Source organism: Malus domestica, chromosome 10 (genome assembly GCF_042453785.1).
Source record: "Malus domestica chromosome 10, GDT2T_hap1".
In the NCBI taxonomy this organism is placed as follows: Eukaryota; Viridiplantae; Streptophyta; class Magnoliopsida; order Rosales; family Rosaceae; genus Malus; species Malus domestica.
The window spans coordinates 3078959-3200140 of record NC_091670.1 but is presented as its reverse complement, the minus strand read 5'-3'; the positions used below and the strand labels follow the sequence as shown (position 1 = coordinate 3200140).

The 121182-nt window shown below is 37.7% G+C and overlaps 9 protein-coding genes, 3 long non-coding RNA genes and 2 other non-coding genes across 17 annotated transcripts; 4 read left to right on the top strand and 10 right to left on the bottom strand.

The window, feature by feature from the left end:
* Positions 1–10382: 10382 nt before the first annotated feature.
* On the bottom strand, positions 10383–12717 carry LOC103444649 (UPF0496 protein At1g20180-like). Its single transcript, XM_008383602.4, has 2 exons — positions 12084–12717; positions 10383–11618 (listed from the first exon to the last, which is right to left on the bottom strand). The coding sequence occupies exons 1-2, from the start codon at positions 12121–12123 to the stop codon at positions 10561–10563; spliced, it is 1098 nt and encodes a 365-aa protein (XP_008381824.2). The 5' UTR covers positions 12124–12717; the 3' UTR covers positions 10383–10560.
* Positions 12718–16071: 3354 nt separating this feature from the next.
* Positions 16072–20578, top strand: LOC103444650 (G-box-binding factor 4-like). Its single transcript, XM_008383603.4, has 4 exons — positions 16072–17023; positions 17127–17198; positions 18598–18627; positions 20065–20578. The coding sequence occupies exons 1-4, from the start codon at positions 16262–16264 to the stop codon at positions 20143–20145; spliced, it is 945 nt and encodes a 314-aa protein (XP_008381825.2). The 5' UTR covers positions 16072–16261; the 3' UTR covers positions 20146–20578.
* Positions 20579–25663: 5085 nt separating this feature from the next.
* On the top strand, positions 25664–27496 carry LOC103411911 (early nodulin-20-like). The gene is made up of 4 exons (XM_008350525.4): positions 25664–25902; positions 25993–26108; positions 26310–26726; positions 27220–27496. Exons 1-4 carry the CDS (start codon positions 25773–25775, stop codon positions 27286–27288), a joined length of 732 nt encoding a protein of 243 aa, XP_008348747.2. The 5' UTR covers positions 25664–25772; the 3' UTR covers positions 27289–27496.
* A 9021-nt stretch (positions 27497–36517) lies between these two features.
* Positions 36518–38223, top strand: LOC103444647 (inactive protein RESTRICTED TEV MOVEMENT 2-like). The gene is made up of 2 exons (XM_029109359.2): positions 36518–36798; positions 36884–38223. The coding sequence occupies exons 1-2, from the start codon at positions 36651–36653 to the stop codon at positions 38143–38145; spliced, it is 1410 nt and encodes a 469-aa protein (XP_028965192.1). The 5' UTR covers positions 36518–36650; the 3' UTR covers positions 38146–38223.
* Positions 38224–39551: 1328 nt separating this feature from the next.
* LOC139188971 (uncharacterized) lies at positions 39552–41040 on the bottom strand. The gene is made up of 3 exons (XR_011572422.1): positions 40888–41040; positions 40626–40795; positions 39552–40391 (listed from the first exon to the last, which is right to left on the bottom strand). It is a non-coding gene; the product is annotated as an uncharacterized lncRNA (long non-coding RNA).
* Positions 41041–41506: 466 nt separating this feature from the next.
* On the bottom strand, positions 41507–43249 carry LOC103444648 (protein BYPASS1-LIKE). The gene has a single exon (XM_008383601.4). It carries the CDS (start codon positions 42970–42972, stop codon positions 41800–41802), a length of 1173 nt encoding a protein of 390 aa, XP_008381823.2. The 5' UTR covers positions 42973–43249; the 3' UTR covers positions 41507–41799.
* Positions 43250–54947: 11698 nt separating this feature from the next.
* On the bottom strand, positions 54948–61602 carry LOC103444646 (uncharacterized). 4 transcript variants are annotated; one of them, XR_011572420.1, is made up of 3 exons: positions 61292–61602; positions 55430–55590; positions 54948–55345 (listed from the first exon to the last, which is right to left on the bottom strand). It is a non-coding gene; the product is annotated as an uncharacterized lncRNA (long non-coding RNA). The 4 variants fall into 4 exon arrangements; XR_011572417.1 differs by lacking the exon at positions 61292–61602 and adding an exon at positions 57083–58148; XR_011572419.1 differs by lacking the exon at positions 61292–61602 and adding an exon at positions 57520–58135.
* Positions 58386–58472, bottom strand: LOC114819377 (small nucleolar RNA snoR118). Its single transcript, XR_003766433.1, has one exon. It is a non-coding gene; the product is annotated as a small nucleolar RNA snoR118 (small nucleolar RNA).
* On the bottom strand, positions 59501–60018 carry LOC139188970 (uncharacterized). The gene is made up of 2 exons (XR_011572421.1): positions 59892–60018; positions 59501–59756 (listed from the first exon to the last, which is right to left on the bottom strand). It is a non-coding gene; the product is annotated as an uncharacterized lncRNA (long non-coding RNA).
* Positions 61603–73335: 11733 nt separating the features above from the next.
* LOC103444645 (tubby-like F-box protein 8) lies at positions 73336–78516 on the bottom strand. The gene is made up of 6 exons (XM_008383600.4): positions 78228–78516; positions 77724–77860; positions 76634–77064; positions 76307–76394; positions 75434–75566; positions 73336–74199 (listed from the first exon to the last, which is right to left on the bottom strand). Exons 3-6 carry the CDS (start codon positions 76979–76981, stop codon positions 73488–73490), a joined length of 1281 nt encoding a protein of 426 aa, XP_008381822.2. The 5' UTR covers positions 76982–77064; positions 77724–77860; positions 78228–78516; the 3' UTR covers positions 73336–73487.
* A 2022-nt stretch (positions 78517–80538) lies between these two features.
* On the bottom strand, positions 80539–81117 carry LOC139188413 (uncharacterized). Its single transcript, XM_070805743.1, has one exon. It carries the CDS (start codon positions 81115–81117, stop codon positions 80539–80541), a length of 579 nt encoding a protein of 192 aa, XP_070661844.1.
* A 5034-nt stretch (positions 81118–86151) lies between these two features.
* Positions 86152–89364, bottom strand: LOC103444644 (DEAD-box ATP-dependent RNA helicase 21-like). Its single transcript, XM_008383599.4, has 2 exons — positions 86962–89364; positions 86152–86647 (listed from the first exon to the last, which is right to left on the bottom strand). The coding sequence occupies exon 1, from the start codon at positions 89244–89246 to the stop codon at positions 87066–87068; it is 2181 nt and encodes a 726-aa protein (XP_008381821.2). The 5' UTR covers positions 89247–89364; the 3' UTR covers positions 86152–86647; positions 86962–87065.
* A 278-nt stretch (positions 89365–89642) lies between these two features.
* LOC114819340 (U6 spliceosomal RNA) lies at positions 89643–89749 on the top strand. The gene has a single exon (XR_003766396.1). It is a non-coding gene; the product is annotated as a U6 spliceosomal RNA (small nuclear RNA).
* Positions 89750–90061: 312 nt separating this feature from the next.
* Positions 90062–93658, bottom strand: LOC103411927 (WAT1-related protein At1g43650-like). Its single transcript, XM_029109358.2, has 7 exons — positions 93315–93658; positions 93161–93223; positions 92958–93074; positions 92584–92827; positions 92182–92340; positions 90675–90826; positions 90062–90359 (listed from the first exon to the last, which is right to left on the bottom strand). Exons 1-7 carry the CDS (start codon positions 93515–93517, stop codon positions 90239–90241), a joined length of 1059 nt encoding a protein of 352 aa, XP_028965191.1. The 5' UTR covers positions 93518–93658; the 3' UTR covers positions 90062–90238.
* Between the last annotated feature and the right edge of the window lie 27524 nt (positions 93659–121182).

Sequence of the window (121182 nt, the reverse complement as noted above, 5' to 3'; positions counted from 1 at the left end):
CTCACAATATTTCCTAATGTCATTTGTACTAAATCATTTACTAGTACTCACTAAAGGAAAGCTTGAACCTATGTACTTGTGTAAACCCTTCACAATTAATGAGAACTCCTCTACTCCATGGACGTAGCCAATCTAGGTGAACCACGTACATCTTGTGTTTGCTTCCCTGTCTCTATCCATTTACATACTTATCCACACTAGTGACCAGAGCAATCTAGCGAAGGTCACAAACTTAACATTTTCTATTGTACCAAAGTCCTCACTGATTTTGTGCATCAACATTTGGCACCGTCTGTGGGAATGACACTTATTCTCACTCTCTTCAGCTTTGTCAAGCTGGTTTCCACCATTAGTACACTCTCTTTTGACCAGGTATCCCTCTCCAACATGAGGAGCGAAGGAAGCCATAACACACAGAATGACACCCATTTTGCACCTAGTGCGAAGCAACGAAAGAAGGAAGGAAAGAGGGTTGTTCTTCAAGCTAAAGTCAATGAGTTAAAAGCTCAAAATAACAAGATAGCAATGAAGAATGAGGTCCTCTAGGAGCAGTATGAAAAGCTCTTTGAGACGCTCTACGAAACTATGCGTACTCAAACACGCAAGCTTGTTGCCCCTGTAGACATCAATCATCATCTAGGTGCCCCCCAACACGGAGGGTCACCTTCCTTCGACATGGGAATCCCTGATGAGGAGCAAGCTAATCATCAAAACATTGATCAACATGAGACTTCTCTCAACCCAGCTGCTTCGACCCGAAGCAGGAGAAGTGGAGGAAGACACCTCCTTGCAGAAAGGTTGGAAGGATCGAAAGTCGTTTATCGTGATTGCCGAGACTTCCTAAAGCAACGTCAAGAGAATCCCCTCCATATATGCTCGAAGATCAATGACCCAAGGGTTTCTAAAAGACTCGGTCCCCTTCCACGACCCAGACTAACTGCCAATCTAGGGAAGGAACGACATGTCCTAGAGGAACATGAAGGTACAGGGGACTCTGAGGTATTCCGACAGACTCGCCCTAGAAGTCAGTATGACTAGTCCAAGGAAAAATCACACGCCCTTACTCAAACTTTCTTACTTCCAAGAGGCAATGGAGATTTACGAAAGAAAATCCTAGTGGTACATGACTCCACTCAAGACCCCCTTTGTCCTACAGCACCTTAAGGAAGTAAACAAGTTGAAGGCCGAACGTCAGGCCGAGATACCTGACTAGAACCAACCCAGGCCTGGCCCTCTTACAAGGAGGATCCTTGACACCCCATTCAAGCGAAGACAAAACAAAAGCTTGGTTTACAACTCTATACTGGAAGGGAGGACCCAATTAAACACATTAACCTCTTTGAGTCCACCATGGCATATCGGATGCACACCGACGAAGAACGATGTCTTCTCTTCCCCTCCACCCTCTCTGACGGAGCTCTAAACTGGTATTGTCGTCTTCCACCTGAGACAGTAGACTCATTTGAAGAACTGAGGAAACTGTTTTTCTCTCAACACATCTTCCAAACCGATCGCTTGCATTCTGCGGATGACTTGTACACTATTCGCCAGAAACTGGACGAGTCACTATAAGAGTATGTTGGTCGTTTTAGCCATAAGTATTCTCGCTGCGCTGAGGCAGATGACAAGACTGCTCTCAAGGCCTTCACGGCAGACCTACGTGATTGTTTCTTCAAGTACATGATCAATGCCAACACTTGGAAGACTTACTCTGAGGTGATGGCACATGCTTACAACCATGCCTCTGCCGAGGTAAGGACATATCAAGGGAAACCCCCCACAACCACCCCTTATCAGCAAGTAGGAAGTGGAAGCCAAATCCAACCAAATGAGAAAACCTCGACCTTCCAAACGGTAGCGGTGCCTCCCCCTGCCTTACTTAATATTTTGCCAAGTTAACAGACATATCAATCTCAGGGTAAAAGGAAAGATTTCCATCCTCACCAGTCTCATTTTAGTAAAAGGAGTAAGGGACACTACCGTGATAACCAAGGGTATCGCCATGATAATCCCCGACCCCAAGCAGTCAACACAGTGGGTCAAGCATGTGTCAGGACAGCCCCTACCCCAAGGTATAAGGCATACACACCTTTGAACGCCACATGCATGGCCATTTACCCCAGCATAGCACACTTGATACCGAAGCTAAAGCCGAGGCACCTGGATTACAAGCCCATGAAGAACACGGGCACGTTTTGCTGCTACCACGAGCATAACGGCCATAATGGTGAGAAGTGTATCACCCTTCGTGATCATATTGAAGCTTTGGCACGTGAAGAAAAAATTGATTAATTCCTTCTTCACCCTTCAAGGGGTAACCGTAACCAACGCCAGGTAAATGTGATATATTCCATAAGTGGTGGCACACCCATATCTAAATCTTCCAACAGGGCCACGAAAAATAGTGAATGAGCTTTAAGGTCTGGCCACCAAGTGTTTCACGTGGAAGACATCAGGGGAGGTAAGTATCAAAAGCCTAACTGGGATCCAATATGTTTCTACCCTGAGGAAGAAAGAGGTATTATTTACCCTCACAACGACCTACTGATCGTGGAAGCTCATATAGCCAACTTTGAAGTACGACGAATCCTGGTAAACACGGGGGCTTCGATCAATATCATGTGAACTTTGAAAACCAGCTTGGACAAGGCTAAAGGTTGTTGGCCAGCATTTGTATCCCAAGTTCTTTGGTCATACCGCACTTCGTATCGGACATCAACAGGAGAAACCTCATTCTCACTTGTTTTTGGTACAGAGGCAGTTGTCCCAGTTGAGCTTGAGCAAGCAACGTTCTGAGTCTAGAACTACGTGCAAAGCGAAAATGAAAAACAACTTACCCTCAACTTAGATCTAGTCGAGGAACACAGAAACCAGGTTCACTTAAGGAATGTCACCTACAAGCAGCGCATCTCCAACTACTATGACTCAAGGGTCAAACCTTGTTTTTTCAAAGTGGGGGACTGAGTATTGAAGAAAAGATTACTCTGCGACAAAGTCCCGAGTGAAGGAACACTTAGTCCAAACTGGGATGGACCGTTTGAAGTTGTTGGCATCAGTCGCCCTGGCTCCTACAAGCTTAAAAGCTCTGATGGCAAGACCCTTGGCTATCCATGGAACGTTGATCACTTGAAGTACTATTACAAGTAAACTCACATTGTACAAGTGTTAAGCTTCAGTCGTTCGGCATCCTATGTAACGAAGACTATTTGGCATGAATTCAATAAAGAGGTGATTTAGACAACTCGATCCTAATCCTCTTACATTCTTAGCAATGAAACACTCGGGTTCAAAGCTTCAACATGAATGCTTCTAACATGAAACAAAGTCTAAGTATATGTCAACAAGACTATATAAATAAACGAACAGCTTCACAGTATATTCGTTCAATCATACATTTCAACACATTCATACATAAGCCAATTGTGCTTTGAAATGGTTCAACATATTTTGTGTCATTCGACACTTGCTACAGTGTGCCTAGACACTTTGCCCTTATTCTCACCAACCAGGTGATGAAATGTGAAGAAAGAACTCATCTTCATGCCACCAACCAGGTGATGAAATGTACAACTTGTACTCTCCTTCATGCCACCAACCAGGTGATAAAATGTATAACCCATACTCTAATATCATTTGGCAACTTGCCACTCATGCCACCAACCAGGTGAAGAAGAAACTCATCTTCATACCACCAACCAAATGATGAAATGTACAACCCGTACTCTAATATCATTTGGCAACTTGCCACTCATGCCACCAACCAGGTGAAGAAGGAACTCATCTTCATGCCACCAACCCGATGATGAAATGTACAACCCGTACTCTAATATCATTTGGCAACTTGCCATTCATGCCACCAATCAGGTGATAAAATGTACAACCCGTACTCTCCTTCATGCCATCAACCAGGTGATGAAATGTACAACCCATACTCTAATATCATTTGGCAACTTGCCACTCATACCACCAACCAAGTAAAGAAAGAACTCATCTTCGTGCCACCAACCAGGTGATGAAATGTACAATCTGTACTCTTCTTCATGCCACAAACCAGGTGATGAAATGCACAATCCGTACTCTAATATCATTTGACAACTTGCCATTCATGCCACCAACCAAGGGAAGAAGGAACTCACCTTCGTACCATCAACCAAGTGATGAAAGCAACTCACCATTCATTCCACCTACCAGAAGACGAGTGGTACAACTTGTACATATGAACTCCTAGCATTCACAAATAATCAAAACACCCTCAAGCTTGACGACTCAACTAGGGGAACACTTATGCCCAACAAGAGTTATAGTCACCAATAAAGTCTTATTGCAAGCCAACAACAACTTCAATGCATGGCATACGAAGATCAAGCTATTCAGCCCTCTTGCATATGTTTCAGACATTTCCCCTCTGTAACAATGCAAACACTACAACTCGTATAAAGCTTCACACACTCTTGATCAAGACAGTGTGAAGCAAAACCAATTTATGGTGCCAACAAGAGCTTCATCAATAGAAGGCAACCACAATTCTCAAAAGCTTCACACACTCTTGATCAAGACAGTGTGAAGCAAAACCAATTTATGGTGCCAACAAGAGCTTTATCAATGGATGGCAACCACAATTCTCAAAAGCTTCACACACTCTTAATCAAGACAGTGTGAAGCAAAACCAATTTATGGTGCCAACAAGAGCTTCATCAATAAAGGGCGACCACAATTCTCAAAAGCTTCACACACTCTTGATCAAGACAGTGTGAAGCAAAACCAATTTATGGTGCCAACAAGAGCTTCATCAATGGAAGGCAACCACAATTCTCAAAAGATTCATACTCTCTTGATCAAGATAGTGTGAAGCAAAACAAATTTATGGTGCCAACAAGAGCTTCATCAAAGGAGTTCAACCACAATTCTCAAAAGCTTCACACACTCTTGATCAAGACAGTGTGAAGCAAAACCAATTTATGGTGCCAACAAGAGCTTCATCAATAAAGGGCAACCATAATTCTCAAAAGCTTCACACACTCTTGATCAAGACAGTGTGAAGCAAAACGAATTTATGGTGCCAACAAGAGTTTCATCAAAAGAGTTCAACCACAATTCTCAAAAGCTTCACACATTCTTGATCAAGACAGTGTGAAACAAAACCAATTTATAGTGTCAACAAGAGCTTCATCAATGGAGGGCAACCACAATTCTCAAAAGCTTAAGACACTTTTAATCAAGACAGTGTGAAGCAAAACCAATTTATGGTGCCAACAAAAGCTTCATCAAAGGAGTTCAACCACAATTCTCAAAAGCTTCACACTTTTGATCAAGACAGTGTAAAGCAAAACCAATTTATGGTGTCAACAAAAGCTTCATCAATGGAGGGCAACTACAATTCTCAGACCTTCAAAGCAAATTCAATTTATATGGTTCATCCAAACCTTCGACTACTACAAGGTGTGGCTTGTATCACAATCTCTTACTCAACAGTGTGGAAGCAAAATTTGTATAAGTTGTCTCTCCCACATTTTCAAATTTCTAGTTTCCCAAAAAAAAAAATGGGAAATTCAACAAAGCTTTATCAATGGAAGACAACTACAAATTCTCAAAAGCTTCACACTATCTTGATCAAGATAGTGTGAAGCAAAATCAATTCATGGTACCCAATAAAAGCTTCAACTCCAAAGCTTCACCTACAAAGCTTCAACTCCAAAGCTTCAACTCCAAAGCTTCACCTACAAAACTTTAACTCCAAAGCTTCACCAACAAAAGCTTCATCAATGGAGGATAACTACAAATTCTCAAAAGCTTCATACTATCTTGATCAAGATAGTGTGAAGAAAAATCAATTCATGGTACCCAACAAAAGCTTCAACTCCAAAGCTTCACCTACAAAGCTTCAACTCCAAAGCTTCACCTACAAAAGCTTCAACACAAAAACTTCACCCACAAAAGCTTCAACACAAAAGCTTCACCTACAAAAGCTTGACCCACAAAAGCTTGACCCACAAAAGCTTCACCCATAAAAGCTTGACCCACAAACGCTTGACCTACAAAAACTTCACCCACAAAAGCTTCACCTACAAAAGTTTCACCTACAAAAGTTTCACCCACAAAAGCTTCACCCACAAAAGCTTCAACACAAAAGCTTCACACTATCTTGATTAAGATAGTGTGAAGCAAAATCAATTCATGGTGCCCAACAAAGCTTCAACCTCAAAGCTTCACCTACAAAGCTTTAAAATATATATATATATATATATATATATATATTTTCGGAAATTCAAAAATTCAAAAATTCAAAAATTCGAAAATTCAAAAATTCGGAAATTTAAAAATTCGAAAATTCGAAGAAAAAAAAATTGCCTAGGCCTCCTCTTCTTTGGTCCTAATAACTTTCATAACAAATATATATGAAGAAGGAGTTTTGGGCTACCACTTAGAAAGGAAATGCCTCATTCGTTAACTCCCTCGATCGGAGACTTGGGCGACTCCTACCATATGCTACTGCACCGTGATACTCGGAAGTCTCACGACCACTCAGTGACTTGGATTTTTCAAGTCTCCAAACGAGAAGTTTTCCTCACTCGGGAAATTAAGGGAGCACTACCTCAACCTACATGCTTCACTCACAAAACTTCAACATACAAGCTTCAACAAAAGGAAAAATTCAAAGAACTTAGTGAAGAAGCCCTTGGTGTATTTAACACAATACGTTGAAATGAAGCAAATCGTTTATTGATACCTCCGATAAGTTACAAATATGTACATATTCATGAATCAAAATAAATAAACAAGAGAAAGCCTTCACAAAGGTTGCTCAGGAGAAGTCTTAACAGTCGGCAGAGCCTCAGAAAGAGGAGGCACCAGAGGGTGATTATTCGGAGCCTCAGTACTAGGCAGAACCCCAGAATGAGGAGGCACCAAAGGTTGATCATTTAGAGCTTCATTACGCGGTACAGCCTCAGAAAACGAAGGCAATAAATGTCTTTAGAACAAACCCACAAACCTCTGATGATCAAGTAAAATCTGAACATTAGATTCCTGCAGCTGGTCGAGATTCCTCTTCATGTTTGTAGCATAGTCATGTGCGAGCCTGTGCAACTGTTTATTCTCATGCTTGAGCCCTCTGATCTCCTGTTTGAGACTTATCACTTCAGCCGCCAATGATTCAACTTGGCGGGTTCGAGCAAATAGGCGTTGGGCCATATTAGACACAAAACCTGCACACTAAACACTAAGAGCCAGAGAATCCTTAACAGCTAACTCATCAGACCGCTTGAAAAGTAGTCTGTTATCTTTAGGAGTAAGAAGGTTCGTGGCCATCACCGCAGCAGTCATATCATTCTTTATCACAAAGTCCCCAACTATAAGAGGACCAGTAGGGGATAAGAATGATGGGCGCCATATGTTGTCTTGAGAAGGTATGGCTGCCTCTTCACCAAAGTTCAAGTCAAAACGACGGTCGGATGGGCCAGACATTCTCATAAATGATGAGGTGCAATAAATCTCTGAAGTAAGGGAAAAATTCCTACAAGCAATAACTCTCTGAATGTACTCCTTGCACACAATTGGTGCCCTTATAAAAGAAATGACAACAGGGCCGTTGGTTCAAAAATCGAAGAGGCACCACTCTCCGGATTTCGAAGAGGCACCACTTTCCACACACAACATCAGCTCCTCGTGTACCACAAATAACTTTGCCAAATATCTCTGACAAAGTTTAGACACATAAATTTTGAAGGTCCAACTACCTTATTATTACCCACAAGGGTAAAGGAACAACACTACTGCTTGATAACTAGAAAGTCCCAATGTGTGTCAACCTCCGTGCTCCGTGGCAAGGCAGACTGGCAAAAATGCCCAACCTTTACTCACATTCAAGAAAACACTCCCAACAAGATTGCTAGCTCAAAAATCGAAGAGACACTGCTCTCTGAATCTCAAGAGTCAGACTTCCAACATGATTGCTTTCTCAAAAATCAAAGAGGCACTGTTCTCTGAATCTCGAGAGCCAGATCTTCGACAGGATTGCTTGTTCGAAAACCGAAGAGGCACCGCTCTTCGAACTTCGAGAGCCAGATTTCCTTGGATAAAGCTTGTCTGCAATCTTCACATGCAACATCAGCTTTCTGATTCCACAGACCACTTTTTCAAAGCGCTCTGACAAAGTTAAAACATGTGAAGCTTGCAGCTCTCACTACATTGCTATGACCAAGAAAGGTAAAGGAATAGCATTATTACTTGCTTAAAAATCGAAAAGGCACCGCACTCCGAATCTCGAGAGCCAAACTCCCAATAGGATTACTTTCTCAAAAATTGAAGAGGCATCGCTCTCCGAATCTCAAGAGCCAGACTCCCAACAGGATTGCTTTCTCAAAAATCGAAGAGGCACCGCTCTCCGAATCTCGAGAGCAAGATCCCCGACAGGATTGCTTGTTCGAAAACCGAAGAGGCATCGCTCTCCGAACTTCGAGAACCAGATTTCCTTGGATAAAGCTTGTCTGCAATCTTCACACACAACATCAGCTTTCCAGATACCACATACCACTTTTTCAAAGTGCTCTAACAAAGTTAAAACATGTGAAGCTTGCAGCTCCCACTACATTATTACGACCAAGATGGGTAAAGGAATAGCATTATTACTTGTTGTTAGGGAGACTCCTATATATGTCAACCTCCATCCTCCACGGACCGACAGACCTGCAAAAATGCTCAACCCTTCCTCATATCTGAGAGGGCACTCTAACGAAGCCTCTCGAAATACTCAGCTTTCTTTCCCCCAATAATACATATGCAAACCAGCCACACAAGAGCAAGAGTATCTCATATCATCAGGGTTAAAAGTAAGAGTATCCCATATCATGCTTTTTCCCTGTCTTTTCCTTTGTCCTTGTTCTTACCTACAAGACAAGGAGAAAGAGAGCAATCAGTCAGCACTTGGAATCAAGCTTCCAGTCAGAAACTGACTGCCTGGAACCCATTGCCTGATTACTTACCTGATATTGCTCTCGAGTACTCATCTTTAACATTTTATGCTTCCAGAAAAGACACCACATCTGCCTGAGGAACGGATAGGCTAAGTGAGAAAGATACAAGGAAGCATGTGGAGACAAGCGCAACAAAACATATGTCGATTCATCTATTACTTCGTCAACAGCAAAAGTATCACATATCATCAAGGTCGAACGCACTCTTGATTTAATGGACTTGTTTTGACCCTCAAATTCTTGAGTCGGCCTTATACTCTGGAGGAAACCAGAAAACCCTCAAGCCCAATTCAAGAATAAGCATGTGGAAAGTTACTTCTTCAAAAGCAAAAGTATCTCATATCATCTCTTCTTCATTTGATTATCCTTATCCTTGTTGCTGTTTACGACACAAGGAGAAGGAGAACAATCAACCGGAAGCCGAAGTCGAACCTCCAATCCAGGTTGTTTGCTTGGAAGTCTGATTGCTTACCTTGTCTGTTACCTCTTTCGGAAAATCTCCTAGCTCGGCGACTTGGGGGACTCCTACTATAGGGTTTTGTATCGCACTTGACCAAGCCTGAAACTACAAGTAAGCTTCAAGTGAAATTGATACATTACCTTGTGCATCTTCATCGGTTAAAGATACCACCCCTGGATGGAGGAAAAGTACTTACAGAGAAAATGCCACATCTACGTATGAGACACATAAGGCAAGTGAAAATGATACCACACTTCGGTACTTAGAAGTTTCGTGATTACTCAATGGCTTGGATCTTGCAAGTCCCCAACCAAGGAGCTTCCCTCACTCGGGAACTTAGGGGAGCACTGTTTGTACCATACTTGACCAATCCCGAAACTACTGAGCATCGGTCAACGTTATACCGTCAAGGACCCAGAAGAGTTTCCTTCCAACCAGGAGGCCAATCATAGTGCGACACGTGTTGACATCAGAAGCCAATCATAGCGCGACACGTGTCAACATCAGAAGCCAATCACAACACGACATGTGTCAATGTCAGAATGAAACTAGAAACCCTCTTCTATAAATAGAGATCATTCTTTCACAATATTTCCTAATGTCATTTGTACTAAATCATTCACTAGTACTCACTAAATGAGAGCTTGAACCTATGTACTTGTGTAAACCCTTCACAATTAATGAGAACTCCTCTACTCCGTGGACGTAGCCAATCTAGGTGAACCACGTACATCTTGTGTTTGCTTCCCTGTCTCTATCCATTTACATATTTATCCACACTAGTGACCGGAGCAATCTAGCGAAGGTCACAAACTTAACACTTTCTGTTGTACCAAAGTCATCACTGATTTTGTGCATCAACAGGTGACTTAGAAACTAGATGGGTTCAATCATCAAGAAGGTCCAAGGGAGAAAGTTACTAAAATCTCTTTTTAAAAGCCAATGATAGGTGAACTAAAAAAGGAATGAATACCCAATATATATAATGAACATTTTTTTTTCCATATAAATCTTATAGATTCTCGGTCATTATACAAATCGTGTGTGGTCGTATATAATTTACAGAACATGAAGTATTATACTGTACAAGGCCTTTTAAATGGCTACGTACCATCCTTAACTTCTAAATCAATTTTCTGCACAAGATTTTGTCATCTCCTTGACCACCAAAGCTCTAGCTCGATTGATTGTTACAAGACACAAATACACATGCTCTTGAAGCTCTTCCACTTGCTTCCTGAATCCAACATCAGTTTTCTTAAGCTCCTTCACAACCTGCAAAGAAAACTTATCCTCTCTCCTCTCCAAGCAGAACCGGATCATCGCCTTGTTGTGTTCAACCTCATCATGAAGCCTTGCCACAAGTCGGCTCATCGTGTCGAAATCCCTATTCAAAATATAAATCCCTTTGGCTGCCACATCAAGTTGTTCTCCAACTTTGGTAAGAATCCTACTTCTCAAAAATGGAATGCTACGCGGTTTTTTCTTGAAGCTTTTAAATGGGAAGCTGATGAGAGCTGGCCCCATGAGCAAGGCAGTGAGAGTATGTGCTGCTAAAACAATAGCGGTTATAGCAATCAAACTACAAGCTGCTGTTATGCAAATCCCAGTGGCCTTTTTGAAACATTTAATGCGCTTAATCTTCCGCGACACCTTTTTCCTCATCGACTTTAGGTGGTGCAAAACCGACGAGTACTTTTCATGAATGAGCTCAAAGTCATGGTTATTAGGGTTTGAAAAAGGGTTAATGTTGTTTTGAAGTATGAGCAAGTTTAGCTCCGAAATAATGGATTTGATTTTGTCCGGTGAGTATTCTTCAAATTTATCAAGTTCTTGTTGAACAAAGTGGTAACTGGATTGGACATGGTTGATGCTTTTTAAGAGGTGGCTGCATATTTTTGAGGCTTCAGCACTTATGTCAAAGTAGTTGAGCATAAGGCCCTTCAATTTAGGTTCCTTCGAAAGAATTGCCGAGTCAAGGATATCTGGTATGGCTTCTTGACCAGGTTCTAGGAGGACTTCTGTCAATTTGTGATCATGGTTGTAATTCAAAGGAGATGATGATGACTCGTTTACAAGCAACTGAGCTTTGTTGAAGAAGTCTGCATAGGATTTGGTTCTAAATGCACTTAGGTACTCCTCGTTTAGATTGAAGCTTTTACGAACTTGCCTTATCACTTCTTTCCCTGAAAACGATAATCCAAAATTGGTAATCCATATATATGAAGACCATCTTATGCTTGCGAAAGATTCAAAGTGCTACCAACCTATCATGCAGTGTATTTCTCAGAAGAGATTTATCATGACGAGTGTAGCAATAATTGAGCATGATGGTAACAAGAGAACCCTAGAAAGACCACTTTCCTCTTTCTGCTAAAACTTCAAGTTGATGTCTTATTTCTTTCCCAACATATATAGATACAAGATAGGTACATATTGTTCTCAAAACTTGGTAACCAGTTAGTTTTCACATTCAAAAAATCCAACAGGCAACATGGCAAACCACATGCTATAGAGTTCTCTCTTTTAGATCTGTTAACCCAGAGCTTAGAGTAATATGGCATAGAACACAAAAAAAAGAAAATACATACGTACATACATACATATATATATATATATAAAGGGAAAAAAGAGATAGAAGATATACATACCCTTTGCAATATTTGAAGAAGCTCTAAGTTTTGCCCACATCTTTTGGTCGATCTTTAATTTAGAAGAACAAAGTCGATGTCGATCTTATGTAGGCTACGAGGACGAGGTAGCTCCCAAATTTTAAAGGAGAGATCTATAAATGATGTCGAACTCATAACCCCACTATATACGAACCTTGTAAGAAAGAACAATGAATGAGGTAGCTATTCAACTTTCTAGCTAATTAGTTTGTTCATATATCTTTGCTTTAATAAAGCCTCTAAAAGTCTGTTTAAGGATTGTAGTTCACGCTGTAATCTCATATGAGAGAGAGAGAGAGAGAGAGAGAGAGAGAGAGAGAGAGAGAGAACTTCTCCAATTTGTTTGCAAGCTTCAAATGCTAAATTTGCTGAAGAGCCTTTCCCTCTTCAGGACCTTTTTTGCATCTGAAAATCCTCCTTTGGCCCCTCTTTATTGTCTTTATGTACATTTTCTTCTTACATACAGCTATATATAAAACTTTATATGATTACTTACACCGTCTCTTTCTTAACCTAGAGGAGTATCAAGGAGTCTGATCGAAGCCTACAAGCACAAAACATCGCAACCCCTCGATTTAGGGCATGAAAATTACCATTGAACCCTTTAAGATTGATGAATATTCTCAGATATATATATAGAGTTTTAGTTAACTATATATAAACAAATTCAGGTCGGAAGGTTTACGTGGATAACTAATAATAAAGGCACCTCTTTGATGTTTGCATGGGCTATCGCCAAACTTTAAACTCAATCGTCGATGTCTTGCTATGCTTTTTATGTTTTGAGCCACGCATGAAACTACCAAATCCCAAAATCATTAGCAATCCATCATTGTCACATTTTCGTCATCTACAATCGATGCTTTTTTCTTTCGTATATAAATTCTTACGAGAGAAATGCTAAGGAGACTTTTAAAAAAATGTGACTTTTTAAGATTCTCTACCACTTAATGTTTTTTTACACATATTTTGTAATATTAGTATGAAAATTAATGTTAAACTGTGAGATGTCAGAGAGTACATAGTCCCACTTTGAGAGTCTTGGCATTTATCTTCTTCTTTCAACTAAAAATTTGCAATATTTAACCATAACATGTGGCTCAGTAGTAAGGGCATGGATTGCGGCTCCCCAATAAACAAAAAAATGTGCGAGGTCTCGGGTTCAATGCTCTAAGCTGGTGAGTTTGCTTGATTGTGGCCACGGACAGGGTGAAATTCCCAATAGCCTCTCCAAGCTTGAAAGAGGTGAATATTGTTCCCCTTTATTTAAGAAAAAAAATTGCACTATTTAAACTAATCTTTTGACCGTTTTTATTTTAATGGAAGCATTATCTCTATCTGACTTTAGGATCAATTTAGTAATACCTATGTTATAGAAATTTATGGTACGTAGATGTATGTACCTAATTAATTAGTTATTGAGAAATCATAGTCCTCAAGAAACTCCTGTATATGAGAGCCACTAATTGTAAGATGGTTCGTTAATTACTCGACAATAAATTTGGTTTCATATTCCAAATACTAATACTTTGCCTCGTACCGTGGAAGAAAACAATAAAGCCTGTTTGGTAGCCTTTTACATACTTTGGTCGATGTTTTTGGGAGTACTTTAACATCAACTATGTTTAACCAATTTTACGAAGATTTTTTTTTTCTTGAAAGACAAATTGTCCTTATACTGTAAAAACAAGAATTGCTTGAAGTTTGCGATTTACCACAGTGGTGAAAAGCATTCAGGTTTATGCATTTTGATGCGGATTTGATCTCCACCGATTCTCCTTTCTCTTAATAATGAACTAGTAACCTACTAAAGCTATCGCTCAACTATAAATAAATAAAAAATAAATAAAAAAAAAAGCTTGAAAGCTATTAACCAAGAGTCCAAGTCAAAAGTGAATTCTATCACTTAGTTCCGTTTCTTATCATCCAATTCAAATGTAAATGTTGATTAGTAAGTATAGTTGTTTCATTATTTCCATAGGACTGTAAAGTCTGTACTATATATATGTGAAAGCAATGAATGAAAGCCATCGCTTTCACAGAAACATTTTCCCTGCAAACTTACATTTCTACAAAATCTCGAAATCTCAAAAAACCCTAGAGAGAGATCTAGCATTCCTGATCCATTAATTTGAAACCAATAAAGACCCTATATTTGTGCAGCTTGTTTATCTCTTATCTCAACTAGCAAAAAAAAAACCATGCATTACAGCATTAGCCATTAAGCACCTGAAATGGTTGAAACCCTCGCAGGAGAGAAGAGCATATTAAAAAATGGATGGTTAATGATGCCAAAAGTATTTGTCCAAACATCAAATGCCAAAAATATACGTGTAAAAAATTTGGCCGGAGGAACTTCTAGTGTGGTATAAGGGGCATAACCGATATTAAAACAAACATAGGTCGTACCCAGTGCACAAGGCTCCCGCTTTACGCAGGGTTTGGGAGAGGGAAATGTCGGCTAGCCTTACCCCTATTTATGGAGAGGCTGCTCCCAAGATATTAAAACAAACATGGAGGGGAAAAATGCATTGAGCTGACATAATACGAGTAGGTTGTGATTCAATTGAACGGGGGAGTTGAGGCTTCATCAAGGTAGGTCGGCAGGCAAACCTGAAATCTGTCGATTATTGTACAAGATAGAACGAACGCCGCTAACTAATATTGCTTTTGTGATTTAAAAGATATGCATCTCATAAACGCATAGGGTAATACTAGAGAGATGATTTTTTCAAATCTTATTTTATAAACTACATGATACGGTAGTTGATAATTAGTCTTTTTAAAAAAAAAAATTAAATCATGAAGTCTTAATTTATCACCGCATCATGTGGCTTACAATGTAATTTAATAAAACGTGGATCACGTGGAGTTATTAATTTGATGACATCTGGTACAGCAGTTTACAGGTTAATAATGAAGAGATAAAAGAGAGAGAGAGAGCGTGATGAATTAACGTGGATAGCTGAACAATATGTGATGGAGGGGATCATGCATATCTCATGCACTTGGTTTGGCATTTGTCCCCCATATATATGCTTAGTTATTGCGTACAAGTTTATAACTATTAACTTTCTCTTTTTTTTTTCTTTTCTTCCTTTGTTTTTATTGACAAAGATAGAAGCACCGCAAACAATCCAGAACATTCACGGGATTGCTTGCAATGTTTCTTGCTGCAGGGTTGGATAAAAGCCTCCATCAGCATTCATGGTGTTAGACACTCATTCAACGGGAGAGCGGAAGTTCTCTGAATAAAAATACCAATTGTTGAACCAAAATCTGCTCGTTGCCAAAAGACGATGGTTCGACTCATGCATAACCTGCAAGACAGTAAATATCGTAAAAAGGTCTAGGCAAAAGTGTGGTATTAGTTAAAAACTCTTCGACGATCAAGTTAATAAATTTGATAGGTGGTAAACACCAGTCTGATTTCTCCACCAGCTTCCAACACCTCGTCAATTTAATTCCTTCTCACTTTAATTCCTTCAATTCTAATTACAAATCAGTAAACGAGCTATTAGAATAGGAAAAAAATTTCATAATTGGGCCTGGGCCAAATTTGCTTCATTGACCCCTCCCAGCCTGAGAATTGAAGTTAAACCTCTCTCCTCCAGCCCACAGATCAGTCCGCATGCCACGCTGGACGAATATGTGCAATTCAACTCACCAATCTGCTCACGACACCACACAACCTTGCATCACAGCCGTCCCTGCCGTCCGTGACGATAGCAATCCCTGACTGTGGCCGGGTCAACAACCATACTCCAGGCATCCGGCTAAACTCATCTACCACGCGACCACACACATATCCCCTACAACCGCCAGTCCGATTGCGCTATTCTGTGGGGCCTACGTAAGTCCCACCGGGACCCACGAACCCTTGCAAATCATAATCTCGGTTCTCGGTTTGTATTAAATACTTGGTCCCACCAAAATATCCGCACCAAAAAAGGTTCTGGGATGTGACAAACTGCTTCGCTTCGCTCGTTGAAAGGGGTTCTTCTCACTGAGCTTCGGTGCGGGGCCTGATCCCAACAAAACACCGGATCAGAACCCTAAAAGTTCCAATTCTAGAGAGAGAGAGAGAGAGAGAGTGATTCTAGAGAGAGAAAGATAGCGGACAGTCCGAGGGGCCTGAGAAATCAGCGACGGAAGAGATGGCGTCGTCGAAGCTAATGTCGTCGTCGTCGTCGTCGAGATCACGAAACTCGGATCTCTCCCGACGCCCTTCTTCCAATTTCTCCCCCGCTACAAAGCCCCAGCCCACCACCACCACTGCACACCCGTCTTCCTCCTCTGCGCACCCCCAATCCCTAAACAACTACCAGAACAGCAACACTAGTACGACGCTGGCCTTTCCAATCGGCTCCATAACCGTTGACGGTCTCCTCTACGACTCCAACCCCACCCCTATGACCGACGCCACCCTCCTCAACGCTCAAATTACCCTACTCGACTCCTCCGCAGAAATTAATAGCTCCACTGCGCCGCCGCCGCCGAAAACTGTTGACGAAGTTTGGCGGGAAATTGTGTCCGGCGAATGTCGGAAGGAGTGTAAAGAGGAGGTTCCCGATGAGATGATGACTCTGGAGGACTTTTTGGCTAGGGCCGGGGCCGTGGAAGAGAACGACATTAAGGATTTTCCGCTTGCGCCGCCGCCGCCCGAGACGGAGAGATTGAGCAGCGGAGTATTTTCCTTTGATCAGATCCCGCTCAGCCCGTTCGGGTCGATTGATAAGGTTGAAGGGTCGATTGTTGGGTTTGGAAATGTGGCGGACCCTGCTGGGAGTGGAGGAGGAGTGGGGAGACGGAAGAGGGGGCGCGCCGTTATGGAGCCGATGGATAAGGCGTCGCAGCAGAGACAGAAAAGGATGATCAAGAACCGGGAATCGGCGGCCAGGTCCAGAGAGAGAAAGCAGGTGTGGAATTGGGTTTTTGATGAAATGGTGTATGTGATATTTCTTTTGTTTGTTTTTTCATGCTTATTTGTACTTTTCTGATTGTGGGGTTTTTGGATTTTAGGCTTATCAAGATGAATTGGAGTCATTGGCAGTCCGGTTAGAGGAGGAAAACGAGCAGCTTTTGAAAGAACAGGTAATCGAATTATGAATCTAATGTGCTTTAGACTGTAGTTGGCCACCGAATTGCGGTGAGAAATGCGCTTTTCCACTATGAAATGGTAGTAGAAGTTCAGTACTTTGGTAGCATTAGAGTTTGGGGCCAAATTGAGCTGTGTTTGAGTCGCAATCAGCATTCGGTATAGTTATGACAGTTTGTTACTTTGTTAAATTTTCCAACAAAACGACTTTTCCTTTCACATGTCTCATTTTGCTGAGGTTGCAGACGTTTTGTCAATTACAAATATGCAACTCCAAACGGTCACCAATTTGATTTGACTTGTCTGACTACTGTGTTCGTATGCTGTGATGAAATTCCACTTCTATTGTGTATAAAGCAGTATGTAGTCATACTTTAACCAAATATTGTTACTTTGCTTTGTTTCATCCCATTGAAGACTTTCATTATCATTGTCAGCAGCGCTGTAAATGAACAAACCTGTCGGGCTTGGCTTGATTAGTTAGTTAGCCTGATAGTTAACCCAAGCTGAAGTAATGTTTCATGACCAAGCTTCATGAATACTAAGGATTATAAATTAGAATATTTTTATATAAATCTTATGAATATATGTACATATTCATGTAGTGTATATGAATACATGCATACGAAACCACTGAAGTGTATACTTTAATGTTTTGTTTGCAAAGTGTAGAGATAAATGATTTAAGTACTTGACTACGTCATTTAACATGTTCAATCCATTATAACATGAGTTCAAGTCCGGCAAATGAGTTCAATCCGTTATATCGTATGAAATTTTAAATATTTTCTTAACCCAGGAGACAGATAATCAAGCCTGTCTGTTTTTTAACATGTTCAAGCTTCCTTGGAAACTTAATTAGCCAGTTGCGAACAAGATTTTTGGCTTGTTTTATAAGTTTGAGCTTGTAAAAGATCAGACAAACCAATTTGAACATTTAATAATTGGCTGGTTGGTTCAGTTGCCCCTTTTTTTGGTCTGCGTATTGGTTTAAAATGAGGATGGGTTTGGATTTCTTGTATTTGTGCATGATGCTTGGTTCATGAGTGTGCGTAGGAGCTAAATCATTTTCTTTTAAAGTTATCTAATTTTGGTGTTTTGGTTTTCAAGTTGATGTTAAGACCTCGCACTTTTTTCTCTGCATTTAACCTGTTTTTCTTCTGAAAGAAGGAACTTTATTAAGAACAAACTGCAAAGCCTTCACTAAGTACCACAAATAGTGCCAGGGGCCTAACCAGTCGGGCAAACAGATTCCCAAGCCCAAAAAAGTGACTAACTGTAGTAATATCTAAACATGCCACCAAATTGAGACGTGTGTGTTTTACTTGCTCTCCTTGGTTGCCTTAACATTTTTTTTATATTCTATTTTGTAACAATTTTATTTTTTAATTGCAGGCTGAGCAGACTCAGGGAAGACTTAAGCAGGTATTCATTTCATTCCTGGTGCATGTAGTTAATTGATTCTGCAAGGGATTGTATTTTATTAGGAACTTGGTTGTTGGCATATGGTGATCTTCTTTTTGGATAAGAAACAACAAATTTGATGAAGTGAAAAATACAATATGAGGCAGATATTATAGAAAATTACATGGAAAATTATACAAATTTTTCTCCAGTGCACCCAAATAAGTATCATCTCCATTATTTCGTACTTATGCCTGAAGAGGTAAAGAAAGCTAGATGTCTACAGTAATGACCCTTATTGTTTATTATACCTTGCAGCCATAGATGTGGCATGTTTAGATTTTAGATATAAAAATTTTTCATGTCTCCCTAGTGGAGGCGTTGGTTTATCTTGAAATATTAATGGAGTTTATATGGCCTCTCAACGCTCGACATCTGTGACTTTTGTATATTCTGAATTTCTTAATCTGTATATAATCATCTGTCATTCCCAAAATAAAAAACTTGACCCCTAGTTACGTTTTTTTTTAATGTACAGTCTAAATTCTTTACATTCTACAAGAATATCCACCCTCCTCCCAGTAAACAAACAGAAACAAAAATATTAATGATATTTGGAATCATGATAATCCAAATGCAAAGTCTCATGAATGTAGAGTACAATTTAAGCACTATCTAGCAGGCAGTACATGATTCAGGCAGATATAGCATGAGTGCATTGTGTAAGGTTAAACATTGTTTTGATGCATATAAATTATTAAAAAAAAATTATTTTGATGTATATAACTCAGAACTTTTGCATACACCAGTTGTTACAAATTTGTTTCATTTTATAATTTGATAACTGGCATAGACTTTGTTAACTTAAATATAAACGTATCAATTGGAATTATGTTTAGTGTACTTATTGCCTAGCAGTTTACCTTAGCCAAGCATATCTCCAACCTTTGAGGGGATGGATTTTCATGCTTGACAGAACAACATGCAAATAATATGCATGGTTGGGTCTTTGCCTACTTCCACGAGGGAAGAAATAGGAAAGTTTCACAATGATAAATATGATTACAAAAAGGAACATTTCTCTCCTAAAAGTATACGGTTGTGGTCCTCTATTTAATTTAAGCTTTGGGTTCGCTGTAGTCAAGACAATCAATATGTTATAATAACAAAGAATGGCCTTCATTAGAAGTCTAAGTATAGACTTCCATTTATATTTGCATGTGGTAATGTAATTAGACAAGAAAACAAGTTACTATAGACTTCCATGTATAAGGAAGAAAATAATACAGTTGCCCGTTTTGAAACTTCTGGTAATTGATGATTTTTCATTTCAGTTTGGCCCATGAGCGACGTTAGTTGAACATTTTATCCAGAGGAATAGGATTTTGGAAGATGAGGGACGGTGGTTGTAATAGTTGTTTGCTATTATCCATTTGACCTTGTGTATTTTTGTTGCAGCTAATGGAAAACATCATTCCGGTTGTGGAGAAGCGAAGACCACCCCATGTGCTCCGGAGAGTTCGCTCATTGCAGTGGTAAGATTGTATATGCTTGATGTGTGACGTGGAAACCAAGATCGTGTCAAGACCTAGGAGGAAAAAGTATGGAAATATTCGACTTGGAATCTGATTGTCAGAAGTAGATAATTAGACCAAATGATATTATCATTTTTAAGAGCTACCGTGGATCGTGGTTTGTTTTTTGAGAGAGATTGCAACCCAAGTCACGAAGGTCATGACTTAATTAGGAAAAGATGGCGTCAATGAGGGAGATAGAAGTAGAGAGCCTTATTAAGTATGTAGTTAAGAGGTGATGAAAGCCTCTTTTCCCCCGATTATTGATTTGAGGGTGAAGTAGAGGATCAGGATCCAGAATTAGCTTATTATGTTTAGATGGCTTATGACACCTTTCCGGAAATATATGAAGATTGATCTTCAGTGTTATGTTTATATAAAGATGACCTTGCATTATAGTTTCTTGCTAGCGAATATCGATTTATATGCATGTATTTCTGTTGTAATTCAGAATTATAGAAGTAAATTAGAAATTGATTAGTAGTACTGATTTCGTGTTTCATCGATGTAAGTTCATTAATATCCTTGTTCGTGTTTTTTAGGAGAAACATAGCGGAAATATCTTTGTTCATTAGTTCATCATTTTATGGCCTCCTATTCGTATACAGACAGGAGTATCTCTACATACATCAAGATTGCCTTTTAAGTGAATCACATCCACTTGCTAGATTCTCTTGAATTCTTGAACACGCATCCGACTAATAAATTTTGCTGTGTCATGCATTGATTTGCTCCAGAATTTTTCAGTGGGAAATTATATTTGAACCCATAAGCTCTTGAAAATGTTTAGTCAACCCATGGATTAGCACTAAATTTTTGGCATTATAATTCATTGCTCTCATAGTGTATCATAAAAATTGGTCTCTTACTTCGAAAAGGAGAATGACAACCTCCTTGGTAAGAAAGAAAAAATTGAAAAGTGTACTCAATGCAATTGATAGGAAGATATAAACAAAACCTTGGTGTATATCTAAACAGAGGAAATGTTTTTCCTTTCATCTTTTTAAGTCGATCATGTCATTGAAGATGGCTCAGTTGAAAGTGTGTAAAACTGAACCACTTAATTTGTTTCATACTTCCTAAGGCATCTCGATTTGTGCGATTCTCGTCTCGTTCTGTGCTCCTCGTCTTGTTTTGCGTGCCAGAAGCCTGTGTCATTTTCTGTGAGTGGAGCCCGTCTCGTTGTGTATTAGACCTGCCTTGTTTTGTGTACATCGAGCCTATCTAACACCCACGATTTTTGTTAAAAATGCAAACTTTTTTATTTTTGTGAAATATTTTCCGTGAGCATTAAGAAAACTCAAATGCCATTTGAAATCAGTGTCATGGTTTATTGAGCAACAAATGTACATTTAAGCCGAAAAAAAAAACTAAAATATTAAGTGAAAAATATAGTAGCGAGGCCCAAAACTTAGTAAAAAAGGGGGTTCTACCCTCAAGAATCTCAATGGAAAGTTTTACCTTAATTTTCAAAATTTCACGATGAGGCGAAGGTGAAAATAAATAAATCGAACGATGATTTATATATGAATTTGCAAAACCAACTACAAATCGTGACTGTTAATCCATGTTTTTTTGTGAAAGTGCAAATTTTTTTTTCGCGAAATATTTTCCATGAGCGTTAAAGAAAACTTTATAAGGCATTTGGAATCGGTTTTAGGATTTATTGAGCAATAAATGTATTATTAAGCCGAAAACTAAAAGAATAAGTGAAAAATGTGGTAGTGAGGCCCAAAACATTGTGAAAAAAGGGGTTCCACCCTCAAGAATATCAATGGAAAGTCTTACATTAATTTCAAAACTTCACGTTGAGGCAAAGGTGAAAATAAATAGATTGAACGATACTTTATGTATGAATTTGGAAGCGGTTTTACAATTTATTGCGAAATATTTTCCATGAGCATTAAAGAAAACTTTATAAGACATTTGGAAGTGGTTTTACAACTTATTGAGCAACAAATGTATATTTAGTAGAATATTTAAGCCGAAAACTAAAAAAATAAGTGAAAAATACAATAGTGAGACCCAAAACATTATCAAATGGGGTTCTACCCTTAAGAATATCAACGGAAAATCTTACCTTAATTTTTAAAACTTTACGGTGAGGCGAAGGTGAAAATAAATAGATAGAACAATTTAAGTACGTCTGGGCGAGAATCAATACCGTGGTATTTGTCTTTCCCTATTCCAATTTATTTACTTTATTTGAGTAATCACTATTAAATTCAAATATCTTTAAATTTAGGTTTTAAATCGTTGATTACAAGTGTTTAAAATGAATTATAATGGATTTTTCACAGAAAAATATATTTTGAAGAATATGAATATAAAAGTTTGTTGTTATAGTAAGAGAAATAAAATAAATAAATATTAACAAAAATAAATAAATAAAAAAGAAAAATAATTGAAAATGGAGGATTGGTATGATACTAGCGACTGATTTTTTGTATAGTCACTATCTCGCTAGCGATTTCTACGGGGTGTGTTCACTACCTCTCTAGCGACTGTTTCCACGTACAATCGGTAGCGAAGTACCCGTTGTATCATTTTCTATTTTATTTATTTATTTTATGTTTTTCTTTCCTTTGATTTTTTTTCTTCCTACATTACTTTATTTAGATTCAATTACCTTTAGATATGTCTTCGATTCCGCTTGCGTCCACGAGTTCGTAACGTCGAGTACTCTTAGAATACGTCAAATGAATGAGTCATACGCGTCACGACACGACCATCAATCAAAGTCAACATTCTCATCTCTAAAAATATTTTAATCATTTCATATTTTTAATATTAAACTATCGTAAAATCAAGTACAGATTCCTAATAATTTCTCTTTTTAACTTACATGTATTTCTCTCTTTTATCCATTCAAAGTCCTTTTTACTCTAGTGTTTGTCTTTTAGTTCCCTGCCAAGTGCTTTTGTTATCTTTATGTTTTCGGCGTATATAAAGTAGGAGTTGGCCCACAGACCTCATCGACAAATACAGATCAAATTTAAGGTTCCTTTTGCTGCATATGATGCCGGCCATGCTTGCTCTCTGCTCTCTGCTCTCTGCCTCCACGCCACTTCCCTTCTTTTTATGCACTTGCACTTGCATTATATGGATAAATTTTTCCTATTAACCAGAACCCGGATAGTACATCATGTGTTTTTATATAAGTGATGGAAAATTGTATTTTTTAAGTTATAAACTTTTTAACACACATATTCCACTATTTGTATAGTGACACGTAGTGTACCACCTCATGTTTCGATCACACTGAAAAATCTCTTCATTATATGTGACCAACATTTTTCATGCATGGATGATGAATGCTGTGAGATCATGATTTTCGCAAATTTGGTTCGAACAATACCTCTTTCTTCATATCTACGAAGGGAGGAAGTAAAAAATCAAAGCAGTTGAAGCAATAATGATTTGAAGAGCCAAATTGGCTCCCAAGTATCCCATTGAAACACACATTTTTCTTTAAAGACATAAACTGCTATTAGATACACCACTTTATTGCAATGTCGAAGAACAAACAAGAACACTAACAGACCTACGTTACGTGGAGAATTCCTTCCACTGACATCTAAGTAGTTTCTCCTGATACCAAAATATAAATTTCATCAAGGCTATAGGGGGTGTTTGATGAAATTTTGAGTTCAACAAACCTATAAAGTTCCTTATAACTGGTAAGGAGAAGTTGCTTTCCATTTGCCTTTGCAACATGGAAAACATGGCAGCAAGCAATATGTTTACCAGAAAAGATCAAATATTAAAAGAAAAGAAAGAGCTTTAAAGATTTTATTCCCTTAAAATTATTTTATGCATCAAAGTATGAGCTAATTACATTATTTATGGATTGAATAAAAAGGAAATTAAAAGAAAAATCCTAAAAGAAAGTGATTTGCAGTCCTCCACCTCCCAAGACATTAATTTATTTGGATTGAAAAAATACAGACTGCAGGTTCATAATCAAAGAGCTAATCATTTTAGAATAATAATCTCCATCATTAACCATCAGAGCCACCCAAAAGACCCCTTCTCTTTCTCACTCTTTTTTTTTTTTTTTAATCCTCTCTTTTTCCTTTTCTTTAAATCTTTATTCTTTAAAAGGGTTTTTTATACCAACAAAATGATTCAACCTTTTACTGTGAAAAATAATGAGACCGTATTTATGTCTGTCATCCATTCAAACTCTTCATATGGAAAAAGCAAACCACTACCGACATTTTACCAGCCTCCGTGCTTACACTTACTCTCCTCTTTCAACAGTTTTTAAAAACACTCCTCCTTTGTCTATGCCCGAGAAACTTTTAAGTATGTCAGAAATATAACTTGATATAAGTGTTATTAGGGCTAGAAATTTATCCTGAAAATCCTAAACCAAACTAAAAAAAATCTCGATCCATATCGAAAAATTTTCAAATTGATAATACTGAAATTTTTGGGATCCATACCGAACTGATCCCAAATTTTTCGGTACAGGAATCATGATTACATATTCAATGGTTTGGGAATCCTGAACCGAACTGAAAAAATATATATATTTATTTTGGTTGTTGCATGTTGAATGTTCTAACGAAAAGCCTACGGTACTATTTACTTTAACGAAAAACCATATTTTTACACTAGAAAGTCAATCATGATACTATTCATTTTACCCTTTATTTTGTACTTATCGTTAAAACTCAAAGTTTTCAAGCTTTTTTCATTAGTTTTTCTTAAATTATATTAGGGATAGAAGTATGAAATTTAAGTAGTTTGGAACTTTGAAACATCAGTTTGACTTGTTACGAATGAAATGGTCTTTTGATTGGTATGAAATTTCAAATTTGTATGAGATAAAAGCTTAAATTTCAATTGATATGAAATTGGAAAAAAAAAATTAGGCCAAAGGCCCAAATTTCATACCTCAAAAATCTCAAATTTCAACCCATAAGCCCAAAACCAAAAATCCAATCCCAAAATACTAAAAACATATCGCGAATCCCGAAATTTGGGAATACCGAAATTTCGATTCGAGATTGGTGTTCAAATTCCTGTCTTGAAAATTTTCAGTTGGAATTCAGAATACCATTTTCGATTTGGGATCCCATACCGAACCACCCCTAAGTGTTATAATACAAATAATTGGAAATTCTTTTTTGTAAGTATCTAATCAGTTGTATTATAATACTTGGTATATAAGGCCGTGTTGCCGGCACATGAAAAATCTTTCCAATGGCTCAAAGAATGAATCTACTCCCTAATATTATCACATTTTTTATTAATGATAAAGTGATATGTGAGAAAGTTAAAAAAACGTGGTCTCAAATTATTGATCCAAAATAGCATGGTTGAAACAGCTAAAAATAGAGCAACTTACATGAAACAAGTTCACTGTCACGATATTATCCCGATTGAATAATATATTATCATACAAAGATATACATATAACCATCATTATATTATTGAATCAGAATACCATATAAGTGAAGCCGTTTATATTAGACAAATAAATAGATAAAGGGCAAGGCCACAAAGGACTGGAACCTGTGTCTAATCTTAATAAACCATCTTTATACTTTGTGGTGACAAAAAATTTCAAAAGAGAAGCTCTCCATGAAGTTCTCCATGCTCATCGTGCTGTGCTTGCTCGCTTTACTCTTCCAGCATTCTCACTCCACGACAATACTAGTTGATGGAGTTTCAGAGTGGAAAAACCCAACTGTTCATGTAGGAGACTCCGTCAGTAAGTACTTTGCATTTGTCAAAAACCAAACAAATTCAACAACTTTATTTTCTTTGTTTTTGATTCAATATTTTCTTGAGCATTTTTCAGTTTTCAAGCACACGTATCAGTACAACCTCTACATTTTCCAGAACCAAAGAGCCTTCGATCTCTGCAATTTCACTCAAGCCACTCTTCTCAGCAAACCTGACTCCACCTCCTTCACGGTATCTCTCTCTGTCTCTCTCTCTCTCTAAAATGGCTCTGTTTTTCTGTGGGATTCTTGAGAATTAGCTCGATTAAATGTGTGTTCGAACCTGGGTTTTCAGTATATTAGCTTCAAAACTAGTAATTTTCATCTGGGTAAGTCATGATTTTCTCAAAGATCTGAGCTTTCTGACTGAAATTTTTCTTGTTACATTGCAAAGTGGCACCCATCACGCACTGGTTTCTTCTACTTTGCCTTCAACAATGGCTCTCTGCTCAAAACATGCCAAAACACCCAGAAGCTGGCCATAACAGTCTCCTCCTCCTCCGCACCGCCGCCGCAGAGTTCCGGTTCAAGTTCAAGAATCTCTCCGCAGCTTCCTCCAACCGTGGCCCCAACACCGAAATCTGGTGGTGGTGGAGTTTCATCATCTCCAGTATTCCCATGGCCATTCCATCCTCGCCAAGTGGCATTAGCTCCCAGCCCACAACCAAGCGTAAGCTCTTCAGTGACAGATAAAGGAGGCGGCGGCGGTGGAATCCCATTCATTAACAGTAATCCTGCTGTTCCTTTGCCCACTGGTGAAGTGGATTCAACCACAATACGCCCTGTACCAACCTCTGGCCACCAGAGACAGGTAACCATTTCCATTGTTGATTATTTTAGTTTTTGGTTACATGCTCAAACATTCAATTTGCATCATGTAGTTGGTTATTACTTATTACTTCTTCATCAACTGAAGCATTAAAATGTGTTCATTTCTTCAAAAAAAATAAAAAAAATTAATAAAATGAACCTCGGCGTGCAATTGGTGGATTGCTTTGATGAGTGGTTCATTTTTTAATCCATTGTTCCGAATTCAAACTCTTCATCATTTCTTTAGTGTAGCTTAGAATAATTTCGTTTGTGTAAAAAAAAATAGCACATAAGAAAATAGTGATTAGTAAAGCATGGCTACAAAGCATAAGTTATTATTAATATACATGAAAACTGTATATGTATCAGTGTATGTAAATTTTTTTTTCTACTTTTTGTTACTTTTGAATATTGATGGGATGTTGATTGGTTTCTTTTTTTTTTTTTTTTTTTTGGAAACTATTGATTGGGTTCTTTTGGATTGTGGGTTGCAGGCGCTGGCGGGGTTATTTGCTGCTCAAATGGAATTGGCTCTGTTTTGTGTGGTTTTCCTGGTGCTGTAGAGAGAGAGAGAGAGAGAGAGAGAGAGAGAGAGAGAGAGAGAAAAGGGGGGGTATGTTATGTAGTTTGTAAAATAGCAAATGGAATTTCTGAGGTAGGTAGGTTAATCTTCATCAGAGTTTTGTAATTTGTAATGGTGGTTTGATGATTATACACCATGTAGTGTAGTGTAATGATGCTCTTAGATTAAAGTCCCTACTTTGGAAATCATTGCCATTTTTTGCTCCTTTAATTTTTGCATGCAATCAATTGCTAATTTCTCTCTTTCTTTTTTTTTTCTCTCCACTTTTTATCCTGCTCATTTCCACTTTTAATTTTGGAGGAATTTTAAATTTCAAAAGTCACAAGACCAATGACCTAGTTGACACTTTGACTAAAGTTATCCCACCCCAATTGAATTTGAGGAGGTACATGGATATGGACTTTGGATCCCTCCACAACCACAAAACAAAGGCACAACTGATTAAATGAATGATGTTTTACACCATTTGGGTAACTCCTATGACCTGTGATCCATTTGTCCAACTTTCAAGGAAAAGTTTCCATCTGAACCACCCCTTGTGGATCTGTGGCTCGATGAGTGGAGGTGGTGGGCATATAGTTAAAATCTGCATATTAATTACACAACATGAAACATGAAAGACGTCAGAAAATTAAAAAAAATTGAGGTTTCACTGTAGTGCTTAGTTTAGAAGAGTCGTCTCTCCTGACAGACAAATTATAGTTTGACCAATGTGTATAAATTTTTGTTTTGTGATTATAACGAGCTAATATGCATATTTATAAGAAAGTGATTTGCAGACAAGAAGAAAGCCACAATGTCTACCAAAATAATCTTCACAGATGATTATGCTGCAGCCCGAAGTGAAATATATATATATGCAATGATGAACACTTTTCTGGTGGACTTTCCTCTTGTTCAAGAATGAACAAAATGAGTTGTGAACTTCAGTCCTTTTCTTTCCTTGGGCACTAAAATCCATTTGAACAGATTATAATGGTGTTCAATCATTTTTACTCGAATACTTTCCCTTTTTATCAAGAAGGGAGGGAGGGTTCGAACTTGAAAACTTTTCCACTCAAATATTGTATGACGTGAATACTAGGTCAGTTGGCCAAAGCAGTGGTCTCGTCCATTTGTTTGAATCCATGTATTCTAGCAGAAAAATCTTGGTATTGGTGAGACCATGCCATCTCACTTTACGACCAAGACACAAAAATATTCAAGCCACGCCTACACCCAATATTCAGGCCAACACCCACCCCCTTCCTGGTTCCACTCATCCATCCTTCGTGATCTCATTCAATGAGTCTTGACAAAACAACCGCGTGTTTGGAGCGCCGAACTAAATGACTCCTTTTGTGAGTAGACAAAATATAATCTTGTCAAAAACTAAACAAATTTGATATCATTCAAATGTATCCTTGAATTGCAAGTGGATTATTATGTTGGTTGAGGTCTTCGTTTTTAATCCACTGCATCCCGGGTTCAACCCTCCCTCTCTTTCTTTAACTTGGTCACAAAATTTTCTGGCTCAGATGATGAATATGAACACGCATTGCTTTGAACTTGATTGAAGGCCTTAATTAAGTAACTGTTTGGACCCGATTTTACACTATCGGCCCGAGTAATCAAGGCCGTTGAATGAGCAGGATTTTAGGCCATTGAATGACAAAGTGGTTGAAATGATTTTTAGTTATGACTGAGAAATAATATTGTGATTTTAATCATTATATTATCTCTTAGTAATATATTAAATTATTTAAACCTAATATTTGTCTAAATCCCAATTAAAATGATGGTGGGATATTGGGATATGCACGGCGTCAGATAATGAAGCAAGCAGTGCAGTTCAAATTGATTTGGATGTCTGGTAGTGGACGTGTAGATTGAAATAGCTTGGAGTGGAGATTAGCATATGGGATTTGATGATCTTAAAATCATGGTCTTGGATAATGATGGGATAAGGAACCTAGGTAGAATAGGCCTTTTTGCATGGTGATGTCAGATGGGTTTAAAAGCTACTGATGGAGTTTTGATGATAAGAAGTCTAGGTGGGCTAGGCTTCTTATGAGATGTGATAAGCCTAACTTTTATTAGGTGTGAAAAGTCAAGAAACAAATCCCACATATCAATTTGACGGATATGCCTTGGTTTCTGATGCGAATCAAGTTCAGTTTCGCGAGTTAGAGTTGTAGTTGGACTCTACAAAATTATCTGGTTGTGCCTAGTAGAAGATATAAATGCTATAAATACAAGGTGCGTTGCAACAAGTGATGCCCCATCCAACTCAACACACAAACTGCCCTGCACAAACTCATTCTACGCGAAACCTCTCAATAACCTTGAGATTTTTATTTTCCTTTTTCTCCAACAAATCTTCAATTTGGATAAACAACATTGTGAAGGCAACCGGTGACACCTTCAGTTTGGATAAATAGCAATGTTGCCTTAGAATCAGCCGACCCCGGAACACCTTCAGTTTGGATAAACAACATTGCGTCGGGGCCGACTGATTATCTATCCAAGTCTCGGTCGAGAAGGATTTTCGAATCCTTATTGGCAGAGGTCATCTCATTAGCCTTCTCGACGAAGTGAGGTGTTACAGGTTACTACATTTGGCACTTTGAAGGCCAAATTTGATATTGAACTTCGCAGAACTAGCAGCCTTGTCTTCAGGCTCTGGACCCCAAAGGCCGAGACGTGTTCATTCCTCGGCCGTAGTCGCAAGATCAAGAAGTCAGCAGCGCGCCCAACGCAACATCAACACATTTTACTCCCTGGCTGAGTTCGGTCGACGAGTTGGCACGCCCCGCACACAACCGAAGGATGTAGTTAGCTTTTTAATTACTCGGCCTGCGTGCCATGTAGGCTTGGTAGTTTTTAGGGTCAACATTTTGGCACGCCCAGTGGGACACAATGCTAAAACTACGAAGTTCACATGATATATCAAGATCTTAGTGAGGGTGAGATTTGGCGCTTATTAAAGGAAAATGCCGAGAGGTATAACAAACCTTGACCAGATTATTGAAGCATATGAAGAAAGGGAAAAATCTTTCTCTCAAATGATAAAGGTGAAGGTTCATCACAGCTTACAAGATCAATGGTTAAAAGAAGATAGAGCTCAATTTGATGAGTGGTTCGATAAGAAAACGTCTTTTTGTCCTAGGTTCAAATTAATTCCATTTGAAGAATGGTTGGATCAAAAGACTGGGGGGAAATTTTTCGCTCTGGCCATAATAAAAATTCGGCCACAAGAAATTGCCAAGACAGCCGAAGAAACACCTAGGCCACCTGTTGTCTCGGTCGAGACTGAAAGTGTGGTAGGCCTAGAAGAAAGAGTTCAAGTTTATGAGCCAAAAGTCGATTTAGAAAATGATTCGTTAGAGGAGTGCTCTAATGACAAACAAGGCCGAGACATAGGCCTAGCCGGAAAAACCACGCCAATCGATATGATTATTGGTGATAAAGCCGATATGGAGAAATCTTGTTCGGCTAAGTTGTTCGAGTTAAAAACAGAAATTGGCAGAATTATTATGCCTGGGGGGCATAATAATTGTTCAACACATTCGGCGGCCGATGATAAAAAATATTTCATTAAGCCAAACATATTTGGAGATGTTATTCTATTCAGCCTTAGAAAAACTCAAAGTGGAAATTTTGATATAAAAAGATCTCGGCTTGGAATCAAGCATCGCTGGCCTCCTCCTGATTATGATTCAGCCGTTTTCATTTTATTTTGCTAAAAAAAAAAAAGGTGAAAAAATTATTTTCTTAACCATTAGGCCGAGAAGCCGATGCTTAAGAAAATAAAGGGGGCACATGTGGTATATTTCGACGGTAAAAAATATTTCGCCGAGAATGAGTGAATTAAATAGCTACTTGGTAAAATTGATGCTCAGTGCAGAAATCTCTATCCTACTATTCAAATTAATTGGGGATATTCGGCATATGGGTGATGGCAGGCTCATGCGGCAGTACAGCTACTACTGGCTTAATTTCGTGCAATTAATCCATGCATGGGATAAAGGTGAAATAGTAATATGATGATGTGATGTGATTAAGACAAAAGAGGCAGCAAGCTTTAGCCTATGGACATGTTTGACGTGAGGATCATGATTTGCTTCCAAGTTATGTTAGAATACGTATCAACAACAGGTGATATATAGGTCTTATATACTGGGCCAAGGAATATCCCATGTGGCACCGTTGATCAGTCAAGACAAGACCACTTTTATTGTCAAATATATATATACACACACACATATATATGCCAGCTTTTTGCCGAAGTAACCTCCTGAAACTTCGGCCATATAGGCGTTGGCAGATTCAAGGTCTTATATGCCAATTTTTTTGCCGAGCTCGGCGAGCATGAACTGTTGCTCGGCACTGGTTATCGTGGTAAAATCATGGGGTCTTTTCCATAACATGGCACGTCTACAGTAAAAGGCTATCTAAGTGGAAGTTGTAAAGTTGGGCATGAGGCCTATTTATACAAATATCAGAGCATATATGAGCTTTGGTCGAAGTCGGCGTAAATCAATTTGGTGGTTTGCATCACCCAAGTCAACAGGAGGATTTTGTCCTCGACCATATATTTCTTCAACCATAGCTTTGGTGATAGACTTCTTCGGTAGAGCTTTGGTAAAATTTTTATTCGGCAGTGGATGCTCATTTTTCCTCGACCATATATTTTTCGGTGTCACTCGGAGGTGCTCAGCGGTCAGGGAATGTACGAGTATTGGGTTTAGTTTTCGAACTGACGGTTTGAGTGCACAAGAGAGTCCTTGCGAACATCCTTCTAACCTCGTACAAAAACTCGATGGTAGGAGCAAATGGACGTGGCAGCATATATTACTTGTATGGCATCTACCATGTGGTTACTAAAAAAAAAAACTTTTGGCTATTTAGGCTAAGAGTAAGCAAGTTGGGCGATGGATCTCAAAGGCCGAAAATGATCAGGAAAAAATTCGATGAAGTTGGATTTATCATTCGGTAGGTCTACACGGCCTTGAATCTCAATGGAGACACTTGTTTTGGTTTTCCTCGAATTTCTTCAGCAAGGATGTTATTCGATGCGTTTAGAGCAACTCCAGCGTGGGAGCCCTCCCCTAAGCTATTCACTATTCAATCCACCCTATGAACAGTAACTGCCCTTAATGAATAGTAACTGCATTTTGTATCTCCACCGTTGCACTTGAATAGCCCTGGCAATAGGCAATAAAATATATTTTTTTTTAAATAATACATAATAATTTTTTATTTGTAATTTCGGATAAGATTTTTAATCATTCTCGTTGCGCCACGTGTCATTATCCGAAAAGACAATTATTGGTGATGGATTTCGATAAGATTTTTATCCAATGTCGTCGTGCCACGTGTCCTTACTTTTTCAGAATCTTTGAGGATAGATTTCGATCAGATTTTTAATCGTTCTCGTTGCGCAACGTGTCATTACCCGAAAAGACAATTACGTATACCCATTATCTTCCACTATCGACGCAGAATAAAAGCAAAGAGAAAGAGAATGGAGGTCAGTGCAGTGGTGGCTACGGCGGCTGCCACCATGTCCGTCAAAAGTATGGAGTTGAAATGGGTGAGCATCAGACGTAAAACCCAGATGGAAAAAACCATAAAAACACCATCAAAGTTCAAATCGCCATTTCCCCTGCAAGCCATGGTCCCAATTTTATATCCACAAACCCATCTCACGTACACCCATCCGACCTCCGAGACCTCTTCACCACCTGCAACATCTCACCCCACCGGTTCCCCAATTACGCCGACGACGACGATGTTGAAGCCGTCGACTTGCACAAGCTGCGCATTGCTCTCTTCCACAGCTTAGTCCTAGTCTCGGTCTTTTGTAAGCCAAGTGATTTAATTGGTGATTCATCATCATTATCGTCTTCCATTGAAATGTAGCAGCAAAAGAGGAGGAAGAAGAATAAGACAGTTGGTTTTAGGGAGTTACTTCAGAATGTTGTCATTGCGCTAGGATGACATCACAACCACTCGGGCTCTTGGGCTGGCAATTCCTCATAGGCGCGGAGCTCGAGCCTCCACTCTCCCTCGGGCTACCCACATTGGAGCTTCAAGGCCTGGCTATCTGGCCCTATTTTGTCCCCCGTCCCCCGAGCACCAGCCCACACTGAAGTTGCTCTTAGCAGAGACTATTTGGTGGAGCTGGGAGTCAGAAAATAATAAAATGTGATAGAAATATGCATGGCTAACAACATCATTCCAAGTTAGACTGAATAGGCCAATAAGCCAAGATTTGATTTTGTTTTTTATGGCCTTGGTTTTTATATATGTATATAATAATGTTGATGAGTGGATGGCTGAATGACAGGCCAAACTTGGTCAAGCTATCCACATGTGATTGTTTCAGAAAAAGGGATTGCAATATTCATGGTGGGTGACACGCCGAGCTATCAAGAATCAGGTTCTTCTCGGCCCAGTTTTTCTCGGCCCCATTTGCATTTCGACCGTATGAGTTGGATGGTCAAAGTAATTACAAGGTTTTTCTGGCAAAGTCGCCAAACCTTGTATAGAATTGTGGCAGTCGAGGAAGACCACAGCGTTGGCAGAACATACATGTTATTGCCAAGGAACAAAGTTTCTTTTTCAGTAATGTGATGGGATTTTGTTGGCTACGAATAATTAATTTCCTTAACTATTTGGCTTACGAGCCGAAAAGTTAAGGAAACTGGGGGGGGGCAATGTTTGGACCCGATTTTACACTATCGGCCTGAGTAATCAAGGCCGTTGAATGAGCAGGATTTTAGGCCATTGAATGACAAAGTGGTTGAAATGATTTTTAGTTAGGGTAAATTACATAGTAACCTCTCAAGTTTGAGGTCTATTACAACCCCATACAACATCTTTAAAACATTTCACTTTCATACGTTAAGTACTATTTTATTTCAATTTCATACATCCGTTACATTTTTCATCCATTAATCCGTTAAGTGCTGACGTGGCTGCCAACGTGACACACCATGTGGCATAAATACTAATTTTTTAATTAAAAAAACCTAAATTTTCTATATATATATATATATATATTAAAATTAAAAATTAAAAAATTAAAAAAAAACCTATTTCATATCCCCATAACCCCCCCCCCAAAAAAAACTAAAAACCCAGATCTATCCCTTAGATCCCTGTAACCCCATATCCCTGGTACGACGCTCGTCACCCCAGCCCCCCCGCGGTGCGATGCAGGTCAACCCAGAACCCTCATCCCCCCTTCCGCGATACAGGTCACCCAGAACCCGACCCCATCTCTTCTCTCATCTGCAACCCCACCGCCCACCCTTTTCTCCTCTCTACACAACCCTCACTCTCCTCTAAACACCCCTCACTCCTTAAATCCACACCCGTTCCACGAACACGACAATGGCGAGACGGGATCTGGGTTTTTTTTTTTTTTTTTTGGGTTACAGGTAGGGGGTCGGGGGAAAAAAGATGAAGATGGGGGAGAAGAGAGGGGAAGAGGGGGCCGGAAAGACGAACTTAAAGGGTTTTTTTTTTTTCCTTTCTTTCTGGGTTGCAGGGAAGAAGATGAAAATGGGGGAGAGGTTTGGGGGTTGCGGGGAGAAGAGAGGAGGATGAGGGGGATAAGGTTTTAGTTTTTATTTTTTTTTATTTTTTTAATATTTAGAAGATTTAGTTTAAAAAAATTAAAATAAAATAAAAATTGCCACTTGACACGCATTTGCCAGCCACATCAGTACTTAACGGATCAATGGATGGAAAATGTAACGTATGTATGAAATTGAAATAAAATAGTACTTAAGGTATGAAAGTGAAATGTTTTAAAGATGTTGTATGGGGCTGTAATAGACTTCAAACCTGAGGGGTTACTATGTAATTTACCTTTTTAGTTATTATTGAGAAATAATATTGTGATTTTAATCATTATATTATCTCTTGGTAATATATTAAATTATTTAAACCTAATATTTGTCTAAATCCCAATTAAAATGATGGTGGGATATTGGGATATATATGGCGTTAGATAATGAAGCAAGCGGTGCGGTTCAAATTGATTTGGACGTCTAGCAGTGGATGTGTAGATTGAAATAGCTTGGAGTGGAGATCAACATATGGGATTTGATGATCTTAAAATCATGGTCTTGGATAATGATGGGATAAAGAACCTAGGTAGACTAGGCCTTTTTGCATGGTGATGTCAGATGGGTTTAAAAGCTACTGATGGAGTTTTGATGATAAGAAGCCTCGGTGGGCCAAGCTTTTTATGAGATGTGATAAGCCTAACTTTTATTAGGTTTGAAAAGTCTAGAAACAAATCCCACGGATCAATTTGAAGGATATGCCTTGGTTTCTGATGCGGATCAAGTTCATTTCCGTGAATTAGAGTTGTAGTTAGACTCTACAAAATTATCTGGTTGTGCCCAGTAGAAGATATGAATGCTATAAATACAAGGTGCGTTGCAACAAGTGATGCCCCCTCAAACTCAACACACAAACTGCCTTGCGCAAACTCGCTCTACGCGAAACCTCTCAATAACCTTGAGATTTTTATTTTCCTTTTTTGCCAACACATCTTCAGTTTGGATAAACAGCACTATGAGGGCAACCAGTGACAACTTCAGTTCGGTGACACCTTCAGTCTGGATAAACAGCACTGTTGCCGTGAAATCAACCGACCCCGGAGCACCTTCAGTTTGGATAAACAGCACGGCGTCGGGGTCGATTGGTTATCTATCCAAGTCTCGGTCGAGAAGGATTTTCGACTCCTTATTGGCAGAGGTCATCTTATTAGCCTTCTCGACGAAGTGAGGTGTTACAGGTTACTACATTCGGCACTTTGAAGGCCGAATTTGATATTGAACTTCACAGAACTAGCAGTCTTGTCTTCAGGCTCTGGAACCTGAAGGCTGAGACGTGTTCCTTGCTCGGCCATAGTCGCAAGATCAAGAAGTCAGCATCGCGCCCAACGCAACATCAACACATTTTACTCCCCGGCCGAGTTCGGTCGACGAGTTGGCATGCCCCGCACACAACCGAATGACTTAGTTAGCTTTTTAATTACTCGGCCTACGCGCCATGTAGGCTTGGTAGTTTTTAAGGTCTAACAGTAACCCAAGGGACATTTGCATGTTTTTGGTATGAAAAACAGAGGTTAGCTTTCCCGCCAAGGCAAACAATAATATCATGAAAGCAAAGGATTTAAACAGTTGCAGCAGCCCTAATTAACAAGCAATGAATATGTGCTTACTTTGTTCATATGCTCACCTAACATTTCCCTCAATTCAATAACCACATTCTTCTACCCCTTTTTATGAAATAAAAATTTGAGTTTCCGAAATTGATATCTAACACGAAAAACCACCAATGGATCTAGAATTAGGACTCAAGATCACCCACAGCGTAGACGATCATGTTTCGTCTGCCAACCTTCGGATTGCCAAGGACAAATCCGGTCCTATTTTCGTGTCTAAGGAAACCGAAACCATGTTCATCCTCACTGCCCATCTCAAAGGTCGGTATCTTTTCATTTTATCTTAATGTGAGCGCTCTCGTAGTATTCACATGTGTGTTTTTATTTAAGAAATTAATTTTTGCAGGTTATAGAAGAGAGCGTGTACATATCGACATAAACGAAGATGGGACTCAGATTGGAATCAGTGGGGAGAAGCCAGTTCAAGAGAAGGTTATGTCAGGATGGATAATGTACAAGAAAGAGGTGGAGATGAGGGGTTTCCGAAAAGTCTTTCGAATTCCGGATAGAGTGGTTTTGGATCGAATCAAGGCCAAGTTTAATGCACACGAATCAACTCTCACGATCGTCATGCCAAAATCGGTGAAAGGAATTCGCGGGGTTGAGATCGAGGAAGTGAAAGAAGATGAAGTGGATATAGGGAGACAGCAGCTCACAAAACCTCCTGCGGCTGGAGAAGTCTCTGAAAAATATGGTTTTAGGGGGAAAATTGAGGACCAATTTGGTGAGCTTGAGAAAAAGAAAGTAGAAGAAAATCATCGAACAGATGCGAAAGGGGTTGATGAAGAGGGCTCCAAGAAAGAAATTGTAGCTGATGGAGCTATCGAAAAGGATGCGAGCAGAGGCGTAGTGCAGGAAGAAGCTAAAGATTCAAAGACTCAAAGTATGCAACACCAAACAAAATCTGTTTCGGAACACAGTGAAGAGCTAAAAGTTGCAAAGGTTAAAGAAGCTGATGGAGTTGAGAAAGAGAAAGTTGAAAGAAAGGAACTCGGAAGAGACCAAATTGTAGCGGACAAGGCTCCAAGGATCAGCAAGGATGCTGAAGAGCCAGTGAATGTGGATAAAACCAGTGAAGTAACTCATGAAGTTACAAGGTCATTACAAGAAGCTCAGGCAATTGCTAAGCATGAAACAGCTGAAGAATACTCTACTGCAGAGCCCGAAATAGAAACACCAAAGGCGGGGATTGAGGAACACGTTAGAAGTAGACCAGAGAGCGGCAAATCATCAAAACTTGCACAAGACAGAAGAGCAACACAAGAAGAAGCACAAGTCGGACACGAAAAGAATACGGACGGAGTTCGTAAAGAAGGTGATATTGTTCAGCAGCTACCAAAGCAAGAACCCATCGAAAAAGGTCACGAAAACAAAATCGAAGAAGTATCAAAGAATGAAGAACAAAATGAAGAGAAGGAAGAGGATGAATCTTCCGAAACGGAGGAACAAGGTGATGTGGCTGATGAGGAATCAAGTGAGGATATGGGGAAGAAGGATGGTTTGGAAAAGTCTAATCTGCTGTGCTCTCCTTTTATCATTGCAGGTTCAGCCCTTATTGTGTCCCTGCTGGTGCTAGCAATCAGCAGGATTAGAACCAGAAAAATATAGCTTCTAATCTGTGTGTAGAGTTAAGAGACCTCCGACTCTCACTTCCTCTGTTATAATTGATATTCAATTTTTTACTTATTTTGGCTTACAAATTTGCATAAAGATTGGGAAATCAAGTTTATGGGGAAGAGGCAAAGATCTTTTGTGTACATTTACGCTATAAAGTCTTTGCGGAGAAAGTTCGATATTCATTGATTCATAAAATCGAAACATTTAACTCAATTCTTAAAAACTAAAATTTTTAGTCCTTTGATACCACTTTCAACTTTAAAAAAAATTTAAAATTATACGGTCTAGTAATATTTATTTTTACTTATAAGTAGAATGTTTTATGATCGATTTTTGTGGATGGCAAGTTGCCAACCAAACTATTATGGTCCATCAATTGTGTACCTTAGCACAAATATATTGTTGTTGTAATTAAATAAAGTCGTTTGTCTTTTTTTCCTTTTTTTTTTTTTACAAACGATAAGATAATCTACTTCACATTACGGAAAGAGAGATTCGAACATAAGACTTCCATTACAAAAATAAATATTTTTAACCAACTGAGCTACAAGCCACTTGCTAAATAAAATCATTTGTCAAGTAGCCACATAATGAACGAACCATAATAAATTTCAAGTTTCCGGTCATATTACTAGTCAACTTAGGCCATCTCCAACTGAAAGGTTCAGAGGGCCAGATGGCCAAAAATAGCCCGAAAACCGTCTCCGACCGAGGACTAGGCCAGAGGACTCGTGGGCCCCACATAATCTGAAAGGGCCAAAAGGCTAGCCCAATCCAGCCAAACCCGGGCTGGACCAGAAATCTGAGCATTCCTATCGGATATAACCGATAGCAATATAATATATTTTTGTCGGTTATATCCGACAAGAATGCTAGGCCAAATTTTCAAATGCAACGGCTAGCTCACGTCAGCTAGCCATTTTTATTTTTTATTTTTACAAATTTTTTTCCTATAACTTCTATTTTTAAATTCTATTTTTTTTCTATAACTTCTATTTTACAAAATTTTAATTTAATTTGTAGTTTTTAAATTTAAGTTATAGTTTTTAAACATATGTTGTAGTTTTTTAAATTTAAGTTGTTGTAGTTTTTAAATTTAAGTTGTTGTGGTTTTTAAATTTAAATAATAAATTATATTTGACCCTCGGTGGAAGATGGAGGCAAATATGACCATGTATTGTTTATTAAAATATTAATATCTTAAAAGACCAGAGGGCTAAAACGAATCATTTTGCTAGCCTTCGGTTGAAGATGACCTTAAATATAAGATTTGAATTTTGAGTAGATTGAAGATGATCTTAGTTGCAAACAATTAAGGGCAAAAGAGGCTATTGGTATTTATGGCTCAACAGCTAGCAAGGAACCCAAGTAGGATGCATTCCCATAACTCCAATCCAATCCAATCTCCAATCTGCATCATAAATTCATGAACCCACCTTCCCAATACATGCCACATCAGCTCCATCAATCAATACAACCAAGGCAAAAGACAAAAACTTGCTTTTAGCATTTAAACCCTACATTTAACAACAGCTCATTGATAACTACTCTTACAAATTCTTAATTTAGAAAATTAGGGTCCAGTTGAAAGATTTCACGCAAAATCGATTGCATTGTTGTTCTAAGATTATACAATCGTTTTCCTTTAGTAAGATAAAATTTTGATGTTGTTAGAATCAACTCGAAAGACTTAACACAAAATCGGTGGCACTGAAGTTCTAAGACTCTTGTTTTTGTAGGGTCCACTGCTTTCCTCTGGCAGCCTCTCGTTTCGACGAGGTTGGTGCGCAAGATAAGAGGCTAAACTGCTCTCAGCAGTCGTCGTGATGTTTACAGTCTACCAACTGCATTATTATTCCTCCCCCTCCGAATTCAGGATAAGTCGGTGACAGGATGACCCAAAACCTATTTTTCTAAACAGCTAGAGGAAATCTTCACAAAGACCGATTCCAAGCGGCTCCATTCGATGCACAAGATTGGTTAAGTCTATCTAGTGCAAGTCAAAATATGTTCAGTCGCCCACTCATGCGTGAGCGAATCCTGAGCGTTGATCCATTAACGGTTAGGAAAAGCTCTCGCATGTACAGGCGACTGATAACATGCTGTCCAAGTTATCAGTAGTAGTACCTGCTATCCTGATGAACCGCCACAGGATGGGACCGATTCAATGTGTTGAAGCAGGCATTTAGCTAGACCACTCTGTACTTAACAACCTTAGGTGGAGATCAAATCGAACCCTGTACACCAAGTAACATCAGTAGGAAAACTAGTCTTTTGGACCGACTATTTTCAAAACAATGGAGAGACAGATAAGGCAAGCTTTGCGGAGAGGAAGACGGTAAGAACGGAAACAATGAAAGAGAGAAAAGTAACCTTCAAAACAGAGGACTCAGTTGAGATGAAATAAACTTCTGACTTTCATGTGAACAGATGTTGTAACGAAACAAGGTCGAGAAACTTTGGATACATACCTTTCTTTCCATTAGAGGGAAACAAAATGAGATCGAAGCAATCAGGGTAACATCTTCTTGGGCAAGAGTTGGAACTCAACCAAGAGAATTGACAAAATCAAACCCTACACAAGGATCAGAACAGATGAACTTTACAGGCGTCTTCGCACGACCAAATCACAGTCAAAATCCTGCAATAAGAGTGGGAACATATGCATAAATAACCCAACACCAATCAATCTCAGGTTCACCAGAAATAGTCAGAAATACATAAAAGCCTAACCTTACTGCATATGGAAGTCAGCAGAATCGACATCAGCCCTTTTCATCTGGAGTAACTTGGAGTTTCCTTCTGTGCTTGAAGCTGCATATTGAAATATTGCAAGCAGAAAATTCCAACCACAATCGAACAGCAGATTTGCCTTATTTCTTCTGTCTATTCACCATGCATTAACAATCAAAATATAATTTGCTATCATTAATCCGCTGTACAGTTTTCTGGACAAAAGAGAGATGGAGTCATTTTCCGACATTGAGGTGGAAAATGAGACTTGGGAGCAGTCTCTCCATAAAATGGGGGTAAGGCTAGCCGACATTCACCTCTCCCAGACCCTGCGTAAAGCGAGAGCCTTGTGCACTGGGAACGACGAGGTGGAAAATGAGACACACTCAACCCAAATAAACTAGAATCCAAATGATTTCGTAGGCGTGGCCAAGCTAGCCAGGGCAGCATATTGCCCCCTTATGTTTGAATTCTCTTCCCCGTAGTTCAGATTAGATTAGAATACGGCTCAAATCTCTCTCTCTCCGACCCACAAACAAATTCGAATTCCTCAAATGGTATCTCGTAATCGGTAAGTAGCAGAGAACAGAAGAAAGATTATGTAACAACTGAACAAAAATGAGAAAGAGCAGCAGCCAGAAGCATGCTCAGAAATTCCATTATACAAAGGTAAATTAAATCAGCAACAACACAAATTAAAGGGAGAAGTTGGTCCATTTGCATAAACCCTAATTTCTATACACAATATATATGGTGATCTGCTGATCCATTCAGTGATGATTAAATACAAAGAAAGAAAAAAAGTCATATCTCCTCCTTACCCAATTTTTATTGGCGCCAAAATTGATCTCATCGTCTTCTTCTTCTTCAATTGGCAATTGATTTCGATGATCATTCGGGGTTATTAGTTCTTCAGTACGAGTCCATCCCCTCCGTTCGGCTTTTTACAATGGCATGGAACACCTCCCTCACCTGCCGCTCCAGAGGATCCAACCCCTCCTTTATCCCCTCGCAGAGACTCGACAGTTGCTGCACTCTCTCCCTCACCTCCTTCTCCTTCGCCTCCGCAAGCGGGAAGTGCGCCGAGTCTGCCAGATCGCCGATCACCCGCGAGCACCTTTCGATCTGATGAATCTCCTTCAACAATGCGCAGGCATTTCTCCGGTCCCGCCGCTTCGACTCGTCCATAATCCGATCGTGCAGAGACAGCATTGACCCCGCCCACACGAAGCTTCTCGGCACGTTGAAATGCACCTGCAGTCCCCTGTCCTGGCAGGGGATCGCCGCCACCAGGGCCCACATTACGAACAGCAAAACCGAATTGATTGTGAAAACCGCCGGCGCGAGCCCGCTGGAGGCCACAATTTCATTGGGCCTAGGGGCGTATAGATTGTTCCCGATTGCCTGCAGCTGCCTCGCGGCCGACCACGACCGCGAGACGCTCCAGGACAGAGATCGGAAGTGGCCGAGCGACCGGTGCTGCTGCTGGTGATGATCCTTTGTGTTGTTGTTTCGGCCGAAGGAGCGGTTCCGGTGGGCTATGGTGGTGTTGGAGGAGTCCTTGTCGTCGAGCATTGCGATGGCCAGGTCGACGAGAGCCTTCTTCGCGCGGCGAAATTGGCCCTCGCCGAGTGTCCTGTCGCGGTCAAGCGCGACGAGGACGATGTCGAGCAGCTTGAGCCACTGGCGCATCTCCTCGATTCCGTCGCGGATGGCGTTGCAGACGTCTAGGGCTTTGACGCTGCGCTCGAAGTAGTCGGAGATGTAGCGGTCAACGGTGGGTTTGGAGATGTGGGTTTTGGTGGAGAGGATGAGGAGGGTTTTGAACTCCTGGTGTATGCGGAGGAAGGAGTCGAGGAGGTCTCGGAGCCATGGGAGGGAGAGGAGGTCGTGGGAGGAGGAGAGTTGGAGGAAGCAATCGGCGACGTGGGTTTGGAAGGAATCGAGGTTCAATCCACCACTACCACCGCCACCACCACCTGAAAGGCCGTGGGTTTCCATTGAATTCAACTGATCGCGTCTGAGGCCGAAGATTGACCGTCCGATTTGGTTGGAACCAGCTGACGAGTATTCCGTCGCTGGCATTTCTCACACAATCCAATCCAAATTCAAACCATTTGATAAGATTATAAACGACTAGAGAGAGAAGGAGTGTGTTGGGAGGAGAGAGAGAGGTGAGAGAGTAAGAGGGACAGAAGGGAGAGAGAGGGTCTGCGTTTTATGGAGGGGAAGGGGGTGAGATTAGAGTTTTACCATAATTAGAAAAACTTAATCACTCTCTTAATTACTTTACTTTGTACTAATTAACTTTTCTTGTTTGCTCCGGGGAAAGCGAAGCTTACACGGAGCGGACACGATGGATTAATTTGGGAGCTCCAAACGCTTTTTAAACATATTTTATTAACATTTTAATTTATTTAAGATTTAATTGCGGATATCTGAGAGAACAAGTTGCATCTGGGCCATTGGTTTTGGGGTTAGAGGGGGGTTTGTTACAGTTCGCCGAGGGTGGGGGCGCGGTGCCACTTGGGGGACGAGGACGGACTCGTTCAGCGGAAGGGGTGTACAGGTGGACGGTACAGCTGGGTCTTTGTTGGCGCGTAAATTGGAGAGGTAGATGGATTTAACCTGCTGACTTGGTCCTTCTAGAAAGTTGAGGGTGAGCGAGGGCGGGGCCGAGGGATGAGTGGGCCCCAACGGAGAAGACGACGGGATGACGTCTGTCATTTTAATTTAGCAAAATTGACGGAGCTGCCCCTGGTTGGTAGAAGTAAACGTCAACTCCATTCTACATGTGGCTCACTGCCCTCGATTCTATTTTCTTTTAACTTTCCAACTTTAGTTTTAAGTTTTTCAACCAAAATAAAACACGAATTTAGACTTGGGTTTCTTCTTTTATACGAAAAGCACGAGTTTAAGATACACATATGTTCGTTTCTTTGAGATAGTAACTCCTACTACTTGTTTGTTTGAGGATAGGAGGAAAGTGAACTTAAAGAGTGGGTCGCTGTAAAAAGACTTAGGCGGCACTTTCATGTAACGCAAAAATTTCCACTTTACTTTCTGAAACACATAGGTCGCTTCACTTTGCCTTCTGGAACTCGATTTTTATTTCATTTTGCCCTTTAAAGCTTGAAAGTCGTAAAATTTGCTCCACGTTGCCCTAGATCTGTTAATTTCTTATGTGGTATTGATTTTCAGTGCACCAGGCTAATCTATTTTTTTTTAATTTTTTTTTTCATCTCTTCAACTTCTTTTAAACTTAATATTCTCTTATTGTTGAATGTTAACGATGGAGATTTATAATCAAATTTATTGCATATGTGGCATAGTCTTATTGTGTGTTGGGTCTCACATATGTTTCAGAAGACGACCTATAAGTTTCAACGAGAAGATGGAGTTCACAAGTCAAAGTGAAATGAATTTTGAATTTCAAGAAGTAAAGTAATAACTTTTGAGTTACAGATAGCAAAGTAGAAATAAAATGGAGTTTCAGAGAGCTTAGCTAAAAATAAGCCAAAAAAGAGTGTTCCAATAAAATTAGGGTACAAGTATTCATACACAACTTTGTACCTCTCACACACTCTCTATTAATACCTCATGCGAGCTAAGTAAATGATAAATTACATCAGCTAATTTCAAACAAAAATACAGTTCATCGATAATCTCATTCGAGCAAAAAAATTTTAGATGGATAACATGAGAAAATGTGTACATAAGGATAATAATAACAAAGACTGAGCCTCTGAAGGGCCTTGCCCCAACTTCAATGTGGTACAAGGAAGAAAAGAGAGTTTGAAATTTGAGCATGCTTTTTGTTAAGAACATTATTTGGTTTCTTGCATGTAAGGAATTATTTCTCATTATATGATGTCACAACATCATTTCATTGTATGAACTTTCATAATTCGAACCCATTCATTTCTCTTCATTGTTATCTGAAGATAAGGACAGCAATTTACCAGAATTTTTATAAGAGAATCCCTCACTTTTAGGCATCTTGATTAAGAAAACCAGTTCACGTGTGGGTTGTTGCTCACCATCCGCTGAGGACGAGGTGATCACAGGATCACCTCGATGATTAAGAACGTAATTTTCCAAAGTGATGGGAAAATTATTGATGAGAGACAGAGAAAATCTATTTACTTAGTTTTGTATAATAGTTGTATTATTGATAAGAAACTCGTCGATTAGTACACAAACATTTAAAGCTCGTGTAGAAGTATTTTTGAATTAGGATAATGTTGGAAAGATCAAATTATTAAAATTAAATTTACAAATCAAATAGTGTGTTGATTAATGATCAGATTATTATTTAAATATTGATTAATGTGCTTATTTGCTGTTGATGACACATCATTTTATTTGCAATTTAGTTTAAAATTTTGGTCTCCCTATTATTACCCTTTAAATTAACTGAAATCACTTTTTATGAAATTGATTTTCTGATTTCAAAAGCACTTTAAGTGTTTTTTGGAAGAAGCAACATATATGTGCTTCTTGCAAGAAGCACTTAAAGTGTTGTACTATGATCCACTTGAATTTTTACTATGAATTGATTTAAAAATATTTTTACTAAAACACTTACAAACGAGCTCTTACAGACAAATATCCCATTTTTGTTTTGAAAATTGTTATTAGCACTCTAAAAATTTTAATTTACACTCCAAATTTTCTATATTTAGAGTAAATAATGCACTCGAAAAAGTACAAAATATAAAATTTTAAAATGTTAATAACAGTTGTTTTTGTTTTTTATTACGTATTGGAGATTGGAAACAGATAAGCTAGCATGGCACTTGAGATATTTCAATTTATTTTTCTCTTCCTACTAATTTTCTATTATTTTCTTCCTTTGTGTTTGGACAATGACAGTTGAAGTCAAACCCTCTATAATTCTAATTCAATCTTGTTTGCCATAACAACAAAATAACGTGCACATCAATATGGTGAAGTATTCAACAACTTCTTTTTGAAAAATGTTTTTATTATTACTTTTTTCATGCATGCATGGCACCCACCTTACAAATATTCAACGAATAATGAATTCCGTTTGTGTCACGCCAATATTTTAACAAGGATTTTTAACAGATTTACCTGTAGAGTGCAAAGTAGGACACAAAATATCAGTGAAAGAATAATGTAGGTCGCTTTAATTTTTAGAAGACAAAGTGAGATTTAACCAGATCTTCAAAAGACACTTTAACTAATAATAACATCAATTTGCTAATAAGCATTGAAAGTGCCAATAAAAAATAAAATACAAAACTAATTAAATATGGTAACTGAACTTTTCAAGTTTTGTGCAATTACCACTTGAAATTCTACATACCTTTTGTCAAATAAATAATAGGTAATTATTAGAGCAATTCCACCCCTAAGGACTTTGCGCCAGCACCCAGCGCATTTATCCACTCAAATGAACAGTAATAGGCTGGAGTGAACAGTAATAGGCCAAGGCATCTCCACCCCTAAAAAAATGCGCTGGCACCCAGTGCATTTATTTGGTGTGTTTTTTTTTTTAAGTTTATTTTGGATAAGATTTTTAACCAATTTCAGATAAAATTTCAAATAAACTTAAAAAAAAATACACACTAAAATAAAATTACATACTCATCAAATAAACTATAAAAAAAACACACTAAAATGAAATTACATAAACTCATCAAATACACTTTATTCTTCAACCACAAGCTTTTTGGTATTTTTTTTTCACACAAAAAGTATATGAAAGCTTTGGTAGAAAGTGTAGAAAATATTGAAATGTGGTGTAAGGTGGAAGATGAGAGTTAGGTATTTATAGAAAAAATAAATAAATTTTTTAAAATTTTCTGTATTTTTTAATATTTTTTCTGTATTTTTTAATAAATTTTAATTTAGTTAATTAACGTAGACCGTTGATCTGTGATCGGACGGTCTATTTTAAAAGTAAAATTTAAATTTTTGTTACCGTTGGAAATCCAACGGTCTAGAAAAACTAGCCGTTGGAAATCCAACGGCTATGAGCATGCCACGTCGCCGATGGGATCCGGAACACAAGTGGGCTGACAGCCCCTCTGCAGCCTGTCGGCTACTCGCGCCCAGGCGCACTTGTCATGCACGCGCCAGCCAAATAGGCCAACTTCTTGGTCTGTCAAAATTGGGCTGGGCTGTTGCCTGGCATGGGCTGGGTGCCAGGCAACTTTGTGGGCTAGAGCAATTTCACTGAGGGCCAGGCTGTTTTTTGTGCTGGGGGCTGGGCAAAGCAAGTCCCGGTGGACTTGCTCTTAGAGTATACTTAGTTAATTCGGAATCATCTCTGTGAGTATCTTATGAATTATAGGAATGTAATTCCTTATTGTTTCAAGACTATCCTAATTGACATCATAACTAAATTCATTTGAGTGATACATTTATCCACTAATTTAACATAGATCCAAGATATTTCATTGAATCATTGAGTTAATTTGGAATATCTTTGTGAGTATCCTATGAATTATAGGAATGTAATTCCTTATTATAGTAAGTGAGGATTCTTACCTAAATATAGCTTGCACAAATCAATATAAGGAGTCATATTTTTATATGGTATCATTCATCTAGGTTTTCTAAAGTTTCTCCTCATGAATGGATTTGAAACTAATTTAACTGCTTTAGTTTGGTTTTCTTCACTAAAGTGTAAGAAAACCGCACCAAACCTAACCAAACCGTCATGTTTGATAGGCATTTCCTAACCCTTGCTTTAGCCATATTCGCAGTCATGTCAATTATTTTTTCTCGATGACTTGGTCCTTTTTATCCCCACGTTGGTGTTGGAAATATATCACTTTGTTTCAGAAAAAAGATAAAAAGGACAAGAGCTTAATAGTATGTTTGTCTACTTTTTCGAGAGAAGTGGATGCTTCATGTCCAAGTAACTCCAAACCTTTCATTTGTATCTGCTCGAACTGAAACGTGGAATAATATTGTACCATTTATTTCTGAAAAAAGTTTAATTTCGAATCTCAAAATTCTTTTAAATTAAAGAAAGAAAAGTTAAAAGCATCCCAACTGGTTCTTGGAATATTTCACTTTTATTCTTCACATGATACAATTAGAAACGCCGTGGATGGAGTTCATCATAAAAGACATGCCCATTTTACTCATCCCCAAGAAAAAGCCAGCCATGCATATTCCAAATTAACTAATACTAAATTGCTAATTGCCCACTTCTAACAGCTTCCAAACTTCAAGAACAAGGATTCAAAACATATTTAAGAGGAAAAAGACCACGTTTGGATATAAATATTATAAAAAAACAAAAACAAAAGAAACCTTTAAAAGTTAAGTATATATGTTTACTTTATTGGTGCTTTTGGTTCTAGTTTTGGAAAGATTTTTCAATGTACTGAAAACATAATTCGGTACATTAAGTGTTATAATAAAAATTGATGAGATACTTGAAATGAACATTTTCAATCACTTTTATTATGATATATAACTTAAACAAGACTTAAGAGCTAGTATTTTTTTATTTTTAGCGAACAATATTTACTACACTAAGGGAGTGGAAGAGTGGACTAAGCCTCATAATGGAATAGCAATAATATGGTTCAAATTCGCTTTTGGTGATAATTGAACCAAAAACTTATTACTTACAAATGAAGATGAATATTATTAGATTGTAATATTAAGTGGCAAAACTAGTATTAAAAGAAGTCCCAAGTTAAAATCCCATTTTACAATTGATAAAATAAATAAATTAAAAAATAGTCCCAAACCAAGCACTGTAGTTTGTACATTAGTTTACATTTTATATGATTGCTATACATTGATCAACAATAACAATTTCAGCTTTCATGATAATATAAAGGATAAATCCTCAACTTTTTAGTTTCATTCTAAATTGGTCTCAATCTTTTTAAACATTCCAAACAAACACCCAACCTATTGAAATTGTCTGATTTGTTAAGCCTCAACTAAATTTTTGTTAAATTAACTAGTACTTACTTTATCTCTAACCTTAATAGAAGGTCATGAAAACATGGCTTCCATCAAGTATTGGTCACTATCACCCTCAAACTCAATATCAAAAATGACACACCCCAACCGGAGTTGAGACGTGCTGGCCGTCACGTGAGAGTGACGCAGCCATAAGCGCAAAGCGGAAGTGATAAAGAGTAAGAGAAATACTAACAATTTAAAACCAAGCGATTAACAATCCCAATTAAGAAAGGATATTAGTGAGAGTTTAAGTGTATAAATACACTTTCAAAGCAATAAGAAAGTCTAGTTGCAGTCAAGTCGGACAATTACTAAGATACAACACCAGATGGTGAATCCTACTTTTTCGGGATCTGTCAGAACACCGTTGAATTCCTCGTGGCCACCAAACTCTGCTAACTAAAACCTGAAGGGGCGAAAAACAAAGTTGAGTGGGTCAGTAAAACACATTTACATGAAAACCTTATTTTCCTTTGAATATACTAACCCATCGCCGTAAAACAAGTATAATTTTTCCCAAAATTAATATATAAGAATATACATAAATATATGTGTGTGATTATATCATTTCAATCATGCTTCACATAATCATATTCATATGTATGCCATGCCAAAATATAACAAAGTAACGATCCAGGTAAGAATGATTTCATAGAAATATGATATGTTAGCCGAAACCCCTGTGGTAGTCTGAACGGCTGAATTCATAGCTCAAAAGTCAATCTAGCCGGAGTCACTACAATGATCTATACGGCAATATACTGCACAAGAGTCGGAACCAAATCCAAAGGTTTGTACGACGATAATGGGTGTAATATAATTATGCTCAATACTACTCTCACATAATAGCCGAGCGATTAATCGCTAGTCACCTATGAGTCGGAACCATAAATAAGGTCTGTACGACAAGACTGTGCACCTAAATTGGATCCAAAATGAGCATATGGTGCGGGAGGTGACATAATAAACAGGCATGTATCATATCTCTGGCTAAAACACAATCACCCTAGATGCAGTTTTATGAGCTCAACATTATTCAATCACATATCACATTATTGATAATTCATATAATCAAAACATAACTCACCTGAGCTTACCTGGGCCTTCACAGCACCATGCGACAATATGCATAATTATGATAATGCATATACTAAAATAAAATATAGGCATTGGCATAGCATGGCATTTAAATCACATTTCCTTTAAATACTTTTTCTGGGAAAAACGTCAGGTGTGTGTATATATATATACTGAAAATAACTGCCCACTCACTGAAATGAAGCCGGGTCGTAACCCCCATGCCTAGCCTGGCTACGCTCGTCCTTCAGATAGGTCTCGCCTATAGGAGAAGCAATTATATAAACGTCACTTTAATGCACATATACCAAACTATGTAATAACTTTTCATACATATCTCAAATTGGGTATATGAATATACCAAAATGACTTACACAATCTCAGGATCGTCCCCATATTTTTAAAATAATTTTTCATCCACCCACGCGCCGCCACGCACCAACGAGTGCACGGCAAGACGCGCGGCCACGCGCAGGGTACTCTGACGGAAACTGTAACGACAATTAGGGAATATTCCGTTAAATCCTAACAGATTCCGTTAAACTTAACTGAGGGTGTTAGAATATTCCGTCAGAATTGACGGAATATTCCGTCGTCTTCAACCTCAGACTCCAGCGACCGTCACTGTCACCGGAAAACTGGGAATTTTTCAAATCCTTATATCTTCGTCGTTTCTCAACCAAATTTAATGAAATTTGTACCCAAACGAAGCTTACAACATTTAGAATAAAATCATACCAATTTCAAGCTCCCAAAACCATTGGATCTCGCCTAAGAATCCCCGAACTTCTGGCCAAAACTTTAAACTTGCATATCTCGATATCCCGACGTCCAAAAACCTCCAACAAAGTACTCCGAGCCTCATAAGGATCTTCTTAAGCTCTCTGTGAGCTTGAAATTTCCAAAAACACAAGATTTAACGTTTGCATGAACAGTGTTCAAATCGGAGATAGGGTTTCCACGTGAAATCGAAGGTTTCCTTACCTAAAAATGGTACCTTTGAACTCGTATGGTCCTCACGAACACAATGGTTCCCTTCTCCACCTCGATCCATCACGTTTACAAGGGTTTTAGGTCTCGTTCGTACAAGAGAGAGTGTGTGTGAATCTGAGAGAGAGTACGGGAGGGTGAGAGAGAGAGAGAGAGAGAAAGTGGGGTGTAATGTGTGTGGTCCAAAAGTCACCAATCAACCAAAACAAAACCAAATCCCTTTTTAGTTCACTTAGGTCCAAAACTTAGGGATCAGTTCAATTATAATCACTTAGTTCCCATCACATACACACCACAACACCAAATAACTCAACCTGTCCAAAGGAAAAACCATCAATTCACGTCCTCGAGAATGAATATTCCAATATTTCGGGAAGGGCTGTGACAAAAAAGCAAACTTCACTCGAAATTCTATTGCATTTTCATCGAGTTGTGGTTATTGATGTAATTCCTCATAATATATGTATGCAGCCCCTTTATTCAAAGGAATTTCCATTTTTAGGTAAAAATGGGTATTAATAATAAGGCATATTTCACATCGAACTTCAACAATCCAAACCGTCTATTTTGTAAGTCTTGATTCATAGATTATTCTTGCAAAAATTCAATTTAATTCGAAATCATTTAACTATTTAATTATCATTATGAAATTCCTTGTTTCTCATAAAACAATGTATTCGTCAATTTCTTTGAACTCAATTATATATCTTAAAAAAAATTATTTGACTAATATTTTGTAAGAATGATTTATGAGATCCAACTTAAAAAATGAACTTAGATTATTGAAGTTTAAAGTAATATGGATCACATAACTAATTTTTATTTTAAATAAAGAATTAGAGATCTATTCCCTTGAAAACCTTCTATAGGTGTGTACGTGGTGTGGTGGACCTATGATCATACGCAGCCACAAGTTACCGGTCCGTCTCATTAAATTGCGAAACACCATGTTGTCCCCCCAGTCCAGAATATAATATACATATATGCATGCTTTGGCTCTTTACACACCTCACATTTTTACAACAAATCTGGGATATGTCTGTGCCCTAATGTATCAAGAAGAAAAAGGATCCTCACCGAATCCTTTTCTTAACGATCTTAGAAATTTTATCATCATGACTGTTCATCGTATATCGTGCAATTAGTTTTTATTAAATACTATTTATATTTAATTATAAATTATAAATTTTAAAATAATTTATGATCGCACGATATACGATGAACAATTACGATCACGGGATTCCTAAAAAAATGATCCAACGTGGATCCTTTTCCTATCAAGAAATCAATATTTACTATTTTTTTTTTCTTTTTAGGCTAATTACAATTTTTACTTTTTAAACGTGAGGCGTTTAAGTTTCAATTTTCTTGCATTATATTTGATATTATATTCATTTATACTTTATATCTGAATAAGTGTGTATTATTTCATTATATTGATGATTTCTTTATCAGTGTGTTACAAATGTGATTTAAATATGAATTCAATCAGTAGCGTGCTTATTATATCATTAATTTAATAAAAAATCAAATATTATTATTAAACTGTAGAAATAAATTAATACAGTTTCAATATTTAGAAAAATCACATCAAAAATGTAAAATGTGAAACGCAGTTAGCTTCTGTTTGTGTCTATTTCTAAACAAAGAAAGAAACCCATCATTCACTCAATCAAATATTATAATTAAGTTTGATCACTTCAAACAATTAAGCACATGTTAAAGAAGGGGAAAAAGGTAACAAAGATAAACAAATTGTAGCTTTCATTTTCATTCATATATTATATATGGGTTGGTTGTTTCTTGGACCACAAGTAAATGTAGTTTTCCAGTTGAAGAGAGGTTCGAGAGGAACATGAGCTTTTGATTCTCTTTGGAATTGGTCAATTTGTTAAATGATTTGATGGATGGAGTGGGACGTGTGGAGAAATCCTCTTTGTGAGGATCCTGAAAATTTTTCAATCACATTCGTTCATCGTATATCGTGCGATCAGAAATCATTGTAAATTTTTTCATTTAAAATTGAATATAAACTATACATAATGAAAATTGATCGCACGATATACAAAAAAACAGATGTGATTGGAAGATCTCCGAATCATCACAAAGAGGATCTGGCGAGGATCCTCTTTCGGACGTTTGTACCACTCTCGCTAGTGTTCTTCTTTCAAATTGTTTTTTTTTATTTTAAAATATTTGATGATGCCTTTTAATTATTTATATTCTTGATGATGTCATTCACGTATCATTCATTTGGATTCAATAATTTAAGGCTACGTTGCATGATTGCTTCCAAAATGACAAAAATAGTTTAGTGTTTTTGGGGAAGCACTTTGTCGACGCTTCTTTTTTCAAGCACTCATATTTTCAATAGAAATTTGGCCAGGTTTCTTATAAAGCATTTTATTAAAACCCGTTTAGGAGCAAAAGTAATTTTTACATAAACAGTCAAGAATAAATATCATTGACAATTTAAAATAAGTGAATGAGACGTTCTGAACTTGAAGTCTCTACATAGCATGAAGAAGAAAAATACTACTAGATTGATATCCACTCTGTAAATCTTTGCAAATCCTTGTGGACTAAGTGATGTAGAAGGCTGATTTTATCTGGAAACAAAATAAATTTAGAACCCAACGTCGATAGTAACATAGTATAATAATTTGGAACGGTAAAAGGTAACTGTTTCATTGAGAATGAGCCTTAGGAAATGGACAAGTACGACATGGAGACACCACCACGTTAATGTGCTATGCTAATAGCACAAGTTGGCATTTGACACCACTATAGTAATGTATCCGTATCATACAAATTGCTCTCACGAGAACTGCCCCCTCCCTGACAGAGGCCTCTTTCTTATTTGAAGTCTGCTATTAACTTAAGCCCAAAGCCAGCCATGCCCTGAATACACAAGCACACTCTCTTAACCCCAACCAGATAGCAGCCATAGCCGATTCACCCCTATCCGTCAACCATGCCGGGTATCTTGACTTTTGACACATTCTTACCTAGATCCAAGTTGTAAGGGGGCTTTCACCGGAAACGGATGCCGGGAATTTCGAAGATCCCGTGATTGTGACGTTCATCGTACATCGTGCAGTCAATTTTCGTTAGATATTATTTATATATAATTTTAAATTTCAAATGATTTATGACCGTACGATATACGATAAACAACCACGATCATAGGATCCCCAAGAAAAGAATCCGACGAGGATCCTTTTCCGGCTTTGACATTGCCCTACTTCCACTTCAAAGATAGAAAAAAGAATATCAGAACAGCCTAAGGTAGTTGTCCATGCGCCTGGGTGACTATCAGTTGTATAGCTGCATGAACTCCCAACCATGAAGAGCTGACTGTCGCTAACGCACATGCGGACGACTATTGGAAATCGAAAAAGCAGGAATAGGAAGAAAAATTAAAAGTCTTATAACCATCTTAATTTTAAAAGAAAACTAATGAAAAGAACTTGAAAACTTTGAGTTTTAATGATAAGGACAAAATAAAGGGTAAAGTGAATAGTACCTGAATTAACTTTTTAGTGAAAAAATGTGGTTTTTCATTAAAATGAACAATACCGGGTGCTTTTCGTTAAAGTTCACTAATTTTAAAGGAAAACTAATAAAATAATTTGAAAACTTTGAATTTTAAAGATAAGAACAAATAAAAGGTAAAGTAAATAATACAATATTAACTTTTTAGTGTAAAAATATGATTTTTCGTTAAAATAAACAGTATCAGAAACTTTGAATTAAAGTTCCCTAATTCTAAACCACAAAGTTAGAAACAGTTCATATAACGGTTACCCACTTGATTTAGTTCAAACTTCCCCTTTCTTTTAAGGTAGAAAACACAATATTACGACACAATTTAATAGTTTTAACATTTCACTCGTATGAATATTACACTTAATAAAAAACTAAAAAGCGTTTACCCTACATTCGAGGTCGTGTTTGAATCTCTCCTCTCCCAATATCAATGGCATAAACAAGACAAGTAGCTGTTCTTTGCACAAAAAGGAAAAGAAAAATCAAACCAAAAGGCATGATATGGACACGCTTTCATTTCATTTCATTTCACTACAACAATTACAACCAAAGATCATAAACCATCAAGCAGCATGCGGGATGCATCAAATTACACTTGGATTGCAAATTTGCAATGCAAAACACCAATACATATCAAGAGACACCAGACACCAAGACGAATTAAGTTTTGAGCCCTCAGACCTCATCAACAACAAAATTTTCATAAACAGTGATCACTAAAGGCCAGGCAACATTTACGGACACCATCAGATCATCACCAGAAATATTATTTATAATAAAGAGGAGGAGGAGGAGGAGGAGGAGGAGCAACAGCAGCAGCAGCCGCAGTTAAATGTCGATGATCAGTCCGGCGCAATAAACGGCGGCTTAAAGTGAAACACTGCTTCACAAAATGAGATTCCATCATAGGGCTTATTGAAAAGCCGACCATATATGAGATTCCATCACAGTACGATACACTTACATTGCAATGTGAAAACCAAACAGAGGTTGAAAACAGAGTCGCCGTCTCCACCCAACGAAAGAGGTAATCACTCATACGATGCAGCCACAACCGCAACAGAAAAGAAAACTCTCAAGCCCCGTAATCACACATTCTATTAAAAGAAATCGAACCGAAATAACCTGAAATCCAAAACATACAATTCAAGGGCCAAAAGGAAACTTGAACCCAGAAAAGAAGATTAGTAATGCATGCGGAAGAGGAAGGCAAGAATTAGCAAATAGTTTGGAGTAAACTCTGTCCCTATCTGTATTCAAACTAAATTATTAATATTTACATCAACAGATCATTAATAAACAGATTACCACACATTTAAATTATACTGGAGATTCATTTGCCTTTCATTGAATAATAAAACCTAATGATATTTTGAGCCCTCAGACCACTACTAAAACTTCATAAACAGTAATCACTGAAAGCCAGTCACCATTTACGAACACCACCGGATCATCACCAGAAATAATAATAATAATAATAATAACAACAATAGAAGAAGAAGAAGAAGAAGAAGGAGCCGGCAAATGGCGATGATCAGCGTGGCACAGTAAATGGCGGCTTAAAGTGAAGCACTGCTTCACAAAATGAGATTTCATCATTGGGCTTATTAACAAAGAGTGACTAAAAGCATCATTAAAAAGCCACCCATGTATGATCAAGACAAGTATAGCATCTTGTAAAGGACATCAGTCTTTAAAACTAACATGTTCTTGACGAATTCCTCCCTCATAACGGCACCAATTCCAGAAAACAGCTTTACTCATATAAAGGTATCAAGAATCATGAAAATGTGTGGTGCACATGGAGAAAAATACATTAGCAATATAATACAACAACAGAGTCTTGTCCCACTAGATGGGGTCGGCTATATGAATCCTAGAATACCATTGCGCTCAGTTCTGTGTCATGTCCTCCGTTAAATCCAAGTACAGTCTTTTCTTAGAGTCTCTTCCAAAATTTTCCTAGGTCTTCCTTTACCCCTTCGGCCCTAAACCTCTATCCCATGGTAGGTAAAAACAATCATTTACACAACACCACTTGGGTAGTAAAAGTAAACAAAAGATAGCCCTCAGTCCTTATCATATCCTGAATTTATAGTTAAGGATGTTGAGCTTTGATTTTCATTTACAATCTCTCCACATCTTATAAGACAGCAGCAGCAGCAGCAGCAACAACAACAACAACGACAACACCACCACCACCACCACCACCACCACCATAAAGAGCAGATGGCTACTATTGACGATAGAAATATAGGAGGTGGAGATGCTCATAATGAAAATCAAAAGCATACCCAGAACAGGAGTCTGCATCATTGGGCAAAGGTGTAAGCCTATACTGCAGCATATATGCAAAAACCACTGCTTCATAGTTTTGCATTTGTTGCACCAACCAAGCGAAAAAAAAACAAAGCCACATATACACTTAGACTTAAAGATAACCATATTACAGACACCATAACTATATTCAGTTGATCGAGGCCTCATAAAATTTGTTGAATTAACATTGCAAGGGCACCTTTGAGAGGAATGGACTGTACGACTAAATGGGTAAAATATGTAACTATTGAGAATGTATAAATCAATACAACACAACTATAGCAATAAATTCAAATACCATGTTAATGAGTGTCTCTGCAGAAACACCTTGAAAATATGTATCTAGTCATCACGGTCACAAGCTCGATTATAAACCTCAACAGATCTTCAATCGTACAAGCAAGAATTAAAAAAAGAAAGAAAAAGAAGAGTAATTTAGCATGTGGCTTTGTAAACTTAGAACACAATAAACATTACACAGATTTGTGCGTACTAAATCTATAAGCATACAAAAGAATCTACAATAACTGCTTTCTTGGATAAAAGAGGAATCTAAGAAAGAAATCTATAAGCATACAAAAGAATCTACAATACCATGCCTACCACTCTTAACGTTTTGAATTTTCCATCAATAAGCATCATATTTGAACCAGAAGATAAAGTTAATAAAAAATCTATAACCATCTTTCAACTAAAACAATCTACAACAATAGTTTCCAGACAATGGTTTATTACCTTTATATGAAACAATCTACAAGCGGTTTGACTCCAGAGGGAGCTGGCCTTATATACAAAAATACTGCAATTCCGAAAGTGCTCTTTGGTTTTCTATTAACAGAAAATTTGAAATCAATACAAAAGTAACAGTGCATTTATGGTAATCACAATACTGCAATGCCCAAAGTGCTATTCAGTTAAACCAAAGATAATGTCTAGAATACTGCAATGACCAGAAAAGGAAATGTCTATTGAAATAACTAAAGGAACAAAAATAATTTAAAATTCAACAAGCATATCTTAAGAATAAAAAAGGCAAAAAACTGAAGAGCCTTCAGATCTCATAGCTATATCTGGTCATTGCCAGTTAACTGTGGATTATCACTATGAACCTCTTCACATCTTCAACCATACAAGCAAGAGAGGGAGAGGGAGAGAGGGAGAGAGGGAAAGAGGGAAAGAGGGAGAGAGGGAGAGGGAGAGGGAGAGGGAGAGGGAGAGGGAGAGGGAGAGAGAGAGAGAGAGAGAGAGAGAGAGAGAGGATGGTGGTGTTGATGGTGACAGCAACTAGTACAGGAAAATGATAGAAAAGGCTCCTAATAACAATCCACATAACCGCTCCATAAATGAGTTTTCCATCATTAGGCAAATAAAAACTGAACCACCTTTCAGAAGCAGCAAAAAAGCTATATCAAAGAACATGGTAATGACCCAAAATAATTCAAGAAAAAGAAAGACTATAGACAGAGTATAACTCATTAGCACAACATCACTAATTCAGGGGTCATAAATAACTTGACCAGTAATTTCCATTGCGACACAATAAGTTAATTGAATGATGACAACAATAACATGAAATATACCCCAAAGTAGAATTACTCCAGGGATCATAAATAGCATTCTAGGCTGCATTTCCATCGACAATTGCAATCCCAAACTGCCCAGAGACCACTGCAGGTACCATCATTCCCCACAATCACATAACAGTTATAACCCAACCCCAACTGCCAATTAAACAAGCACTCCACTCAGAACTATGCCATTATAAACTTCTAGCACAAATGAAAATAAACCATCATCAAAACAACTTAATATCAAAGGCCTATCACCCAGTCAAGAAAAATACAGGTTTTTATGAAACAACAGTTTGAAACAAGAACAGAACAGACAATCAGCCCATATAAAAATCATAATTATGAAAGAAACAAAATTTGGGGCCCAAACGCACATGTGGGGTCAAAGTAACTTGCGGCGCAAAATTTGGACTGCAAGGAGGGATATATCCCCAAATAGGTAATTGAAAATAGTGAGTTCTATGAAAATGCCCTCAGATCACATAGCAATAAGTCATTTCCAGTTCATGGGCAATGGCGTTCCTCAAAAGCCTTCATACTCCACAATGCAGCACCAACGTATGTGTGTGTATGTATGTATGTATATATATTAGAGAGAGAGAGAGAGAGAGAGAGAGAGAGAGAGAGGTGGTGCTTGTGGTTAGTACGGGATAATGAAGAATCAACCACCCTTACCACTATTTAGGTTTTCAACTTTCCATCACTGGGCATCATATTTGAACCAGAAGATAAAGTTAATCAAAATGTATAACCATCTTTCAACAAAAACAATCTACAATAATAGCTTTGTAGGAAATAAAAGCACTCAGTAACAATGAAAGAGTGAATTTTTTTCCAAACGACAGTTTATTAGCTTTATATGTAACAATGTACAAGCAGGTTTGAGTCTGAAGGGAGCTCGCATTATATACAAAAATACTGCAATGCCGAAAGTGCTCTTTGGTTTTCTATTAACAGAAAATTTGAAATCAATACAAAAGTAACAGTACATTTATAGTAATCAAATACTGCAATGCCAAAAGTGCTCCAGTTAAACTAAAATAATGTCTACAATGCTGCAATGACCTATATAAATAACTAAGGGAACAAAAATAATTTAAAATTCAACAAGCATATCTTAAATAAAAAAAGGCAAAAAACTGAAGAGCCTTCAGATCTCATAGCTATATCTGGTCATTGCTAGTTAACTGTGGATTATCACTATGAACCTCTTCACATCTTCAACCATACAAGCCAGAGAGGGAGAGAGAAGAGAGAGAGAAGAGAGAGAGAGAGAGAGAGAGAGAGAATGGTGGTGTTGATGATGACGGCGACTAGTATAGGAAAATGATAGAAAAGGCTCCTAATAACAATCCACAGAACCGCTCCATAAATGAGTTTTCCATCATTAGGCAAATAAACCTTTCAGAAGCAGCAAAAAAACTATATCAGAGAACATGGTAATGATCCAAAATAATTCAAGAAAAAGAAAGGCTAGATACAGAGTATAACTCATCATTAGCACAACATTACTACACCAAAGGCTCGTGCTCTAACCTTGAAAAATAACTTGACAAGCATCACTACTTCAAAGGTTCGTGCCCTCAGATCTCACACCTTTGAACGAGTCATATACAGTTCACGGCTAGTGGCGTTCCTCAAAAGCCTTCGTACTCCACCATGCACCACCAACGTATGTATGTGTGAATGTATGTATATATTTATATGTATGAGAGACAGAGATAACGGAAGACTTGGCACAAAACCCAGCGTAATGGCGTTCAATGATTCATCCAGCCAATCCCACGTATAGTGGGATAAGGCTTGGTTGTTGTTTGTTGTAGTGAGAGAGAGAGGTGGTGCTTGTGGTAAGTACGGGCTAATGAAAAATCAACCACGCTTACCACTGTTTAGGTTTTCAATTCTCCCATCACTGGGCATCATATTTGAACCAGAAGATAAAGTAAATCAAAAATCTATAACCATCTTCTAACCAAAACAATCTCCAATAATCGTTTTATAGGGGTAAAATACCGCAACGCCAAAAGTGCTCTTCGGTTTTCTATTAACAGAAAACTTCAGATCAATACAATAGTAAGAATACATATACAGAAATCATTAACGAAACAAAATGGGTTTGAACATGTGCAAAGAAAGCCTACTTACGCTCCGGTTCGAAGATGTGACTACTTACGCTCCGGTTCGAAGATGTGACTACGGGATAGAGGTTCAGGGCAAAGGGGTAGAGGAAGACCTAGGAAAACTTTGGAAGAAACCCTAAGAAAAAACTTAGAGTACTTGGATCTAACGGAGGACATGACACAAAACCGAGCGCAATGACGTTATAAGATTCATATAGCCGACCCCATTTAATGGAAAAAAGTTTTGTTGTTGTTGTTGTATTAACGAAACAAAACAACTGAAAATTCAATACACATCTGTTAGGGAAAAGAAAATGCCTGTAAACAAGCCTTCAGATCTCATAGCTATATCTGGTCATAGACAGTTATCTGCGGGATTATCACCATGAGCCTTTTCACATCTTCAACTGTACAAGCCATAAAGACAGAGAGAGAGAGAGAGAGAAAGAGAGAGAGAGAGAGAGAGAGAGAAGAGAGAGAGAGAGAGAGAGAGAGAGAGAGAGAGAGAGAGACAGAGAGAGAGAGACTAGTACAGCAAAAATGATACAAAAAGCTCGTAAAAAAAACCCGCGTAACCGCTCAGAAAATGAGTTTTCCATCATCAGGCATCCAAAAATTAGAACAGAAATATCATTACTGCAAAATCCCAAATCAGCAACCTACAATGACAACTCCACCATTCATTTGCATTGCAATGGAGATTAGTAGAATGCATGATAACAAGAACAATAGTTAACAGAAAATCTACCCAAAAACACAATTTAAATTTCATGCATTTAGATATAATACACCTTAAACAATCCAAACTAGCAGTACCAAAAACAGTAATTTCTGAGCAACCATTGAAAGCGATTTTGAACTGCTCAGAGCCCAGTGCATGTACCATCATTCCCCCACAAATCCCATTTAACATCAAACGCCAAACAAAAAGCATAACTATCAAAGACACGAAATTTAGGGTTAATTCTACAAATTGGGAATTTCTGAAAGAAAAAATCGGAACTATGAAAGGAAGGAAATTTGGGGGTAATTCTACATTGGTAAATTAGGGCAAATCCCCAAATCGGTGATTTAGGGCTAAACAGAGAGGCCGAGCGGGTGTGGGCGAGAAAGATGCGGCGACTGAAACTACGTGAGAGTGGGAAGGGAGAGTGTAGGGCTTGCAGATTTATATACACGAAGATTCAATGTGGGAAGGACTATAGTAAGACTTGAGGTCACCCAACAGATGGCGCCATAAGGTTGGTTACTTTGAGCCGCCCAGAACAGATGGCGCCATTGTGAAACTAACCCCAAACTTTGAGAATGATGACTGAGCCCTAGTATTTATTAGGGGTGGTTTGGTGTGGGATACAGAACCAAAACCTTAGTTCCAATTTCCAAACCAAAATGATCGGTATACCCAATTTTAAGACTGATCTGAAACCAAAATTTCAGGAATCCTAATTTTTGGGAATCTCGAAATATTTTTGGGCTTTTGGTGATTCTGTATTCCCAAATCTCATAGCTGTTTTATTTTCACTGAAATAATCAGTAAATACTTCAAACATTATTGTGCTTCTTGTTTTCCTTCGTTTCATGATTGTTCTTCCAAGTTTCAACTTCATACTCCTGATGAGTTACCTGGCATGAAGTTGAGGAGGTAGAAGGAATAATGCATGAATTGATCAAACGATATCGGTAGGCAACATTAAACTCTTAAATAACCACCAGTGCAACCGCGGATAAGTTTTATATGATATCTTCTTTTTTAATACTGAGATGCATTTATAAGTTTATAACCTATAGAACATAGTTGTTTTACCATTTAATAATACACTAGAAGGCAAACCTATTACATAAGTTGTATACCTTTTTGTGATTATGTGGAATACACATTACACTTCTGGTGTTTACGTTCTCTACTTTCTTCAACAACTTTGACACTGGTGTTTGTGTTACTTCCAGTAAAGGTGACTCCTATCTTCGATGAAATAGAATGACACATAACACATATCATAATCCTTCATATCTTTATGTTGCAGGGATGAAAAATAAAGTAACATGATTTTTTCATTATTGTGCCACACATGATTTATATATATTATTATCTCTGTGTGTGTGTGTATATATATATATATACAATAATTAAAAATATATATTTCGGTTTGGTATGGGAATACTGAAATATTGGGAAGACAATCCTGATTCCCATACCAAAATTTCAGTATTTTTTCGGGATAGCATACCGAAAATTTTAGGAAAATCAGTTTGGGACATTTTTGGTTTGGGATCGGTATTTTTTCGGTTTGGTTCGGGATTTTTGGGAATTTTTTCCACCCCTAGTATTTATACCTTATTTCATAGCCCTTGTTGTATTGCGTTGCTATCCACACGCTATTCTTCTTTTACATCTTCCACATACTTGTTAAGTTCTATCGTTTAATTATCTTCAATTCATCTAATCAGATGATCAACAAATTAGAAAATTTAGAAATATGTAAAAGTGAAAATGACTCTTTTGACATTTAAATGAGATGATCAAATTTTAACATTTAGTTACAGAAATGATCAATTATTTGTCTCAACTTTGTCATTTAAACTCTATCTACTCCTGCTTTTCTCTCTCGCAGGATCCCCCCAAATTCCCAGCCTTCGCCGCCGACTCCTTCTTCTAGTTGGAGTCGGCCGACTTTCCCTTGTTGCTCCCCTTTTCTTCTCCCATCTAGCCCATTTCCCTCGCCATTTGGTCATCCTCCTTTCCCCTCCACCCTTTTCTCTCCTGCTGCAACCCAACTTACTACCCATACCCTCAAGTCCTCACTCTTCCCCGATCACGCATTCCCTCCTCTGTTTTTTTTTTCATGCGGTGCTTTTTTCTGCTTTCATTTTGGCTTTCTTTGAGCTTTGTCTTAGTTCGTTTGAGCTTTATCTCAATTCTCTGAGCTTGTCTCAGATCGGAATCTGTAGACACCTTCCTGTTCCGATGTTTTCTTCCGTCGTGAGTACACAACTACCAACGCCTGCTTCTCAAGCCCGAGTGCTTCTCCTCGGTGACATGCTTGGATTTTGGGTGGCTGTTAAAGTGCTTTTGCACTATTTGGTAGGATTATGGGAGCGTTCACAGCGCTGGTGGCTCTGATGCGAAAATTAACTTAACACACAAATTAAACCCTCTTGTTGTCAAATTGTAGTATAAATGCAAGTAGGGATCGTTCTAAACCGGGGATTAGGAGGGCTTGCTAAAACCTCTAAACTGACTTAAAAACATATAAACAAAGTTAAAAACACTAAACTAGACTCAAAGAACTTAAAACAAACACAAAGGACTCAAAACAAGCTAAAAACGCTCAAATCTGCCAAAAAACACAAACTTGGCAGATTTGGACTCTAACACACTTTTGGGACACCTAAAAACACAAATCAAAACAGATTTTGACTAATAAAACACTTTAAAGTAAAGGGGGTTTTGGTTTTGACGAATTTGAAAACAAAACAAGTAAATTAAAGAACTAATGAAATCTACAGGAATTTGAGTAAATTGAATGGATGGAAGGCTAGCTAAGAGATTCTTCTCCACACATGACATACTTGCACATAAACCAATTTTCAGTTGTTCTTTCGATAAATCATGAAACTCAACACCCCAGGTTAATTAAGTCCGCTTAAATTAACCTTCAAGTTCTCCTTAAGTTATTGAATTGGATGGGAAAGCGCATACAACAATTCAAGCATTTTTCAAAAGTTCTTTACGTGAACAGCACAATAAAGATACAATCAAAGATCATTAAGCATTATGAAAACTATAAGTATTGACGTGACCTTCGTTACTATGATGAGTATGAAACTCTTGCCAAGAATTCATTTAACGCGATCGTTTATAAGCGATCTCCACTACTTGTGAATATAAGTTTGTAACTATTAGGTGAAACTCCCTTATACTCTAGCATCATATTCATGCATGCAAACTAAGTATGCACTCTTAATAAACATACACGAATAAGTTATCAATCAAGCAGTTAAACAAATTGAATTCACAACTTATGAAATCACAACTGAAGGTAATCAAATCATATTGCAAGCATGAACATGGTTTCGAATTCCCCCTAGTTAAAGGGGGTTTAGTTCCTCATACTCACAAAGCAAAGATAAACAAATTTAGACATTGAAAACAAAAAAATGAAAACACCTAAAAACGTTCCAACAATCCAACTTGAATGACAAGCACGTCCAAGGATCCTCATTCTTCTCTTTGTTGCGGCACAAGGTGTGGTTTGATGGACGAGTGGTAAATTATGGTGGTGGATGGATATAGGTGAGTTATGGTGAATGGTGGATGGGTGGATTGTGTTCTCCCGTCCAAGGAATGAAAGTGTAAGTGTATGGAGTTGTGAAATGTGAATGTAGTGTCTTTTGATGGATCTTTTCTCCTCCCCTTTGTTATGGTGAAGGGTGGATGTATTTATAGGCTAGGGAGAGGACCACCATCTAATTAAGGTGGTAGTGGTGTATGTTATGGTAATGAGTGGATGTAATGGGTGTAATGGGTGAATGTTTGGTAATGAGTGGATGTAATGTGTGTAGTGGATGAATGTTTGGTAATGAGTGGATGTAATGGGTGTAGTGGATGGATGTTTAGTAATGAGTGGATGTAATGGGTGTAGTGGGTGAGTGTTTGGTAACGAGTGGATGTAATGGGTGTAGTGGGTGAGTGTTGTGGTAATGAGTGGATGTAATGGGTGTAGTAGGTGAGTGTTTGGTAATGAGTGGATGTAATGGGTGTAGTGGATGGATGTTTGGAGTTGTAGGTCAACACACTTGCACACACACATGCTGATTTCTAGCCTTCAAATCTTCAAAAACGTCCATCCTCATGTCTTCATGCTTGCACTATCCACTCTTGGCTCAAAAATGCTCTAAAATGCTCCAAAATGTACTTTCTTGCCAACTTTGTTATTATGACCTACAAACACACAAAAATAGCTTAAAATACATAATTAACTAAGAAATAACAACACAAATGCACAAGAACAAGCTAACTGAGTCGCATAAATATGCTCCTATCAAATTCTCCCACACTTAGCTTTTGTTAGTCCTCGAGCAAAACAAAAGAAACAAAACGAAACAAAACAAATAAAACACAACCTAACCTTCCAACATTTGCCTCAGGGATTTCCAATGCACATGACATGTTAAAAATCATCATTCCCACAGATTTTGGTTATCTTCACAATTGAGCACAAACTTAATCACAGTCACTACTTACTAGTTCACAATAAACAATTAAAACAATGTTTTGAATGTAGTAACATGCCTTAGAGAATTTGCTCAATTCCTTACAAGATACTCTCTATTTTCACACACATTTTCTGACTGCACACCCTACACTAGAGACTGAGACTCATATATGTTATAACAAAGGAAGCAATTTTCTGGAATTATTAAGCATGTTTAGATATGATCTCATGAATGGTATGCTACTACTTAGATGCGAGAACCAGTGACACCATATGCTCATACCAATTTCAAACTCCACAAATTGAAACGCACAACACTCAAGATTGAAGTCAAGGGTTGTAATAGGGCTTGGGGGTAATGGCTAACAAAGAAAGGATAGGAATAACAAACGTTCTTAAAGCGATAGCAAGCAAAGCAATGAAATAGACACTTGGAATTCACTTTAGAATGCAGAATCAACTTTTACATACAAAGGGAAGATTCATGCAACACTTAGGGCCGAATTCAATGTTTTAGACTCTTTTTCATACTTTTTTTTTCTCTACCCGTGTCTTATTAAGGACTTTGGCACACACAGACACAAGAATCACTTCCCCCCACACTTGCTTTCTGCAATACATTGATAAAAAAAGAGTTCATTTTAGGTCATACTTTACTATGCTTCAAGAACAAGGGTATGGATGATCCTAAAACTAGGCTAGGTAAGGATAGTGTGGGTTTACAAAGAACATAGGCTTAACAAGGTTCAACGAGGTTAAACTTAAACACATAATGAAATAGGGGCACGGCAATTTGGCTTTGGTGGTCACTACACAACTTCATCTTGAATATATGTTATGCAAATCAATAGCATGCTTTGAATGAAATAGGCATGAGTTCTAACATTTAGAACTAAATGATGAAACGCCTTCTAAGTAGCAACCAAGCAAAGAATAATGAGATCATGCAACGACTTTAGAAAACAATGATGCATAGATTATTAACTCTCCGAATAAACGTTTAGGCTCAAGTCTCACAAGGTTGTAGTGTTCATTTGAGTTCATTTCTTCAAGCATGTTACAAAAACAGATTTTTCCTTTATGATTGCATGTGAATTCATAAATTATAACCACAACTAAGCATACACCAAAGAGTAAATCAATTTTCATCCATGTTTATAACTCTCTTTAACAATCATGTAGTTAAAAACCAAATCCTCATCATTGTGTTGGAAGGTACCTTAAGACACAAATAAACACACAAAAACAACTCTTTTTGAGTTTTTCAAAACAATTTTTTTTTCAAATTTTTATGAGATTTTCGGATTTTTATGTCAAACACACTAAAACACTCCTAAATAGCTTAAAAACACTTAAAAACAGCAAGGAACAACACTAGAAGTAATGGGTGATAAACTCCTACGAATTTCGTGCAAAACAACTTGGTTACCCCCCACACTTAAATCAAACATTGTCCTCAATGTTTCAAGCATAAACTCACACAAAAACAAGCAAACAAACAAACAACGAATAAACATGACAAGTATGGTAAAGTAAAAACCAGACAGAGTAGAGTTTAAGAACACAAATCTGGTTTTGGAGATAGATGATCTTGGCGACTTTCCACAGCTTTGATCTCGAACTGGTTTGGAATTCTGAGCGAGGAATATGAGAGTTCCTTGGTTTCAAATCAGACTCATTCTGCTGGGTTGATTTGATTGTGCAGTATGCATTCTTCTCTGCTTGTTTCTTCTGCACGGTAGGCAGGCAAGAGGTAGAGGTGTTGGTTTATTTCTTTCTTCAATCTTTCCAAGTGTCCACCTCTTGCTTTCTTTGTCCTTGTCCCTAGCTGAGGATGAATTGGCAAATTGTCTCCACATGCTTCGAGGTATCATTTTCACTTCCCTTATCTGTTCCCCAAGCATATGTGGTAGACGAAGAGGAAGCATAAGATGATGAAGATGAGTACTCGAGAGCAAGGCTAGGTAAGCAATCAGGAAGGGGTTCCAGGCAGTCGGTTCCAGATTGGAAGATTGATACCAAGTGCTGACTGATTGCTCTCTTTCTCCTTGTCCCAAAACAACGACAAGGAGAAGGACAAGGAGAAAACATGATATTAGATACTCTTGCTTTCAACCTTCATGATATGAAATACTTTTGCTTTGGATAAGTTGTTTGCAGAGGTACCCCAAGGAATAAGGAACACTAAGTGACTCGAGAGGGTTTGTTGGAAATGCATTCTCAAAGAAGAAGAAGGGTTATGTATGTCTGCCTTGCAATGGAGGGTGAATGGTGACATTTATAGGAATTAATAACCGGTACTATTCTTTCACTCTTGTCAGCAACCGTTGGATGATTTAATAGTAAACTTCACGTGATTTCTACTTCACAAGAGATCTTCAACAGATTGCCCATAATTTCCGCAAGGCTGAGTGTGCATGTGACAGGCGCTGACACGTCTGGAAAAGCAAGTGCCTCTTCGATATCTGGAATCGGCGCTTCAACAAACTGCCTGTGATTTCCGCAAAGCTGAGTCTGCATGTGACAGATGCTCACACGTCTGGAAAAGCAGATGTCTCTCCGATTTCTGAGCTTGCCTCTTCGAGTTCTGAGCTCGCCTCTTCGATCAATAAAATCCCGTCGAGTGCAGAGGTTGCATGTGACAAGTGCGGACAAATCTGGAAAAGAAGATTGGCCTGTGGTTTCTGAGCAAGCCCAGCTTTTGAGAAAGTTAGCGCCTCTTCAATTTTTGAGTTGGCCTCTTTGATTTCTGAGCTCGCCTCTTCGATCTCTAAAATCCCGTCGAGTGCTGATTTTTATAGAGGTACGCAGGACGTTCAAAGCACACTTGAATTTCTACATGTAGAAACTCCCTTCTTGCACTTCTACGATCTTGACTTGTCCGACCTCTTATTTCTTTAACACCTTTGAAAATGTCTGGCCCCTTTGATCGTCATTTTGACTTGAACCTTGGTGAAGAGGTAGTCCCGCCTTCTCCAGACAATATATGGCACCCATCATTCATATCCTATACTGGTCCCCTTACCGTTGGGGATTCGGTGATGAAGAATGATATGACAGCTGCGGTGGTGGCTAGGAACCTTGTCACTCCCAAAGATAAAAAACTACTTGCCAAACGGTCTGATGAGTTGGCTGTTAAGGATTCTCTGGCTCTCAGTGTGCAGTGTGCAGGTTCTGTGTCTAATATGGCATAACGCTTATTTGCTCGAACCCGTCAAGTTGAATCGTTGGCGGCTGAAGTGATGAGTTTCAAACAGGAGATTAGAGGGCTCAAGCATGAGAATAAACAGTTGCACAAGCTCGCACATAACTATGCTACAAACATGAAGAGGAAGATTGACCAGATGCAGGAATCTGATGGTCAGATTTTACTTGATCATCAGAGGTTTGTCGGTTTGTTCCAACAGCATTTGCCTTCGTCTTCTGGGGCTGTACCGCGTAATGAAGCTCCAAATGATCAACCTCCGATGCTTCCTCCTTCTGGGGCTCCGCCAACTACTGAGACTTCTCCTAAGCAGCCTTTATGAAAGCTCCCTCTTGTAGCTTTTTTATGCTTAATGTTCCTTTTTTTTATGAAAATGAATGTAAAAATACCTTGCATAACTATCAGTGTTTTAAAAATAAACCCACACAAAAAACAATTAAATAAGCAACAAATAAAAATGACAATCATGGCAAAATAAAACTACAGAAAAGGGAAGGTTTTTAGGAATGCAAAACCAATCGTGGAGCAATTCAAAAATCTTCCTTATTTGAATACATGGGTTGCCTCCCAAGAAGCGCTTGCTTTAACGTCTTCCAGCCGGACGAAACTTCTTTCTAAACTTGGATAGGGCCCATAGCATGGAATTGATCCTTGAATGGACGATGATACTTGACGTGATCCGGCAATGGTTTAAATTCTAGTGTAGGTGCCCGAATCATCAAAATCAGCAAGTTAGTATATAATAAAATTAAAGTTGAAGAAGATGACTTACTTGCTTGCTCCAACATAAACTCAATTACGAACACCACATCTTTGAAGGTTGCAGGGATATGGGACTTGGCCAGATTTAGTGTTTTGAGAGTTATGACTTGTCCCGTGCCATAAAATCCAACTTCTTTGGGAATTTTCATCTCAAGTGTATCTTCTTTGATGAATTCTACACATTCCCCATCCACTTCTTGCTCTTGACTCTTTGGAAAGGTTTCGAAGATGCCTTTCTCACCCTCTTCTTCCTTGGATTGCATGATCCTGCAAGGAATAAGGACATTTGATGAAACGGGGTCAGGACAAATTGAATTTAGGCTTACCTTGGTTGTAGTGGACGACATAGAGGGCATATGGGGCTGCGGCAAGAGTGGTTCTTCCCTTGCCATGGCCTTGTTATTCTCTTATTCTTCGAGCATCAGTTGTTCATCCATGTTTTGGCTTGGTTTGGATGTCTTGGGTTCACCTCCAACCTCCATAACATTTCCCAAAGTGATAGCATCATGGATTTCAAAATCTTCCTTCAAATTTTCAATAGTTGAGTTGGAGAGTTCACTTTGCTCTTGAATTTGTGCCATGAACTCCATAATCTGCCCATTTTGCTTCTCCAATTCACCCGTCTTCTTGGCTTGATTTTGCATCTCTTTGTTTCCATTTTCTACTTCCTGGTTCAAAGAGGTGAGTAACTTATTAAACATATCATTATCCAAAGACGTACCTGAATTGAATTGGGCAGATTGTTGTGGTGGCTGCATAGGTCTTGAATATAACTCCTCTTCTTGCTGCCAATACCCATCTTGTTGGAATTGTTGAGGTTCTCCTCACATGTAATCTGAATAATCTCTCCAATCCGAATTGTAAGCGTTGGAAAACGTGTTGTCCCATGATTGGCTATGGCCTTGATAACCCCAAGTATCTTCATTCGCAGTGAATTGAGAACATTGATGAGTTGGATATCCTTGCCCATAGGACATACCATATGTAGGGACACTTTGCATTGTGGTCCTTTCGGCATATTGTGACAACTGAGAAGTAAGTTTTGCCAATTGAGCTTGAATGGTAGCAAAATCCATGTCTTACTTCTCTAGTACCTGAAATCAAGGAAACAAAACTAAATCAAATATCATAAGTACAAATAAAAGACACAAATAGAAATAAAGTCAGTAACTAAACAAAAGACATGAAAAAGAAACAACGGGGGATTAGCAAAGTTGCTAGTCCCCGACAACGGCACCAAAAATTTGATGCGAAAATTAACTTAACACACAAATTAAACCCTCTTGTTGTCAAATTGTAGTATAAATGCAAGTAGGGATCGTTCTAAACTGGGGATTATGAGGGCTTGCTAAAACCTCTAAACTAACTTAAAAACATATAAACAAATTTAAAAACACTAAACTAGACTTAAAGAACTTAAAACAAACTCAAAGGACTCAAAACAAGCTAAAAACGCTCAAATCTGCCTAAAAACACAAACTGGGCAGATTTGGACTCTAACACACTTTTAGGACACCTAAAAACACAAATAAAAACAAATTTTGACTAATAAAACACTTTAAAGTAAAGGGGGTTTTGGTTTTGAAGAATTTGAAAACAAAACAAGTAAATTAAAGAACTAATGAAATCTGCACGAATTTGAGTAAATTGAATTGATGGAAGGCTAGCTAGGAGGTTCTTCTCCACATATGACATACTTGCACATAAACCAATTTTCAGTTGTTCTTTCGATAAATCATGAAACTCAACACCCCAGGTTAATTAGTCCGCTTAAATTAACCTTCAAGTTCTCCTTAAATTATTGAATTGGATGGGAAAGCGCATACAACAATTCAAGCATTCTTCAAAAGTTCTTTACGTGAACAGCACAATAAAGATACAATCAAAGATCATTAAGCATTATGAAAACTATAAGTATTGACGTGACCTTAGTTACTATGATGAGCATGAAACTCCTGCCAAGAATTCATTTAACGCGATCGTTTATAAGCGACATCCACTACTTGTGAATATAAGTTTGTAACTATTAGGTGAAACTCCCTTATACTCTAGTATCATATTCATGCATGCAAACTAAGTATGCACTCTTAATAAACATACATGAATAAGTTATCAATCAAGCAGTTAAACAAATTGAATTCACAACTTATGAAATCACAACTGAAGGTAATCAAATCATATTGCAAGCATGAACATGGTTTCGAATTCCCCCCTAGCTAAGGGGGTTTAGTTCCTCATACTCACAAAGCAAAGATAAACAAATTTAGACATTGAAAACAAAAAAATGAAAACACCTAAAAACGCTCTAACAATCCAACTTGAATAGCAAGCACGTCCAAGGATCCTCCTTCTTCTCTTTGTTGCGGCACAAGATGTGGTTTGATGGATGAGTGGTAAATTATGGTGGTGGATGGATATAGGTGAGTTATGGTGAATGGTGGATGGGTGGATTGTGTTCTCCCGGCCAAGGAATGAAAGTGTAAGTGTATGGAGTTGTGAGATGTGAATGTAGTGTCTTTTGATGGATCTTTTCTCCTCCCATTTGTTATGGTGAAGGGTGGATGTATTTATAGGCTAGGGAGATGACCACCATCTAATTAAGGTGGTAGTGGTGTATGTTGTGGTAATGAGTGGATGTAATGGGTGTAGTGGGTGAATGTTTGGTAATGAGTGGATGTAATGGATGTAGTGGATGAATGTTTGGTAATGAGTGGATGTAATGGGTGTAGTGGATGGATGTTTGGTAATGAGTGGATGTAATGGGTGTAGTGGGTGAGTGTTTGGTAATGAGTGGATGTAATGGGTGTAGCGGATGGATGTTTGGAGTTGTAGGTCAACACAATTGCACACACATGCTGATTTCTAGCCTTCAAATCTTCAAAAACGTCCATCCTCATGTCTCCATGCTTGCACTATCCAATATTGGCTCAAAAATGCTCAAAAAATGCTCCAAAATGCACTTTCTTGCCAACTTTGTTATTATGACCTACAAACACACGAAAATAGCTTAAAATACATAATTAACTAAGAAATAACAACACAAATGCACAAGAACAAGCTAACTAAGTCGCATAAATATGCTCCTATTAGGCTCGCTCACCCCCATTTTCCTTTGATCCGATTGCTGTTTTTGATGGTGGTGGCCTTCCGATGGAGGCGCGTCAAATTTGGTGGTGGTTACTGGTTTCCTCTTTATTATTAGGGTTTCTGTTGTCATTTAACTATGCTTTTTCGGCTTTGTGTTGTATTTACTTTTTCCTGCTAGACTTGTATTTCGGTTGTGAGATGTCTTTTGAACTCTTTTCCTTGTATTAGTCTCTTTGTTTAATGAAAAAGTATCTTAGTTTGTTTCAAAAAAAAAAGTTACAGAAATGATCAATTGTACATGTCCTTACTTTATTATCGTTGTTTCATCAATATGATCAATGTGGTCTTAACCAAAAACAGATCATTTTTGCAACCGAACCCAATGTCGAAATGTGAGCATTCCTACAACTTGCCCTTATTTTTATCTCTTGATTCTAAATTAATTTTTCTTTCCAAAACATATATAATAATACAAGTCTTTAACAGAAAAGCAAATTTGTAAAGAAAAACACAAAAGAAAGAAAGATAAAAATACAGAACAATATACTAAATATTAAAAAGAAAATTAAAAAAAAAAAAAAAACGGGGGCTTCATGCAGCGTGCACTTTTGTTGTTCTGCATTTCCAGTCTGCTGAGTTTAAACAATGTCATGATACAACAACAACAATCTATATGAGAAGCCAGAAAAAGATGAAAAAAGAATTACCAACTACGCTTTCTATTTCTTGCCATAATTTCTCCCTATTCACATGCTAATTTGGTGTCGAAACTGCTCAAGCAGATCGCAAAAGCCTGAAACGCAGACAATGGATACCGGTAATCCATAGTAAACATATCCTTCCCAACCTTACCAAACTGAAGTATGACCTTGTCGTGGTCAGACGAGGTTGGCTGTGGTGGCTGAGATGGTGTCGGTGCGCCAGCAGCAGAAGGTGCAGCCGCTATTAACTGAAAGTTTTTGACAGAGGCAACTGTCACCCTTCCCCGGAAGTTTAAGCACCAACACTGCAACTGTTCATGCCACCTTGGTGCCTTGTTCCGGAGAACTAATGGTCTTTCCTTTCCATCTTCTTCGCAATGGGCCCCAACTATATCAGAGAATCGGGCACTGCTAAACTCACTTGAATCAACAATTGATTTTGAGAAGGAAATGCTTCGGAATGAGTCCTCAAGGGAGCGTTGGAGAATCTCAGGCTGGCCAGGGACAATGCCACCAGGCTCAAGGGATGCAGCAGGGATTGAGTGCATGGTGCAGTGCATCCTCCGTGGCCCTCTTGTGCCAAGCACATTTAACTCGTACGACACCTGTGCGATGTTGTAGCTGCCGGTGGGGAGCTTGGGAGAAACCTTTTTAGAGTAGAACCGGCGGCTTCGCCCAGGTGGGGGAAGCTGAGCACTGTTGTAGGGAGGTTGGGTATCATAAATAATAAATTTGGTGCCTAGAAAATTAGACCTGAAAAATATGGGGAAAAGGGGAATGGAAGATGCACGTTAGTCTAAAGTCTCTAAACCAGAGGTAATCAAAATTCAAGTAACATGTTTACCAAATTAGAATAAATTGATAAAAATATGAACATATACACATCCATGAGAACTTAGGAAGCACCAATTGGGGACGGCATGCAAAGCAGCAAAGATGATTCAAATGAGTGACAATTGATGTGAAGTTGATACATTACAAATTAAACAGACTGAAATAAGTAGAGTTCAATAAATCATGGCAAGTGGGCTGAAATCGAAGGTTTATAGAGAACAGCAAATACATGGGATAGAAGTTTTTACTTAAAATTGTCCAATTTGTGATTTTGCCCCCTAATATAAACAAGTTGATACTTGCTACTAAATTCCTACAAGCGAGGCCCTGTTACAGCTCCGAGATATACTGACGCTAGTAATGTCAATGAAAATATGCTAGAGAAGATAATCTTAGAACAATCTTCTTCAGCACATTCACATTCTTCATTCTTTTTAGTAAATAGAAGACAATCTTACAAGTTCCTTGCACCAAAACACTAGATAGAAAGAAAACCCTTGCGATTTATCCAAATCCATGGTCAGAATGCACTAACTTCAGTGTTATTCACGTTGAAATCTCATTTAAATTTAAGGTATAGCAATGAAATTATAATGCAACCAAAGAAGCAGAAATAGCAAGACGATTTCAACAAGGCAAAAGAACAGCTAATTATAAAAATCAACAATTAACCATTTTAAAACTCTTTTTCATTTATATTAATCAAACAAAACATATTTCTGACAGAGCCGCTTACTGCAAACCCAAGCAAAGGAACAATATTGAATCACATTGAAGAACCCCCATACTAATCCTTTATCAATGAGGCAACAGGTGAATAAGAAAATAAATGAATTTAATTCAGACTAGATCCCTCAAATCTGGGCAATAAGCTTAAAACAAGGCCATTCATTTCTTCAGACTAGATCCCTCAAATCTGCGCAATAAGTTTAAAATAAGGCCATTTTCTCAGTTCCAATTTCACACCAAAGTTTGAAAAATTGTTTGCACTATGAAGTTTTTTTTTTTTTTGGGGGGGAGGGGGGGGGGGAATTAACAGTGACACATCTTTTAAGTTTTTAAGTCGTTCACATTGTTGTTTTTTACAGAGTTGCTAATAGATGAATTTCAGCACAGATATTAACAGCTCAAAAGAAAGTTGAAGAAAACCCACCTCAATTTCCCAATGTACTTGTTGCTTGATCTTGAAATGTTATCAGCATCCATGGAGATCACATACTCTGTGCAAGTAGTTCTCCGCGTCCGCTTTGCAGAAAGAAGAAATTTTCCATTTTCAACAAGCAACGCTGCAAGAGCATGGCATTGATCAAGAGAACAGCCTAAAATAAACTCGAACGCAGCAATGCAATCAAGGAAAGATGTTTGTCAATGAAGTTCAAGGTCGAGTTATGATATTCAACCTTTGCTAATAAAGATTTTGTTACATAAACCCTTTATGCAACTGTGGCAAAGTAGGGTAAGGGCAGCAGGTTTACGTTGAAAAAAAAACAACACATAGGGAGAAGTAGATAATTCTTATTGCATTATAAAGTGGGATAAGTGCACTGTTTATGTATTAATCCTACGGCGATGGTCAACCACTTAGCATCAAAATAAGCTTTCAGCCTTGCACATGCTAATAACCTCAATGACAAGAACATGTCTTGATACAGGACAGCATAACTGACAGAACCAAATTAGAACTTAGAACTAGTGAGGTATCGGTAGACCTCTCCACCTAGCTAGGCTTTAGGGCCTTGGACCACTAGTCATCGGAAAATAGGGGCAAAGTGCACAAGTAAATGATTTGCAAGACCAGAAAAATACACAGCAGGAGAAGAGACACTAGTAATTTATAAAAAAAACACCCTGATCACTACAAGATTTATAAGAAAACTTGGTGCAATGGCAATGCATAACCAAAAGATATTCACAATACTATACACAGAATAGTTTGGAGTTGATCATCCAAAACAACCACAGAAGATGAAATGTCAAATTGAACGTGGTACAATATATGCGCAAAACCATCTAAAGAGAATCTTACCAGGGCTAAGGCAAAGGAAAAGGTGGTAAGTTAAATTAGACTTGTCCCTCTTGATAAAGCACTGGATGGTTCCATCCCGAGATCCTGGCTGTGAAAGGCAGAGATTTCAACAACGTTTCAGCTAACAGATATCATAAATATCATTTTACCTTTTAAGAAGGCATAAACATCGTTCTTCAAAAGAGAGCATCTAAGTGGATAAATGCTGACGCAAATAACTTAAACAGAAAAACCAGGGTAACAAGATTAAGAGAAAAATATTTGGGCATTTTGACTTTTATCAACAAAGTCCATGTTATAAGCAAGACAATAATGTGAACCTCTCACCTGCTTCAAGGAGACTGGGAAGGTAATCTTTCCACAAAATTCAGGACTTCTGACGATTTCCTTGCACATATCCCTCCATGAACTGCACACAGCAGCACAAGCAACAACATGCTTGCGAGAAGGCCACGTACTCTCACTAGCCTCCAATCTTTTTATTACATCGCGCAGTAGTTCGGGAGGTAGGCTAGCCCAAGGGCTAGTTTGGATTACCAAAGGCTGGTCATGCACCTCATGGACTGAACCATGTGATTTCCCCCTGTGATGACCAGGCAGCCTCACCTCAAAACTCCGTCTTGATAAACTTCCAAACCCATCTCTTACGTCGCGAACTATACTGCGGAATGACATTTACTCTGACGTGCCAACAGACCAAGATGTTAAGTATATCCACTTCAAGGGGGCTGGCCCCAAAACTATAAGTGTGGGTTCAGCTGCAAATTAATCAAACATTGATTTAAATTCTCCGGAATGCTTAATAACAGAGAGTTAAATAGAAAAAGAAAAAAAAAGTGTCACTCAGTACTACGGTCTGGTGTTATTCCTCTTAACTTGTAAGGGAAAGGCCTTAGGATCGAATCTCGTGGATTGCGAATTCGATAACAAATTAGGCTGCCCATTGTGTGGCTTTGCCAAACTCCCCCTCCCCTTAATGTAAAAATATCGATGTACTAAAAAAAATTAAAAAAAAAAGGAAGAAGACAGACTGAGAAAAGCACTGGAAGGAAAGGAGATTCTCATTGAATAAAGTCTCACTTTCACACATGGAGTTAAAGCAGCCTAAAGTATCAAACTTTAATCAGATACATCTTTTGGTGGCAGGGTTTAAAGCTGATCTTCTACAAACCAAACTACAACTAATTCAAACCGAAATCCCTATTTGTACGGTCTACCAAATGAACCTCAGAAAACAAAACCCAGATTCTGAAATATGAACCCAAATGATAGATGTAACTTGAATAAAAAGAAAAAAAAGAGTTCTAATTTATGTTGACCTAGAAGTTAAACGCAAATCCTTCAACTAAGAGTTAGCTTCATAAGTCACACACACACTAACTAAATATATATATATAGAGAGAGAGAGAGAGCAAACCCTTAAACCACCAAAGTAGAGTTCCAAAAGGCTTGAGTTTGAAAAGTTTGGCACTGATCAAAGATACATTGCTTCACCGCTAAGGCTTTCGGAGATCAGTGAACAACTTGCAAGGATGAAACCTTCTTGTAGAGGTACTGCAAATACAAATACTGCTATTTAGCTCACAAAACCACCCCAAAAATTGAAGGTAAAAACCATCAAAAATTGCTTTTTATTTGCTGATTTTCCATTTACTGAAAATTCAAAAGTAGATGATGCAAAGCCTACAAAAATTACCATAAAAAATACCAAAAAATTCATGAAAACTAAGCAAATTAGTGCAGAAAGAACATAAAAATGTGGAGCTGCAAACCCCCTGAATTAAAAACAGAACAAAAAATGAAAATTCAGGTATTATCCATAAGAGACTTACAACCCACCAACCGAACAAAACCCACAAAACGTTTCAAAGAATCAGAAACCCCTTTGGAACAGAAAAGTAAGAACCCAGAAAAAACGTACCTTGTAAATCCAACAATAAGAGAAATGAAACCAGGTGGGCCTGCAAATTTTCCCGAGAAACAAACAGAAAAGAAAAGGTCCAGGAATCTAAACAAACACCTGAGACAAGTGATGATTCAGTACTTCTAAAAGCTGCGATCCAAACACCAGATAATCAGAACAACCAGATCAACATCTTCTTCTCTCTCTCTCTCTCTCTCTCTCTCTCTCTGAGGTGGTCCGGACTTCAACTCTTTATTCAATCCAGTTCACCAACTAATAGCTTTATTAACTTAATCCCAAATTGTTTAGTTTTATTTATTTGTCTGAATTTATTTAGTTAAGCCCCACTTGAGCTAGATCCGAATGACCATTATACCCCTAACGGTTGACTTTTTTGGTCTAAGGACCAACTTCCCGTGTTTCCGTTACCCGACCAACGGCGTATCCTACTGCGAGATTCGGACGCAAACCCCTTGTTTCACGTTCGGCGTACTTTAGCATCCACCTCATACGACATCGTTTGGTTCTAATTTGCGAGGAGTAATATAGTGCTTCTGGGAATAGTTTATTACCTTGTGGACGCACTGGAGGTGTGTGCATGTGGGCCGTTGATGTTGTTGAAAAGGTCAGGATTTGATATGGACTGTGACATGAGGCACGCTATCATGAGGGAGGCCTGTTGGATAGTGAAATGACGGTTGTATCCCTGTTGGGGTATGGTATGACGAGGTTGTCCCTTGTGGTTGGGACTCTACTTACTAGGATGCTGCATCTGCTGCCACGTGTGTAGTCAGTGGATTTCATCGGTGGAATTTGCCTGGATTTCATGGATGGGATACGGGATTGACCAGAAATAAAAACAATAACACTATTAAGATTAGGCTAATTATATTAACACCCCACAAATTGTTGAATAAACCCCACATACTTAATACACCCCATATTTTCTTTTTCACTTAAAAATTATCTTAATACACCCTACATACTTTCCCATAATACCCCCACACCCCACATTCTCAATATACATCTTATATTTTGTACATACACCCCACATTTTCTTTACACCCCACATTTCTCAAATCTTATAACACTCATTTTTAATTTTTAGGAATTGAATCTAACCATTTGAACGTTTAATTTGTCGAAATATTTCAAATCATCTGAGCATTTAGTTTACCGAATGATTTCAAAATGATGATTTGAAATCATCTTAGTATAGTTTGAAATCATCTTATTCAACTTCTAAAAAGCCTTAAAAATGACTCGTGGTGCTGAGTCTTTCCGAGTAAAAAAAAAAAAAAAAAAAAAAGACTCTCTCGTTACTGCTAACCAAGGAAGAAAATATCGGTGATATCGAAAATATCGGTAGTCCGAAAACACGGAAATATCGATGGAAATATCGGTAAAATATCGATATCGATAAAAATTACATGGAAACCACGGAAATTGTAAGAAAAACTTGGAAATTTTTATTGAAACTTTGCAGGATGTTTATTTAGTCAATTATCTATTAGTTTATCACAAAAAATTGGAAGGAAATGCATTGCATGATGGATTTAACAGATTTAAGTTGATTATATAGCAAGCTGGCAAACATTGTAAGTGTAGAAAATATGTAGTAATTAATAAAATAAGTTTAAACACACCATAATCATTTATATATAATGAATTAGTACAATATTTTACACTTTATACATTGTATGGTAAGATACATAAGTGACTTAGCATCACATAGAATGAACGTGGTGAGTAGTTCAAAAGTAGATACTTGAAAAGAAATTAATCAAATTTTAGTATGATGTAATTATTTGGACTTGATTTAAAATAGAAATTAATCATATATAATATATGTAACTGAAAAAAAAATAATCAAATTTTAATATGATGTAATTATTTGGATTTGATTTAAAATAGAAATTTATCATATATAATATATGTAACTGAAAAAAAAATAATCAAATTTTAATATGATGTAATTATTTGGACTTGATTTAAAATAGAAATTTATCATATAGAATATATGTAACTGAAAAAAAAATTAATCAAATTTTAATATGATGTAATTATTTGGACTTGATTTCTCTTTATACATATATTCTTCTTCCTATTTTCTAGTATTTCAGTTTAGTAAGTAATTTTAAATTTCAGAGACGAAATTCTTTTAAGAGGGGTAGATTGTTACACCCACCCCCAATTTAAATTGTATTTTCATTTATCTTACTTTTAAAATTATTTTTTGATCTTAATAGGTGTGCCCAGGGCCCACCTTGCTTTTGTGTCACCGTCTCTCTTTTCTCTCAGATCTCTCTTTTCCCTCACTCTCTCATCTCTACCGTGCTCTCTCTCTGCACTCTCTCTGCACTCTCTGCACTCTCTGCACTCTCTCCTTCTCCCCGTGAACCAACCCACACGCCACACCCTCACTTTCACACCACTTAAACGGCGACACCCCCTCATCGCTCTCTGCACTCTCTCCTTCTCCCCGTGAACAACCCTCATTCTCCCTCTTCGCCCTCTCTGCACTCTCTGCACTCTCTGCACTCTCTCCTTCTCCCCGTGAACAACCCACACCCTCACTTCCACACCACATCAACGGCGACACCACCTCATCGCCATCTCCGTCTCTACGTCTCTGTCTCTGCCTCGGTCTCTCCGTCTCCGTCTCTCCCTCAGTCTCTCCGTCTTCGTCTCTGCCTCGGTCTCTCCGTCTCCGTCTCTCCGTCTCCGTCTCTCCCTCGGTCTCTCCGTCTCCGTCTCTGCCTCGGTCTCTCCGTCTCCGTCTCTGCCTCGGTCTCTCCGTCTCCGTCTCTCCCTCGGTCTCTCCGTCTTCGTCTCTCCCGCGATCTGGATCCTTCTTCTTCGATCTGGTTTCTGGATCCTTCTTCTTCGATCGGGTTTCTGGATCCATCTTCTTCGATCTCTCTTCTCCCAAACACACACACACACAGAGATCGTCGTTGATCGTGGCTCAGGCGAAGTCAGAGGTGCGCCGCGGAGCAAGGATCGTTCGTATTCCGCTTCGTCAGGTGAGATTCCATGAAACCCTAAACCCTAATCTCTCCGACTTCACCTTGCCTTGAATCGTTTGTATATTTGTGAAATCTGATGTATATTTGTGAAATTAATGTTAAGATTTGTGTTTTTGCAAGGTTTTTGGGACGAAACCGGCCCGGGAATCGCCCCACGGTCTCCGGCGTTCTTCTCCGACGTCGCCTCGGATTCCGATTCCACCGTCCATGGATATTTCGCCGATAATTTCCAAATATCGCGATATTATCGATATTATCGATAATATCGCGATATTTGGCCGAAAACCCCACGGAAACCAGTTAAAATATCGCCGACCGGAAAAATCGATATTATCGGCGAAATATCGCCGATAATATCGATATTTAAATCTGTGCTGCTAACAAATAATGCTTCTATATATATTTCACAAGTCTTTAGACTTAGAAGTTAATTAATAAATCAAAACTGAATCGGTCTCAGATTTCTTTAAATATAGGCCATGTCTCTCCTCATTTTCCACTGATCATCTCCCAGTGACAAGAAAAGAATAAGAAAAAAGAAAGAAAAACTCAATGAGAAACGTACGTCAATCAAACGGCTAAAGATTGAGAGTACGAGTTCATGTGGAGAATGGCTATCCTCAATTTGTAAAAGTAGTATATGACTCTAGCACTAATACGACTCATGTTACTGGGTATGCAAGATTAATATGAACCCTAAAAGATGAATATGAATATAGAAGTTTAAATAATGCAGCAAACGCAAGATTAAATAATTATTGATGTCATCGAAATCACTAAAACAATGAAAAATGTGAAGTCTTATCTCATGTAAAGCTTCAGAAAAATCAATTTTGTATTCCATTCATCAAAAACAATTTTTCTCAATCAACATGTTTGTAGTTTTATTAGTTAGAGTTTTATTCAACAATAGAAGATGAGAGAGTTTTGATAGTTGAGAAAATAAATAATACGCTAAAAGTGATTTGGGGTGTATTTATAATTTTTTTTTTTAAACCTAATAAGGTCAAAATTGTCATTGCATAGTGGAGTAAATAAGTCATTTAATATTAAATTTTAATATGGGGTGCATTCAACATTTTGTGGAGTGACAAAACTTTGTATAAGAGCATCCAATGGTGTAGAGCCATGTAAGAACAAATTTGCTTCCTGCATTTGAGTAAGAAAATTTTAAAGATCCGAATCACTTAATTTAGTGATTTTAGATGAAAATATCCGGAGATGATTTCTTTCCAAAAAACTTGCCTACTTCCGGTCAATAGAATATTGCCGACTTGATTTGCATAGTCTAATGGAGTGACCAAAATTTCTACGAAATGTAACATGCCACATAAGTCTGTATTGTACAGTTTTGCTAACTTCACTTGTCTACATTGTCAGATAGGCATGCATACAAAAATGGATGGAATATGGAAATTGGATTTTAGCGATTTTATTAATCCTTTTAATGTTGCAATTCTTAATAAGCTTGACTTTCAACGAAGTAAGTAAAGTATGCTTCTTGCTTTGCGATTGATCATGCTTCGTTGTAATTTTTTATATAGTTCTGGTTTACAAGGATCCATTTGCGGGAGAATTATTCATGAATATGTCTTTGCGTTGGAGATCAAGGAGAAATGGGAGATATGAGAGTGGAGGAAGAATGACGAGACAAATGTAGAAGAACCTTACAAAGAAAGGTACACACAATGAAAACCAAAAGTAAAAAACTATGTAAAATTATTTTCACTTTTAAAAAAATTTGTTTTCTTAATCCCTTATTCATCCATATGCTTAATCTCTTATTCATCATATGTTTTCCCATATTTCAGGCACAAAAAGTGAAAACTAAAAACGAAATGTTTACCCAACTACTCTTAGCATTTGACAATCATATATTGTCTAGCTAACACATAAAATATAACAATTTTTAATTTCATTTTATTAGACACAATTTTTAATTTCTAAGTTGTAGTAAAATGTATGTACGTGAGTTAAAAGAATAACTTCAATTATGCAAAATTTACAAGATTATAAAAGCTATTTAATACTAAGATTGGGTTGATAAATATTTTATGTTCTAAAAGAAGTCAATGAAGAGAAAACAAGTGATATTGAAGTTAGTTGGTGAGACGTTATCAGCATGACTGTTTCTCGTTTTTTTTCTTTATCAACAGGGAATAGAAAACAATATAGAGATGGGGAGGAGAAATCTAGGTGTTATTTTCTTTTTATTAGAGTGCCTATTTATTAGTATATGATTTACACAAAAAGGTGTTCAAGTATTGACATATTACTTATTAACCTAGAAATTGAACATCCATATAATGAATAATATATACAACACTCCCCGTAAGATGTCCACCAATTTACCTCAATTTTTCTCCTTCGCTTGGTTTTGTCCCACTGAGTTTCCCAAGCAACCACATTTCTATAAGTATATTGTTACTTTAGACATGAGACTTATGGCATGTGAAGGTTGTATACTTACCACTTAAGAATTTATCTCTTAAAGCCATTTCTTAAAGTATGAAAATGTCATGAAATTGTTTACAAGGATTTCTAATGAAGGTCCTAAAGCTCAAAGTATCTACTCATATACCAATATTATATTCTGTAAATTTGGTATACATTGCCTCAATGAGTACTTATGATCGAACTTTTTTACTCTTGCCCTCCTCTTGGCTCAAAAACATGAATTTATTTATTAAAAAAACCAACCGTACTCATTATGGTGGTTGAAACTTGAGGAAAGAGATCCTCTCCATATCTCTCTCTCCAAAACCCAATGATCAAGTGATCTGAGTTTTTTTAATTTGATCAAATGGCTAAAAATTATTATAGCTTGTAAAAGTTTTTACTAACTTATCTGTTTTTAGCTATTGGATCAAATTTTAAAGTCTCAAATCACTTGATTCTTGGGTTTTGGAGGGAGAGATTTGGAGATGATCTTTTTTCCGAAACTTGAAATTTAACTTGGAAGCAAAACAGAAACAAAGAAGAATATAGTGCAATCTAATATTTATTTATTTTTCATTTTATAAATACATGCGACTATCTACACTAAAAGGTGAGAGAGTGAGTCAAGCCTCATTGTGGGCTAACCATAATAATTTTGATTAAATTCGTCTTTGACAAGAATCGAATCTAAAACATCTCACTTACAAGTAAAAAGAAATACCACTAGACCGTAATACTAAGTGGCAGTGCAAATCTAATTAGACAAACATGTAAGTAAGTACCAAATTATTAGATAGACAGAGTTTCGGATGATGTGATTTATCACCAAATTTCCCGAAGTTGGTTGGAAAGCTTTTTCGTCGCACTTGGGATTTTTAAGTGAAAATTAGCACCTTGCCTTGTAAGCGGGTTTAGGCCTTTCATGATGGCATTTCACTTGGGGAGTAGTGGGAGAATGAAGATGTTAATCATTTTTTGAAAAATATCAGACGTTACGAAGAAATCTTTCCTATGTTTAATTCTATGTATTCCTTTATTCGTAGCGTAAAGTTGTTGAGTTCAAAACTAGCTAATGCTATACTAATATTTACATCACTTCTTGGTCTCCCCTAAGGCCCTCCCTGAATTTCATTAGCTCTCTTTCAGGGGCGGAGCTAATGATTCGAAGCTTAGGAAGGGCCGAAAATTAAATATAAAGCATAAATAATCTCCTCGTTACGCTTTCCTAGAATCTAGTAGTTCCTTTTGGCTATGGTTTCTTTACTTTGAATTTGGAGGAAATCATAAAATGGTGAGACATAAAATCAGCAAGCCCAAATAATCATGTCTTAAAACATGGAACTGGACCCGGCGGATGCTTAATCGCTAAGTGCCACGGCCATGAACTCGGGGACGCCACTGACTGCTCTCCAAAATTCTGATAGTACAACAATTCCTCATCATCGCCCCCTCCAAAAGCTGGGACGTTGAAGTACTTGTTTGGTACTAAGGTGATTTTATAAAAAGTGAGTATAAAAAAAAGCTAAGCTCAAAAAGATGTTTGGTAAATATTTAAAAATAGCTTATTTTCACAATTTTAGGTGAAAAAAAGCTAAAAACGTGAGGAGCAAAAATGAGATTATTCTCACAGCACAGCAAAAGTAGTTTTTTTCAAAGCACATCAATACCAAACCAGCCCTAAGCCTACTCCATTCGAGTTAACATCACCGCTCTGCCTTCAAAAGCCGCCTAGGAGCACCTTGATGCGTGTTTTGCAAAATACTGCTCGTCTCACAAAGGTGTAGTTAACAATGACATATTTGTTATAACCTCAGGCAAGAAGGCCTCCTTGAAATGGTTCTGAAATTTTCAGTACTTTCTCGTCTTGTTCATCTATTTATGTCATCTGGACTGTAATATGCTCAAATATATACAACTTATCTGCAGAATGTATCCAAATCTATGAACAGCTGCTAATCGTTCCTACTAATCAATGTCACCTTAGCCCACTAAACATGTATAAATACACAGATTTATGACCTAGATTACACATGCAATAGTTTCCGGTCGAAACAAACCTTGATCATAGAATGAGCAACTTTCAGACGCAACAGCATGTAAATTATATGGAACAAAGTACTCTTTTCGGGGCCATTCAACTCTTTTCGTCGACTTATTTGGCTTATTGAGTTTCAATACAAGATAATTTTCTGTATTAAGATGCATGAGGTTGACTATCTGCACATGATATATCTAAAACCTAATTATGTTAACGAGATTAAGACTATAAAAGGCTTGCAAAACCAGAGTAAATAAACAGTTATGCAAAGGTGATAATACGAAATGCAGTTCACCAATACACCACTTTTCAATACCAAAAACATGAAACAACATATTTTCTTGTAGACCAAATGCATACGAATATATGTTAGCATCAGTTGGAAGATTAAGCTCATTAGGGGTAAAAGATATTGCACTTATGTACACGAACGGGCTTCAAATGTTATATGCTTCGATTCCTGATCATGTTTAGTAATATCAACATTGTTATCGGTACATTATCTTATGTCAAGAACTCAAAATTACATTCTATCAAAAGCCAAAACTACAGCAGTAGCTAGCAACGACACTAAATTATTTCGACATGGTATTGGTTTGTCAAAACCTTATAACACTATAAAAGATAACCATCTATTCCTATCCCAAACTTACAAACTTAATGTTATGATTCATAAACAGAGCTTTCTTTATTTTCTCTTCCTTCATATTTATTTCCTTGCTAATCACAGTTAATCCTCAATAATACCATATATCAGCAATAACTTAAATCACATACCATAGTAGAAAACAGCACCTTAATATCAAATTGCTTCGACAAATCTGGCATGCAAAGAAAAGCCCCAAAACCAAACAGTGACATCCAGCAAGGTGGTCCAGCAGATTCTCGGAGATATGTTGCCCAGAACCTCCAAGGTGGAAGTGACCACCATACTGTGAACATAATACACACATAATACATAAAGAGCATACAAGAGTAGCTTTAATGTTTATTTCTGCATACAAATGTGATATGAAAACATCAACAGACAATATAGTATTTGAAGACAACCCACTCAAGTGAACGAATAATTTGCAAAACTCAATGATGAGTGAAAAAGTAAACATTCAAACTGATATCGTCATAATTCTAGCAAACATAACGGTTAACAACATTATTCTAGAGCAAAAAGGTTTATGACATCAATTTGCCAATTACAGTACGGCACAAATATTAGATGAACACAATCCCATACAAAGCAACTCACTTCTTCAGTTCCAGCATTAAGCAAATATGTCTCAACCACCAAACACCATCACACGGAGAATAAGTTGGGCCCTCTGTCGAAAACTCTGGTAAACTCCTAACTTCTTAGTGAGTAAAAATAGTATCATTACGCCTTGGTGGTCTATCAGGCACTGAACCTGGCTTGAACTTTGAGGCCTCATGTTTCGCCAGTTCAGGAGGAACATGACTATTACTCTGAATAAGCATCTGCTTGAGATCATAAAATACATCTGTGTCGTGCATAGTCAAGAATGTTGTGGCCACACCAGTCTTTCCTGCACGGCCAGTACGCCCAATACGATGAGTGTACTGTTCGATATTCCCAGGCGTATCGTAATTAATAACATAGGCCACATCAGGTATGTCAATCCCACGACCTGCAACATCGGTCGCAACTAGAACATTGTATTTCTTGGTCCGAAAACCTTCAAGGCTAATTTCTCTCTGCTCCTGTGACTTCCCTCCATGCAAAGTGGTCACACGATATCCATTTTTATCCAAACTCTTAGCAACGTAGTCTGCATTCTTCTTGGTGTTAACGAACACAATAGCAGTCTTATCACCAAGTTCGTCAAGCAATCTCTTTAACCTCTCAAACTTTTCTGATTCCTTGGTCATGATTACATTCTGAGTAATTAAATCAGTTGTCTTTCCAGCTGTTCCAATTGTGACCACAACAGGATTCCTCAAGTACTTCCTAGCAAGCCGCTCCACAGCAGGGGGCATGGTGGCACTGAACATATAAGTGGTTCTATAAATCTTCTTCTCATCAAGTTCTTCATCCTCATTCTCAGGTTTGAAATTGCTGGAGGGCATTGCATCTAAAACACCGACAACCTGTGGCTCAAACCCCATATCAATCATCCTATCAGCCTCATCAAGAACAACATAATTGCACTGGTTAAGAACAGCATAACGCCTCTCCAAGCAATCAATCAAACGCCCTGGAGTAGCAATTACAACCGCACAGCCTTGCCTAATTCTAAAACCTTGATCCTCGATTGACTGCCCGCCAACAATGGAAACCACTTTGATACCCAAGTATTGCGCAAACTTGTTAGTCTCATCCTCAATCTGTTGTGCAAGCTCACGAGTAGGCGCCATAACAACAGCATAAGGCCCTTCGGCCGCATTCTCCTCACTAATGGGAGGCAACCTCGAAATATAAGTCAACATAGGAAGAACAAAGGCAGCAGTCTTACCCGAACCAGTCTCAGCAATGCCAATAACATCGCGCTGTTGCATCCCAAGTGGAATCGCCGCCATCTGAATAGGAGAAGGCTTTTTGTACCCAGCTTTCTCCACAGTCTTAAGCAACTCCTCACTCAATTTACTCTCAGCCCAACTCCTCATTGGCCTCGGAATCCTCGACCCCTTGTACGAAATGTTAAAATCCTCCCTAAAAATCCTCCAATCCCTCTCAGTCATCTCTTCAAGCTTCTTATCAGTCCAATGGCGATCAACCCTCATGTCAAAAGTGTCATACATTTCCGCAGCCTCCTCCTTGAGCCTCTGCGCAGCGGCCTCCTCAGGCCTCTCCTCTACGCCGTCCTTCTTCCGAATCTCCTCACGCAGCTCCCTCTCGTACTTTACAGCAAGCTTCTTCTGCTCCCTTCTGTCCATCCCGGCCCGAAACCCTCGCCCAAACAAAAGCTGGGCCTCATGAGGGTTTTGGTACAAAGCATTCATATCCCGAGAGGTGTCCTCCGTGTTCTCCCAATCGAAAGAGAATCGGAATTTCTCGCTGGGTTTGATGACTCGCTTCTTGGGCTTCTTCGATCCGAGATACTGCTCTTTAATGGCTTCCAGCTCTTTGTCCCGCTCGCGCTCCGCCAATTTGTCTAAGCGGGCACGCTCTCGAGCCTTGGCCTCCTCTTCCCGCTCCCTATCTCGGTCTCGGTCTCGGTTCCGCCGCTCGGAATCTCGTTCCCGGTCTCGTTCCCGGTCACGGGAGTATCGGTCCCTGTCTCTGTCCCGCTCTCGGTCCCTATGATCTCGGTCTCTGTCTCTGTCTCGATCTCGGTCTCGGTCAGAATTGGGGGTGGTTACGGGCGGTGCAGCGTCGGATGAAGGGCGCGAGTGGGAGAGACTGGAGAGGAGATGGTTCTGGTGGCGCTTTTGATCTTCGGTTTGTTCTTGACGGCGTTGGAGGGCTAATTGCTCGCGTTGGGCTTTAGTTAAGAAAACAGGTTTCTTGGGCGGCAGCGAGGAGGAGGCAGTGGCGGAGGAAGCGGCGATGGGAACGCCATCGGCTGAGCGTTTCATTGTGTGAAAACTTGGAAGGGAAGAGAAGGGATTTTGAGTTTACAGAGGGTTAAGGGTTTGAAGGAGGGGAAACTCTTTCGATTGAACTACAAGTCGAATTGGACCGACTGTGAAAACGAAACAATTTTACAGGGTTGAAATTGAAACATAAATACTTGTAAGGATCAAAGTGAAATTTCGTTAAATTTTTTAGCCCAAACCCCAAAGCCCATATGGGGGGTCCAAACCCAAAGCCCATACGAGGGCCCAACACCCAAAGCCCATATGATTTTTATTGCATTATTAATTCTTTTATCTAGCAAAATTATTTTTCACTTGGCTAGAGGAAAACTTGAGTTCAAATTTCATAGATTACAATTGTTAACAAATGAAATAACAAATACAAAATTCAGCCTAGTCCTCTTCAAGGGCCATTCGATAAAATTCAAACAATATAGAGACGATTAGTATGACCCCCTACATTAGAATGTACAAATAAATTCAGCTCAACTATTATAACTTATATCAACATACTTTAAATTTCCCTAAAACACCATATCAACATACTAGTTATAATACTATTGACCCATTTAATATAGGGAATTGTTATTAGCACTCCAAAAATCTCATTTTACACTCTTCACAAGTGCATTTTTCTTTCTAATTATAGAAAGTTTGGAGTACCAAATGAAATTTTTGGAGTGCTAATAACAATTCTCTTAATATATTTGAGTACCGGTCAGTACCCAAATATTATCCATATCATAACAGGTGTTCTTTTTCGTGTCGAAGTTTTCAAACTAAGAGTATTTGTTAGTATCCTGCAAATTTAACCATATATGCACCGTGGGAACTTACGCTTATCCACGAGATTTAAACATTGATAATTTTTAGCACAGCTTCGAGTTTCGAAGTTAGCAAATACAAATCTATGTGATAGCACCCATGTCTATATACAATGCAATCAAAACTTTAAATTCCCTCCCATCCCATCCCATCCCATCTATATCATGTTATACGACTTCCGGCTTGTTTTCTTGTTTTTGATCACTTTCTTGGCTCTTTTGGTCCTCTTTCTTCTTTCCCCACAACACGCCATAGAGACCTGCAACTAGCAATACACCCCCTCCGATACTGCAACATGTTATTTAAATTCGATCACAAAAATAGTCACATTCATATGTGTAATTTGACATCAATACTTAAAAGAATACCGCTACACACATTGGTGATTGTCCCAATTTTTCACCTTCTCAGCATCAAGTGATTTTAATAACTAGGATGGAATCATATGATGTGCTGGTTAATGGTTGAATTCTTTTTTTAATGATTTAAAGAAGAGATTCAATTATCAGCCGCCATATCTTGTAGTCTATAAAATATAATTGAAGTAGAGGGTCTGTTTAGCACCATAGAGAAATAAAATGTATGATAGATAAAGATATGGACCTTCCCAAGTAGATGGCTTCTTTCCACATGATTGCTGAGAAGACGGCTGTTATAATAAGTGATAATGGAGTGAACGATGCAGTGAATACCGGGCCTTTCTTCTCTATGGCCCAAACTTGCAGCCAATAAGTAATCCCAGTTACAATTACACCCTGCCATTACCAATTAATTACCATGAGAACTCAAAGAAATGTTCACGACAAAAATCTATTGACCAAATGAAAATTTTGTAAAAATAATCTATGCATAAAAATTTAAAAGATGAACGGTTTAAATCATGAAAAAAATATGGCGGAGTGAGCTCAAACATGTGATAATTGTTGTATTAAGTTACTAATCAGTTAGCACGTGAGCGCTCCCCTATGTTTCTATATATGTATGTGATATATTTAAATAGATGCATGCCCATGTGGACCGTATAACTATTTGGACCACATATACATGTTGTCTTAGATATTTAGGATTGCATGCCGTGCAGATCCCTTTGGACCATACATATGTAAGTGGCTCAACTAGTTCCTAAAAAGGTACTATTTGAAAATGTTCTGGATTTGTACCCTATGAATACTAATAGATCAAAATATGAGTCATTATCCCATCTCTTTGAGGAAATAGGAGCCATATACAAATCCAGAACATTTTCAAATGGTACATTTTTAGAACTAATTGAGCCACGTACATATATATGGTCCAAAGGGATCTGCACGGCATGCAATCCTCAACGTCTAAGACAACATAGTCTAAGACAACATATATAAGTGGTCCAAATACAAATAGTTATATGGTCCAAAGGGATCCGCACGGCATGCAATCCTCAATGTCTAAGACGACATAGATAAGTGGTCCAAATAGTTCTTAAGACAAAAGATCTTTGTGATTTAGTTGCAAATATTAATTGTTTTGTTTTATCATGCAGTCATTTCATGCATGGTTAAATTTGATTGTCAGAGGATGGTAATTTCATGCATACAACCGATGTATGAAGTGATTTTGTCACATATTTTTTGAATGGTATGATATAAATAAGAAAAACGTCATGTAAAATACATACGCGTTGTGTGCAAGCATTTTTTAAGTCGGTGCATACAAATGACTATCATAAAGTACTAACTGGGAATAGTAATTTCTTGCTTACGACGTGTGTATATAATGATCTTTTTCACTCATTTTATCGTTGTTATCGTTATCAGTTAAGTGAGAAAAACACCATACAAAACATATACATGTTGTATACAAGCTTTTTTTAAGTCGGATATTTTTTTAATCGTATGATATAAAACTCTAAAACATATATACGCGTTGTGTGCAAGCTTTTTTTAAGTCGGTGCATAAAAGTGGTAATTGGGAATAGTAATTTCATAAGTACAACGAGTGTATATAATGACATTTTTTCACTCATTTTATGGTTGTTATCGTTATTAGTTGAATGTGAAAAAATTTCTTGCAAAACATATACATGTTGTATGCAAGAATTCTGTGTGTCCGTGGATATGTAGGAACGACTTACACAATAGACAACAGAGAGAAGATGAATGTCCCATCCAATCTTCCAAGCTGATGGGTTTCTCTCAAATGCAAGGGCCCAGAAAGCTGACAGGATGCAGCTGAAGAAGCATTGCAGAGTGGTAAGCCTCAACTTTGCCGGATATTGCTTGATAATGGGACCCTAGAACATAAGCACTAGTTAACAAGGCAAGAGGCAGAAAAACGTTATTTTACCAGACTTAATATCTTCCAAATTCACCGTCTCGTAAGAAAACCTTTTTTTTTTCTTAATTATAAAATATCTAGCAAAGAAGAATTCCATTTAGTGGAAGATAATGACGGTGATAAGATGCACCTGAAGTCTTAAGTTCTAATCTCTCATGCATAAACAATAAATAAATATAGTGGTGGTGATGAGATGAACCTGCAAAATTAACCACAAAGCCCATGCAGTATTGGCCGAGATCATGATGAGGGAACCCTTTAACCAGTCTCTTCCTGTGGAGGAAGATGAGGAGTGTGGAATTTGCCTTTGATTTGATGGAAACCAGTTGAAGTTTATGGAAGGCCCTTTCACTAAAGCAAACACCAATGCTCCTGAAAGGCTTGTGAGAGAACTCAACACCTTGGCGACTCCGTACAAATGTTTCATAGAAATGCTTTCCATCCTGCACAAAAAAGTTAATTAAAAACCAACTTTCTTCTTCAATATTTGACAAAACTAACTATCTATATATATAGTATACACACAAACCTTAAGTAACAAGTAAAATATAATATAAAGTTTAATTTAATTACCTTAATAAAACCGCCATGAAAAACGTGATCGCAGGAATTAAAGTGGTGGTGGCTGCAGCAAAGGTTGCAGAGGTGTAGTTGATTGCAACATAGTAGAGATTTAAACTCAGGGTAATCCTAGATTAGAGAGATAATACAAGATTAGAGAACTTGATTAACTGAAATGTTGATGAGAGCAAAAACTAAACCAAGTTCAAACGTACCCAGATAAGGAGACTAAGAAAATCTTGCAGAGTAAGGTGTAGGAAAGAGGAGCTTCTTTTGAACTGAAAATTCAGAAAACAAAAAAAGATTCAAAAACAATATAACACTAATTAAGTGGGAGAGTGGGATTAATTAGGAGGCGTAACTAACAACCTTTCAAGGAAGAACGCAAAGGGAGCCAAGGCAAGGGAGGCAAAAGCTTGACGATAAACCACAAAGACAAAAGGGTTCATTCCTTTAGAAATTGCTGCCTTAGAGAACAAGGCCATACCTGCATACACAAACTGTATGAAGAGCATTGCAATATAAGCCTTATGCCTCTCCATTACTAAACACTTCATTTTCATATATGGCATTGGTTTCCAATTTGAGCAACTCGGATTTCAATATATATAGACAAAGGTGCTTGCTTGCTCTAGAATCTTAAGTCTAAACTTTGCTTTGCTCCAAGGAGCTTTCAGTCAGCTTCAAGGTTGTATTGGCCACTCGCTACTTTTTATGTACACATACATGAAAACACACATATTTAAATGAACAAGACTTGGCTGTTGAAAATTCAACAGCAACTCCTGCTTATAACCAATCCCGGATGGACACGTGTCCAAGTTTTTATTTTTTTAATCAAAACTTGGACACATGTTCATACGAGATTGGATGTAAGGAGTGGCTGCTGAATTCAGCAGCCTGGATAATTCCTATTTAAATTGAATACGAAACTTGGGTCAGTCCAACAAATAATTTCATATTTCAGTAGATAGGTCAATAGACTTTTCACTTTTTCAATAAAGCTCAGTAGCCACAATTTTTCTAGACGTGTCCAAGTGTGAGGTTTTATCTTAAAATACCTTTATGTTATTAATGGTGAACTGTTTATATAATTTTATTTTAGGGAAAATTAGATTCTCATCCTTCTTTTTGCTACTTCATTGATTAAAATCTTATTCATTTTCAAATTTTGATAAAGGTCATTGGGTATTAATAACATCATTAATTATTTCAATAATAAAATATTTTTTTATTTCTAAATACATTCATTTAATGTTAAAAATGTTACAATTAGTATATTTATATTTATGACTAATTTTTTATCATATATTTTTAGTTTTAGTTTGTACCCATTTTTAATTTGTAATTCTTTTTTAACTTGTACCAATTTTATTTTCACTTTTAATTTGTACCCATATATTAATTTCTTTTTGTGCCCATATTTTTTAAAGTTTATTTGTATTTTTACCCATATATTGTTTTTATTTGTACTTTTTATTTTGCTAAATGTACCCATTCATGTAAAACTTTTTAATCTTAAAATGTACTCATTCTTAAATATACCAATTTGTTATATGTAAAATGTACCCTCTTTTTTTTTATATATAAAATCTATTCAATTTTTTTCTAATCCATTTTTAAACGTATATGGGTACATTCTTTTTTCTTTGATTTTAAAATGTATCCATATCAAGTTTAATTGAAGAAATTTACTAATGTTATTAAGCCTAATATCTTTTTTTTTTTTTTTGTGATTTAGAAGAATGTACCCATGTTTTGATACAATAAATTTTTTGGTTAATTTTGATGAATGTACCCATGTTTATACACACACACAATAGTATATTTATATTTTAATATTTTTAATCCCACAAATTATGGTTTTTTAAATTTAAAATCTAATTTATATAAACAACTAAAATTTCTAATTTTTAATTTAAAAAAATATAGTAACGTACATAGAAATAAATTATCACATTAATTTCAGGAACCTCGATCAAAAATTAAAAACCAACAAGATTTCAATCAAAGAATATTCATAACTAAGGACCGCATCCAAAGTCTCCCTTTATTTTATTTGTGGTACTTTTTCAATGTATGATTAACTCCATGCTTGTACCAAGCCACACAACCCAAACAGAGCGAGACGAATAGTATTTGACTATTCAATAATGAGTAGAAATTTCTATTCCAAACTCTTTGTGTCCAATTCAAAGAACGTCGAGCTTATGATCAACATCGATCATATTATAAATCACTCTTTATAGAGATCATTACTACAAGAAATCAATTAAAACTAAGGTTGTTTAGTCAATCAATTGTAACAAATAGATAGACAGTTTATTTAGTCAATCCACAGTAGTATTACGAACCATTTATCTAATTTCTATAGTTGATTAATTAAACGACTTTAATTTTAATTGATTTTTTGTAAATATGATATTGACAGAGTGATTTATAATAAGACTAGACTTAATCATAAGTACGAAATTCTACAAATCACCTACAAAGAATCTTGAGTAAAAATTTCTACTCATCCTTGAATAGCCAAATATTAGTCAAGCAAGACCAAGGCAGTGGACGTACCCTTTACAACCCTCGCACTTGCAAGAGTGACATGGTTCTTTGGCAACTCCACCTCCGATTAGGAGTTCTTAAGCAATGCTCCACCTAGCCAGGAAATTTAACCACCTCTAGGCTCTAGTTTTTCTTGAACACGCTCAACTTAATCAAGTATTTTACTTGAGTCACCGGTAACCTTCTTGATCATTAGCTTGCTCCACCTTGAACCACATGTGTCCCAGCCGAATTGCCTCTGAACGAATTGTTGTGCAATGGACGAGCTTGATAAATACTTAAAATGTGATTTAGCATTAGTGTTCTTCTAAACTTAAGTACTTAGCAAATGGTGGATATTTTGATGGATGGGGTCATCCTCTTTAACTCACTACGTCCTGAATTCACACTTTCTTCTCTTTCATAATTTAAATGAATTTAATGGAAATTATTACCAGATACTCACAAAAGCTTTGATACACTAATATAGTACTATTTTTTTAATTTCCTTCTATTTTTTTGTAGGCTTTATATGTCATGCATTGTGCCATGATATGAGCATGCTCAAGGAAGATGCCGGATAATTGATGTGCCTAGACAGAGATGGAAAAAACCGATATTACTTATATAAAATATACAATTAAGAAAAATATTGGTATAATTAAGATAAGCTTGGATGGTCCACATTTCCTCTGCTATTAGGATCGTGACTCGTGAGGCCTGCGAGAGAGATCTCAGGTGTCTTCCAATCAATTTCAAAAGTCCATCGTTACTCATCCCACCTGCCTGCTATTGCAAACCACTCAGACGAGTACGATGGTTGAGTGGAAATGCACTAGACCAAAATATCAGCTAACTGACAATTTGGTGGAACCGTACCATTTTGTAACATGAAAATCTTGTGGGATAATACTTGTTTGTTTCCACCTACCCGACTTGTCTATCCGGTTTGTAATAATGTATTTTTATCGTATAAACATTATAATCGGAATCACATATTTTCTTGTATTATCAAATCATCTAATTTAGAGATTGTTTAGTCATTCATGCGTGTCAAACAAACCAACGCTTTTAGTCATAATTAACATTCTCACAATGAATCGTTCACTTTTTATGCATGTGAATTGGTAAAGGATCTTCAAATTGAATGATTATTTTTATATCGATCGTTTGCCTAGATAATCTTTAGATGTGATGAAAAGATTGAATAATTATGATTAGAATATTTGGTAGTTATAATGCCTTAGTTATAAGTGGGGTGGGACAATTGAGTTTTCCTTCCAAAATTTAATGGTATACCTCTCCAATTTGATAAGTTAATGGTTCATCCTGTACTGACGCATTCCCATTAACTAGCTTCCTCCAACTTGGCTGCTGTGATCCAAATGGCAGGTTCTTTGCATGGATAGCTTCTTGATGGCCTTTTTTAAGGACCTTCTTTTCAGAGTGGGTATAGTCTTACAGATGGAAGTTTCGGTTGGTGTTATGGGTGGCTTGGCGGCCGGACAGGAGAAATGAGGAGAGAAGCCCGTAGTGGCGGGCAGTGGAGGGGTGCGGCTGGTGTTATTCCTTCAAAAGTTTTGTTTTTTTTAGTTTGTTGTTTATTATAAGAGAGAAGACAAATTTGGTGCAAATGCAACATTCAAAATACCACAAGTAGAAGGTTAATTGTTTATATAAAATTAAAAAGAATTAGAAGTTGGCCATCCCAGCACCCCCTATTTTCTTATCAATTCTTTTTTAAGTCTGGTATATTTTACATATCAGCCTCTTGTCTCACGCGGACGCATGTGTCAATTGGTTTTTTGGAGCCCACACCACATCGAATTGTAACAATCAAAACCGTCTATTTTTAAGTTACAGCTTATGGATCATCCTTGCAATAGGCCATCCTTTTAATAAACCTATATACATATATATGTATATATTAAGTATTATAATAATTCTACGTACTATATCGCCTCATGCTTCGAGATATCGCCCATGTGAGACTAACCATAATTAAAATGTCTTGACTTCGTCATCGCTTTTTCAAACATTGTTTATAACAAGCGGTATTCTCCACTAAAAATTTTCAAAAGAAAAGAAGAGGGTGTGAAACCACTTACATTAGCCTTTATTACTATATAGTTTTTTATACTCATCAAATGAAAGCCTAACTTCTTTTTTTATTGTTTTCCTCATTTTGTTTTATAATTTCTTATTCATCTTAATGATGTGAGATAAAATTCATAATTTATCCTTAGACTTAACAAGTGTGTAAAATACTGTATATTCCGCAAAATTGTTATAGAGTGGCTCATCGCTTCACCAAGTCAAACTTATATAGTGGTGATTCAATAGTTTGGTTTGATGAACTTCTGGATGTTAGTAGGGATGTATTCTACCAAGATTTGTACTCTTGTTGAGTTTATTTATCAATAAAGCTATCGTTTTCTCTTCAAAAGCAAAAAATTGATGGTGTCAATGGAAAGGACTACTAATCCAATATTGGACATAATTTGAAGACGAAAGCAACTATTACTAGAGTTCATAAACAAAAATGTAAGTCGTGGTATAGTTAAGACCAACTTTATAAAAAAAAAAAAATTGAACAAACGATAGAGTGATTTCATTGATAAGAACCGAAAAATACAAGAGGATGCCACATTAGGTACATATTCTCTAGTGACCAAACCTTGATCTGGAGATAAATTTGCACAACTAAATCATTAGATAGACCTCCACATAGCTACCACCAAAGATTACCACAAACACGAATTGTTGATGCACAAAACCGGATGGTCTTGGAACAACGTAAATCCGACCGTGAATCTGCATGAAATGTAAATGACACAAGAGTTATCGTGGTTCACCCCAAGGTTTGGGCTACGTCCACACTGATTGTATTATATTTCTCTGTTGAAGAGGGAGAGAGAGAGCTTAGAGCTTAGGGGGTGTAAGGAAGCTTTGAGAGGGGGTGAGAGGCTTCAGAAATGGCCTCTGAGAGTGAGAGTGAGGCCTCCCTAATTGTGAGGGTGAGGGGTCCTTTTATAGAATAAGGACTCCTCACTTATTACATATTTGCCCCTTCCTTTATCCCATAATTACATTTAAGTCCCCCGAGTATTTGTACGAGATCTAAATACGAGGCCCTAAATATGGTATAAACAGTAGTCCCCTAAGTCTTCAGTCAAGAGAGTCTTTTGGCTGGAGACTTGAAATTCAGTCCATGTGTGGGCCGAAGTAACTAGATGGCGTCTGGTGCTGACACTCGACATGAGGCGGTGCCCAATCTGAAATGATGCTCAACTAGAAGTAGCACATGTTGCGAGGTTGCTCGGCTTGTGGCTTATATTGCCTTGGTTGGCTCGGCTTGTGGCGCTTGAAGGTGAGGGGGTCCCTTTTATAGAATAAGGGCTCGCTCCTCAATACATAAATGATGGGCTAGAGTTGATGTTTGCAGCAAGGCGGTTGCTCAGCTGGCGGCGTTGCTCTCTAATGAAGGTAAGGGAGTCCCTTTTATAGAATAAGGGCTCGCTCCTTAATACATAAATAATGGGCTAAGTCCCCCAAATATTTTTCATGAGGCCCAATTGAGGCCCAATATATGGTACATAATGTAGTCCCCCAAGTCTTCGGTCAATAGAGTCTGTTGGCTGGAGACTTCAAATTGAATCCATGTATGGGCCGAAGTGGCGGTTGTTCGGAGGCGGTATTTGTATACCATGCACTGAAGCTTTGTAAGTGAAGCTTTGCAAGTGAAGCTTTGAAGCTAGAGCTCTGTAAATGAAGCTTTCGAAGCTGGAGCTTTTGTAAATGAAGCTTTTGAATCTAGAGCTCTGTAAATGAAGTCTTTGAAGCTAGAGCTCTTGTAAATGAAGCTTTTGAAGCTAGAGCTCTGTAAATGAAGCTTTCGAAGCTGGAGCTTTTGTAAATGAAGCTTTTGAATCTAGAGCTCTGTAAATGAAGTCTTTGAAGCTAGAGCTCTTGTAAATGAAGCTTTTGAAGCTAGAGCTCTTGTGAATGAAGCTTTCGAAACTGGAGCTTTTGTAAATGAAGCTTTTGAAGCTAGAGCTCTGTAAATGAAGCTTTTGAAGCTGATTGACATGAGTGATGCTCATGAATGTTTATGTTGATTGCCATGAATGATGCTCATGGATGTTGTCATGAGTGATGCTCATGAATGTTAACATGAGTGATGCTCATGAATGTTGACATGAATGATGGTTATGAATGTTTATGTATGATTATCATGAGTGATGCTCATGAATGTTTATGTATGATTATCATGAGTGATGCTCATGAATGTTTATGTATGAATAACATGAGTAATGCTCATGTATAATTTGGAGTACTTGGCGTACTTTTGATCACCTGGTTGGAGCTATTTTGGGTTTATGGGTTTTCGCCCTCTACACAACATTCCAGCCCATTTATTTTGGGCTTTTCCTTGTTTTTTTTTTTTTTTTTTTTGACCCTCTGATGGGGTTTATACATATTATCCTCTGATGGGGTTTATACAGATGTCTCCGAAAGATAATAAAAATAAATTACATCATTCGGGTGGGGTGTTTATTCCTTGCTTTTGCTTTTATTTTCTGCTTCGCTTTTGCTTTCCCATGTGCTATCGCAGAGCAAAGCTTCCTTTTTTCTTTGTTTTTTGCATGTGGGTGGTCGACAGCGCGCCCTCCTCCTCATCAGTACCTCCAACACCAACTTAGCATCTTAAATACTTTGGAGAGCCACCAGAGTATTTAGTGGTGGTGGTGGGGTTCTGTCTTCAAGATCCACAACTCCATCCCCCTTCCTATCAACCCCTTTAATCATTTTCCCATACTTTTTCAGCCTACACTTTTGGCATCCCAGGCTCACCAAAACCTTCTACAACTGTTCGTCGTTTGGGTCAACGTCATCGTCGTCATCACTTGCGAACTTGCCACCGATTCGACGAGCTTGAAAAGCAAAAGCTTGGGATCCGAAGTGTCGATCTCGTTGTGGATGATGCCGAGGGAGAAGAGCTTGTAGAAGCAGTCGATGGCAGGGTAGACGACCTTGGGGTAAGCTGAATCTACGGCGAGGAGGACAGGGCCGAGGGCGAACTCGGCGTCGGAAAGAAAGATTCCAGAAATGGGTGACTTTGGATCGAAGATAGAGGAGTTGGTGACGGAATCGAGCTTGTCGAGGGCGGATTTGCAGGCGGAGACCAACTGGAGTGCTTGCACCAGGCGACGTTCTTGATGATTTTATCGAGGTTGACCCCGGCGGCGCACGATGTATTCATTCAGTTTCTTCATGCCCTTGAAAGTCGCCTGGAACCGGGGCTCCATTTTGGAAATGAAATTGCATGCAGACCCGACCCGACTAGCGTCCAGGAATATACCGAGTTCCTTCCGCTATGAACTCGCCGGTTTTAGGTGGTGCGTGATCGTCGGAGAAGCATAATACATGCCGGATATTGACACCGTTGGAATCGCTGACCAAGGAACCTTTTAGGATTTGGGTGTTCCCACACCCAGTCACCATGGATGTGTGCTCGAGAGTTGCTTCTTCTCTTCGTTGACTTCGACCTCTACCATTGTTGTTTGGTTTCTGATCTTTGGTTGAAGTCAGTGAGTCTTCATCTTTCTTTGCTGCTGCACAAGGCTTGTCAACTTTTTTCCACTGGTGGTGGTGATGCCACTGATACCGCCCCATTATTTCTTATGCACTAAAAAGAAAACTTTGATCTTTATTTTTCCTTTTGTCAAATAATTTTGGTCTGCTCCCTTTTGCAGTTGGCAGACAAGGAATGGTGATAGGATTAATAATAAAAGGGGATCTTATCTCCACTTTTGCTTTCTGCTCATTCTCTGTCTACCCACGTTCTATGGCTTTGGAAAGCATCTGACTTTAAGCTTTTAATTGCGATTGCTTTTCTTGCTTTTCCCTAATGACAGCTGCTTGGACATGTGGTATGCCTGCGCTGTCTCCGACCAAAAACACGTGCCCCGAGATCGACGTCGTCCTTGACCCACGAATCGCGATCTTCGCCTTCGTTAAAATACAATACCAGATTCCGACCCGGACCTCAAAAATGATGAATTGGAACGTAATCGCCCCCAAAACGAAGCTATACTATGAAAAGCACTCTAAATCCTGCGACTTTCACTCCTTTTACTCCTCGGTGCCCATAATACCCTTCTTGGAGCCCCGTTACCATTGAACCCGCCGTCCATTTCTGTGTACACAACCGGTAATTCCCTCTCGCCGGAGAATCTCCCCACTGTAAATCCACCGCCGGGCCGTACCATTCTCTCATTCTGAACGCCAGACGGAGACATGACTACAAGCCGCTCAGGCTTCGGAACAGAGTCTTCGTGAACTTTGATTGTGATGCTGCCACCCGTTCCTGAGACCCATCCGAGATTGCAGAATTGGCGGCAGAGATCAGATATCAGAACCTTGGTGTCGCTCACTGTTTTTCCTTCTAAGTAGGACTGCGACGTCGTATCGAGTTTCAGTCTGTTCCCTGCCATTGCTGGTCTAGCTAGAGAGAGAAACTGTGATTGCTGCTGTGCCGTTTTTCTAGGTGTCTGATCTCACAGAGGCGGCGGGAGCTAGGAGCTGCGAAAAGGATCTCGTCCTCTTCGTTGGGGACGTCGACAGCGATCAGACGATGGAAAGATTGGGGTGCGGCGGAGGATTGGTGGGGCTGCGGAGCAGATGATGATGATGGTTGAGACGATGGAATCTCTTTCTTTTTCTTCTGGATCTTTTTTTTTGTTTTTGCTGAGGGATTAGATTAGAGAGAGAGACAGACAAAGTGTGTCTGTGTATCGAGAAGTGGGGTTTTTGTTTAGCTTCAATGTGTTTTCCAGAAAGAGAGATGAGTGATTTTGAGATCTGGATCTTTTCTATTTCTAGGTTTTTGCAAATTTTTGCAGATTCACGACGGAGATGAAAAAATGAAAGAGAACCGACACAACTTTTCGTATCGTTTCCCACAGACGGCGCCAAATGTTGATGCACAAAACCGGATGGTCTTGGAACAACGTAAATCCGACCGTGAATCTGCATGAAATGTAAATGACACAAGAGTTATCGTGGTTCACCCCAAGGTTTGGGCTACGTCCACACTGATTGTATTATATTTCTCTGTTGAAGAGGGAGAGAGAGAGCTTAGAGCTTAGGGGGTGTGAGGAAGCTTTGAGAGGGGGTGAGAGGCTTCAGAAATGGCCTCTGAGAGTGAGAGTGAGGCCTCCCTAATTGTGAGGGTGAGGGGTCCTTTTATAGAATAAGGACTCCTCACTTATTACATATTTGCCCCTTCCTTTATCCCATAATTACATTTAAGTCCCCCGAGTATTTGTACGAGATCTAAATACGAGGCCCTAAATATGGTATAAACACGAATAACAAACAATACAAATCTAACACAAAGATGATAGAAACGTCAGATTTGGTACCGAATGCCCACACAAAGTAATTGCTCAAAAAAATGAGGCCACAACAACCATTGCTAAAATAGTAAGGCCACAACAATTGTTGAAGCAACCACCAAAAACATCATAAAACAATAAAACCAGCTAATTTGAGAATAGAACCACAAATCAGCCCATCTTCATAGCGAGGGCAACATCGCTTCTAGACAGATGTGTTGCCTCCATCGAAAATACACCACATATATGGCCAAGAAAGGTGGCTCAGCAGCGAGTAGGCCGAGGAGCGCACAACCATCATGGAGAACATGTAACGACCCGTCCCCAGTTATTAAGGTTTTTACAATTTTAATACGTGAATTCATGAAAATATCCTTCAAGGCAAAGATATTGACTTTTGTTGACTGCCTTGTGGTGTCATGTAAGATTCGTTTTCTTGGAGTATTCTTGTAGTACTCGTCGTTACAGATGCATGGGCGCAAACGAAATGCAATTTGGAGTTATAACGAAGGAGATATTAACGTTTAAAGTTAAGGGCATTTTAGTAAATTAATTAATTTCAAGAAAGCTCCAGATTTTTGAAGCAAAATCTAGAAAGCCACGTGTGTGGCCCAAATTAAAAGGAAGAAAAGATGGACGATGGAGATGATAGATAAAAGGAGAGAAAGGAGGGGCATGACGCCCATTCAGAAGAAGAGAGTGACCAATGGGAGATGAGAGAAATGAGAGAAATGAGAGAATGGGAGAAAGAGAGGAACCCAATGGGTTCCACTTGACCCGTACCCGACCCGACGGCATCCATGCTTTCCGATGCCATTCAGGCAATTTTTTCGATCAATCACGTCCTACCACCACTACCAAACATCTACCCGACCTCCCCTCGTTCATTTCCACCAAAAAATCCACCTAGATTGACCCCGTTTTGAGGAAGAATGGAACCCGTGGGTTCCGAAGGTGACATGGCGGAGATCCGCCCATCGTGAAAGCATCGTTGACCATTACCACCATCGAACCACTCACCTTGAACCCAAGAACAAACCTCAAACAAGTTTGGAGGCGTTGGAGTTCGAATCAAAGCACACCCAAATCTAGGGTTCCGATGAGTTTTCGTGAAATTGGGGTTTTTCCCAGCCAAATTGGACTGGCCACAAGTATAAAACTTGTTTTAATCACTGAGATTTTCATTTTTGTGAAGTTTGAGAATTTTTAGAAATAATTAATTTTTCCGGCGAGTCGGGGCGGTCAACCGCCATGCAGTGCGGTGCGAGGGCCGAGGCATCCCCTGACATTCCTAAGCTAAATTTGATTCTCCAATTCCATAGGTGAAATTAGATTGATGAAATCTCATCATTTGAGCATAGTTTTGATAGGATCCGCCACTTGATTATTATAGAAATTGACGATCCGACCGTTGGATCGTAACCAAACTTTAATACATTATAATAAGTAATATATGAGGATCATAGAAACTTACGGATTGGAAATCCGATGTACGGATCTTTCTAAATTGGATTTGTAAGTTCATAAAATAAAATGTTGACCGCCACTTGAATTTACAATTGGCGGAGATCTAACCGTTGGATCGTAATGAAACTTTAGTATGATATTTTAGAAGCATAATGTGTATCTGTGGAGTTATGGATCATAAATATGTGATGCAGATCTTCCGGATTAAGTTACGTAAGGTTATGGACCCTACCGTCGATCTTTGACTGACGGTTGACTTTTGGTCAATGAGTCTCAAATCATTTTAGAACATCCTTGGGGATATGTTTTATGTAAGTTATGTGTTCTATCGATAAGAATTATGAGACGTGATTGAATATTTGTTCTAGGCGATGATCGTTTGTGATGCTTCGATATTCGTGCTAGGGAATTGTAGCGCAGACCTCAGGTGAGTGGGCATTTGTTTTCTATATATATATATATATATATAAGCTTTACGATTTCCAGAAAACGTTTTAAAATGAATTTATGCTTTGTATGCCATGTTTATACCGCTTATTACTATATTGTTGCATTAGTATGAATTATGAATTATACTATTTGATGCTGCAGAGGCTCAGGTAAGCTTCAAGTGAGTTAACATGTGATTTGTCTTGTTGCATTGCATATTGCCATGTATTTATGCATTTAGAGCTTATTATGCTGCACCCCGGTGTTAGTGTTCCTGCCGGAGGCAAAGGCACAACTTTCACGTGATTGTTCACCTCTCACACCATACGCTCACCTTGGATCCAAGTTTTGGTGCTAGCCTGTCGTACATACCACAATAGGTGGTTCCGACTCGTAGGTGACCTGCGATTTATCGTACAGCTTTCACGTGATCGTAGCACTTGAGCGTACTTATTTACACCTAGCCTGTTGTATAGGTCACATTAAGTGACTCCGACTCGTGTGCAGACAAATGTTGATGAGCTATAGGACCAGTTGTACAAGTCACGTTAGGTGACTCCGACTGGCATACTATTTTATATTGGTTTCACACCTGACTTACATTTATTCTTGCTGAGATATTATGACATGGCATACTTCAGTTTTCGCTGGTCTTGTGCATTGGTTTTCATACATACGTAGTATTATTATTTTCTGGAAACTATACGGGTTTTACAGCTAGGGGTTATAATGTTTTCAAACAGGTTTTTATTAAAACTTTATTTTCAGGTCCACTCACTCTTATTTTTCACCCCTCCATATTCTAGTAGCAGAGTTTTCATACCGACGAGGATTATCGGCAAATCTTGGGGTAGACGATTACCATCGATGGTATAATTCTCATCCTATTTTACTGTACTGTACTTATGCTCTGTCATCATGTGTGAAATGGGTTCATACCTTCTCACTGTGCACTCTTGTATGCACTTTTAGGTTTAAATTTATTCACATTTTCCACATCAATACACTTTATGGCTTTATCACCTTTCAGGTGTCGCCTAACACAGCTCGATTCGGAGTCCTAGTGGACATCCCAGTTTAGGGTGTGTCAGAATAAGTCGTAGGAAGTGGATCTGACCCACCGCAACCATAAATCTTGCCCACAACCACAAATCAAGGCCAAATTCGAGGGCCACTTGGGTTTGGAAAGAAAAGTCCAACAAAATTTAGAGGGTTGTCTACAAAAAGGTGGCTGCCGTCGCCAAGCCGAAGCAAAGGACCGACGGCTGTCAAGCTTTGAGTTATAGGTTTTTTTGTTTTTTTTGGAGAAGAAAGGTTAGAGAGAGAGAGAGAGAGAGAGAGAGAGAGAGAGAGAGAGAGAGAGAGAGAGAGAGGTTGTAAAGTTGGCTTCTCAAACTGTATGATTTTTGCTCATAAGAAAGAATGTTGAATTCTTTTATTCCTACAATTTAGATAAAAGAAAATTAAAAGATTTATCTCCAAAAATATTTCAAGTAAATAGGATAGATTTTATTACAAGTTTGAAAAAGAAAAAAAAAGGTATGACTCTCCCACCTGTTTAAAATCTATTGTAGGATTATCTTCATAAAATGATGGAGGTAAATGATCGAGTGAATTCATTCTACATAAGTTATATGTATAGTTTGACAATCCGGTGCCTAATGTTGGAGTTTTGAGCCTCCTTTAGTCCCATATCGAGGAACTCAAGTTCCCTAGGTCCTTATATTAGGTTAGTCACTTTCATTAGTGATTAGGTATTTGACTATTTGGAATGAGAATTGAGTTTTGAGCCACTAATTGTGTGGATTAGGCTTGTGATGATTATACCATAAAATTAATATAATATTAGTATTAATTAATCAAGACAAGGGCCTCGGAGCATAAGAATTTAAAATTAATATAATTTTGAATTAAGTTTTTAATTAAATTAATTAAAAACCATTTTGATTAATAGACACAATTGTTTGGAAAGAGTTGTGTGGTTTCACATATATCCAAAATGTATTTGAAAATGTATGAAATAGCCTATATAGCTAAAGACTAAATTCCATCGTATTTTATCTTTTTCCTTTTCTATCTCTTCCAAACAAACCTTACAGAGAGTAGACACACAAATCAATTCACCATAATTCTATAATCTGTGTGGATTGTAAGATTAGATAGTTGTATTCTTGTCGAACAGACATCATCGAACCACAAGCACAAGAGTGTTACGTAAATACTGTTCGAAGGACATAGTTTTTGCGCTAGCCTCTATCTGTGGTTTATTCAAATTAGTATCATTTAATTCCTGTAATTATTCATGTTTTTTCATTCTGTATTGCAAGTACTTTCATTAATAAAGAATTTAGTATTTCAAGTTATGTTATTTTTATTTATTTTTGAATTGTCCTCCAACACCTGCATTGTTCTACTGTATTAACTTTGGGGTGGGTGGGGGATCTTTTACCTTCTCATGCAAACCATCAACAGAATAAGGTAAAAAAGAATTAAGAAGCAGAAAAAAATAAGGAAAATTAATGAAAAAGATTTGAAAACTTTGAGTTTTAACGAAAAAGACAAAATAAAGGGTAAAGTGAATAGTACCAGAATGGACTTTTTCGTGTAAAAATATGGTTTTTCTGAACAGTACAGAGAGCTTTTTATTAAAGTTCACAATAAAATATGAGTGCAAAAAAAGTTTAAAATGCATAAAAATTGTTTCTTTTACTTTGAAAATCAAGGGGCTTTTTTTTTTTGCTTCTTCTTTTCTAAAGAAAGGAATGCATTAAAGCAAGAAACTCGCGATCAATCAGTACTGTACGGTCAAACAAGAAAGTAATTCACTGGGAGTTCACGCTCCCAAACATACATATTAGGAAGAGAAGACCTAAATTATTCACAGCATCAGCCACAAAATTAGTGTCCCGATAAACATGCTTCCAAGTTGCACAGAAAGAAACCAACAATTGGATATCCGCAATCGTGTCTCGAATTCTCCAGGAAGCACCACATCTTCCTTCCACCGCGTCTATAACAAGCTTTGAGTCTCCCTCCACTAAGACTTTTGGCAGGCAAATTTAAGAGCATCTCTAAAAAGTAAATTTAAGAGCATCTCTGAAAGGAAGAGCTTCAGCCACCGTGACGGTACAACTACCTAATGCACCAGCACTAGCAATTATAGGGCAACAATTGTCATCACGAATTACAAACCCAATTGCCAAATTGTTTCCGCCCACAGAGCCATACAAACTAATTTCGACAAAACTTGAGTCAGGAGGATGCCATTTGGTAACTTCATTCACACGCTTCAAATTCTTATCCCATGGAATATTCAAAACATTGTTAGTTGTTAAGAATTTTAATAATGACATGATATAATCTGAGGATAGGTAGATGTGATCTAGCATTTTTTACAAAAAAGAGCTAGCTAGCAGTAGGCAGTAGCAACCTAGCATGGAGGGTAATTTGCATTTGAACCTAACAAGTAGTTATCTCGAGATATTGCTGGCAAGTAGGGGTCAATAGAATCTGTCATTGCCTTCCATTTCAGATCCCATTAAGGGCTCATGCTTATAAGGTTTACCCTCTCTTTTTTATCTGCAAGGTTGCACTTGTTTTACACAATTCAGATGGCATAAACAGTTACTGATTTGCCTAAATTTATACAATAATAACTTGTCAGGAGTGACTAAAAGAATAAACGGTTTTAATCATTGAATTGTATAATTTGATGGCCATGGAAACAATGTTCGCATGTATATTTATATGTGAGTATTTTAAGTAAGCATAATGTGTGGGTTGATGTCCCCTTTTACGTGTATTCATTGTGTTTCTTTACTAATATTTTGACATATGTTCTTTAGTTTAACCGAGAAATAACTTCGTTAACTTTTTTATTTGGCATTTAAAATTAAGAGAAAAATCTAAAATGCCAATTTCACACTAGAAACAAAGTAAAATTCCCTTTTGGATCAAAAGCAAATCACAGAATTGATAGTCACTACTTCCCAATCCGTCATAATAATGACAGTATCCCAAAAGAGGACAAATCAATCCAACAGGATCCTCTCCGGATCATTTTGGTGAGAAGCCTAAAAATTCATAAATTGTGTTCATTTATCGTACATCATGCGGTCAATTTTTGTTAAGTACTGTTTGTGTTTAGTTTTAAATAAAAATATGTAAAATAATTTTTTATCACACGATCTATGATGAACGGATAGGATTACGGATTTCTGGAATCCTCACAAAGAGGATCCGACGAGAATCCGGATTCCAAATCAATAATCTTTACTTAAACAATACCACTTATTCAACATTAAACTAAATTAAATTGATCTTTAATCAGAAGTATTACTGAAACTTTAGTCCTAAAACAAAGTAAATTCCTTTAGCATTCTTTTCATAGCATCTTGCACTTTCATATCATTGTCATAGTCTTCGTGGTGCTTGTTATTTTACAGCTCATCAAAGCGTTATCCTTCTTTGGTGGTAATTGTATGTGCACCTATATTCAGATATAATGAGATAAAATTACTCCTTCAAAAAAGAAATTATAACTAGAAAAATAAATAAGTATATATCAACCAATTACAAATTTACAAGGAGTTACTAGCAATAAATTAACCATGGCAGTTGGATTTTGCGGATAACTGCTTGTAGGATTCTGGGTTCCTAAATAGTATTGCTATATATAAAGACAAGTGAAAAAAAAAATATGCTTATAAATAAGTGCAAGCTTGTAGATGTATAAGTGAACCTAAATTTATATAACCGTCCAGAACTAGACGTTAGTCCTCACTAAATGAAAGTAAAATAAATCTTCAAAACCATAACTTTCAATTAATCGACAGATCAAAAGGCTACACACTAGTTGCAATATGGTAGCATGAGGTAGAGCTATTTGTGTAGAACTGACAACGAAGTCAACAGTTGAAGAATGTAGTTCCTTATTTCGAGGCTTTTTCTTTTTTGTGGTCTTTTCCAGAGCATTTCTTGGCCTCTTAAAACTTTCAGCAACTGTTTCCTTTGTTTTGATTCCTCTAACTTTAATGACATTACCATCAATGCATATTGTCTCATTGAGCTCAGATGCACTCAATTGAGTTGGTAGTTGAGTTGCTTTCTCCTTCAAACATGCATCAATATGTCCCAATGTCTTGTTCAGTCTTGATATAGCACTTTCATATGCTTCTGGCTACTCTACTGTTCGTGTTGCTAATTGAATATGCAGTCGACATAGCTCTCTATAAGGTCTTAGAATGTTGGCTTTTGAGTCATTTTTATTTGAGATCTTGAGAGTAGCTTTTGCACTCCTAGACTTGATATTTTTTTGTCTATATCTCCAAGATGTACTCAATTGGAATATTTGTAATATTTCTTGTAGAAAGAATCTTTACAGCATGTGCACACAAGATTCCTACAAAATCATACTTATTACAACTGCATAAAACTGTATTATCTATGGAGTCAAATGTGATTTTATGGTGTCAATTCTTCCTCTGAGGGAAGATTTCATATTTGCTAGTGCTTGGTTGTTTCCACAGTCTATAACAGAAATTCAAGTCAATACTCTTGTTTCATAATTTTGGCTTTTCATACGCTTATATCCCATTGGTTTCTCCGGAATTAATTTCTCAAGGAAAAATGAAAATCACAACATATCTAAGAGTCAAATTTATATATGAATAAGAAGCAAGAAAATTATAAATGATTCAATATATATACACCACCAATACCTGATTCATATGAATCCTATGTATTGTTATAGGTGGTATTTCGTTGCTCAGCTTCTCAAAGATTGGATCTGTTGAACGAGACGCTACTCGAGAAAGTACGCCAAAATTTCCATATAATTGAGATTTTCATTACTATAGAGAAAATAGCAGTACAACCATGGAGAAAAGATTGGGAAGAGCTTTGCTCACCTTGTTAACCCAACAGCCAAGGAAAAAGAAGTGAAGATTAATGGTGCTAGGGTTTTGCTCGGGTTTGAGAGATGAGAGTTGAGAAGAATATTGACCGCATATTTCTTGAAACAGCCTACAATGCTAGCATATTTCTTCGCATATTGGATTTTTTTTTCAATTTTTAAATGTCAAATAGAAAAGTTAATAGAGTTATCTCTCAGTTAAGCTAGAAGACATGTATCAAAATATTAGCAAAAACCACAAAAGAGACACATATAAGGAGACAACAGACCTGCAACCTATTTTTAACGTGGTAACTTTTTTATGTTTCAGATCTCCCACTGATCTATTGACCTATTGATTGCTTGGCCGATGATAGTTGATAGGCAAAATTTTCAAAACAAATGGGTCATCAGGCTTTCTATGCACTTTGTGCTTCTAATTGTAATACTTTATTTTGCGTTGCAATTCTTACCATTATTGCTACAACTAATTTCTTCCTCTTTAGCCACTAGGGTTAGCCCAATAATGAGGATGGTAGGGTTCTGGATATGTAAGAGTTGATTAGGTTTAAGTTCGGCACCCTCCAATATAAACAAAACAGAACAAAAATCCTCATCCGTCAAAAGAACAAATCATGAATAAAAATGGTGGTTTGGCTTCAATATGGATGGCCGATACTGTTACCATCTCCATTGCTTTCCTAACACATGCTTCTTAGCAATATATACTTTATCTTGACGTAGATTAGTTCATTTTATAACACTGAATCTTTTGGAGCCCACCGCTCTCCAATAGAATGGTAGCTTAAAGATCATACGCGTAAAATTTCAAGCCGACTAATATGCATATGTACATCGTGACTTTTTTTCTCTAATATGATCAAAATTTGCATATATATGATCAAATTTTTTATATATACATCGATATATGCATATATATGATCAAAATTTGGAAATGACTTCTAATGATTCTCACATCGAACCCTACCATGCATTATGTAGCAGTGGTGGATCAGGTGGATCCATCTACTAATAACCTTTTCCACTTGCTATGCTGACATGTACATCTGCCCACTCGTTTCTTTGATTTGTTACCCTTAACAGGACATTCATGTTGCCTTTTGTTTTCTGAATGTTAGGATATGAATGCTTAAAAATGGCCTAATGCACGATGTATGAATAATGAAAAAGAAGAAAATGAAAGGGGAGAGGGGAGGGAGGGAGACTTCAGCCCCCGAAATAAAAGGCGCCTGAGAGAGAAGAAAGAAGAAAAACAGAGTGCATGATAGAAAGCTTTCCCAGCTTCCCATTAAAAAAAAAAAGGAAAACTAACAAAAAGTTCAAAAAAAATTCTTTTTTAATGAAAAGTTATTTTTAAAGGTATAGTGAATAGTAATAAGGAAATGTATAAATGTGGTTTTTCATTAAAAGTGAACGATACCGGAAGTGTTTTGTTAAAACTTCCAAAAAAAAAGGTACAGTATATCCTTTTACTTTGCTAAGTTCTATAGTGGCGCAATATTCGTAAATAATATTGCAGATGCAAATTTTGTACAGGGTTGAATTTTACTTATAATTAAATAAGAAACATTGTTAGCTTAATTGACAAACATTCAAAAAAGAGGAGGGTGTCCACCAAAGGGTATCTGTCTAAGTCAGAAAAGTTGTTTGAGAGAAACCATGAACTTAGTAGCAATTGCAATTTTCTTTGTTTCATTTGGCTATTTATAGACTTGAATCCTAGCAGGCTACTGGCCGGGAGGTTCCACGCCATACTAGGCAGTGCAGATTAGTCTATGCAATTATATCAGCTAGTAGTCTTGAAGGTCCTTGTTGGTAAGAGAGCTAGCACACCAGAAATCCAAGGAAGACTCGAAGAGTCGGCTTCCTGCCACCATTTGGCTGGATATGGCCCGGTGGTAGGACATATCATGAGTTCAAAGCACCTTTGATACGTTGGTGGCCTAGAGGCCTAATACTCACAGGATAGGCAGTTGTCACAGTTTCCCATAGAAGACAAACATATATCATGTTTTTTGAAGTGATCTGTGGTCTGCTCACGATGTTAAGGATAAAATCATCATAGCGAGCATAAAGTTTATGTGTCATTTTTCTATTGGATGTAGTTTTTTTTTATGAACAAACGATATTATCTAACACTAAGAGGGGGTGGGTGAGTAGGCTAAGCCTCACAATAGGCTAGCAATAACATGGTTCAAATTTACATTTGGCGAGAATTGAACCTAAGACCTTTCACTTACCAGTGAAGATGAATACCACTAAATTGTAATATTAAATGACTGCATGTAGTTAATTTATGTCTCTACAAATATAGTTTTTCTTTTCTTTGGTTTGGATTTGGTAGAGAATGGTAATAGCTTGACCAGCTAAAATTTAGATGATGCAAATCTATAAACCTAATTGGGGAATTTACAGTACATACCTATAAAATCACTTTTTTCCGTATTTTTGGGTGGAAAAGTGACAGACTTGGAGCTACCCATGATACAAGCTCCAATTAAAGAGTGAAGTGGTGGAGATGCATAAAATACATAAAGCTTGTCGAGCTTTGGATTGGCAACTAAAAGTTTATGCTTTGCATGCTCTCACTTTCTCTTTATGAATGTAAGAGATAAAAAGAAAGGAAAACTAATGAAAAGGGTTTGAAAACTTTGAGTTTTAATGATAAGGACAAAATAAAGGGTAAAGTGAATAGTACTAGGATTGCCTTTTTGGTGTAAAAATGTGGTTTTTCGTTAAAGTGAACAGTACCAGGTGCTTTTCGTTAAAATTCCCTAAAAAGAAAGAGTGTGCTATTTATATATCTTTTTTTACTTCTTACATACTTTTTGTTAATTTCTATTATTTGATTTTTTTTTAATTCAACCGATCCGACGAAGATCGTAACCAAAATATCACACCCCAAAAAGAAAACCCTAGCTAACCAAAATATCTCCATCCGCATGCAATCGTGCACTTCTCCGGTTTTTTCTAATAATTAAATTCTATAGTTACGGGGAAACCGCCTTCCGAAGATTGTATCTTGACGTTTTTCGGTGCAAATAACTCCACAAGTGCGTGTGTGTCCGTGTGTATTTTGCCGTAGTATCAATCATGCAACATTTCTCAAAAAATGAAACAATAATAATAATGCAACCATTTTCAATTTTATTTCGTATATATTTTTGTGAATTTTTTCTTCACTAGTAGTACATAAAACATAAATTTAAGTCCTACAATGCACATGATCCACGAGGATCTAATAGAGATGAATCGTACCATTGTATATATGTAGGACCTACTAATATTAGAGTGTGTCATTTTGTGCACCTAAATAACATTACTCATTTTTGTTTAAATTTTTAGTTTTAATTAGGGTTTTTTGTTTTTTTATTAATGTGAGCTAAATCAAGTTACAAAATAAATAATTAATCATCATATATTATAAAAGCCATTGTAACCATAGAGTCTAGCTAGAATCTAAAATAATTCATAAAGCCCATCAAGAAAAGTAGCAGAAAAATGAAGTAATAAATTTTTAGTAGCAATAAGATAATTATTACTTTACCATACAGAATAAGTTAGTTCTTACTTAAACAGTTAAATATGATGCAAATTGACATTCTAACACGCATATGAATACATACATTGATGTTTGGATACGTAAATACATACATAGTTGCTAACTTGCTATTAGCAAATATGTAGTATAATCTGTATATGGTTATAGGGTTAGGATAGGGCACACCCATTTTAACATACATTTTGACATTCATTCTTGCAAAAAATTAGACAAATTTAAAATCATTAATACATTCATTTGTAGTGAAGAAAATCGACAAATATGGTTCTAGAAAGAAATGACTCCCATTGAATCCAACGATCCAATTTTTTTTTATTTGGGTGATTTTTGGTGGATAAAATATTCTTTGATTTTGAGAGAAGACCGAAGAGATAAACGGCTTGATCGTGATATACATTATGAAGTGACCTCAACGAATGTGTCTCCCGTTCCTGACTCATGGTTGCATTTTATGTGTGTGTGTGTGTACCTGTAAGTATATAATATTGCATCATGTTCTAACATGCATCCCTTAATACATACATGATATGTGTGTGTGTGTACCTGTAAGTATATAATATTGCATCATGTTCTACCATGCATCCCTTAATACATACATGATGTATATGATATGTATTTGAGTGTGTGCGCATGTTGTAGCTAGATAGAAGTGTAGTACATGCATCCACATGCATCTATGTTTCTACATATATATAGAAGGTCATCCCCAGATTTGAGGTCTCTTTCTCGCAAATACGCATGTGTTCTTTGTGCAATACTGTTGATTAATAGCAACTGCCCAATGCTTAATAATAGTGACTTGTAAATCCTACAAGTCCACTGTCCACTACTATTTTATCCATCAAAATTGACTGTTAACATATATTGTTTGTGGACATCACTATTCCTACACGAAGATTGTCCAAGCAATGCTAGCCAGGGTAATGCTTAGTAGGGCTATATATTCTGTTTAATTAAGATCGACGAGACGTCCATTTTTTGCTACTTCTATGAAAGTTGGCATTTGGTCGTGACTCATATCATTATGGATTATGGGTGGGCATTTTAGTGGATCAACCGATTAATCCAATGGAAACGAGTTAGGTTGAGTTGAGTTCTAAATTTTAAAAAACTCGGGTAAAATCTTGATACTCCCATTCACTAGGTAGATTGAGTTGGAGTAGGGCTGGGCAAGTGCTGGGCCGGGCTCAAATTTGAAGGGACCAAATTGGACCCGTTTTAAAAGGCAATGGGGTGGGTAATTGAATTTTTGAATTTGAACTGGACCTAATTCGGCCCATTGAAAACGGGCTGGTTTGGATCGGGTCCATGGGTCCACAGATGGAAATGACGTAGTTGAAGCTGATGATGTTTTTTTCCGAGACAGGTCTCTCTCCACCGTAAAGCTCAGAGTGTTTCCTCTTTGACAACATCGTCAAAAACCACCGTTGATTCCTCTGTTGAGTCTGGTCCATAGGTAAAAAACCACACATTCCTCTTCAAGTTGAGTGCACAGGTCCAAAAACCCACCTTTAACACCGTCTTCTCTGAAACTGTTGTTGGAAAACAAGTCTCTCACTCCATCTTAGTTGATCTGGAGCCCACCGTCATCGACGAGGTTTGCTATCGTCATAGCGCCATCATCGTCCATCTTCAATCTTTGCTATCCCTCAGGTCCCTTAGAGCATCCCCAATTTGGAGCCTCATGTTATCATCGACGCCATCTTCGACGGTCGGAGTCAGTAGATAGAGAAATCAAGTTGAGATTGGGAGAGATGAGCGAGAGAGATGGGGACAAAGGATGAGGTTGCGCTCCTACGTGCTGCAAGTCTGAGATTGAGATTCAAAGAGAGAGAGTGTTGTGACTTGTGATAGGGTTGGGAATCAACGATGTTGATTTGAGTGATATTAAATCAAAGGTGGAAATGGTCCAAGCCGAGGGCATGTTTTCTCAAAATTTTGGACCCACCCAGCCCTGCTAATTTCATGAAATCGCCCCGCCCTGTCCCGTTTTCTATTTAGAATTTTTGGACCCGCCCCATACCTGTCCCGAACCACTTGGACTCACCCTAACTCGCAAGCCCAAGGCCCGTTTGCCCACTCCTAAGTTGGAGCAATATTAATACCTCAACTGAAGTTGACCCGCCTGCATGTCAACAATTCCTAAACATATGAATACATGAAGCTCCAGTGATGTTAACCTTTTAGTTTTACGAGTTTAAACGGGTTGAAACAGTTACCCGCGGGTAGACTTGATTCACCCGTTAAGCCTCCACGATCTGAAACGTGACCTTTCTGTGTCTGATGATCGAGTCATGCATGATGTTGTCACGTCTACCACACCATGCCCCTGTCACGCGACCACATGATAGAGTTTCACGATTTTGTTATATAGGAGTTCCCAACCAAAAACTATGCAAGCCTTGCAAGGTATCCCCAAGCCGAAGACGAATAAACCAAAAGCCCCGAATATCAAAACCATTAAATATGCAGCCTCACGTCAGAGTCAACCATCACTGCAGTTTGAGCATATTTCAATATAATTAAACAGAGATGTGCGATATAAAAAATGTGTGTTATATCTCCAAGAAAAACAGGTAAAAAACAATCTACCTCCATGATAGTTCAATCTCAAGTTTGTCCTAGTGTGTGGAATTGTACAACACTTATATAGTTAGATGCCTTTATTAGGTAGAACATAAAGACCTTTTCTAAAATTGAAGAAGGAATGCCTCTAGACTACAGTTGTTTAGTGAAATTTTCTAGTAACATGTCTTCATTAGTTCTATATTCTATTTTTTATTAAAAATGATATTTTACACTAATTCATATTAAAGAGAGAGGGAATTGTTTGAAACCGGAACACAATAAGTTAAAAGAAAGACCTTAACCATGAGAGCAATTCACCACAACCAACATGATTCTATTAGCTAGATGACCGAGTTTCAATTTTCCATGCCATCAAGGTTGTTAAGGGCTTAGTTAACTTTCAATAATGTATATAATTTAGCCCTATGTGTTCATCATTAAGTTTCACACATTTATATGGGCTTCATGTTTTTTCACGGACCCACACAAAAAGGCTTCTTATTTGTTTATTTCTTTTCCCTCCCTGTCCAGCAGACATCTTGTATATAATTTAGAGCATATTTACTTACCAGAATGATAATTACAATTATTTGATTCTTGAGTTTTTCACATAGGGTTTTTATATTAACATCCCACAAAATATTGAATGCACTTCACATTAAAATTTAATATTAAATGACTTATTTACTCCACTATGCAATGACAATTTTGACCTTATTAGGTTTTAAAAAAAATAAAGATTTATAATAAATACACTCCAAATCATTTTTAGCGTATTATTTATCTTCTCAACTATCAAACATGTTGATTAAGAAAAATTGTTTATGACGAATGGAACACGAAATTGATGTTTCAGGAGCTTCACATGAGGTAAGACTTCATGGTTTTCATTGTTTTAGTGATTTCGATGGCATTGATAATTATTTAATCTTGCGTTTGCTGCATTATTTAAACTTCTATATTCATATTCATCTTTTAGTGTTCATATGGTTAGATTCAATCCCTGGAAATTAAAAATGAGTGTTATAAGATTTGAGAAATGTGTGGTGTAAAGAAAATGTGGGGTGTATTAAGATAATTTTTAAGTGAAAAAGTAAATGTGAGGTGCATTAAGTTTGTAGGGTTTATTCAACAATTTGTGGGGTGTTAATATAATTAGCCTTACTAAAATACAGATATGCAAATCCTTTAACTAAAGTAAATGCAAAAACTCAAGAATCAAAATAATTTACAATTTTTAGTATTTTTTAAATGAATCGATACTGAAGAGAGTATAAACGTTGGGCTAAGTCACGCAATGTGTTAGCAATAATTTAGTATTAAACTTGTCAAGAATCTGAACTTCAAATCTCCCACTTAATTACAAATAGAGATGACTACTACTAGACTGATATACTAGTAACAATAGTATTTAAGAATTGAGATAATAAACATACATAACTTATATAATTCAAAAATAAAAACACATTAACCAGTGAAGATAATATTTATCTTGTTTACAAGATATGTACACGAACCCATAAACACTAACAGTCTAATGATAGTCTTATATAAAGTTAAAAGAATAAATATGGATAAATATATACGTGTATTATTCGACAATTTTTTAAAATAATGCAGTAAAAATCCAACCATATATAAAGTTTTAGTATTTATTTATTTACTTTTTAACTTGTAAGTAATAAGTCTTAGAATTGACTCTTGTTGATGGTTGATATGATATAAGTTATGGGCAATATAGTAAATTAAACACAAATTTTTTTGAGTGGTGTTATACCCACCCCATTGTTTTATCTCCCCACCCACTTTATATTCTCACCCTTCATAAAAAATGAAAAAACATGTAAACTCTTTCCTCACCCACCAATATTCCCAAAATAATCCAACATATTTTTTTTTGTTAGATTTAAAACAGATAAATAATTTTTAAAAAGCAATTATTATTAAGACCTTAGTTAGTTACAACAATGGAGGATGGGTGCCATTCTCACTGACGTGAATTTGTTCTCATCATCTCTTTACACCCCAGAGAAAACCGCCATCAACACCCCCAAACCCTCAATCCAACCCCCCCTCCAAAAAAAAAAAAAAAGAAAAACCCCATCTCAAATGTACCAAACCCCTCAAAACCACACCACACCAACACCTAGTTCGCCGCCTCGGTCGCCAATTATCGCAATACCACCATGCCTCAAAACCGCTATGGTGCAGAATCTCTATCAGTATCCACTTTAATATAAATCTTCTGTAAAACCTTCTGTTGATGCACAAAACCGGAGGTCTTGGAACAACGTAAATCTGTCCGTGAATCTGTAAGAAATGTAAATAACACAAGATGTATCGTGGTTCACCCCAAAGTTTGGGCTACGTCCACACTGATTATGTATTTATCTGAGAGAGAGAAAGCTCTCTGAGAGAGGGGGTGAGGAGCCTTAGGAATTGGCATCCTCTAATTGTAAGGGTGATGAGTCATTTTATTGAATAAGGGCTCATCACTTATTACATATTTGCCCATTCCTTTATTACATAATTACATTTAAGTCCCCTGAGTATTTGTACGAGATCTAAATACGAGGCCCTAAATATGGTATAAACACTAGCCCCCCAAGTCTTCAGTCAAGAGAGTCTTTTGGCTGAAGACTTGAAATTCAGTCCATGTGTAGGCTGAAGTAACTAGATGTTGTCTTGAACTGATGTTCGATATAAGGCGGTGCTCAATCTGAAATGATGCTCAACTAGAAGTGGCACATGTTGTGGGGCTGCTCGGCTTGTGGCTTATGTTGCCTTGGTTGGCTCGGTTTGTGGTGTTTGAAGGTGAGGGGATCCCTTGTATAGAATAAGGGCTCGCTCCTCAATACATAAATGATGGGCTAGAGTTAATGCTCGCGGCGAGGCGGTTGCTCAGTAGGCGGCAATGTTCTCTAATGGTGGTGAGGGAGTCTCTTTTATAGAATAAGGACTCGCTCCTCAATACATAAGTGATGGGCTATGAGTGATGCTCGCGGCGAGTCGGTTGCTCAACTGGCGGCGTTGCTCTCTAATGAAGGTGAGGGAGTCCCTTTTATAGAATAAGGGCTCGCTCCTCAATACATGAGTAATAGGTGCTCTCTAATGAAAGTGAGGGAGTCCCTTTTATAGAATAAGGGCTCGCTCCTTAATACATAAATAATAGGTTAAGTCCCCCAAGTATTTTTCATGAGGCCCAGTTAAGGTCCAATATATGGTACATAATGTAGTCCCCTAAGTCTTTGGTCAATAGAGTTTGTTGGCTAAAGACTTCAAATTGAATCCATGTATGGGCCGAAGTGGCGGTTGTTCGGAGGCGGTATTTGTATACCCTGCACTGAAGCTTTGTAGGTGAAGTTTTGCAAGTGAAGCTTTGAAGCTGTAGCTCTATAAATGAAGCTTTTGAAGCTAGAGCTTTTGTAAATGTAGCTTTTGAAGCTATAGCTCTGTAAATGAAGCTTTTGAAGCTAGAGCTTTTATAGATGAAACTTTTGAAGCTGATTGACATGAGTGATGCTCATGAATGTTTTGATTGACATAAGTGATTCTTATGGATGTTGTCATGAGTGATGCTCATGAATGTTGACATGAGTGATGCTCATGAATGTTTATGTATGATTGATATGAGTGATGCTCATGAATGTTTATGTATGATTGACATGAGTAATGCTTATGTATGTTTATGTATGATTGACATGAGTAGTGCTCATGTATAATTTTGAAGTACTGGGCGTACTTTTGATCATTTGGTTGGTGGTAATAGTGGCAGGTTGCCGAATATTTGTGGAGTATTGGGCGTACTTTTGATCGCCTGGTTGGAGCTATTTTGGGCTTATGGGCCTTCGCCCTCCACAACATGCCAGCCCATTTATTTTGGGCTTTGCCATTTTTTTTTTACCCTCTGATGGGGTTTATACAGATGTCTTCGAAAGATAAAAAAAATAAATTACATCATACAAAAATCAGAAAAGTAAATCACATCATTCTGGTGGGGTGTTTATTCCTTGCTTTTGCTTTTTGCTTTTGTTTTTTTGCTTTTGTTTCTGTTTCCCACTGCGTCTCTCTCTTTTGCTTTCGTACCGCAGCTCACTTGATTGCTTTTTTTTTTATGCCCACCCCTTATGAGTTGGATTTGACTGTTTACTGCCGTTAAGGCTGAATCTGTGACTTCTTTTTCTAAAGTGGATTGGATTCGCCAACTTTAGCATCTTCGTGACTCTCGGGGTTTTCAAAAGTAAAGCCTCCCTTTAGCCAGTGCAGAACAAACGCCACTGTTGACTGTGATCATTCCTAAAAATGATTGAAAACTCCAAGGGTACGCACACTGAACTTTGAGTCAGTGCAGAACAAACG

Bases quoted from the DNA above. Each gene is read 5' to 3' on its own strand.
- LOC103444649 (XM_008383602.4), bottom strand. From the start codon at position 12,123: ATGTGGGCAAAACTTAGAGCTTCTTCAAATATTGCAAAGG. The intron at 11,619-12,083 runs GTATGTATATCT...TATCGTTTTCAG, and splicing joins TTCTTCAAATATTGCAAAGG to GGAAAGAAGTGATAAGGCAA.
- LOC103444650 (XM_008383603.4), top strand. From the start codon at position 16,262: ATGGCGTCGTCGAAGCTAATGTCGTCGTCGTCGTCGTCGAGATCACGA. The intron at 17,199-18,597 runs GTAATCGAATTA...TTTTAATTGCAG, and splicing joins AGCAGCTTTTGAAAGAACAG to GCTGAGCAGACTCAGGGAAG. The intron at 18,628-20,064 runs GTATTCATTTCA...TTTTTGTTGCAG, and splicing joins CTCAGGGAAGACTTAAGCAG to CTAATGGAAAACATCATTCC.
- LOC103411911 (XM_008350525.4), top strand. From the start codon at position 25,773: ATGAAGTTCTCCATGCTCATCGTGCTGTGCTTGCTCGCTTTACTCTTC. The intron at 26,109-26,309 runs GTATCTCTCTCT...TACATTGCAAAG, and splicing joins CTGACTCCACCTCCTTCACG to TGGCACCCATCACGCACTGG. The intron at 26,727-27,219 runs GTAACCATTTCC...TGTGGGTTGCAG, and splicing joins CCTCTGGCCACCAGAGACAG to GCGCTGGCGGGGTTATTTGC.
- LOC103444647 (XM_029109359.2), top strand. From the start codon at position 36,651: ATGGATCTAGAATTAGGACTCAAGATCACCCACAGCGTAGACGATCAT. The intron at 36,799-36,883 runs GTCGGTATCTTT...TAATTTTTGCAG, and splicing joins CCTCACTGCCCATCTCAAAG to GTTATAGAAGAGAGCGTGTA.
- LOC103444648 (XM_008383601.4), bottom strand. From the start codon at position 42,972: ATGCCAGCGACGGAATACTCGTCAGCTGGTTCCAACCAAATCGGACGG.
- LOC103444645 (XM_008383600.4), bottom strand. From the start codon at position 76,981: ATGTCATTCCGCAGTATAGTTCGCGACGTAAGAGATGGGTTTGGAAGT. The intron at 76,395-76,633 runs GTGAGAGGTTCA...TGCCTTTCACAG, and splicing joins TCCCAGTCTCCTTGAAGCAG to CCAGGATCTCGGGATGGAAC. The intron at 74,200-75,433 runs GTGGGTTTTCTT...CATATTTTTCAG, and splicing joins AAGTACATTGGGAAATTGAG to GTCTAATTTTCTAGGCACCA.
- LOC139188413 (XM_070805743.1), bottom strand. From the start codon at position 81,117: ATGGATCCAGAAACCCGATCGAAGAAGAAGGATCCAGAAACCAGATCG.
- LOC103444644 (XM_008383599.4), bottom strand. From the start codon at position 89,246: ATGAAACGCTCAGCCGATGGCGTTCCCATCGCCGCTTCCTCCGCCACT.
- LOC103411927 (XM_029109358.2), bottom strand. From the start codon at position 93,517: ATGCCATATATGAAAATGAAGTGTTTAGTAATGGAGAGGCATAAGGCT. The intron at 92,828-92,957 runs GTAATTAAATTA...TTTTTTGTGCAG, and splicing joins TTCATGGCGGTTTTATTAAG to GATGGAAAGCATTTCTATGA. The intron at 90,827-92,181 runs GTAAGTCGTTCC...TGGTAATGGCAG, and splicing joins TTCTCTCTGTTGTCTATTGT to GGTGTAATTGTAACTGGGAT.